The sequence below is a fragment of the Rousettus aegyptiacus genome, unplaced genomic scaffold, assembly GCF_014176215.1.
Source record: "Rousettus aegyptiacus isolate mRouAeg1 unplaced genomic scaffold, mRouAeg1.p scaffold_m13_p_9, whole genome shotgun sequence".
NCBI classification, from domain to species: Eukaryota; Metazoa; Chordata; class Mammalia; order Chiroptera; family Pteropodidae; genus Rousettus; species Rousettus aegyptiacus.
This window is the reverse complement of record NW_023416312.1, coordinates 65,996,606-66,140,784: the sequence shown is the minus strand read 5'-3', so window position 1 is coordinate 66,140,784 and position 144,179 is coordinate 65,996,606. Positions and strand designations below refer to the sequence as shown.

Sequence of the window (144,179 nt, the reverse complement as noted above, 5' to 3'; positions counted from 1 at the left end):
TTCATAGACTATTTTTCCATCAGGTCATTAATGGAAATGTATTCTGTTTATTTTTTTAGAAAGATTTATTATATAATCGCCTCTTCTTGGCCTGCTGCAAAAAAGGCGCTTTTCTTCTGGTTTCCAGTAGGTGGCGTCTAAGCCTTTTGGATCCCTGCTTTATATAAAGCCTTAATAATACCTTTTATTTTCTTGTAGATTTTAAAGCATGCTTCCTACCTTCAGTTTCCATCTCTGCCAGTGTTAGCAACAATTTCAGTAGCGTGTGTTCATATTTTCCTGGTACTCCATGGTGATGTGTCTTGGGAGGTATGGGAGGGACGGGACCCTCTGGTTTGGGGGTTGGGGGGAGGCTGTGGCTCAGCCTTGGTTTTGCAACTGGGGCCAGTAAAAATCAACTATTGTTTCTCTGCCATCCCACTTCCCTGCTTTCTCCCCTGATGACTGGATCCTGCCTCTGGCTATGTGGAATTCACCATTCTCCCAGGCAGGGCTGTTCAGGGAACTCACCGCTCCTTCTCCCCTCCCCTCCTCCTATAGGGAACTCTAGCGACTGCGAGAGGCAGCTTCTTTATTTCTCCTAGTCCACCACCTGACAGCGGGGATTCTGACCTGTGGTAGCTCTTATGCACAGATCCCATGCTCTGACATGCTGATGTGCAGTTTGTGTGTTTTTTTGTTGTGTTTTAGATGTTCAGTTTATTGTTGTTTCAAGGGGAGAGGTCTTGAGATGTCTCTCATTCTTCCATGTTTCTCCAAACCTCCTACCATCATAGCCAGTTTTAAGCTATCATCATGTTGTTATTGAATGCAGACATGTACATAACCACTGCTACTGAACTGATGCAAGCCACCTTCAGCACACCAATGGTCATGGCACCTTATTCCCTGGTTAGGCCTTTGGAGTTAAATCTATGGAAACATTTGATCTGTCTTGGACTCATTGAATGTGGGATCATTGCATTTTATAAATAAATACACATCCTGGCATTCAGAAATGAATGGATCTGCCAAAACAGAGGCTAGAGGGGAGCTGCTGCCCATGCTTTACCTCCCACTCCAGGTGCTTTAAAGGTCGTGCTAAGCTCTTCTCATCCAGCTTCATGGCCCAGGGATTCTTGAGATTAAATCTCTTTCGACATTACCTTGTCCTACTGAGACAGAGTGGTAGAGTTAGGTAAGAAATTGTTCTCAGCCAAGTAAGATTTTCACAGTTAAAATTTCACAATACACAAAATTTATTTAAACCAGTGATTCTTAATCTTACTCTATACCGAAATTATCTACAGAGCCTTAAACAATATTGATGCCTGAATCTCACTCCCAGGGTTTCTGATTGATCTGAGGTGTGACCTGAGATTTTTATTCTAAAAGTTGTACAAGTATTGTGTGATCAAGGTTGAGAATTACTGATTTAGCCAATTCCCTAGTGTATAGATATCCCTGCTTTTTTAAAGTTCGTGCAGCTCCAGTTCGCTTTTACAAAAGACCTACATTACTACCTGTTTTACTAATGGAAAGAACTCCAAAGAGGATCTCTGCTTCTATGAAAAAAAGCAAAAAACAAAAATAGCATTTAGTGTTTGTTTTGCAGGGAGCCATTATAGAGGCAGCACACAACCCGAGCAGCAACATTGCCACTGCTTTTACTATATGTTAGTGTTATTTTAGATTTTATATGTTACTTGGTATGATTTGGTAGGTTATTTTGGGTATCTGGAAATACTAAAATTTTTTTCATATAAATGAGTGTTAATTGCTTTTTTGTTTTACTCCATTTCAGTTTATGAGAGGTGTCATACAAATGCTTTACTTTCAGATAGCAGAGGAAACCTGTTATCATTTTCCTTCTGCTGCTGTAACAAATTACCACCAAATTAGTGATTTAAAATAACACAAATTTATTATCTTACAGTTCTGGAGGTCAGAAATCTGAAATGGGTCTCACTGGGCTAAAATTGAGAAACAGGCAGGACTGCATTTCTTCTGGAAGCTCTAGGAGTAATCTGCTTCCTTGCCTTTTCCTTCTCATGCTACATCATTCTGGTTATCCTTCTTCTGCCTCCCTCCTACTTTAATAAGTATCCTTGTAGTTACATTGACACACCTGGATAATCCATAATAGTCTCCTCATCTCAAGATCAGCTAGTCAGCAACATTAATTCCACTTGCAATCTTAATTTTCTTTTGCTATGTAACCCAACATATTCAGTTTCCAGAGAGTAGGGTGTATACATCTTTGGGGAGCCATTTATGTGCCTACCAAAATTGGGTCTCTTCTAGATCATCTAAAATAATTCTATGTGGAAGGTGCAGGTGTTAGGTGGAGGAAGAAGAGTATATGCCAAAAGGAAAAGACCTATATCAATTTTGTTTTGCTTGGAAGCATCTGAAGAAACAGTCACACATTGTTGCTTAGGTTCTCATTTAGCCATATATGTAGTCAATAAACACTTTTGACAATGCCTAACATACACTAATCACTCAATAAATGTTGAATAAATAAATGAACTGCTAATATTGTTTCTAAATATTCATTTCCTCAAGTTTTCCATACTTCCCTCTTGAGTTATTTGTGCCAGTTAAAAACAGAACCACTGTTCTTTCAAGCTCAAACCTTCACTGTGACAGAGTTTGAGTAAAGAGAGGAATTTAGGAATTTATAGGCTGAGGTGTCCAAAATAAGGTAGAAGCCTCAGTAGCAAGGCCAAGTGAAAATAGCTGCAACAAGAAGAGTGGTTAATGCCTTCTGGGCCTCATCAGAAAAGAACCGCATTCAAGGATGTGTGATCTGTTTCTCCTTGTATCAGAAGTCAAGATGGTACTGGATTTTCTATACTGTCTTGCAGATTTATCAGATCAATAAGCCAAATGTATGCTATAAAACAAAATTCCTCCAGAGGGAAAATAATAGCTTGAGTTAAGGCCATTATGGGAATTGAAATCTTGACCTTGCCAACACCCACATCCTAGGTAAAGCCTACACCATTTTATTCAGCCATTGCCAGGAGTGTCTCATAGATTCAAGAATTCATAACAAAGATCACATATCTCAATTACTTTAAGGCAATGAGGGGATTTTTCTAATCAGAAATTATTGGAAAGAAGTACTTGAATTGGGGTGAGTAAAATGAAGGATAATTATATCAGAGAACATGGATACATGAAAGTACAAATACTTCTTTTAGCTCCATCTACAGTTGGGTCTAGAATTCTAAAGTATTTCTAAGGATAGAATAAGTGGTGGCAAGTCTAATAACTGGTTTTAGCGTGTAAAACACCCAGTTAATCATTTTGCAATTAACCAGTTATTAGCATTGAATTACTTGCTTTTAAAATAGCTAGCTGCTTGAATATATTAAACTGCCATTTTGCCTTTCCTGCCCAACTTATTGGAATATACATACATACACACATGCACACACATAAATATATATATATATATATATATATATATATATATATACACACACACAAACACATACACACATATATAAACAGAGGGTAAATTAATTTCTTAAAACGTAGGAAAAATTAGTGGATTCAGAGTAGTTGATTATGATATGAAAATATCAGGAAAGAATCAGTCAGGAGAGAATGAGGACCAAAACTACAAAATTAACCTGTGAACATGATTATTATAATTTCAGAAGTCTTAACTATAGATCACATATACAAAAGAGGTGAAGTCTGAGCAAGGGCATTGCTGCCAGTTTTCCTGGTGCTTCTACCTTGCAATGCCTGGTTGGAAGTCAAGAAAAGTCAGCTGAGTTTATCTAAAAATATATATATTTAATTATAGTTGACACACAAAGTTATATTAGTTTCAGGTGTACAGTGATTAGACACTTGTGTAACTTACAAAGTATCATCATGATAAATCTGACACCATACATAGTTATTATAATGCTATTAACTATATTCCTCTTGCTATACTCTATAGCCCCATGACCATTTTGTAACTACCAATCTGTAACTCTTAATTGTCTTGCCACTTCAACCACCCCATCACCCCCAATCTAGAAAACCATCAAAATGTTTTCTGTAACTGAGTTTGTTTCTGTTGTTTGTTATTCTTGTTCTTTTGATTCTACATATAAGTGAAATCATATGGCATCTGTATATCTCTACCTGACTTACTCCATTCAGCACCATACCCCCTAGATTCATCCATGTTGTTTCAGATGGCAAGATTTCATTCTTTTCTAATGGCCAAGTCATATTCCATTGTATGTATGTACCACCTCTTCTTAATCCATTCATCCACTGATGGACAACCAGATTTCCTCTGTAGCCTGGCTATTGTAAATAATGCTGCAATAAACATATAGATGCACATGTCTCTTCAAAGTAGTGTTTGAAATCTCTTTGGATAAATACTCAGAAGTGGGATTACTGGGTTCTTCTTTGTTTCTTGTTATAGCCTCCGTTTTAAAGACTAATTTGTCTGATATTAGTATTGCTAACCCAGATTTTTGTTACAATTCTCATGAAATATCTTTTGCCATCCCTTTATTTTCAGTCTGTGTGTGTGTCTTTTGAACTGAAGGGAGTCTCTTGAGGTAGCATATGTAAGGGTTTTACTTTCTCCTCCATTCAGCCACCCTATCTTTTGATTGGAGCATTTAATCCATTTACATTTAAAATAATTGTTGTTAGATATGTAGTTACTAACATCTTATTATACATATTTTGATATTTTTTTCTTCTTCATAAAAAATTCACTTTAACATTTCTTGTAATAATGGTTTGATGGTGATGAACTCCTTTAGCTTTTTCTTGTCTGGGAAGCTCTTTATCTGTCCTTCAGTTCTAAATAATAGCTTGCTGGATAGAAAAATCTTGGTTGTAGGTCTCTGCTTTTCATCACTTTGAATATTTCATGCCAATCTCTTCTGATCTGCAATATTTCTGTTGAGAAATTAGCTGACAGTCTTATGGAGGCTTCCTTGTAGGTAACTAATTGCCTTTCTCTTGCTGCTTTTAAGATTCTCTCTTTGTCTTTAATCTTTGGCATTTTAAAGATGATGTGTCTTGGTGTGGGCCTCTTTGGGTTCATCTTGTTTAGGACTCCCTGCACTTCCTGGGCTTGTATGTCTATTTCCTTTATCAGGTTGGGAAAGTTTTCTATCATTATTTCTTCAAATATGTTTTAAATTTCTTGCTCTCTCTTTTCTCATTCTGATATCCATCCCTATGATGCAAATGTTGGTACACTTGATGTTGACCCTGAGGTCCCTTAAACTATCCTCATTTTTTTGGATTATTTTTGTTGTTGTTGTTCTGATTGGGTGTTTTCTGCTATTTTATCTTCCAAACCATTGATTCTATCCTCTGCTTCATCTAACCTACTGTTAATTCCCTCTAAGGTATTCTTAGTTTCAATTATTGTATTCTTCATTTAGACTAATTTCTTTTTATGTTTTCTATATCTTTGTTAAAATTCTTCCTAAGTTCATCTACTCTTCCTCTAAGTTCATTGAGCATCTTTATAACCAGTATTTTGAACTTTGCATCAGGTAGATTGCTTGTCTCCATTTATTTAGTACTTTTTCTGGAGTTTTGTCCTTTTCTTTCATTTGGGACATGCTTCTGTGTCTCCCCACTATAGCTATTATTTGTTTCTATCCCTGTATGGTTTTTTTCTATATACTAGGTAGAGTTGTTCTGTCTCCCAGTCTTAGTAAAGTGGACTTATGTAGTAACTGTCCTAAGGGGCACAATGGCATAGTCTCCCTAGTTACCTGAGTCTGGCGCTCCAGGTGTGTCCCTTGCGTGAGTTGTGTGTGCCCTCCTGTTTCAGTTCAGTCTTTGTTGCTGTTGAATATCAATAGGAGGGATTAACCCTCAGGCAATGATTGGTTGTGAAGACTGGCCATGACTCCAGTGAAGGAGCTGTTATACAGGGGCTGAACCAATGCAGCAGGATTTGCTTTAGCTGGGCTCTGGTGCCTGCCCAGTCTGCCCTTTAGTTGTGTCATTTGTGCAGTTTGCCAGGTAGTGCTCTGGCTCGGTCTGAAGCCACTTTCAAGCCTGCCCACCCCGAGGCTTTTTGGGAAGACCTCCACCTTAGGCCAAGTTCAGCTGACACCTGTGCTCTGCCCAGGGCCACCTGGCATGAACCACAATGGGAACTGCAGATGTTGTCCTCTGGGCTGAGCTTGGAGGCACCTAGGAGAGGCTGAGCTATGAATCAAGGCCAGCTACCACTTGTACTGAACTTGAGGCTGCTCAGCAAGATGTACGGGGCACACTGAGGCCATATGCTGCTTGTTTGGCTTTTATAAACCTTTAAGAGATTTTAGGAATGTCTGCATCATGAGCCAAGACAGGTTGTTTGTATGAAAAAAGCCACCAAAAGAGGCTTGGGTGGGCCTGCAAGTTGGCTGGAGTGGGGTGGGGTCTCAGGGATCACCAGGGCAGGGTAAAAAAAATGTTAGCTAGATATGATGGCTGATTAAATCTGCAGGTGGGATGGAGGAGGGCTCAACAAAGGAACAATGGATTCTTGCATCCCTTCTGTCTGGGAGACAGCTACTTCTCCAGCCCTCACCCTGACGCCTGACAATTTAGTTCCTCCCTGTATGTCACTGGCATCCTTTGAGCTGCTGCTCCGATTCTGGAGCTCAAGAGAGTGAATTAATCAGTGAGTTAGTCTGTGAATTGACCCTTTAAGAGGAATGCTTACGAATCCCGCAGTCCTCCATCTCACTCATCTACTGGTGTTCACAGCCAGAAGTTGTGGGGAATTCTTTTCCTGGCACTGGTGTCCCTGGGTGGGGAGCCTGGTGTGAGGCTGGGACCCCTTGCTCCTTCAGGACGGACCTCTGCAACGGAGCTGTTTCCCCTGATTCTCAAATCCACATATGGGTATGGGGCCAGTTTTTCATCTCCACCCCTCCTACCAGTCTTGACATGGTTTCATTTCTTTTATATCACCTTAGTTATAGGATTTCTTTCTGTTCAGTCAGACTTTAGGTGATTCTCACTAATGACTGCTTTGTAGTTTGGTTGTAATTTTGAGGTGGTCATGAGAGGAAGCCAGCATAGCACTGACCTACTCTGCCATCTTGACCTGAATTCTATTGACTTTTTCTTTTTTAATGAAGAAAATAATTTTCTTATAAAAGGCAGAAAAAATAGTAATTTAGAGGACATATTGTGGATTTATACAGACTTGGCTTCAAATCTCTTCTCCATCACTTCCTAATAGTGTGATCTTGCAACATTCTGAGCATGTGTAATAGCAAATGCAAGTGGTCAACCAAGATTTGTATTCCCTCTTCCATAGAGTACAATTGTTACAAGAAAATGGATGCTTAGTCAGGGACTATATTTTTATGTCTCCTTGCATCTGGATATGGTCATGTGACTAGTTTTCACCAATAAGATAGACTCCGAGGCCCTGGAGTATAGCCAAAACATCACATGGAAGTATCCAAGGTTCCCACAACTCCTCATGTAAGAAAGCTACCCATTAATCAAGAACACCCACCTTGGGCTGCTATGTGAGTAAGAAATAAACTTCTACTGTGTTAAGCTACTAAAATTTCTGGTTCATTTTTTGCAATGGTAAAGTCTCCCTGTATAGATTCTGACTCCTCACCTCTAACATGACATTAACTATGTCTGCATGCCTCTGAATTTATTATGTAAGAGGTCAACAGAGAGAATTGTGTCAGTAGAATAGTAGAAGCAAGAGGATAATATCAAGGTCTTTGGTGTGATTGCAAAGGTTATTAGACAGGAAGATGTTAGAAATACTTGACTGTGAAAGAGATGAATGAGCTACTTAGTGAAGAGACTAGATCAGCAAGCAGAGTAAAATAGTGATTTCTGCATCCAAATGTAAGCTCTAACAAATTACCAGCTGTGACTCTGGACAAGTCACTTCACTTCTTTGTGCTTTAGTTTTGTCATTATCATTATTATCATTATTACAACTTATAACTATAGAAATGGAGATGCTAAAAAGACAAAAAGGAGATAAGGCTCAGAGCTAAATGGTTTAATTAGATTCAGACTCTGCCACTGGTCAGTTCTGTCATCAAAACTAGGTCATTTGGCATTTTTGAGTCTCAGTTTCAACATCTCTAAATTGGGAATAGAACCTGCTCAATCTGTAATTGTTGTTGGCAATATTCGAGGGAAAGAAATTTTGTTTAAAAAGGGAGGAGGGGCTCTTTAAAGTATAAAAAGTTACTTTAGAGTTCAGACCACTGAGTAAGTCAGACTGTTTTTAATGTACATACAAAAACAATACTTGAGCACCTCCACATACAAATGAGCATGGCACGTCAGAACACTCAGTGCTGGAGACTACTCACCATAGCATAATAATGGTTGCCACCACAGTAAGCATTTTGGAACCTTTCTATGGGATATAATAAAACTAGTATCATTGCTTTACATTCACATTTTATTAAATAAACTTAGTATTATTCAGCTTGAGCACGCATCTCATTCACTATACTTAACTCAATGATTTTTAAACATTTCCAAAATCAAATCAACCTCCAAAAAAGAAGAGTCGTTGTTGCTAAGGACATGTGGTAAATGATGTGTTCCTGTAAATAAGGCAGGTCTAAAGATGTTGCATGGCTGTTTTTTACAGTTTAGTCTAATCCTAAAATTATATTTTGCATATTAAAGGACTCTTACAATGAGTTTCCCCCAGTATCACCAATGGCCCTGTTAAGTAGTGTTCATGCTAGTTCTAACTTAGACATGTGCACACTAAGTCCCATGGAAGCTAAATGACTTAGGCCTGTTCACATATGTGAAGAGTTGCAGAACCTGGACATAATTGAAACCATTTTGCTTGGTAATAGTGTGTATCTTTTTAAATGCCTATCTTGAGGGAAGAAATAGTCTTTTGGTTGTAGATTATGCTTATTTAAAATTAACTTGCTAGTAACTGCCTAGCTGCAGCTGAGATGACAGTAACTGAACTAAAAGAATAATACATTAAAGATGGAAGAAACTGGATGGAGGCAGAATCAGTAGAACTTGCTACATAATTGACTGTGGGAACTTGAGGATTTAAGAAAGCATTTGGGATGATTCCAGATTGGAACATAACCACTGCTTTATTGATTCGGTATCCCCCGCCATGCTTTTGGGAATTGTCTCTCTCGCTACCCCAACTTTATGTCCCAGCTGGAGCTGCTGTGTTGTCACGTGACTCTCTCCCTTGGGGCACATCAGAATGCTTTAGGATGGGCATTTTGGCTCAATTTCACCAATGAGGCTGCTTTCTCTCCTTTTTTGTGCTTTGCTACAGAAGAACTCAGTTAATCACACCCTCAGTAGCTTAAAGTTTTAATCCTGTAAAGCAGTACTAGCCAATAGGAATATAATGTGAGCCAAGTATGTAATTTTAAGTGTTCTAATTGCTACATCAAGAAAGAAAGGAGGTGGAATTAATTTTAATAATGTACTTTATTTAACACAATATATCCAATATGTTATCATTTCATATGCATTTCAAAAATGGAGTCAATTTTTTCAAATTATAAGATATTTTGCATTCCTTTTTTTCTCATACTCAGTTTTCAAAATCCAACGTGTGTTTTGAACTTAACAGCCAGCACATCTCAATTTGGACTAGCCACAATTCAAGTGATCAATAGCCACATGGGTAGATGAGGTAACTGTAAAGGGCTAGATCTCCTATCATGTGGAGGAAGCCAGCCTATAGAGAGAAAAGAAGTAAGTCAATGTACAGAGAGATGTAGAGATGAGAAACAGAAAAAACAAGAATACTGGTCGCACTCAAGTCCCTAATGCAAGGAATTCTTGAAGATAGCTGCACCCTCCCACCCAGAACCAGCCATAGCCTAGATGTTTTTTTTTTTGAGATATCCAAGTTCCCTTTCAATAATATCCTACTTTGCTATTTAAAATATTATTTTCATATTATTATTAAATTAAAACCATTTGAATGACTTTACCTTAAGTATGGCTATTTCCTGATTTGTGTATCCACACTCCTATTTTTAGAAGACATTACTAATTAACTGCTCGTTTGCCATCTATTTTATGGATTCCAAATTTGATCTAAGAATCCTCAACAATGCTGTTAGCAGCTACTACCACGTAATTGGAGTAAACATGTAAGTGGAAATGTATCTGCCACCCCTGCTACATAGTTGTAATGTGTCTATTTTATTCTTTCCCTTCATGAATGATACCAGAATTTTCTTTATGAGCACATCACACACATGGCAGCCCCTTGATGCTCTTAAAAATTGTTTTTGTGTGTGTATGTGTGTGTATTGAGGAGCGTGACCTCTTGGAAGACTTTCTTATAATAGCTGAAAGGGACACAGCTAAAATACATGGCTGAAACAGATATTGCAGATATGTGTGTGTGTGTGTATGTATAATTTTTTTTTTGCCCCAGATGGGTGGCTCGGGATGGTACCTTGACATGCAGAAACATAGTCAGCTACTGTGAAATCTGGCAAGTAATCAAAAGATTAGTGGGGAACTTCTGGATGAATTTTTAATAACATATGTATTTCCTAAGTATTCCATTTTTTATTATAATAAATATAAGCCAATGAAGGGAAAAAATGAAAATAATAAATGCCCTAATAAGAAATTCTGTGACTCAAACCACTGAAAGAGGTTTTAAAAGAATCTGAACAGCGCCCTTGTGGAGCTGGTGAGATTTTCAAAGAGGAAAAAATATTTATGCAGCTATATCCAAAAGAGAACAAAAGCCAACAGGTTTAACTAGAAATTAAAATACACAATCTTTCTTTAGCAATCTTAAATTTGTTAATGGGCAATGAAACTTGCAGAGGGTCAGATACACTCTTCTCTCTGAATTTCTCTTTGGATTTTCAGAAATTACCTTCTTTTTGTAGGAATATTGTTTATAAGAGAGGAAAAGACTACATTTTTAAATTAAAGCATTCTGAGATCACACCACCTCAGCTAGTGTCATGGAATAATTGCTGATACAATGCTGCCCTCTAGCAATGGCTCAGATTGGGTTTCTACCTCAGCAGTCCTTTCCTCCGGCCACTTGACTACTTTCTACTTCCAGAGTATTTCCAAATGAGAAAAGAGTTATCAACTCATCTATCTGGTTCTCTAATGAGAACCAAACAATGATAATTATGTGGTTACTGAGGCCCAGAATTATCAAGCAACAAGTGACTTGCCGAAGATCATACAGGTTGTCACTGGCACAGCTGAAATTGAAATGCAGATTTTCATCTTGTTTCTCTCTCTCTCATCCCACACACCCAACCTCCCCATCTTCCTCATCTTCTCTCCTTTCTTCTCAGGGTAGAAGATGTTAGGTTTTGGTGATCGGGTTATAAAGAACATCTGAGTGGTGTTGAAATAAGAGGGTCTTAGCCTAATTAATGATCACAGCAGTGTATCATCTGTTTGGGTTATTTTATTGTTGGTTGATAGAGGAAGAACTCACAGGAAAGAAACCACATTTCTCTGGAAATTTTGTTTCGAAGCTAGAGCTTCTGGGATTTCAGCAACCCTGAAAATACAAGCCTTCTTTGTTGTTGTTGTTGTTCTTTGTTTGTTTGTTTGTTTTTTACACTTCTATCACTGGATTTTTTTATTTTTTATTATTTTTATTTGTATGAAGTTTATTGGGATAACATTGGTTAATACAATTTTATAATATCCAGGTACACATTATAATTTAACATCTGAATATTATATTGTATATTAACCACCCAAAGTCCAGTTTCCTTCAGTGACCGTATATTTGATACCCTTCACCCACTTCTCTCTACCCATACTCCCCTATATTTGACCCCCTTTATCCTGTCTACCTCCATCCTCCTCTTCCACCCCATACACTCTGGTAAACACTAGTCTATAGACCATGTCTATGAGTCTCAGTTTGTCCTGTTCATTTGTTGCTTTTAGGTTTATATACCACATATAAGTGATATCATGTGAATTTCAACTTTTTCAGTCTGGCTTATTTCACTTAGTATGATTATTTCAAGGTCCATCCATGTTATTGCAAATGGCAGTATTTCATCTCTTCTTATGGCCGAATAATACTCCATTGTATATATGAACTACAGCTTCCTTATCCAATCATCTATTGTAGGACAATTTGGTTGCTTCCATGTCCTGGCCACTGAGAATAATGCTGTTATGAACATTGTTGTGCAAATATCTTTTTGGATATGAGTTTTCAAGTCGTTGGAGTAAATACCCAGTAGAGGGATTGCTGTATCATACTGTAGATCAATTCTTAGTTTTTTGAGAAATCTTCATATTGTTTTCCATAGTGGCTGTACCTACCAATTTGCAGTCCCACCAGAAGTGTATGAGGGTTCCTTTTGCTCTGCATCCTCTCCAACATTCCTTATTACTGTCGTCCTGTTGATTATAGCTATTCTAACAGGTGTGAGATGATATCTCATGGTGCTTTTGATTTGCATTTCCCTAACAGCTAGTGATGTTGAGTATCTTTTCATATATTTGCTGGCCACTTGTATGACCTCGATGAACAAGTGTCTGTTCAGGACCTCTGCCATTTTTTGATTGGATCGTTTGGTGTTTTCTTTTTTTTGGGGGGGGGTGTTATTAAGTCATATGTGTTCTTTGTGTGTTTTGGATATTAGGCCCTTATTGAAGGTGTTGCTTGCAAATATCTTCTCCCATTCGGATGGCTGTCTTTTTACCTTGTTAACAGTTTCCATTCCTGAGCAGAAGCTTTTTAGTTTGATGTAGTCCTATTCATTTATTTTTCTTTTACTTCCCTTGCCTTTGAGGTCAAATTCATAAAATCCTCTTTAAGACCGAGTTCCTTGAGTTTAGTTCCTATATTTTCTTCCATAAATTCTATTGTTTCAGGTCTTATATTCAGGTCCTTAATCCATTTTGAGTTAGTTTTGGTGTGTAGTGATGGACAACAGTCTAATTTCATTTGTTTGCAGGTGGCCTTCCAATTTTCCCAGCACCATTTATTGAAGAGGATTTCCTGGTCCTGAACTTTTCCTTTTTGGTAGGTTTTTGATGATTGTTTTAATTTCCATACTGCTGATCGGTTTATTTAGATTTTACAGTTCTTCTTGATTCAGTCTAAGAAGGTTGTATTTTTATAAGTACTGGTCCATTTCTTCTAGGTTATTAAATTTGGTGTTATATACTTTTTCTTAGTATTTTTGCATGATCCTTTGTATTTATGCAATGTCAGTTGTTATTCCCCCTCTTTTACCTTTGATTTCATTTATTTGAGTCCTTTCTCTCTTTTCTTTAGTGAGTCTAGCCAGGGGTTTGTCAATTTTATTAACCTTCTCAAAGAACCAGCTCTTTGGTGCATTTATTTTTTCTATCATTTTGTTGTTGTTGTTGTTGTTTTCAATTTCATTTATTTCTGCTCTAATTTTGATTATTTCTTTCCATCTGCTAACTTTAGGCTTCATTTTTTCTTTTTTTCTAGTTTTTTTTTTAAAATGAAGTGTTACATTGTTTATTTGAGCTCATTCTTGTTTTTGGAGATAAGCTTTTAATGATATGAACTTTCCTCTTATGACCACTTTTGCTGTATCCCCCAAATTTTGGTATGTTGTACTATCATTATCATTCATTTTTATGTATCTCTTGATATCTCTTTTAATTTCATCTCTCACACAGTCATTCTTCAATAGCATGTTGTTTAGTCTCCATGTATTTGTGGTTCTTCCTGATTTCTTTCTGCAGTTGATCTCTAGTTTCAAAGCATTATGATTGGAGAATGTGACTGGTATGATTTCAAGCCTCTTATATTTGTTGAGGCTATCTCTGTGTTCCAGTATGTGATCGATTCTTGAGAATGTTCTATGTGCACTAGAGAAGAATGTATAAACAGTTGTTTGGGGATGGAAAGCTCTTTAAATGTGAATTGTGTCCAGTTGGTCTGATTTGTCTTTTAATGATGTTATTTCCTTACTGATTTTCTGTTTGGATCATGGGTCCATATTTGACTGTGGGGTATTTAGTTTCCCTGCTATGTTTTGGTCTGTTTCTCTCTTCAGTTCTGTAAGTAATTTCTTTACATAGTTCAGGGCTCCTTGATTGGGAGCATAGATATTCATAAGTGTTATGTCTTCTTGGTGCATGATTCCCTTTATCATTACGAAGTGTCCCCAGTATTTTTCTGTACCTTTTTTATTTTAAGTCTATTTCATCTGATATTAGTACCACTACTCGTGCTTTTCTCTGAATGCCATTTGCTTAAAATATCATTTTTCCACCCTTGTACTTTGAGTCTATATTTTTCTTTGGAACTGAGTTGTGTTTTCTGAAGGCAGCATTCAGTGGGTTTTGTTTTGTGATCCATTCTGCAACTCTGTGCCTTTTTATTGGTGAGTCCAATTTATTTACATTTAGGGTGATTATTGAAATATGAGGTCTTCTTATAGCCATTTTATCTTTTGCTTTCTGGGAGCTCGGTGTTTCCATTGCTTCCTTGTCCTTGTGTTTGTTTTCTTTATTTTGGTTGTCTTTTGTGGAGTTTCCCTCTGTTCCTTCTTGTTTTATGTTATATACAACATTTCTGATTCTTTGGCATATGGTTACACTTATCAATATGTAAAGGATATTTATATATATTTGCAGTCATCCATTTTCTTCTGTGTGTGCCTTATCTCCATTTTCCTTCACAAATTTGGACCTTTGAATCCTCCCCTTTTCAGTCATTGTTATCTCAATTTGTTCCTATGTATACTGAACATTCATTACTATTTTGTTTTAACAATTCTCTTCTTATTGTTTAAGCTTATAATGCCCTATTCTTAGTAAGGATTGCACTCCTCTGCTTCTATTTGCTCAAAAGTTACTTTACTGCTAATTCTGTATTTTTTTTTTTGTCATCTTGTTTTAGGTGAACTGACCCCTTTCAGTATTTCCTGTAATGCGGGCCTCATAGTGGAGAATTCCCTCAATTGCTGTATGTCTGGAAAAGTCTTAATTTCTCCTTCATACTTAAAGGAGAGCTTAGCTGGATACATTATACTAGGATGGTAGTTTCTTTCACTTAATAGTTTAAATATTTGATTTCATTTTTCCTGGCTTGTAAGGTTTGCACTGAGAAGTCTGGGGATAATCTAATGGGGTTACCTTTATATATTACTGTTTGTTTCTCCATGTTTGCCTTGAGAATTCTGTCTTTGTCATTGAGTTTTGATAATTTTAATACAATGTGTCTTGGTGAAGGCCTTTTTGAGTTGAGATAATTGGGCCTTCTGTTGACTTCTTGAATGCCAAGCTCCAGCTCATTCCTTATATTTGAGAATTTCTCATCAACTCTTTGTCTGAAAATGCTTTCTACTCCCTTGTCCTTTCCTTCCCCTTTGAGAATGCCCATTATTCTTATGTTTCCTCTCCTGATGGTATCAGCTAGTTCTTGTATCTCTCTTTCATTCTCTTTCAATCTTTGATTTCTCTCTTCTTCTTTCCGATTTATTTCTAGATTTCTGTCTTCAATATCACTGATCTTTTCCTCCATTTGGTCGACTCTATTTCCTAAGCTTGCTATTTCATTTTTCAACTCTCGCAGTGTGTTTTTATCTCCGGAAGATCTATTCTGTTCTTTTTGAGGGTTTCAATCACCTTACTCTGCTTATCTAGTTGTTTTTTGAATTCCTGAAATTGTTGATATGACTCGTTTTGAAACTCACTGAGTTATTTCAGAAGTACCATCCTGAAGTCCCTGCCATTTAAGTTGCATATTTCTATGTCTGTAAGCTTATTTTCTGGAGAGTTTTCTCTTTCTTTCTGAGATATCTTGTCACCTTTGTTGTTCATGGTATTTCATGGACATTTTTTTTTCACCAGGGCATTAATAGAATTGTATTCTTTGTGTTTTTTTCCAGAAAGATTTATTATATAAAGGTCTCTCCTTAGCTTGCTGCAAAGAAGGCACTTTTCTTTTGGTTTCCAGTAGGTGGCATCTAAGCCTCTTGGATCCCTGGTTTATATAAAGCCTTAATAATGCCTTTTATTTTCTCGTAGATTTTAAATCACGTTAGCTACCCTCAGTTTCAGTCCCTGTCAGTATCGGTGACAGTCTTGGCAGCATTTGCTCAGATTCCCCTAGGGCTCTGCAGTGATTGGTCTTGGAGGATATGGGGGGATGGGTCCTCTGGTTTGGGGGTTGGGGGCTGCGGCTTGGCTTCGGTGTTGCAACCATGGCTGGCAAAATTCAGCTGTTGTGCCTCTGTGGTCTCATCCTGCTTCTTTGCTTTCTGCCCTGATGACTAGGCCCTGCGGCCAGCCGGCCATGTGGAACTCACAGCTATCCCAGGCAGAAATGTCAGGGAACTTGCCTCTGAACTTGCCACTCCTTTTCCCCTCCCCATCCTCCTGCAGGGACCTCCAGTGGCTGTGAGAGGCAACTTCTTTATTACTCCCAGTCCACCGCCCTACACCCAGTGTTCTGACCTGTGGTAGCTCCTATGCACAGATCCCATGCTCAGACATGCTGGTGTGCAGTTTGGGGTTTTTCGTTGAGTTTTAGATGTTCAGCTTATTGTTGTTTCAAGGGAAGAGATTTTGGGACGTCTCTCACTCCACAATTTTTCCAAAGATTTTCCTCGAATTCTTCTTGTTTAGGACTCTGCGCTTCCTGAACTTGTGTGTCTAATTCCTTTGCCAGGTCAGGGAATTTTTCTGTGATTTTTTTTTTCAAATAGATTCTCTATCCCTTATTCTCTCTTCTCCTTTGGGTACTCCTATGATCCAGTTATTTTTATGATTCATGTTTTCTCATAGGTCTCAAACTATCTTCATTTTTTAATTCTTTTTTCTTTTGGTTGTTCTGATGGCATGTATTCTGCTATCTTATCTTCCAGTTCACTGATTCAATCTGCTTCATCCAATCTATTGTTAAATCCTATTGTATTCTTCATTTCAGTTATTGTATTCTTCATTTCTGTCTGGTTCTTTTTTTATGCTTATTATCTCTGTGTTGAGGTTCTTACTGTGCTCATCCATTCTCCCCCTAAGTTCACTTGGCATTCTTATAACCATTATTTTGAACTTTGTCTCTGGTAGTTTGCTTGCCTCCATTGCATTTAACTTATTTTCTAGAATTTCTTCTTGTTGTTTTATTTGTGACATGTTTTTTTGTTATCTCATTTATTCACCTCCTCGTGTTTATTTCTGTGTGTCAGCAATATTTGTTTTGTCTCTCAGCCTTGGATATATGGCCTACTGTGGAAGGTGGCCCATTGGTGCAATATCCCTGATCCCCTGAGCCAGGGGCTCTGGACATGATCTTTGTGTGGATCATGTATGATTTTCTGTTGTTGTCAAGCCTTTATTGATGTTAGAACATTAGTAGTTGGAATTAACACTCAGAGTAACTAATTGTGGGGGTTTGCTGGCCTCACAAGGCAAGAGTTGCTCTGTAGGGCCTGACCATATTAAGAAGGGTTTGCACTAGCAGGTTTGTGTACTCTTTGAAACTATCTTTTGTGTGTACCACTAATGGTGCTGGTCAGGATTTCTTCTTTTGTGGTCTGGTGCCAGCCTCTGGATGCATTGGTTTTGTGGCCCCTTGGGAGGGGCTTCCCCATAGGACAAAGTCAGCTGCTGCTTTTGATTGCTCAGGACAACCAGGTGAGAACTACAAAGCATGTTGCCTATGCTGGATCTATAGATTAGCGAAAGAGACAATGTTGTAGGCAGCGGTCGGTTATCCCCTGTCCCTGACCTAGGGTAGTATAGCAGAGGGACCAGTGCTCCTGAAGGCCTGCCACTTCCTGTCAGTTTCCCATAAGTCTCTGAAACTGGAAGAGCCTCTGAGTTATATGCATGTTGGTTTGTGCAGGGACACCAGGAGTCTCCTGGATTTTTTGAGTAAATTTCCTTCTACCACTACTATGCCAGTTTACATGCCATTGCTGTCTCTGTGGCTCCCTGTGCAAGTTTTCAATCATAGTAAGGTCAGCTGCTGCCCATATGGGGCCCGAATGTGCCACTCCAGGCCAGGGTAGCTGCCTATCAATGTGCAGTGGGCACTTTGTGAATTGGATGAGGCAGGAGCTTAGGCAGTCAAGGGCCATTAAGCCAATGGCCTCAATTTTCTGCAATTTCTGTTTCTGCATGTTCCCACAGTAGTCATAGATCACATGCAGACAAGCTGCTGTCTGGGGCAGTCCCACAAACCCCTACAATCCCCTCAAGACATATTGCAGGGTGCACGGGCAGCAGTGGTCTGCCCACAACTGTTTTTCCTGAAATGTGCTCACTGCACTATCCAAGGTCTGTTGCCTGTGCAGAATGTGCAACCCCAGAGCCAAGCAGGGCAGAGGAGGGTGCCTGTCACTGGGCTGCAGGCACTTTCTGGCTTGGGTGAAGTGGGATCTCAGGAAGACGAAGGCCATCAAGCCAATAAAACCTCTTTTTTGCTGCAACTTCTGTGCCTTGGCATTCTTACTGTAGTGACAGATTAGTGAAACCAGCTGCTGTCTGAGGCAGTCCCATAGATCTCTGTGTTCCCCAGAGCAACATTGCAAATCTTGCTGGCAGCAGAAGTCTGCCTTCCACTGATTTCTGTGTAGTGCCCACTCTGTGCTAGTCAAAGTTTGTTGCCTGTGTGGATTGGGAGACTGGGTTGGGGGAAGAGGAATAGGCAGGTCTATGTAGTTCACTTTCAATGGGCCACCTGGGGCAATGTGTGGGTTGGGTGGAGCAGGATCTCAGGGAGACACTAGCCATCAGATCAACACAGCTTCATTCTTGCTGCAACTTTGGTAACCTTTCTCACATTCTCACAGAAGTCCCAGATCACAGCAAGACCAGCTGCTGTCTGGGAATGGACCACAGATCCCCAAGATCCACCCAAGTTCATGTTGGCAGCATTGATCTGCCTGAAACTGTCTCCGAAATTAGGGCTCACAGCACTGGCTGCCAGCTGGGAATCCTAGGCCCTGAATCAGTGCAAGGCATGGCAGCCATTTAATAACAAAAGCCCCAGGCAATCTGCAGCTTGGGTGGGGCAGTCTGATCTCCTCAGGCTAGCCCTTCCTAATGGCCCTGTGCAAAGGGTCTGCACTGTCAAGCTGGCTTGGCCTGTAGATTGCCTGGTAGGGGGGCCAGACTAAGGCACAATAAGGCTGCCCTTCCAGACTTCATTCTGGTGCCAGGTAATGCAGACTTTGTCAAAATGAATTCTGTGCTAGCCTCTGACCCACCACCCGTGTCCAGATGAGTGTCTGCAGGTAAGAAAGCCTGTGCTTGGGCCCTTCAATGTGGTGTCTAGTATTTCAGTCTCCTATCTCACCTAGATGGCTGGAATCCCCTCTTGTTTGTACAGTTGGAGTTTTTGAAACCTCATTTACTGCGGGCTAGGACCCTGGTCTAGTATTTCAGTCTCCTATCTCACCTAGATGGCTGGAATCCCCTCTGGTTTGTACAGTTGGAGTTTTTGAAACCTCATTTACTGCGGGCTGGGACCCTGGGCTGCAGAGCCCCAAATAAGGACAGGACTGCCCTCTCCTTCAGGGGAGCCTCTGCAGCCTCTCTCTCCCTTCTGGTGATCCTCTACCACCCATGGGTGCGGGTCCAGCCCAATTCATGATTTTACCCCTCTTACCAGTCTCGATAATGCTCTCTCTTTATATTATCTTATGTATGTATTATGATCAACTGGACTTCAGGTGATTCTCAGCGTTGATTAATTTATCATTTGATTGTAATTTCGATATGGACAAAGGAGGTGGCTAACCCTACTTTTACTTAGTCCACCATCTTTTGATCTTCCTCTGTCATTTTTTTATCTCTTTGTTAAAGGTCTCACTGAATTCATCTACACTTCCCCTAAGTTCATTGAGCACCTTTATAACCAGTGTTTTGAACTCTGTATCTCTTAGATTCCTTGACCCCATTATTCCTGGATCTCTGTTCTGTTCCCTCATATGGTTTTTGTTTCTTTGTCTTTCCATCTTGGCTTTATTTCTCTGTCTGTTTCTATATACTAAGCAAAGGTCTTAAGTCTCCCAATCTTATTAGTGAAGCTTTGTGTGGTAGGTGTCCAGTAGCAGAGCCCTGAACAGGACTCAGCTTTAGGCCAAGATTAGCCCCATACCATGCTCCTCCAGAACCACCTGTTAAGATCCAGCAAGCAATCTACAGATGCTGTGCTTATAGTTGCTTCAAGAAACTACACCAGAAACCGAGGCCATCTACCACAAGTGTGAGTCTTGGCACTGTTCATCAAGGAGCACCAGCTTGCCAAGGACACAACTGAATGTGGCTTCATTGGGATCATGAGTTGGGGGAAGCAAAGTTTCAGGGAATCCTCTGGGTGGAGCGACTTCTGTTATCCAGCTTGATGACATCTCCACTATGGCAGTGCTGTGTCCACATGCAGGGAGGTGGTAGGGCTCAACAGAGGGACAATAGATACCACTGGCTCTTCTGCCAGGAAGAGAACCTCATCTCCAGCCCTTGCTCCAACAACTCATTGTCCCCTGTAAGTCCCTAATGCTCCCCATTAAGCCAACCAGGCACTGGTGCTCAGAGTGAGTGGGTCCATCAACATGAAAGTCTGCTCACAGACATGGCCCCTTTAAGAGGTATCTGCAGCAGCCAGCTGCTGCTGCTGCTGTAGCCTCTTTCCCACTCAGCCACTTGGGACCTGGTAGTCTCGCATCCCTGCCCCCTCCTACCTTCTACCTGTGCAGGGTGATGAATTATGTCTCTCCCTAGTTGTAGTGCTTCTGTTTATCTAGATCCCAGATGACATTTCTTGCTGTTGGCTTCATGTTTCTGTCACAACTTTGATTTGGTTGCAAGAGGGATGTACAAAGCCTCTATCATCTAAGCCTTTTTTTCCAGTCTCTAGCCAAAGTAATCTTGAGAAAAGAACAATGTTCAAAGTATTGCACTAGCTGATATCAAACTACACCCCAAGGCTATAGTAATCAAAACAGCATGGTACTGGCATAAAAACAGACACATAGATCAATGGAACAGAATAGAGAACACAGAAATAAACCCTCACTTATATGGTTGATTAATCTATGACAAAAGAGGAAAGAATATACAACGGGGTGAAGACAGTATATTCATGAAATGATGTTGGAAAATGTGGACAGATGCATGCAAAAAATGAAAGTGGACCACCTTCTTACCACCATATACTAGAATAAACTCACAATGGATTAAAGACAAAAATGTAAGACCTGAAACCATAAAATTTCTAGAAGAAAACAGTAAACTCTGATGTTACTCTTAGTATTCATTTCGGAAATATCTCCTCAGACAAAGGAAAAAAAAGAAAAAAATTGGGACTACATCAAACTAAAAAGGTTTTGCACAGCCAGGGAAACCATAAACAAAACAAAAAGACCATCTACTGAATAGGAGAATATATTTGCCTATGAAACATCTGATAAGGGGATACTATCCACAATTTATAAAGAACTCATACAACTCAACAACAACAAAAATTAAACAATCCAATTGAGTAATGGGGAGATAACTTTAATAGGTATTTCCCCCCAAAATATAAATGGCCAATAGCTATATAAAAACATGCTTATGTCACTAATCACCAGAGAAATGCAAATTAAAACCACAATGAGATATCACCTCATGCCTGTCAGATTGGCTATCATGAATAAATACAAAAACAACAGGAGTGATGTCAAAAATATGTTGGAGTGAGAGATGTCCTCATACCTCTCCCCTTGAAACAACAATAAGCAGAACATCTAAAACTCAACAACAACAACAACAACAACAACAACAAAAACCCAGCCTGCACTTGAGCACGGCCAAGCATGAGATCTGCTCCTAAGAGCTAAAACAAGTGAGAACCCTGGGGGTCAGGCAGCAGACGGGGAGAAACAAAGAAACTGCTTCTTGCAGCTGGAGTTCCCTGCAGGATAAGGAGAGGGGAGAAGGTGCAGCAGATTCCTGGAATAACTCTGCCTGAGAGAGCTGTGAGCTCCATGCAGCAGTAGTGCACAGTGATCAGGGCAGAAAGCAGGAACTATGGGCGGCAGAGAAGCAACAGTTGATTAATACCAGCCACAGTTACAAAATGTGAGGCTGAGCCACAGCTCCCATCCTCCAAACAAGAGGGCACCTCCCTCCATATCCTCCAAGACTGAACACCACAGAGCCTCAGGGGGAATCTAAGGAAACACAACAGAAACTATCATGAACACTGGCAGGAACTGAGACTGAGGGTAGCGAGCGATATTGAAAATTTAGAAGAAAAAGAAAAGGCACAATTAAGATTTTATATGAAGCAAGGATCCAAGAGGCTTAGACACCATCCACTGGAAATCAAAAGAAAATCTCCATCTTAGCAACAGGCTAAAAAGAGACCTTTATACAATAAATCTTTTTGGAAAAAAAAGCAGAAAACACTTCCATTAATGTCCAGGCAGAGAAATAGTCCATTAAACACCATGAATAACCCAGATGACAAGGGACAAGGCAGTTCCAAAAGAAAGAGAAAATTCTCCAGAAAATAAGATTAAAGACATAGAAATATGCTAATAAATAAATAAATAAATAAATAAATAACCTCGTGAGATCCAAAATAATTCATATGAACAATTACAAGAAATTAAAAGCAACTACATCAGCACAATGAGTTTTTTTTAGCAAGCAGATTAAAACCTCTAAAAGAACCAACTAGAACTTCTGGAGATGAAGAACACACTGAAACTGATAAAAAATGAAATAACAAGTTTGGGAAAGATTTGTCCGAATGGAGGTAAAATATCAGTGATATCGAAGACAGAAATCTAGAAATAAATCAGAAGTAAAAAGAGAAACCGAAGAATGAAAAAGAATGAAAGATAAATACAAGCACTAGTTGATACCAACAGGAGAAGAAACATAAGAATAATGGGTGTTCTCAAAGGGCAGGAAAAAAGGCAGGGATTAGAAACCATTTTCAGACAAAGAGTTGATGAGAATTTCCCAAATCTAAGAAATGAGCTGGAGCTTGGAATTCAAGAAGTCAACAGAACACCCAATTATCTCAACTCAAAAAGGCCTTCACCAAAACATATTGTATTAAAATTATCGAAAATCAACAACAAAGACAGAATCGTCAGGGCAGCCAGGGAGAGGAAAATAGTAACCTATAAAAGAAAACCCATTAGATTATCATCTAACTTCTCAGCACAATCCTTATAAGTGGTGGAATCAAATATTCAAACTATTAAATGAAAGGAACTACCAGCCAAAAATAATGTATCCAGCTAAGCTCTCCTTTAGATATGAGGGAAAAGTAAAGAGTTTTCCAGACATACAAAAATTGAGGGAATTTTCCACTACGAGGCCTGCATTGCAGGAAATACTGAAAGGGGACAGCTCACCTAAAATAAAATGACAATATATATAAACAAACTATGAGTAAGGTGACGAGTAGGCAGATAGAAGCAGGGGAATGCAACCCTTAATAAAAACAGGCATTATAAGCTTAAACAATAAGAAAAGATTTGCTAGAACAAGATAGTAATGAACATTCAGCATACATAGGGACGAATTGAGACAACAATGACAGAAAAAGGGAAAATTCAAAGATCCAGATTCACAAAGGAGAATGGAGATAAGGCACACACAGAAGAAAATGGACTAGTATGTATGTATGTAAGTATGTATGTATGTATGTATGTATGTGTGCTTGTGCATGTATATGTATAACTATACTCTACATATTTGTAATGGTGACCACATGCCAAAGATTCAGAACTCAAGGATATTACATAAAACAAGAAGGACCAGAGAGAAAACCCACAAAAGCCAACCGAATTAAACACAAACACACCCGCATGCTCTCACACACACACACATACACACACACACACGGACAAGAAAGCAATGGAAACACCAAGCTACAAGAAAGTAAAAGATAAAATGGCTGTACGAAATCTTCATATTTCAATAATGATCCTAAATGTAAATAAAATGATCTCGCTCATTAAAAGACACAGATTTGCAGATTTGATCAAAAAACAGAACCCAATCATACACTGCCTCCCAGAGACACATCTCAGTTCCAAAGACAAATATAGACTCAAATTGAAAAGGTAGAAAATGCTATTTAAAGCAAATGGCATTCAAGAGAAAAGTGGGAGTAGTGGTACTAATATCAGATGAAATACAGTTCAAAATAAAAAAAAAAGTAAAGAAAGGTACTGAGGGATACTTCATAATGATAAAGGATATTATATACCAAGAAGACATAACAATTATTAATATCTATGCTCCCAATCAGGGAGTCTCAAAATATATAAAGCCATTACTAATGGAAGTAAAGGGAGAAATAGACCAAAACACTATGGTAGTAGCAGACCTAATACCCCACTGTCGGATATGGACAGATCATCCAAACAGAAAATCAGTAAGAAAATTACATCCTTAAAAGACAAATTAGACCAACTGGACACAATTGACATTTACAGCCTTTAATCTCCAAAAAGCTACTTATGCATTCTTCCCTAGTACACATGGAACATTCTTAAGGACTGTCCACATACTGAGACACAGAGCAAGTTTCAACAAATACAAGATGGTCAAAATGAAACCAACCATATTCTCTGATCATATTGCTTTGAAGCTGGAGATCAACTATAAAAAGAAAGTTGGAAGAACCACAAATACATAGAGACTGAACAACATGCTACTGAAGAATGACTAGGTCAGAGAAGAAATAAAAAGAGAGATCAAGAGAAACATAGAAACAAATAATAGTGATAGTAGAGCATATTAAATCTTTTGGGACATGGCAAAGCAGTAATAACAAGAAAGTGCATATTATTACAGGGCTATCTCAAAAACCAAGAAAGAGCCTAAATAAACAACTTAACACTTCATCTTAAAAAAAAACTAGAAAAGAACAAATGAAGTCTAAAGCCAACAGATGGAAAGAAATAATCAAAATTAGAGCAGAATTAAATGAAACAGAAAACAAAAGAAAACAATAGAAAAAATGCAACAAAGAGATGGCTCTTTTTGAAGGTTAATAAAATTGACAAATCCCTCAATAGACTTGCAAAAGAAAAAAGAGAAAGGACACGAATAAACAAAATCAGGGACAAAAGAGGAGAAATGATGACAGACACCGCAGAAATACACAGGATCATACAAGGATACTATGAAAAAGTATATGACACCAAATTTAATAACCTAGAAGAAATGGACCAGTACTAAGAAAAATACAGCCTTCTTAGACTGAATCAAGAAGAACTGGAAAATCTAAATAGACCGATCAGCAGTATGGAAATTGAAACAATCATCAAAAATCTGCCAAAAAGTAAAAGTCCAGGACCAGATGGCTTCATCAGTGAATTCTACCAAACATTCAAAGAAGATTCAATATCTATTCTCCTCAAACTCTTCTAAAGAATCGAAGAGGAGGCAATACTTCCCAAGTCATTTTATGAAGCCAATATTACCCTGATACCAAAACCTGGTAAAGAGATAAACTACAGACCAATCTCTCTCATGAACACAGTTGTAAAAATCCTAAATAAGATACTAGTGAATTGTATAGAACAACATATTAAAAAGATTATATACCATGATCAAGTGGGCTTCATTCCAGGGGCACATGAATTGTGCAACACATGCAAATCGATTAATGTGATATATCACATAAACAAATTAAAAAATAAGATTCATGCGATCATACTATTAGATGGAGAAAAAGTGCTTGACAAAATACAGCATCCATTTATGATCAAAATACTTAACAAAATCTGTATAGATGGAAAGTACTTTAACATAATGAAGACCATCTATGACAAACCCTGAGCCAACATTATACTTAATGGTCAAAAACTAAAACCTTTTCTCTAAGATCAGGAACAAGGCAAGGCTGTCCACTATTGCCACTCTTATTCAATATAACATTGGAAGTCCTAGAGAGTGCAACTGGGCAAGAGAAAGATATAAAAGGCATCCAAATAGGAAACAAAGACGTCAAACTGTCACTCTTTGCAGATGACATGATTCTCTATATAGAAAACCATAAAGACTCCACGAGAATACTACTAGAAACAATAAGCAAATACAGAACAGTTTCTGGATACAAAATCAATGTTCACATATCCATATCGTTCTTATACTCTAATAATGAAGTGTCAGAAAAAGATGTGGAAAAAATAATTCCTTTTGCAATTGCAACAAAAAGGATTAAATACCTCAGAATAAATTTAACAAAACATATGAAGGACCTGTATAATGAAGACTATAAGACCCTATAAAAGAAATTGAAGAGGATTCAAAAAAAGGGAAAGATATTTCGTGTTCTTGGATCGAAAGAATCAACATAGTTAAAATGACCTTATTGCCTAAAGGATTATACAAGGTTAATGCAATCCCCATAAAAACCCTGTCAGCCTTTTTAAAGAAATAGAACAAAAAAATCATCAGATTTGTATGGAAGAACAAAAGACCCCAAATCACCAAAGCCATCCTGAGAAAAAAGAATGAGGGTGGAGGCATCACTCTGCCCAACTTCAAATTATACTGCAAGACAACAATAATCAAAACGGCATGGTATTGGCAGAAAAACAGTCACACAGACCAGTGGAACAGAATTGAGAGTCCAGAAGTAAACTCATATTTATATGGGCAAATAATTTTCGTAAAAAGTGCCAAAAAACCAGCAGTGAAGAAAGGAAAGCCTTTTCAGTAAATGGTGCTGTGGGGTGAAGAAAAATGATGTCAATGATAGAGGCTCTATTTATCCCTCTGGCAATCAAATCAAAGGTGTGACAGAAACAAGTTGCAAACAGTAAGGAAAATCACCTGGGATCTAGATGAACAAGCCATACAACTAGGGAGAGAACTAATAAATCACCCTGTAATGGCAGAAGGTAGGACGAGGTGAGGAAACGAGGCTGTCCAGTCCTCAGTGCTGAGTGGCACAGAGGCTGCAGCAGCGGGAGACACCTCTTAAAGGGCCCATGTCTGCAAGCGGACTTTTGCAGTGATGGACCAGCTCGCTCTGAACATCAGCATCAGTTTAGCTGTGCAGGAGGCATCAGGACTTACAGGGGAACACTGAGTTGTCAGACTGAGGGCCAAGGAGAGACTCGCTCTGTACAGAAGTGCCAGCAGTGTCCATCGTTCCTCTGTTGAGCCCTCCCTGCTCCCTGTGCATGGACTCAGCACTGCCATAGCGGAATTGTCATCAAACTGGATAACAGAGATTGCTCCACCCAGAGGATTCCCTGAAACTCTGCATCCCCCAACTTACGCCCCCAAACAGGCCACATCCAAGTGTGTCCTCTCACTTAGACACGTGCCCCTTGCTGAGCAGCACCTAGACTCACACTGCTGGCAGCTGGCCTCAGTTTCCGGTATGGCCTTTTGAGGCAACTATAAGCACAGCATCTGTAGATTGCTTGCTGATTCTTAACAGGTGGCCCCAGAGGGGCACAGGCTGGGGGTAATTTTGGCCTGCACCTGAACCCCTCTCAGGACTGTGCCATTGGACATCTACCAGACAAAGATGCACTAATAAGAATGTGAGACATAAGAGCTTTGCTTAGTACATAGAAACAGACACAGAAAAGCAGCCAAAATGAGAAGACAAAGAAGCAGAAACCACATGAGAGAACAAAACAGAGATCCAGAAATAATGGAGTCCAACAATCTAACAGATGCAGAGTTCAAAACACTGGTTATAAAGATGCTCAGTGAACTTATGTGAATTATAGATGAGTTCAGTGAGAATTTAATAAGGAAATAAAAACCATAAAAATAGAAATGGAAATTATAAAGGGGAACCAGTCAGAAATGAAGAACACATTATCTGAGAAGAGAAGTATATTAAATGGAATAAACAGAGTGTATAAAGAAGAGGATCGCATGATCTACATAGAGGATGGGGAAGCCAAGGACTCTCAATCAGAATAGCAAGAAAAAAGTAGCCAAGACTATAATAATAATAATTTCAGGAGACTGTGAGATAATATTAAATGTAAAAATATCCATGTCATAGGTGTACCTGAAAGAAAACAGGATATTGAAGAGCTATTTGAAGAAAGAATGGTGGAAAGCTTCCCTAACCTGGTGAAGGAAATAGACATACGACCCCAAGAAGCTCAGAGAAACCAGGAACCCAAAGAGGCCCACACCAAGACACATCATTATTAAAATGCCAAATGTTAAATACAAAGAAAGAATCTTAAAAGCAGCAAGAGAAAAGCAGTTAGTTACCTTCAATGGAGCACTCATAAGACTGGCAGCTGATTTCTCAAAAGAACCTGTGTAGGATAGAAGGGCATGGCACAAAATATTCAATGTGATGAAAACCCAGGATCTACAATCAAGAATACTTTAACCAGCAAAGCTGTCATTTAGAATCGAAGGACAGATAAATAGCTTCCTAGACAAAAATAAGCAAAAGGAATTCATCAACATCAAACTAGTATTACAGAAAATTTTGGAGAAACTTAAAAAAAAATGTGTATCAAAAACATGAATAAAGAATGGTAATAACTACATTCCTATCAAGAAGTTCCTCAAATGGAAAAGAATTAAGTGCTCCAACCAAAAGATAGAATGACTGAATGGATAAGAAAACAAGACCCCTATATATGCTGTCCACTAGAGACTCACTTCAGATTAAAAGACACACACAGACTAAAAAGAAAGGAATGGAAAAAGTTTTCCCTTGATGGACCTAGAGGGTATTGCACTGAATGAAATGAGTCAGAGAAAGACAAATATTGCATGATTTCGCATACATGTGGAATCTAAAGAACAAAATAAACAACAACAAAAGAGAAAATAAACTCATAGATACAGAGAATATTTTGAGGGCTACTAGATGGGAGGGGGTTTGAGGGGGACATCGAATAAAGGCAAAGGGATGAAGAAATATGAATGGATAGTTGCAGAATAGACATGGAGATGTAGAGTGTAGAATGGGGAGGATGGTTAACAATGTTGTAATAAATACATAAGGGGGAAGGAGGGCACTAGATTTAGTGGGGTTATCGCTTTGTGACTTATATAGATCTCTGATCACTATGCTGTACAACTGAGACTGGTATATTATTGTATGTTGACTATAATTGAATTGTACAATGTAAACACAAGCAACGAATTGTCTGCCGTATTTCAATAAAGGCGTAAAAAAAAACGGTCCTGGGAAAACTGGAAAAGCACCTGCCAAAGAATGAAATTAGACTGCTGTCTATTGCCACACACCAAAATTAACTCAAAATGGATTAAGGACCTGAACATAAGACCTGAAACAATAAATTCCATAGAAGAAAACATGGACCTTGGACTTAAACAGGATTGTAAGAATTTGACATCAAAGGCAAGGGAAGTAAAAGCAAAAATAAATGAATGGGACTACATCAAGCTAAATAGCTTCTGCATAGCAGAAGAAACAAGATAAAGAGACAACCATCGAATGGGAAAATATGTTTGTAAGTAACACTTCCTATAAGGGCCTAATGTCTAAAATATACAAAAAACTCACACAAATTAACAACAACAACAACAACAACGAAAACAAATGATCCAATTAAAAAATGGTCAGAGGACCTGAAAAGAGACTTTTCCTTAGAGGACATATAAATGGTCAACAAACATATAAAAGGATGCTCAACATCACTAGCAATGAAGGTAATGCAAAAAACAAAAACAAAAAATCCCCACAATGAAATACCATCTCACACTTGTTAGAATAGCTGCTGTCAACAGGACGAATAATAATGAGTGTTGGAAAGGGCACAGAATAAATGGAACCCTCATACACTGCTGGTGGGACAGCAAATTGGTACAGCTACCAATTGGAAATATGGAAAATAGTCTGGAGGTTTCTCAAAAAAATTAAAAATAGAACCACCTAGAGTGAAGGCCGAGGTGAGACTCACCCTGTACAGAAGTGCTGGTGGTATCCATTGTTCTCTGTTGAGCTCTCCCCACTCCCAGCACAGGGACACAGAGCCACCATTGCCATGAGGTCATCAGACTGGATAACAGAGGTCGCTCCGCCTAAACTCTGCCTCCCCCAACTCATGGCCCCATTCAAGCCACTTCCAGGTGTATCTTCAGCAAGTCAGGTGCTCTTTGCTGAGTAGTGCCTAGACTCACACTGGAGGCAGCTGGCCTCAGTTTCTGGTGTGTCCTTTTGAAGTAACTATAAGCACAGCATCTGCAGATTGCTTGCTTAATCTTAACAAGTGGCCCTGGAAGGGCAGAGGCTTGAGCTAAATCTGGCCTGTAGCTGAACCCCTCTCAGGACTGTGCCACTGGATACCTACTTCACAATCCTCTCTAATAAGACCAGGAGACTTAGGAGCTTTACTTAATACATAGAAACAGACACGGAAAGGTAGCCAAAATGGGAAGACAAAGAAGCAGAAATCATATGAGAACAAAACAGAGATCTAGATATAATGGAGTTAAGTAATCTAATAGATGCAGAGTTCAAAACACTGATTATAAAGATGCTCAATGAACTTTTGGTTAAATTCAGTGAGAACTTCAACAAAGAGATAAAGAACATAAGAATGGAAATGGAAATTATAAAAGGGAACCAGTCTGAAATGAAGAACACATTATCTGAGATGAGAAGTATATTAAATGGAATAAACAAAGGAATAAAAAAAGTGAATAAAGAAAAGAATCAAATGCCCTATCTAGAGGACAGGAAAACCAAGAACACTCAATCAGAATGGCAAGAGATAAGATGCCAAGACTATAAAAATAATTTAAGGAGCATATGGACACAATTAAGGGTCCAAATATCCATCTGATTAGTGTAAATGAAGAAACTCAAGATGTTGAATGTTTTTTTGAAGAAATAATGATGAAAAACTTCCCTAACCTGGTGAAAGAAATGGACATAAAACCCCAGAAAGCTCAGAGAATTCCAAAAATTAGGGATCCAAAGAGGCCCACACCAAGACACATCATAATTAAAATGCCAAAGGTTAAATACAAAGTAAGAATATTAAAAGCAGCAAGATAAAAACAGATAGTTACTTATAAGGGAACACCCATAAGACTGGCAGCTGATTTCTCAAAAGAAACTATGTAGGACAGAAGGGCTTGGCAAAAAATATTCAACAAGATGAAGACCCAGGATCTACAACCAAGAATAACTTATACAGCAAAGCTATCATTCAGAGTTGAAGGACAAATAAAGAGCTTTCAAGACAAAAATAAGCTGAAGAAATTTATCACCACTAAGCCCATATTACAGGAAATATTGGAGGCACTTCTTTAAGGAGAAAAAACATGTTTCAAAAACAGGAATAAAGAATGGTAACAACTACATTCCTATCAATAAGTAAGTACCTTAAATAGAAAAGAATTAAGTGCTCCAACTAAAAATGTGGGTGAATGGAAAGGGAAACAAGGCCCCTACATGTTGCCTATAAGAGACTCATTTCAGATTAAAAGACACAGATTAAAAGGAAGAGGATGGAAAAACATATTGCTTTGATGGATCTAAAAGGTATTTAAATCAGATAGAGAAAGATAAACGCTATATGATTTCACTTATATGCAGAATCTAAGGAATAAAAAGAACAAACTAATCAGAAACAGACCCATAAATATAGTGAACAGTTTGGTGATGAGCAGAGGGGAAGGAATTTTGGGGGGCTGGGAGAATGGGGTGAAGGGTTAAAGAAGTACAAATTACTAGCTGACGAATGGACAAGGGGATGGGGAGCACATATAGGGATTGCAATTAGAATGAATATGTTGGCTAAGTGGAGGGTCCGGGGAGAGAGGGAGCAATTGGGTGGGGGAACTGTTTTATGAACTGTATAGATGTCTAACCAATGTACTGTATACTTGAAACTAATTAAAATAATTAAAAAAAAAACAAATTAAAAAATATAGAACTACCTATTGACATAGCCATTCCACTTCTGGGTATTTATCTCAAGAAAACCAAAACACTAGGTCTTAATGATCTCTGCACCCCTATGTTCATGGCAGCACTGTTCACAATTGCCAAGACATGGAAGTGACCTAAGTACTCATCAATAGATGATTGGATAAAGAAGTTATGGTATGTATATACAATAGAATATTACTCAGCCATTAAAAAAAATGTTATCTTCCCTTTTGCAATAACATGAATGGACCTAGAGAGTATTATGCTGAGTGAAATAAACCAGACAAAGATAATGCCATATGATTTTATATAAAAAAATCTAAGGAATAAAAGAAATGAACAAACTAAAGAAAAAAAACAGACTCACAAATACAGAGAGCAAACTAGTGATTGCCAGATGGAAGGGGTTTGGGAGGCCTGGATAAAAAAAAGGATGGGATGAAGAAATACAAATTAATAGTTACAAAGTAGTCAAGGGAATTTAGAATATAGCATAGGGAATATAATAAATATTATTGTCATGATTGTGTGTAGTTCCAGATGTGTGATAGAGTAATTGTGACATCACCTTATAAATTATATAAATGTCTAACCATTGTACTGTATACCTGAACATAATATAGAATAATAATAATAAATTTTAAAAAACAGATTAAAACAACGGTTGATTAAGATGTAGAAAACTTGGATCCCTCATATACTGCTGATGGGAATCGAAAATGGTGCAGCCACTTTGGAAAACAGCTTGGCAGTTTCTCAAATGATTAAACATAGACTTATCATATGCTCCAGCAATTTCCTTCCTAGGTATGTACCTTAAGGAAATGAAAATGTGTGTTCACATAAAAATTTATGCAAGAATGTTCATAGCAGCAGTATTCATAATATCCAAAAGATGGAAACAACCAAATTGTCTATCAAATGATGAATGTTTGAGCAAAATGTGTGTATTCATATAATTTAATATCATTCAGATAAAAGGGAATGAAATGATGATGACACTACATGGATGAACCTTAAAAACATTATAATAAGTGAAAGAACAAAAGGCCACTTATAATAGGCAATTCCATTCATATGAAGAGTCCGGAATAGATAAATCTATAGAGACAGAAAGTAGATTAGTGGTTTCTGAGGGCTGGTGGGAGAGGATAATGGGTGGTGACTATTTAATGAATACAGGTTTCTTTTTGAGGTGATGAGAATATTCTAAAATTAGATTGTAGTGATGGTTGCACTTTAAATGGGTGTATTGTGTTGTATGTGAATTATACCTCAATAAAATTTTGACCAAAAAAAAAAAACACTTTTCAAAAAGATATTAGAGGATATTATGGGAAAGCAAGGGTCAGTATATTCAATACCCATTTACATTTATACATCAGTACTTAGGTCAGTAAAATTCTCAGTAAATATTTTCAAGGGGTAGGAGATTTTATCTTTTTAAAATTTTGCCAGCTTTGGAAGCCCACCCCCACGCAAGGGCAGCACCTTTTCTATCTTTTCTATGAATGGTGAATTGACTCAGTCTTTGTTGGAAAATGTCTGTGTTCCAGACTGACTCTTAAATGATAGTCGAGCAGTGTATAGAATTAGAGATTAACAGTTTAGCTGCTCAAGTGCTGTGTATATATTCCACTGAAGCTTGCCTATATCTCTTCTTACTCTGCCACACCCACCACGGAGGAATCAAGAGATTATTGGTCTGCCATTAAGATCCCTCTTCCTCCCCTCCACTGCCCCCTGGGATTTCACATTGTTTCAGGCTCAGCCATGAGTTTTTCTCCCACACTTTATTCAACAAGTTTATTATGAGAGAAACCACTCCAAATTATCTCTATCGAGTTGCTTAAACCTGAAGTTTCTGGTGCCTTTTTAATGTATCACTCACCCCAATGTTAGAACTAGTATCACCTTCAGGGGGGAAGGGGGACGTTGGAAGGCAGGGGCATGGAATATCTAAATGATTGATCATTTTCCTTCCTTACCCGCTTCCCCCATTTCCTGAGAGAGAAGTGACAAAGAGGGAAAAACAAGTGCTGAGAAAGAAGAGCCGGTTCTTGGTATGACCACAAAAGTCCCTTCCATTTTCAGAGTCCTATACCTTTCCACATATTCCTAAGCCCAAGATGTATTTTTTTTTTCAGGCCAGAGCTCAGAAGAGAGACCGCTCCACTCTGGGGATGCAGCTAACACCTGGACAGAACCTTCTGGGCTCAATAACATCCCACAATGATTAATTCTTTTAAGACTTCCTCCAAATATATATAGGAGGATTCACATCTGGATCTAAGATGGTGAAGGAAAGAAGCAGGGCTCTTTTTGTTCAGGCCTCAGACTTTATGAGCTTCAAATGTTGGCCACTGTTGGGTGGCAAATTTGTTCAAGGAAACAGGGTAAATCTTCACAGTGGCTGTTTGATTTTGAATAATGAAGCCATGTTTACATAGCAGAATGGTTGCATGTGTATTTGTTTGTTGGGGGGGGGGATTGGGCTCTGGGGTCAGTCTACACATGTTCAAATCCCATCTCTACTAGTTTTTAGCTCTGTAGCTTTGTGCCAGTTACTTAACATTTCTATGTCACAGGTTTTTGGTCTATAAAATAAGATTAATAAGAGTACAGCTTCTCACTGCTGTTTTTAAGATTATATGAGATGATCCAGATAAAGCAGTCCAGAACTTGAGCCCCTGGTAAGTACTCCACAGATGCTAATATTAAACTGTGGCTTTTGCCAGTCTTCAATCAATGATTTACTTTTAGATCTTCCCCCACAGTTTAAATAGAATCCCTGAAGAGAGTGGATGCTGAATATGTCCCAACTCGTCCTTTCCCACCCACTTCCCAACCTCCTCAGAGCTAAGCTTAGGTTTACATATAATAAAAAAGATTTTATAATTGTACATCTTGCGTTTGTTTTTTCTAAACAGTTTTACAACTTTTATCTATGAAGCTGTTTGGTTAGCAGGATGGTGATGATTATCCCCATTTTGGTGATGAGGAAACGGAGGTCCTTAAAGGTAAAGTGGCCCATTTAGAACTACCCAGCTTGTTAGAGGGAGAGACAAAGACACTCAAAGAGAGGTCTTCTTCTCCAGTGGTCATTCCAACCTCTTACAATATCTGTTTTCCTATAACTCCTCCATTAGATCACAAAGGATCAAGCAGGCTGCTTCCCTGCCCCATAACTGTTCAAGATGCACAATTTTCAGACCAGGTGGGAAGGAAGAAAACACATGATCCATACCAAAAAAAAATCTCTCTATACTGTGAGGTAGGACAATTTATTTTATATTTAATATTCTGGTTGGAGAATGAGGTTCACAGTGCCTTAAGCCTATTGGAAAATGAGGAGAAAAAGTCCTGTATTTGATCTGATCAAACTAGTCCAGTGTAGTGGGATCTCGGCTGAGCCCAAAATGAGACTCGGAAGGGTCTGGAAACTGTCTGAAACATTGGTCGTTCATTGGCAGCCTGAGCCTGTCCTTAAATCAAAAAAGTAGTCTTTAAGAGGTTTTATATGCTATTGGTCCCTGAAGGGCAGAGACAGAGACCAGGTGATGAGTGAAAGGATGGCAGAAGGATGGAGGAACAGGACAGGGTGATATTTTCCTTCCACCTGGGCTGCAAAAACTGGGTGTGTGGAGAAAGTTCTTGACATCTGTTCACTAGGAGGATAGTGTTTTTGAAGAGATCTGTGGACCTAAGTTGCCTTAGGGGCAGAGATAGAGACAAAGTAGAAGGATTTTGAAATCAGAGCCGAAGATTGGGTTTGAACAGAGGATTTGATGGCTTTTGTTCTCCAGACACAGGAACCAAGTCTGAAATTCTGAGCTGGGGCAATGGGAGCAGCTGGGGTGGGAGGGGAGAGGTTGCTTCAGGAAAAAACTGAAGCCATTCTTCCCATACAAGCCTCACTATTTCAAAGTGACAAAGTGTGGCACAGAATAGAGAGGAGGATTACTACCCCACCCTCCCATTCCATGACTCTAAATCCCTACCTCTCCCACCCTCCACCCCCACTATGAACCCATCAGTGGCTTTAGCCAAAGCTGCCTAAAGGGAGGGCAGCTCCATTCAGGCCCATTTTGGACTTGCAGAATCCATGCCCCACCCCAACAGGTCCTCTGTGTTCCCTCAGCCAGAGGCACCCATCAGCAGTTGAGGAAGGGAAAGGGGCCACCCTCACTTGGTAACGTGGGCAGTTAACCTCCACAAGTCAGTATAGGAAGAAAAGAAAAACAAGAGAGGACTGTCTCAGAATATGGAAAACTGCTGGGGTCTTCCACAAATAACTGGAGTAAAGCTTCAAAAGGCTGAGATCCTAGAACACATAGGTGGGGCAGAGGTCAGTGACATCTGAGTTTTTACTGTTTATGAGACTATTTTCACCCATGATCCAGTGAGGCCTGGAGAAACTCAAAACACTATTTTACAGCAGATGAAATAGTCTCAAGTACTTGGGCATATGATGGCTCAACTCCATGTAGATACTGAGTGGCTCTCAAAACATTTCTAAATATAACCTTTGGGGTGGGTAGAGGAGCAGGGACTGAGCTCCAGCAGGGTATAAGTAAGCTTCATTTATTCCATTTATCCCTAGTTATGTTAGCTTTAAGGAGTGGAGAGGCAAAAGCAAAGGGAAGAAGAAAGTCTAAAGAGAAAAACAAAGAAACGAATGTTATTCTTCTCCATTGTCACAGGTATTAAATAATCAGTTTTATTTTTAAAGACTTTTTCCTTCCCATATACATTTTCCAGATACAATTTGTGATTCCTTTTTCAGTAGAAAATAAGGTCAACAGTGCTTTTCTGAGCTAAGAGCAGCCCTGGCTGTACACAGACATCGAGAGTTCATTAGGGCCTGGACGGGGCCAGGTATGAGCCAACAAGGCCAGAGATGAGGGGAAAGCTGGTTCCCCCAGAGGACCCGCTGCCACCCTGCCTGAAATTTGAGTTTCCCAGCTTATTGCACCCTCTTTTTCCTGACACAACAGCACTGATGATTGATGCATCTGCTGGCAGCCCACAGAGCCAGATTCTTATCTATATTACCATGGGGCTACCAATTTGTTTGCCAATCTTTGTGTCTTTTTTTTCTTTCTTAGAATCATTTTCCTCTTCCTAGAATCAGACCCAATGTTTCAGGTAATGGAACAGTGGACTTGAGTCCTCAGAGGGGGTTGGTCTCCATCTCTCTTTTTCTATCTCCACAGCTATAGTCCTAGATTGAGTCATCTGATTGAGTCAGTCACCTGTACTATTGCAGTAGGGAGTTCATCACTACTTTCTGATCGCTTTCCCCATTCTGCCTCTCAACTGTTACCAAGTCAGTATTCCAAAATATGTTTCTAACCATGTCTATTCTACTGTTTGTAAAAGATATTTGAGCAACCCAATTACATGGACTATTATTGAATAAATAAATTGGCCTTGTTAGTATCAAATTCTCCGTCATCCTGATTTTTTGTCTTCATAACCTTCACCACAATTTCAATCTATCTTACGTACATACTTTCTTGCTTATTGTCTGCCTCCTCCTTCCATTGGAGTAAAGCGTTCATTCAATGAGAATTCTTATCTGTCTGTCCCCAAAACGCTGGCTGGCACATGTTAAATAGTAAATATTAATTGAATGAAAGACTCAATAAATTAAATTCTGTTAGCTACAGTTAATTTTTTTCATAAATGAAGTTTATTTACTTTTACGATAACAAATGTATTACATGCTTACTGTGGAAAATTTGGAAAGTACAGAGAAGTAGAAAAAAGAAAATAAAAACACCCATAATCCCACTATCTGAAGGCAAACACTGTGCATACTATGTTCCAACTATCTATGCCTGTTAAAAGACCAAGACCCTTATCAAGAGTGCTGGCCATGAAACACAACAGCTAAGGGGAGTGAGAGCAACTAACAACTGAGGAGGTCACCCAGAGGTAAGAGCTAGAGATTTGACACTGAAGGACAAGACAATGGCTACACACAACAGATCAAGAGGTCAGAAGTTGACAATGCAAGAACAAGTAGGGTTATGGCAAGAACATAGTGAGATGGTACTTGTCAAGAGTTTAGTGCAGTACCTGTCACAGAGTATATAAGTGATAAATGTTAGCCATTACTATGATTATTATAATGGGTCAAAACGAATGGTTCAACATGGAGACTATACACAGGGCAAGGATCCTGGAGACCCATTTTAGATATTATGATTTGGGGCATACAAGGGCAAGTCTACTAGGTGAAGAGGGTGGTATAAGAGTGGGCATCACTCTCCTTATAGGCTCTCCTGCCAGGTGAAATGGATACCAGGGCATCCTCAAGTTTGCCTGATGACACTGGACAAGACACTCTAAAGTGTTTTTGAGGTAGGACATGGTTTCCCCTGCCTAGACATCACCCTGGACCAAGAACTAAAACTGGCCTCAATGATAATGGGAGTTCAAAACCTCATACATCACTCTTGAAGTCCGCACTCTGTTGGGACAAGTCACAGGCATATGGGGTGAAAGAGAAGGTTATGTCAGCCAAGTGGGAGATAGAGTACGATGTGCCTGGAAGGGGAGGCTGAAGGGGAAAGGCCACAAGGTTTATGATGTAATTGAATGGAATGGGTCCAGGAACCAGTCCTCGAGTTAGCAGCTGAAATCACAGAAGAATCCAGGGAACTTTACTTGTCGGTGGGGGCCTTCTGATGGCCTGTGCTCTGTCGAAGGTGGTCATGCAGACCTTCTTGGGGGTCTCCATGCTCTTTCAGGTAGTAACAGCGTTTGGGAACATGCTGGTGCTAGGAAAGAGAAAAACAGAAAAAAAACAGCAAAGGTGAGAGCCTCACTTACTGTGACAAGGGGTGTTCTTCCTGTATAATTTCAGTAACTTAGCAGATCAAAGAACTTGGCTAATTGCCTTACTTGTATAAAGCGTGACCCAGGACTAGGGTAGCCAAATTTCCTAGTAACCTGAGTCCATAGCACAGTGGCTGTAAGTGAGATCCAGCCCCCAAAAGATGACCCCTCCCTTAGAATTAGACTTAGAATAAGTGGAGAGTTGGGACTGAGCCCAGCTGGCTCCCCCTAATCAGAAGACTTAGTCCTTTAACCATCCTAGGCCTTCAATAACTTGGGCATGGCATTGCTCCTCAAAGTGGTTAATATACCCAAAATAATTGTATTAGCTAGGCTTGCTGATGGAACTCCAGGTTGGGGGTTATGGTCTAGGAGCTCCATGCCTCCTCCTTGCTTCTGCTCAAAAACATTGAGTGTATTTCTCCATCATTACCTCCTCAGTCTGCTGATGAGAGTTCAGTTCATTCGCCATTGCCTCCTCATTATTCCGCTTACAGGCTGATGGAAAAACCTGGCTTGAGCTTCGCAGGGAATCCTTCTCTTCAGCCAGCTGGCACTCGGTGTAGAGAGACCTGTCTATCAGCTCCTTTAGGCTGCCGGCCACCTTCAGGAAGATCCGACCCATTTTGGTGGTAACAGCTTCTGAGAGTCCTTCCAGAAACCTGGTCCGTAGAATGGCATCAGACCAAGACAAATGTCGGGCCAGCAGCAGGAAGTCAGTGGCATACTGCCTGACTGACTTCTGGCCCTGCTTGGGATGGCAAAGAACAGCACTAAGGATGTCTATGTCAGAGAGGGAGTCATATAAGCCCTGTGATCTTCTTAGGAACATTTTATTTTCATCTGAGAGGGGTTTTCCTACCTCCATTTGCAAAATGGACCACCTTTCTGCTGCCCCCAGATGAAGAGACACCAGAAATGCCATTTTCTCTGAATCATCCAAAAATCCCTTCATTTGCTTCTCCTCGTCAATCTCCATCTCCTCCTCTGCAGAGCATGAGCCCCGGGCTGCTTCCTGCTCTTCTAAGAGGTAACAGAGTGCTGGAGTCAACATGCCGAAAGATGGAACTTCCTTTGGTGGTGGGTTCATTGTTTCAGCGGTTGTGGCAGTCACTTGTGGTGTGGACTTTGATCCAGAGGCTGTTATGTTAATACGAGAGGCAGATGTTTCTCCAGAGTCTGTGGCTTTGATGTCCAGGGCAGACATCGTTCCAGAAGCTGCAGCTGCCATTTGTGGTGTAGACATGGCTCCTGGGGCTGGGGCCCTCATTAGCGATGTGGAAATCTCTTCACAGGCTGTGGCTGTCATTTGTGGCATGGACATTGCTCCGGAGGGTGTGGCTCTCATAAGCGGTGTCGACATTGCTCCAGAACCTGAGGCTCTCATTGGTGGTGCAGGTAACCCTCCGGAAGTTGAGAATGTTGTTTGTGGCAAGGACATGAATTCAGAACTTGCGAGTCTTGTTTGCAGTGCTGACGTTGCTCCAGAGGCCATGCTTTTAATTAGCGGTATAGACGTATCTCCAGAAGCCATGGCTGACATCAATGGCATGGGCATTGTTCCAGAAGCTGTGGCTGTCATAAATGGCTTGGACATCCCTCTAGAGCCCATGGCTGCTGTTTGTGCAGTGGACATCTTTCTGGAGGCTGTGGCTCTCATTAACTCTGTGGGCACATCTTCAGAAACTGAGGATCTCTTTAGTGATGTGGACATAATTCCAGGGTCTGAAGCCCCTACTAGTGGCGGGCATATCACTCCAGAGGCTGAGGTGTGCATTGATACTGTGCACAACTCTCTAGAAGCCATGGGCATTATTTGTGATGTGGATGTTGCTCCAGAGGTTGGGGTTTTCATCAGTGGCACGGACCCCCCTCCAGAGGCCTTGGCTGTCATTTGAGGCATGGACATTACTCCAGAGGCCGTGGATCTCATGAGAGGTGTGGACATGGCTCCAGTGACTGGAACCCTCATTTGTGGTGTGGACACCCCTCTGGAGACTGTGGCTGTCATTTGTGGTGTAGCCATAGCTCCATAAGCTAGGGGTCTCAGAGGTGTGACTATCTCTCCAGTAGCTGAGTGTCTCATTACTGGTGGGGACATTTCTCCAGAGGATGAAGCTCTTCTGAGCAGAGGGGTCATCTCTCTAGGGTCTGAGGCTCTCATTAGTGGTATAGAAACTGCCCCACAGGCCGGGGCTCTCATTTTAGGTGTGGACATCATTTCAGAGGTTGGGGCTTGCCTCAGCAATGGGGATACCTTTTCAGACGTCATAGATTTCATCAGTGACGTGGATATCCCTTCTCCAGAGTTTTGGGTGCTCATCAGCTGCCTAGGCATCTTTCCAGTGGCTGTGGCTCTCATTAGTGCTGTGGGCACTTCTCCAGGGACTGGGGCTTTTATTGGAGGTGTGGATATAGTTCCAGAGGCTGAGGCTGTCATTTGTGGTGTGGACAAGTCTCCAGAGGCATGGGCTCTCATTAGTGGTGTGGGCATCACTGCAGAGGCAGTGTCTGTCATCTGTGGCATGGACATGTTTCCAGAAACTGTGTCTTTCATTAGTATCGTGGATATCTCTCCAGAAGTTGCAGTTGTCATTTGCTGTATGAACATTGCTTCCGAGGATTTGGATGTTGTTAGTGGCTTAGACAATGCTTCTGAGGCCATAGCTCTCATTTGTGGCATGGACATCACTCCTGAGGCTGTGTCTCTTGTTAATAGTGTGGACATTACTCCAGAGGCTTTGGCTGTAATCAGTGGGGTGGTGGGTATTGCCTCAGAGGCTGGAGCTCTCATTTGTGGTATAGCTGTTACTCCTGAGGCTGTGGCTCTTTGTGACATGGACATTGCTTCAGAGCCAGGGGCTTTCATTTGTAGTATGGACATTGTTTCAGAAGCCGAGGCAGTAATTGGCTTGGTGGACATTGCTCCAGAATCTGGCGCTCTCCTTAGCAGTGTAGGCATCATTCCAGAAGCTGGGGCTTTTATTTGTAGTGTAGACATTGCCCCATTGGGTGTGGCTTTCATAAAGCCTGTGGACGTTGCTTGAGAAGTTCTAGCCATTGCTACCTGTGTGGACATCACTGTAGAGGCTGCAGTTGACATCTGCTCCATGGACATCGTTCCAGAGGTTGTGACTGTTGTCAGTTGGGTAGACAATGCTCCAGAGGCTGAGGCTGTCTTTAGCAATGTAGACACATTTCCAGAGGCTGGGGCTCTCATTTGTGATGTGGACATTGCTCCAGAGTCTGAGGCTCTCGCCGGCAGTGTGGATACCCCGCCAGAGGTTGTTGCTCTTATCTTTGGAGTAGACATGATTTCAGAGTCTAGATTTTGTGTTAAGTGTGGATACAACACTCCAGAGCTTTGAGATGGCATCAGCTGGGTAGGCATCACTCCAGATGTTAAGGCTGTCATTAGCAGTGGGGACATCACTTCAGCATCTGGGGTTGGCTTTGTCAATGTGAACATTTCTCCAGCATCTGGGCCTGACAGGAGTGTTGTGGGCATTGCTCCAGAGCCCGGAGTTGACATTGGCAGTGAAGACACTACTCCAGAGTCTGGACCTAACATTAGTTGGGTGGACATTTCCCCAGGGTCTTGGGTGCTTGTTGGATGGGTTGATGTTGCTCCAGAAGATAGGGCTGACATTATCAGTGAGGATACAGCTTCAGCATCTGTGCCTGACATTAACAGTGAAGATATCTCTCCAGAGGCCAGGGCAGTCATTAGAACTTTGGACATTGCTTCAGTGTCTTCATCTGTAATTTGCAATGGTGACATTGCTTCAGAGCCTGGAGCTGACATTGATTGTGTGGATGTCACTCCAGGGTTTATATCTGGCATAAGGAGTGGGGATAGCTCTCCAGGATCTTGGGTTAGCATCAATGGTGTGGACAAAGTTTCAGAGGTTGGAGTGTTCATTAGAGGTGCAGACATCTCTCCAGAGGATGGAATTGACATTGACAATGGTGATACCTCTGCAGAATCTGGTGCTGCCATTAGTGCTGTGGACATTGTTCCAAAGTCAGGAATTGTCATCATCCCTGGGGACATTAGTCCATAGTCTGAAGTAGACAGCAATGGAGACAATGGTCCAGAATCTGAGGCTGGCATTAGCAATGGGGATAGTGCCCCAGAGTCTGAGGTTGGCATTAACAATGGGGACAATACCTCTGAATCCGATGCTGGCATTAGCAATGGGGACAGTTCCCCAGAGTTGGAGGCTGGCATCAGCGATGGGGACAATTCTCCAGAGTCTGGTATTCCCATAAGAGATGTGGACATGGTGTCAAAGTCTGGGGATGTTATTAGCTGTGTGGACATTCCTCCAGGGTCTGACACTGAAGTTGAGACTATAGGCTGTACATGAGAATGCAGAATTTGGACCTCTTCTCTGGTCTCTATCATTGGTCCAGAGAAAGTTGTCCCACTATTTGGGGGGTCATTTTCTTCCCTCAGCAATTTTTTGAATCTCAGTGAATGTAAGGGTATTGACATATCTGCCATGGCCACAGGATAGTGTGGAGAAAGCACCTAAAATGATGATATCAGTGGTCCTATTGAAGTGCAGGGGCAAGAAAATCTGTAAACAAGAAACAATTTTAGCAGTCAAAAGCCAATATTAAAAAGATTGGGAGACAAACATATGATTCATGATGGAGACCTTTTGTATGCATTGCCAGCTATGTGGAATCACAGATGGGGCTATCTATCGGGTGAAGGAAGCTAGGCAACAATGAACAAATTTGAAGCTGGAGCAAATATCCCTTCCATTCCTATTCTTTTCAAACCAAACCACTCAGTCACACAGCACAGCTTTTCAGTTTATAAAATACTAAAAATGCCAGCAACCTCAGCTGCCAAGAGCCTGGGCAGTCCTGTATCGAATGAAGCAGCAGCACCACCTTCTGGAAAACTGTGAGAAGTGCAGGTTCCTGGGCTATGTTTTGTTCCACAACATTCACAAGCCAGCCAAGGTACTGGCTGGCAGGCCTAGATGAAAAGCCCTTTGCGCCAGAAAAATCATTGGTTTCTGGGGCTCCTTGAGTCCTGCCAGTGGTTTAGTCCCCATTTTACAACTCTGATATCCCTGAATGTCTTCCTCAGGAAAAGGAAGGCATTGATCAGATCAATGACTGGGAGCAGCATTCAATGAACTGAAAAGCCTGCTTGTTATTATATCATTGTTCTTTATAGCACAATGCGCTACTATTACCACTTATTGCTCACTTAGTATGTTGCAGACACTAAACTTTAGGTAACTGTATGCAATTTTAAACTGTCTATAATATACAAGGATTTGCAAGCATTATTCCATTTGAATCTTAACAATACCATACATAATAGATAGTATTATTATTTCAATTTTACCAGCTTTCTCATATTAGCCTGGGTTGAGGCTAAAATAGGGTCACTGAAATAATAAAAACTGTATGTCTTTGACTATCACCTCTCCTTGGGTTTGCCTAGCTTTCGGCTTCCCTAAGGCTGTATTCAATTATCTCTCTGACATCTTAGACCATGGCTCACTTGAAGCCCACTCTATAGCATATACAAATCTCAAGTTTCTCTGATGACATTTGGGTGGGCAATCCCAGAGACTCACCCCTTCAGCCCACCCCTGTAAGTAGCCCCAGAAAGGGGTTCTTGGCATAAAGCTTGGAAACCAACACACATATTACACACTGTTGACACATCCCCACAGCCTGCCCATGACAAAAATGGAACACTCGCTCCTTTGGGACAATGCCACAAAAGTCATCAATACTGTGATATTGTGCTTCCATGATGATAATGAGAATATTAGCAACAGAAATTCTAACAGCAAACGTCTGAGCATGCACTGACTGGCAAGCACTCTGCTAGGCACTTTACATGCATCATCTCATTCGATTCCCACAGCGATCCTAAAAGACTGAATAGTACTATATCTTCATCTTACAAATGAGAGAACTAAGGCCCAGAGAAGGTTAATAACTTGCCTGCAGTCACGTAAATTCTCAGGTCCATCCAACTCCGGAGCCCCCTCCTCTTCTCTGCTGTGCTGTAAAAATCTACTTTATCTGGTTTCTCTCCCTCTTACTCAGTCACATTACCAAGACCTCTGCTCCTCTATTTTCAGCCTAGACAACCCAGAGATGGAGTGTAGTAAAAGAAATACTTGCCCCCTGCTGGCATCTTGGTTACTCTACTAATTGGTGCAATGGGAAAGATGAGTCAAAAGAGCAGTCATGGATATCCACTTCCCATCTTCAGAAAAATAACCGAATGTGCCACAGTTTCCCACCAGGCAAAACACAAAGATCTTACCTTGCCAGTTAAGAAGAGGGAGAGCAAGTCCTTTGCACCCCCAGCTCTTTTAGTCTGGCCAATTTAGTTATGCCCCATGCCCAGCCAGTTCATTAAAGTAAGACCCAATACCAGCAGCTGTTCTCTGCAATCTCCCTTAGCTATCCCCTGCCACGCCCCCCTCCTGCCCGACAGCCAGCCAGCCAGCCAGCCTTCCCGCCCACCCGCCCCACTGCTCCTGACTTGCTAGTGCTTGCTCTGTCTTTCTGGTCCCAGATTCCTGCCTCTATATAGGCTCTGACATTTGCCTCTGGCCGCCTTTCACTTTGAAAGCCCTCCAGAAGCTCCACTTTAGCACTTGGCCTATGCAACTCCACCCCTTTTCCCATCACCCCCAATTGCACCAGCCCACTATGCTCACCTCTGGTTGTCCCAAAGAAAAGGAGATCCACATAGTTAAATAGATGAGACTGAAAGAGTCCTGGCTCAGAAAATGAGACATAACCTGTGCAACTGAGCAGACATGTCACACAACTGGTGTGACATGGCGGGGGTCAGAGGTAAGAGAACCAGGGCTGGAGGCTGAGTGAAACAGTGTCAGATAGTTCAAAGAGTTCAAGTGAAATTCAAGTAGCTGAGGTATAGGGACTCAGAGTTTGGGGATTGAGGGGTGGCATTCAGGTGGTTATAAACCTTCCCACATTCATAATTAGCAACTAATATTACCTGGGCACTTGAGCTAAGCATTATGTTTGCATTATATCCTTTAGGCCTCATGGCAACACCTGCAAGGTAAGCCCTGGCGCCATTCCCATCTTACAAATGGGGAAACGAGTTTAGAGAGTTGTAATCAAGGTCACAGAGCTAATAAATGGCAAAGCCTAGAATGGAGCCTGGGTCCATCTGATTCCAAAATTATTTCCTCTCATTGTCATTAGATAAGTAGTTAGAAATACTCCAAGTGTTCTGCTCACTGCCACCTTCCTCCTCCCACCCCCACCAATGACTGAATCATTGTGGTAATAATAATAGTAATAGTAATAGTAATATCAACTGACTTTGACCTTTGCCCATATGCCAAGAACTATTCTGAGGTCATTACAAGTATTTTATCATTTGATGTTGTGAGCTAGATCCTTTCAATTCCCAGTTTCCAGATAAGAATACTGAGCCTCAGCAAAGTAAATTGACATGCCCAAAAGCCCACAGCTGTTTGACTCCAGAGCTCACTATATATGATATACTACTCAAAAACAAACATTCCAATCACTCTACCCTCTTCCGTAAACCAAAAACTAGTCACAGAAAGCCCAACAACAGCAATTCTTATTATTATACCTAATAATAAAAGCTAACATTTACTGCGTCAGGCAATGTACTAAACACTTTACATACATAAGCTCATTCATTACAACAACCCTATGATTTAGGTACTATTATCATCTTCATTTCCTGATAAGGAAAGGCACAGAGATGTCAACTAGCTTTTCCACATTTGCACAGCTAGAAAGCACTGTTGTTTATAATAATAAAAAATTGGAAATAACCTAAGTGCCAATATAAGAACACAATTTATTTAACAATTAATGAATCATGGTGCATCTGTAGCAGTCATTAAAAGTGATGATCTGATTTTTATAAAATAAATATGTATATTTTTGCATAGGAAAAAATTCAATCTGGAAAGATGTATACCAAAATGTTAGCAATGACCATACTCAGGTGGTAGGATAAAAGGGGATTTTTGCTTTTGTTTTTCACATCTGTATTATCTATAATGGACCCAGTTTACTTATATTAGATGGAGAAAAAAAGTTATTTTTCTTTTTGAAAAACTGTGTTTCCCTCTGGTTCTGTGTCTAGTCCTCTCCTCTCTGCTTCCTGCATGCTCTCTGTAAGGATCTGCAACATCTCCCCGCCCAAGCATCTTACTTCCCCAACAAACTTAACACTTGCACCACTCTGATCCTTGGTCAGTAGTAACCTCTGAAAAATGTCTCCAATGGTTTGTTTTTATTTTGTCATTTTTGTTTTGAAAAATTATTTCCTGTTTTCCTAACTCGTATTTATGTTTAATAGTTACACAAGTAATCTAGGAATATATTATCAGAATAAAAACTTGAAATCCTACATATGGATAAAGCTAGTCATGATCCTACCCCATCCCCCATCCCCACGAGTCCCATTCCTCTGTCTGTTCACAGTTGGGTGTGTCTCCTTCCAAACTTTTTCTAGCTTTAATGGCATTCAGAGTTCATATCATGCAATTGCTTGCAAAATCTAGTATGTGCAAAGAGCTACAGTTAGAAAACCATTCTGGCCCTGGTCACTTCAGGACTCCAAGTTCTGGTCCATTGTGACCATTTGTCATCAGCTTGCCTCTTAGGAGGCCACTGAGAGAGTTCTTGCTTGCTCAGCCCATTTGGGTCACAGACTTTCATTTTATTAATATCAGTATCTCTACAAACACAGAGAGGAGAGGCCTTCTAAGGAAGGAAAAGCCCAGAAATCACTATCTAGCATCTCTCAAGTCCCCCATGTTCTGCCCAGTCTGCACTGATCAATATGGCTAGGAGGTGTCATGCCTCCTCCTACTGCCTCACAAAAGGTAATCGAGTTTGGGGGATTGCTTGGCTAGCTGCTTGAAGAAATAAGAATAACAAGAGATAGTTCAATGTGTCGACAAATAGGTTTCTAGCTTTTGAAAATAAACCTTTCCCTAGATTCTCAAAAATATTCTCTCCCCTAGCCCAAGCAAATGGACACTCAGATAACTGAACATAGACAACCTCAGGATAAAGAAATACCTGGTCTACCTTAAGGTCCTGATCAGTCAGGAAGAGAGAAACTATCCTCATACCCTTGGCTCCCCAGCATCCCTGACACTTAAAATGCCCACCCGGCTCTTAGAGCACTTATTGGGTGTTCAGCCTGCCAGGCACTGTATTAAGCACTTTGCATACATTACATTATTTGTTGCATACTAAGTCAATGTAGTAGGTTTTTTTACACTCATTTTATAAATCAGCTAAAGAACTGAAGTCAAGAGAAAATAAAATCAAATAACTTACCTTGGCTCTCACAGCTGAGAGGGAGCGAAGCTGGGCTTGTCACTCGGGTCTGTCTGACTCAGCTGGTGCTCTTAACTCAGGGGAGAGTCACACACTGTCTTCAAGTCTCTGAAGGGCTGTCATATGGAAGAGAGGGTAGGTGTGTTCTGGGTAGCTCCAAAGAGAAGGATTTGACTGTTAGTTGGGAATTACGCTTTCATTGGATGTGCTGCAAATTCCCCAAACAACATGTATATGCATGTCCAACTCTATAGGGAAAAGAACACTATAAGAAGAGCAAACTGAACTGCCTTGCATTAGGTGCCGTCCTGAAGGATCTGTGAAATCGGAGAGAACAGGAGGGATACTGAAGGACTGCAAATGGGCAATGTCTCAATTTTCTTAAATAAGGAAACTACAGACCAGTATACTGTAAACTCCAGAGCTACGAGCTTGATGTCAATCCTCTGAGAGATTCTGCCGCAGATTATGAAGCAGGTAATTTATAAGCACTTAGGATATAAGTGGTGATAGGAGGTACCTAGAAGTACTAGCAGAATTGTACAAATTAGACCAGGTGCCCAGATTGGCAGCAATTGTGAACCGAAAAACGGAGGACTGACAGTGTGTTGCTAGATTTTTATTTTTCAAAATAAAGGCATTAAGAAACAAGACAAAACAACCCCAAATTATCATTTCATAAAAAGAAAGATCTCTCTTTCAACACCAAAAGATGAAGAAATAATCTCAGAATAAAGGACAGTCTTTTAAATGAAATACATTTTGCTTTACAAAACATTGATTATGTAGTCCTCAAGCTTTATCATTGCACCGCGGATTGCTGCAGTTTTCCTGGAGGATGGGCACTTGTCCAAGGACAAGCTTTAGGGAATCACTCCCAGTTAAAATATCAACACAGATCAGATCAGATACCTATAAGACATGAAGTCTTTCTGGATAGAAGAGGGAAGAACAGAGTTTGACCTTATGCTAAGTGAGGACGTTAACATAGATAAAGTGCCCACAGGAAGGGGAAGGAACATGAGAGAAATAAAACTTGCCAAGTATGAATTAAAGCCCTGCTGAGGCTGGATTTGGCCAACACTTTGACCTATGCCACCCCTTGGACCACACAGCCCTTTTGTAGGAATATGTGCCTGATGTCATTAAGCATTTGGACCACAAACCAGTTTCTGACTTGAGACTCTCCAAGCAATTTTTGGACACTACTTGTCTTCCCGGAGAGAGTTCTTAAAGGTATATGAATTCAAAACTGGCTCAATACCATTGCCAGTGTAAGGCTCTACAATGACCTAGTAGAAACTGCTAGCCTTGGTCCTGTTCTGTTCAACATTTTTATCAATGGCATAAATAAGGGGATGGATGGCATTCTTACACAATTATTCTAGGTCTGAGAAGAACCTCTACCATCTGCCTAGGAAATGGGTTTACATTTGAAAATCCCATAGTTTAAAATCTATCTCTGCATTTGGTAATTTTCTTTCCTGCTCTTTGTTGCCAATACACTAAGTTCCTGCAATTTGTGTTCCTCAAGGAAAATGCTTAGTGAACATATATTACCTCTGAGCTCTGTACCCTGAAGAGAAGACAGAGTTATCTATACAAACTGCTGTGTATTCATCTCACTCCTGGCATCTTCCCTCAGATAGCTGGTGTCAGTGTATACTTCCTGGATCAGAAAAGAGGACAAATTGATGTCCTCTTATTTGCAGAATTAGCCCCATTTCCAAAAGAGTTTAAATTAGAGTCTGACCTCATCTGTTGACATTGACCTTGTTTCTGAAGGTAAAGGCAATGCAGTATACAATATCTGCTATACTCTCTCAAACTGTATTTCTCTAAATGCGGTTGGGGAACCTCTGCTTCAGCCACCCCCTGGGAGGATGGTTAAAACACAGGTGCAGACTTGGGGAGGACGGCTTCACTTTCATAGAGTCAAATTCAGTAGGTCTAAGGGGAGGCCAAAGAATCCAAATTACGGCCCCAAGCAATTCTGAAACACTCTGGAGTTTAAGAACCACTGGCATAGGAGTTCGTATACCCTGATTTTAACATCAAACAAACCAGGGCTCCAACTCTAGCACTTTAAGTTTCTTCACCTTAGTTTCCATGTCTAGAAAACACGGATAATAATAGTACCTACTTCACAGGCTCTGTGAATGTTTTTAAACAAAACAAACAAACAAAAACCACGTGTAAAGTGTCTGGCATCTAGTTGAATCTCAGTAATCTCTCCTGGTCCTGCTTATTCATGGGCCCTGCTGTCTGCCTTCTCTGTGTTCAGCAGCTGCCCCTGTTGCCAACTCCTCACTCTTTCTAGGTCTGCTGTTCAAAAGCACCAAGCGAGAGACTCTTATTGGTCCAAATTTAGGCACAACCGCGCTTCTTGAGCAAAGTTCTCATCCTGGGTTCCTTCATAGGTGGTTTGCCAGCCTATAGAGTGACTGCTCTTAGATCAGATGCCCTCTCCTGGCTCAATCAGCTACTGCCAGTGGGAAGGGGGGTCACATGGTACCAAACATAGCCACCTATTCATAAGAAACTGCTATTTCCCTCAGCTAGGGTCTGTGGATGGAAACTCCTTAGAAGGGGCCCGTGGGTGTGGCAGGAATTCTGAGGCTTAGCCTGTCTAGTACACCTAGGCTTCTCATTTATCCAGCCTGCCAAAGGAATGAAGTGTTCAGGTTCACTGACGTCTCTATTTAAATTCCAACTTTTCATCTCCAGGAACACCAGTTTTCAAAAGACTAGAGTCCAAAAAAAAAAAATCTTAACCCTAAAAGGAGACTGTCTGTTTCTAGAACAGTTTTTGAAGTTTTCAAAGCACTTTCGTTTCAATGTCCTCACTTCAGGGCTTGTAAACTAGCAGCCACGAGCCAGATTCAGACTGCAAACAAATTTTATTTGACCCACACAATGTTCGTAACATTTTTAAATTAGTTGCCAAGAGATTGCACATAAAATACTAAATTTCTGGCTTCTCTGGGAAAACAGAAAGACTTGGATCCTCATTCTGACATGGCAATAGTCAGCTGGAGCTGAGTAAACTTCTCCCTGTAGATGGGGCATTGGCTCACTGGTTATCTTTTTACAGTGACTTGCTTAGCCCCTGTAGGCATTTGAAGCCTTGTTTTAACCCCATGAAGTAGGTAGAGAAGGTGCTTAAGAACGCAGATTCTGAAGCTGAACTGTCTGGGTTAGAATGCTAGCTCTGCCCCTTGCTGGTTTTGGGACCCTGGGTAAGTGATTTAATCTCTCTGAGCTTCAGTTTCTTCATCTGTAAAATGAGGATGATAATAATAATAATAATAATGCCTATTTCAGAGGGTCATTGGTCCAACTAAATAAGTTAATACATAGAAACTACTTAGAACAATAGTTGGCACATGGCAAATATTAAATAAGTACAGTTGATCTTTGAACAACACAGGTTTGAACTGCACAGGTCTACTTATATGAGGATTTTTTTCATAAATACTGTAAATATATTTTCTCTTCCTTATGCTTTTCTTAATAATAACATTTTCTTTTCTCTAGCTTACTTTATTGTAAGAATACAGTATGTAATACATATAACATATAAAATGTATTAATTGGCTATTTATGTTATTGGTAAGGGTTATATACAAATTTTGACTGTGCAGAGGGTTGACACCCCAAACCCCTGCATTGTTCAAAGATCAGCTCTATTAGCTTCTTTCATTGTCCACAATTACCTATCTGCCTTTCTGAAATTGAAAAGATTCTAAAAATCTGTGGCAAGCTCATTCAGTGGCAAAATTGGGCCCGAATTGGCATGAGGCTATTCATTAATCCTATTTAGAAGTATTCATGTGTTTGATCACATAATACTGCCCACAGATCCCATAAGGAGCATTATATATGTTATATGTACCATACTGCTTTTCTAAAATCCAAAAGTTCTGAATTCCAAAACATATCTAGCACCAGTTGTTTCAGATAAGAGATTGTGGACCTGTATTATTATTAGTTTGTGTACCTACTCGACAGATGGGAAAACTGAGCTCCAGAGCACTGACCAACTGGCCAAAATCCCACAGCTCAGAAGCAGAACTAATCTCAACTCTTTGGCATGAAACATACAGTGCCTAGTACTGTCATGTTCGTTGGGATTGCTATAAACATGTCGATGCTGGACTGTAGTGGCTACCAGTCAAGGTCACCTGAAGAATGCCACCATTACTGAGACTGATACCCCCTCTCCTTAGTAACATTCTGGAGATTATTTGCAGTAATCTTCACTATATACTCTTGGGTTAGGACTAGGATAAAGATTATTGTCTTTATTTTACAGATGAGGAAACTGAGGTCCAGAGAAGAGATGTGACTTGCCCCAAATCACACAGCAAAAGACAGGCAGAACTGAAACTAGAGACCAAATTCTGTGCTTTTTCTTCTTAAACCTCAAAGCAGGTCCAAGAAAGATATATGCTGAACTTTCCACATAGTGACCTCCCACTCTCTGCAGACGATCCTAACATTTTCAACATACCTGATGGAAGGAGAGTTTTTCTCAAGATCTCAGCAAATACAAAAATGAGACAGTGTGTCTAGGTGGACCTCATCATTCCCAGTACCATAGGCAGCAATATACAGACACCATCCAGTCAGAAGCCAGGAAGAAGAGAATTCTCAAATCCCAAGAAAATCACAGAGACCCTACTGTTTTCCTTGCTCTGTTGATTTTTAAGAAGCTGACATTTACTTATGCCAAAGGCCAAAAGAAATGAAAAATCTACTGGAAAGGGAATTTCATCAGTTATGAAGCAACATCTTTAAAAAAAAATCTTTGCACAGTATCAATTCCCTTATTTGAAATGCAGAAAATAGAGTGCTGCTATTTCATATTAGTGCATCAGAGACCTGAGAATACAAACGGCATACCTAAGACCTCTTGCCAGCCCCCTATCTCAGCACAAGGAAGCTTTATGACATCACCACCAACTTAAATCAAGTTGAAAAAGAGAAGGCAGGCCATGACCCAGGTGTCCTCATGTCTCTCCTAAGTACATGGCTTGAGTTCCTACTACCAACAAATCCGCACTTTGATCACACACCCACAGTGACCCAGATCTTTGAATTCAGCAATTCTTTCTCAGGTTTCAGTGAGGCATTGGCAGTCTGAGCTATTCTGGGACACTTCCTCTGCTGTGGATACCACTTTCAGAATGTGCCAGGGACATACTAAGGACCCGGAGCACTCCTTCCTGGACCTGTTTTTGGGTTTGCTCACTCTCTCTCTTTCTCTGGGCTGATCATTTGGAGAACAGTCATTCTTGCCAGCCTAATCCCAGGAGTCTGCCTACCTTGCCGGGCCACAAGCTCCTAGAGACAGTGTGGCTGCCAGCATCCTCATGGTAAGGGGCATGGAAGCATCAGGCAGCTTGGAAGGACAGATGTTCTAAGGGGCAGTCTGAGTTTGGATGTAGACTGAAAAGACAAAGGATGGTGGGAACTGGCAAGATTTTCCAAACATCTTATTCTTATAGTCATCACTTCCTAATCAGATGCAACTGACTCAGCAGGCATTCAGGAACCTGCGGTCTCCATTTTCCTGTCCTAAAATCCTCTGCACCTGTAAGTACCGGGGCTCACTGCTGCTTGTGCTGTCTTTTGGGGAGGGGGAGAGGAGGGCAAGGCCTGGGGAAAGTCATCAATATCTGACTCAGGTGTGGGCAGACCCATAGCATTGGAAGAATTTCTGACATCCCACCCCCCATTTGGAACTGCTTCTTAGTTTGGAAAATGAAAATGCCTCTTTGTTCTTGCCCAAGCCCCTAGCATACCAGAAACTCCATCTGTCCTTTGGGGTCTTCTGTTTATCAGTGCTGTGCACACCTGATTTCTTATGTTGAACTTAATGGTAGAAGTGCCCTCTTTATATTTGAATTTCTTAAATTAAGCAACCACAGCTACTATTGTGGGCCCAGCTCCTCCTGTGTTCTCCATCTTTTATGCAGTAATTTGCTGAAACAGTAAAAGATGTTGTAAGCGGGAGTGTATAAACGAGAATCTAGGAATTCCTTCATGGTAAAAAGGAAGAGCAGTGTGGTTTGGATTGATTCTCAAAACAGAATGTTGTCACAATGGCTCCATGCTATGCAGTAGAAAGCCCTTTTCAATGTCTTCCTTTTTAATGAGAAATAAGGCCAAAACACCTATCTATAAGTTCTACAGGAAAGGAGCATTGCTCATGCTTTCCTTTACCTTTTTTCCTGAGAAACTGGACATTGTCTCTGGCCAGCCTGTCAGTCTCTGAAGGAGATATTCAGCTCTTATTTTCAGGACTGCTGAAATTCCCTCAAAATAGCCCAGGATGACAGAGCCAGGCCTTGTGACCTACCCTCTTCCCCCAATACCAAGAAAAAATCATTTTTAGGGTCTAGGCTTTGTTTGGGGGTGAAGATGAGGAATGTCATTGATAGAAAGCCGTGACCCAGACTAAAAACAGTGTCCTTCTGGGCTTTCATAATGAGTTCCTCAGCCATAAATAAGAACAGGCCAGGCCAGCAGATCTTGCCCTTTTATTTCCATGCAGAACCATAGAAGGAACATTGTCTTTAGTGAAGAAAAGCGTAAGATGTTCATTAGACCAAGGCTGGCTACCTTTAGTTTCTCAGATTGGAGAAATAAGCAGGTTCTTAATGGTCTTCTACAAAGAGCACCAGGTACGAGGAGGATTTGAGGAAAAAGTGTCAATATCAGTGGTGGAGAAATCAAAAGAGGAAATTCACCTTATGTTTGGTAGAAACTTGTTTTCAGGCTCTAGGAAGAAACTAGTCTCAAGAGAAATTTGGCTTTGCTTTGACAGCTGCTTGTGTGGTCTTTGGTAACTCATGAAGTTTCTCAGCCCTTATCCTTCCGAAGAGCTCTGAAAAAACGACGCTTGGATCAGAGAATTTCATTGCCTGGAAGACTTTTTTTGTCAAAGCCTTGAGTGTTGGATCAAGGAGAGAGATGGCCCTCTATAATGGTTTCTGATTGCAATAAAAATAATCTAAGTTCTGGCATGGCAGTAGCCTGAATTTTTTGTCTATCTATGGCATTTTAGGAGTATTAAGAATGTTCTATTGCCCCTCAAAATCTCTCCCTATCCACTCTCAAGGGTTTTAAAATTCTTAAGTACATAATTCCTTTGACTAAGGGCACCAGTTAAAATGCCAACCTCTAGGAGGGTCAACCTGTTAAGCCTCAACTGGGTACAGCCATCCTCACAGAAGATTATGACAGAGGAGACAAGAGAGAGGAGGTACATGAGATCATTGTAGATAAAAAGACAAACCTCAGAGCAAGAGTCTAGAAGCAGGATCTGGGTGAAGGCTCAAAGTACCAAGAAGCTGCATTGACAGAAACAGAGGGGTCTAGTCTTGCTAAAATGGAGAACAAGGCAACTTACTGAGGGCAGAGACTTGGGATTTGGGGAATGAGGCAAAGACCCACTTAATGAAATTGGGGTACATCAAGAAAGAAGAATCCCATTTGCCAGAGTAGAACAGGAGATAAGAGGGTTCCCTGCAAGGGCACCCTCGGGCTGTTACCTGAGATACTGAACTAAGGCTCTCAAACATGTTGAGGGCTCAGTACAAAGAATCAGACAGATCAAATACTCTGTCACCCATCAACCCTGGCTTTTCTCCAGTCCAGAAGGGCAGGTCAAAGGAGAGGAACACAAAGGGACTTAGATTTTAAGATTCTATTCCCATCCTTTCCTTTCTCTGGGACCAACATTAAACTCATACCTGAGGGGATTCATGATAGATACAGTGATTCACCTTGATCATCAAAATCTGTAATGTACAAGTCTACAGCCAGGCCACCCTGAACATGCCCAATCACACCTGATCTCAGAAGCTAAGCAGAGTCGGGCCTGGTTAGTACTTGGATGGGAGACCACCTAGGAAGACCATGTGCTGTAGGCTTAAAAATATCTGTAAGGTACAAAGAGGGGTTGTCCCTGCAGAACAAACCAAGGGTGAGGCACCCCTGCATCTCTAAATGGGCTCCTTCCTAGGGCCTAGTGAATAAGGTTTTGGAGTAATACCACCTGGGTTTAAATACTGTCTCTGCCACTCACTAGCTGTGTGGCCTTGGGCAAGTCATGTAACTTGAGCCTCATCTGTAAAATGGGCATAATAATGGTAGGACCTATCAGATAGTGCTGTAAAGATGAGATGATGCCTGTAAAGCCCAGCACAGTAAACGCTTAACAAAAATCAGCAATGATTAAGATTCCCAGCTCTCTGCTGTATGCATCATCCGAAAATGGCTTATAGCAGCAGACAGTCCTGCTCAATGCAGGTCTAACACCACCAGAGTTTGGGGGGCTCGTCATTTCCTTAAGTAACCCTCTTCTCCTTTTCCTCCCAGTCTCACTAGATAAGAGTGTCACCAAGCCTTTCCTCTCACTAGTTTTTTATCCACTCCATCTACCAGCTACCTAAATAAACAGATTCATTACTCAGGATTCATGAAATCTTTTACTTGGCTTTCAACTGCAGACTGAGCTTCACTACTGCTACCCATTCCCTGGCAGTAAGATGGAATCATTTCTGGGAGGGCAAAGTCCAGAAGGGTGCAGCTCCTAAAGCACTAACAAAAGTAAGGGAGTCTCACCTAAAATGTTATGTCTCTTGTTCATGTAGAGCTCACTGCAGCTGTGGAATCAATACCTAGCCACAGCCACTCCCACCACGGCTTCGTGACCCTGTGACTATTGACCCACTGCTGCTCTCCTCTTCCAACATGACCTTTCTTTCCCTCCTGCCTTCCCTCCCTCCCTCAGTATTCTCTCTTGTCTGGGCCCCAGGGTTCTGGGACTTCAAGAGGCTTTCCTTCACTTCCTCTCTCTTCTTCCTCCTCACCCTCTCCTGAGGATACATAATTCTCTCTTTCGAGGGGTGTGGTGGCAGAAAGGAGCTCTGCTTTCTGTGCAGGAATACCCTCAGAATGCTCTCTGCAATCTAGCCCTCCCTGACTCTCTGCTCAGCAGGGAAGACATGGTGGAAGAACCCCTAGGCATGCTTATGGTACCTTTAGAATCATAAGACTGGCCTACATCCTCTCAAAGACTAAACAAGAGTTGTTCTTGAACTGTTTCAGTCTGGGAGTTAGCTATTCCATCTACTTTCCCCATAGAGATCTAGAGTCTCTGGGTTTGGGGTTCATTTCTAGAATCCATATGTTTAAAAACCTCTCCTTGTGCCACACCTTAAGAAGGAGTGCACTATAACTTGTGGAACATGGCAGGGGGTGCAGAGGAAAATCACAAAGCTTTGATTCCTATAACTAGCACCAGCCCACAACTGAGTCTCCAGGAACATATGTAAATGCCTTCTGAGTCCTGATCTTCTCTTTGTCAGCTCTTAGGCAACTTCAGAATGACCTTTAGCAGTTTTAGATATCTGAACTGTAGGCCTAAATCAGCAGTGCTACCAGTCTGAGTTGTAAATGGACAATGAGCTCTTATCTAGAGGCATCTGAAGATAGGTTAACAGAGGTCTTCAGTGGTTAGGAATACTCTGAAGCTACACTGACAGGCTTTGACTTTCAGTCCAGGACTCTTATAAGCTGCATGACCTAAGAAACTTATTCTGTGATTTGTTTCTTCATCTGTACAATAAGAATATTAATAACATCTACCTCATAGTGTTGTTCATGGGGAATTATGAGTTACTTCACAGAACATGTTTAAAACCATGCCTGGCTACATCAAACACTCAGCAAATATTAGCTGTTATTATTGTTACTATAAATATTATTATGCATATAAAAAGGGTCCGTAATATTCACCAATAATAAGTGAGTTCATGTGTAGAAAGTGTGCAGAACCATTATTGCTGTGGTACCAGAGATTTAACAGAGAAATCAGCAAATGTTCTCAGGGTTTCACGGGAGACCCAGGCTGTCTTGGGTAAAGAGTTCTGGAAGATGGTTGGTCAAAGCTCATTCAGAAGCTAGAAAGAAAATGGCAGCTTGGAGTCTCTTATATTCAAAGTGTAAATAAAACTCTCATGCCTAACTTGTTGCTATAAATTTATGAGATTATGAGATTTGGTTACGGAACCTGCTTGGTCTAATTAAAGTTTTAGGACTTCTAGGAGATCAGCTGTGGTTCACACACAGACTAGATCTTTAAAAATGCTGTCATGAATGTGCTTCCAGCTTCATAGCACTGAAGATTCCATTGTTTGTACTGGCTGCTCCAGCAGCCATTGTAGAGCCTTTGTATTTGTCCTTTCTATACTAAGTCCCCAGTGGTTAAATTTTTAGATTTTATTAGAAGACACTCTCCCAGTAAAGAATTCAAAAGCTGAGTGATTGTCCTTTACCTGGTTTGTGGACCCTGAGTGGACATGAGTTTTCCCCCACAGAGTACCTACTTTCACTGTCTGGAGCACAGCCCTGGAAACAGGGCACTGATCCTGGAGGGAAGGGATGAGGTTTCTGGGAGGGGTCAGAAGAAGAACATCTTCTCACCTGGGCCAGTGTTCCCAACCACTTCATGCATTTCATGCTATGCCTCACCTAGCTCTGTCCCCTGGCCTTGCCCTGGGAGAGTAAATGGAAAAAGAAACACTCCATCCCATCCCAAGGAGTCAACTAATACCACTTGAACCCTAATAGCTTCTCAGCCCCCATCTCTCACCTCCCTTTTTGTTGCATACATCTACTGGGAAGTCCCACTGGCTTCCCTAACTCAGTGTGTCCCAGCTGAACTTGCCACCTGTCTCCATTCATCCTTGTGTCAACTAATAGTGTTGTATTCCCCATCTTGGTTAATAGTCTCACCATGGAGCCAAGCTGTAACATCAGGATCACTGTAACCTTTTCCCTGTCCTTGACCCTCTCTAGCACCCAGCCCTGTGGTTTCTACCTATTGACATGTCCCCAGAGTGGTCAGCTCCTCTCCAGTATCACTGCCACAGTCCTGGTCTAGAGCATTTGCCACTTCTTCCCAGAACCCTTGAAATGGCTTCACAATTTGTCTACCAGCTTTTAGCGTCTCTCCTCTCCAGTCCTTCCCACCTGGTGCCCTAAGAATTGTGTTTCTGATCTATCATTCTTCTGTCTTAGTAGAAACCTTTTGATGGCTCCCTATTGCTCACAGAACAAAGTGTTAAACTCAGCTTGGCTGACAAACCTCTGAGCAGGCTGATCCCAGCCACCTTTTCCACTCCTCTTCTGCTGTTGCCAATAGCGCACCCACTGACAATTGTCCCACTTTCCAGAACATGCATTTTCACGCTAATACTGTTCTCTCTGCCTGGAATGCCCTCCCCCTCCCTCTACTGCTCTTTCTGGAAAAAATTTTCCATCCCTTAGGATCCAGTTCCAACACCTAACATCTGTGATGCCTACCTAACTTCCAGGTCATTCATCATCTGTATCCCATGATGCTGCTATATTTCTCAACTATAGCACCCCCTGGACCATGGGTATTTATGTGTGTGTTGGCCTCTTCAGCTAGATGTGGAGGTTCCCAAAAGCTGCCAGGGACCACCAGATTGGGTTCTTCTTTGTATTTTCAGTACCCTCCCCTAGTCTTGGATATAATAAGCTATTGGTTTCCTCATTTGTAAGTTGGGGATGAAAATAATAGTTGCTACCTCCTGGCATTAGAAGGATTAAAGAAGATAATATATACAATATTCATGCAGATTATGATAATAAAGATGGCGATGGTAAGAGAGAAAAATAGTTAGCATTCATTCAGTGCTTTCTAATTGCCAGACACTGTCCTAAACTCTTTACATAGATGAGAGTCAGGTAAATAGATGAGTTAATCCATGGAAAGTTATTATACATACATGTGTTTGTATGTACGTGTTTATATATTATAAACATCATATAGATGATGAGATATGTATAACATATACTCCACACTGTGCCTGGCATTTATCAAGAACTCCAGTTTTTCCTTTCTTTCCCCATCTTTCCATCTTACATCATTAGCCCTCCCCACCCACACTCTCCAGGGCTGGGGTAGGAAACAGGTGAATATAGAAGGGGTCTTTGTATTATTGTCCCTGGTCACAGACTGGTTAACAAAAAAGAGCAAAGCTCTTGGAATTGCTTTTGGACTTGGTGTCTAAGCTTTGTCTTCCCATTCAAGCTGTCATTTCTTTGAGAAGAGAGGTTATGCTGTACCCCTGTTTGTGGCCCTGATAAGCACCTGGATGATGGTGGGCACGTGGCAGGCTCTAAATAAACTTTTAGGCTGGGATCTCCTTTGGAGGTCTTAGTGTTCAGCAGTTGCTGCAGCAGGTCTGGGACAGCTGACAGGTTCTCAGGAGCACAGAGAGCAGTAGCTGGAGCCACACGGTAGCAACCCTTTTGGCAGTGCTCTGCTAGGGTCAGGGCACCAGGCCAAGAGGCTGCGGACCTGTATCCCAGATTCAGCTCGCCACCAAACAGCTGAGTGACCCTGTGCAAATCTCTCTGCTTGCCTGAACTTCAGGGTCCTCACCTGTAAAATGCTGCCCCTCAGGTCCGTTTGAAGATGTGTGGCATGACAGCTGAGAAAGCTCTTTGTCAAAGGCTGTGCAGAAGTAAGCCATTGCTAATTTCAAAGACTAGGGCTTCACTTAGTAGGAAACAATTAGGAAATGGAGGTGGAGGGGGAGAGTGGGGCTTATGTATCTAAGGCATATGGGGGCCTATATTTGTTGTCCTCCTGCTTATCAGCATTAGAGATTCAAGCTCATGCTGCTTGTGGAACACTCTATCCTTCAGGGACAAGAGAGGTTGGAGAGCAATGAGGCTGAAGGCAGCACACAATACAGTGAAAAATAGAGTGATAGCAATGAGGCACCAAGCACACAGGTTCATAGGCAGGCATTCACACTCCTGAAGGCCCCCCTATGTTGCTGCACAACAGCAGCTGGAGCTAATTACAGACAGACCATGGGACAGCTCCTTCTCCGGCTCTTTTTCTTGAAACTGTCAACCCTCCCCCACCCCTTATTGCCCTTGGGGTTTGCCTGAGCTCTTAGAAGGGGTGTTGCTGGCGCCACAGTTAAGTGCCTAGAAAGGACATGGGGGAGGGGTACAGGGGCGGAGGAGGCAGCCTTGTTGCTCTCCTCTTGACGGGGTGGGTGGAGAGGAGGGGATGAAGAGGGGAGAGCTAGCTGGGATACAGATGCAGCTTTGTGTTAACAGATGTGCTCTCCTGGCAAAGGGAGCCCAGCTTCTCAGCCTCTCCCTTCTCCTTCTTCTGATTCACCCAGGGATCCCCTCTTAACCCTTCTCCCTCTTAAATCCCCAACTTCCTCATCAGACTCTACATCCTGCATAAAGCTCAATAAATGTTGAATGAATGAATGGGTGAATGAATACAGGAACCCTCCTCAAACCCATACTACTCCCAAGCCATGTTCCCACCCCACAGGCGATAATAACTATGTAAGCTCTTTCCTCTGTTTTTCTTTCTATATGCTTCCTTTGGGCAGCTTAAACTCTCACCTCTATGTTCCTAACTTCTATATCTCTCTTTCCAGCCCAGATCTCAGCTAGCTGCCTAAATGGTTCTCCTATTCCTTAAACCCAATGTGCTCCACATTCAATTACTCACCAGTGATGTCCCCAGCAGTTTTTTAACAGGAATTTTGGTCTGCCCAGGAGGTGGGAAGGACTTGCTGTATGCTCCCTATCAGCATGAGGCATATACATATTATCACTGATCCCAGGGCCTCTCTTCATACCAGGATACCAAAGTTCTTCTCTTCACCCTCTTAATAGTCAACCCTCACCCATAAGAAAGCCAAATTGGGAAACTTGGTGACTCACTGCACAATCCATGCTTCTAAGATTGGAACCAAGCGAGTTGTTTCAGCAAAGGGAAGTCCTTGAAAAGGAATCAATGTGTGTTGGGGAGTTATTTTTTTTTCTCTAACAGTCTCCTTCAAGACCTAATTCTCATTGCTTTGCAACCCTGGTACCCTCACCATTCCTCATCCATCCAGTACAAACACACATGGCCCTCCCCTCATTCATAATTCTGTTCTTCTTCATTCTGGAGCCCTGTCTCTAGGCTAACTACAAACCCTCAGGTAAATATTGAACCAAGATTTGTGGAAACTGGGGATTTCATTCCATCAGAGCAATACCAGAGAGAGGGCCCAGACTGTTAATTGAGAGTCTTCACTCAACTTCTTTCCTGGCCTTGACAAAGATAAGAGAAAAGGAAGCCTCCCTACCTTTCAGGTCCTCCTATATCTGGGCAGCAGCCAAATGAATGGGTAACAGATACAGTGGCCTTTGGTTCCTGACAGCCTCAGGGCCTATGAAGGCAGAATCCAAGTTTCTTCCTTTCTATTCCAAGGGGATCCTGAGCACCAAACACCAGGACAAATGCAAGATGTGATTATACCAAACCATATTATGGCCACATCTAGGCATTTTCAGGTTTTTAAACAAAGTGAAAGCTTTATCACCAATTTCAGCCTGACACATAAAACAATAAAGTAATTTATTTAAAGCACTCATGTTCAATTTCAAAACATTTGTTCGTTAGTTCAGCAAATATATATTAAGCATCTCAAAGTGCTATAACCCATGATTGCTGCCTTTAAACTACTCCTATTCTAGTTGGAGGGATAAACTCCTACATAAAAGGGTTAACTGACAATACAAGACCACATCAAGTCCCTTCCCATGCTGGTGTGGCCTGTGTGGCTCTTGCAGTCCCTTTGGCAGTACTGAAAATTTCTACTGTATTGCTACTGTTACTACTGCTGTTCTCTTCTCCAATATAGAGATGTATCTCTAGAGTACTATGTATCTATGCATTCATATCTGAATTCTGCCTTTCACTAGCTATATGACCTTGGCCAAGTTGCTCAGCCTATCTGTGCCTGGTGCCTCCTCTGTAAAATGAAGACAATAATGGTAATCACCTCAGAGATATAGTAAGAAATAAATGAGTTAATGCACACAGTGCACTTAGAATGATACCTGGAACATAATGCATGCTCGAAAATATCAGTAATTTTATTTTTCTAATGAACCCATTGTCTTTTGTTACCACCAGAGGTTATAATTCTTATTGGGCTTCCAAAAGAAGTTTTTTCATTCAATCATCCTTATTCATTCATCCATTCAATCAATACGTACAGGTTGAGCATCTACAAGTCCCTGAGCTTAATCGTCAACCCATACCCATAGAAAAGTCAAATTAAGAAACTTGGTGCCTAACTCTCCAATCCATGCTTCTAAACCCAGTTCATACAGACAAATAAGATATGGCTTCTGCTTTGGGGACTAAACAATTCATTCTAAGTAGGTCCTGGGTTAACAGTGCCCTAAAGCGCCCAGAAAAAGCAAACACACATTCTTCCTGGAGGAACACTCTTTCCACTCAGTTTTCTTTGGATTACTATGGCTAAAGTCTGACTGAACATGAACTCATAATCCAAAATTACAAAGCACACAAAAACAACAAAACAGAATTAGTCCTCAAAGACTCAGAAACTACGATTGTGTGATATAAAATATTGGTTAAAGTTTTAGGTGTATTAAAAAACAAAGGTTTTTAAAACACTAGTTAAGTACAAGATACTAGCAGAAAGTAATTAGAAACAGTATCATCATCTTATAGATGGCAAAGCTAGGGCTCAGAAAAGGATGCAGCTCCTTCAATGTTACACAGCTCAAAACAAGGGACTCAAGTCAGGTTTTCTGTATCTACTGTTCTTTTGGTAGACTCAGTTACCAGGGCTGTGACATTTTTTTTTCCTGAATCAGTCAATGAGTGAGATGACTACAAAGCACTAGGCTAGGTCTGGAGAAACTACAAAGATAAACATGATAGAGTCTCTCAAATAGCTTAAAATTCAGTAGAGAGACATGACTACACACATAGAAAAATAACCATTGATCTCAGGCTGTGTGGTAGAAACTACAGTGGTCTGGAATGGTAGGAAGTGAGACTTGCACAGGTTCTTAAATGACAGGGAAGAAGTGTATCTATGGGGGAGGGTAGTTTTGGATTGGTGAGAGCAGTAGAGGAGACCGGGAATAGCCTGACCAACGTCATAAAGAAAATGATCCTATAAAGAGCGGTTCCAAGAATAATAAGTTCATTTGGCTAGCACACTGGATGCATGTAGGGTCAGGCCTGTGCTGTTATACAGGACCACAATAGAGCCTTGGTAGGGCTTAGTGACTAGCTGAAAGTAGAGGTGAAAAGGGCCTCATGCTTGATTTACTGTACTCTTGTCACCATATTGAAAGTCCTAATAATTTTTTTTAACACAGAGCTCTACATTTTCATTTTGTCCCAGGGCCCACAAATGATGGAGTCAGTCCTATATAGCAGACTGGGGGAAGGTATGACTGGAAAGGCAGGGGCACTCTTGGGGAAGGACCTTGAATGCCACCTTGATATTTGCTCTGTAGACAACGAGGGATCACTGAAAGTGTTTGAGCATGAGAGATATAGGGTGACTGTGGATTTTGAAAGCCACATGAGAAAGGGGGGTACAGTTGGATTAAAGAAAGAAAGATGGGAAGTAGTCAGGAGACTACTGTAATAAAGCAATTGGGGGCCTGGACAGGCATGGCAGCAGAAAGACATGGAGAAGACACGGGTCTTCACTTTATTCAGTTATCAAGTCTACAGATATTTGCTGAGCACCTGATATGTGCTTAGGCACTGTGCTAGGGGTGAGTATTCAGGGATATACAAGAGTCCACTCCTGACCTCAAGCTGCTCACAGTGACAGAGGCAGATAAGTAAACAGACCATGACATAGTCCCATATGCTAAGGGTTAGGACTGAATTAAGTTTAGGGTATTGTGGGAGTCAAGAGGAAGAGTACCTAACCCAGAGAGAGGATCCGGAGATTTCCAAGGAGATGTGATACCTGAGCTACATCTTGAAAGTTGAGTACAAATTCACCCCATGGTCAAGGCACAGAAGAGCACTCCAGGAAGAGGGAACGGAATGTATAGTATCATGCAACATCTACTGTGTGCCAGGCTGCCCTTAAGGCTGAGAATCCCTGTTCTTAGGCTGGTATGAGAAGCAAACAACCAACCAGAGAATAATAAGATAATGTGGAAAGTGCTATGATATAGATGTTACAGGAGTACAAAGGAGAGGCATCCAACCCAGATTGGGGAATTCAGGGAAGTACTTTTGGTAGAGGTGTCCTTTGAGCTATCTGCTGTAGATGAGAAGGTGTTAGCTAGGTGAAGAGATGGAGAGGAGGGTAAGCCAGGTATAAGGAGAGGTGTGCCTCCAGAGGAAATCTTCTCTGGATCCTCTCTATGGGTTAGGTACTCTTCCTCTGGACTCCTACAAATTGTAAACAATTTCCTATGATTCAACTACAGAATGAACATAGAGGGAGCATGGGGAGATTTGAGCAAAGAGGCCTTAAATTCCAAACTGAGGAGCTGGGACTTTGTCTTATAGAGCAGTAGTTCTAAGCCTTGACTACACACTGGAATCACCGGGGGAACTTTAAAAACCACTGATGATTACTAGATTCCACCTGCAAGAACTAGGAATTAATTAGTCTGTGTGGGAGGCATTGGAATTTTTAAAAACTCCCCCAGTTTATTCTAATGTGCAACCAGGATTTTAAGAACCATGGCTTTAGGGTGGGAGTTCTCAAATTTGAGTCCTCATCAGAATCACCAGGAGGGCTTTTAAAACACAAATTGGGGGAGCATTCTTAGAGTTTCTGATTCAGTAGGTCTCTAATAAGTACCTACTCTAATGAGTTTTCAGAGATGCCATTCCTGCTGGCCCCAGGCCCACACTTTGAGAGCCTCTGGTCTCAGATATTGTGAATTAGTTACACTTAAACGGAGGTAGGGTAAGAAATTATCTTATTTGCATCTTTAAAATGATCACTCAGGCCACTTGGGGGAGAAAGATTGCAGAGGGGGGAAAGAGACAAGAAAACAGGAAGCTATTGAAGGAACCAAAGCAAGGAAAGACTGAGAGGGAGTTCTGAACTAAAGCCATGGCAGGAGGAATGAAGAAAATGGGTCAAATTCGAGGAATGCTTAGGAAATAGACTTGGCAGGGCTTAGTGACTGGCTGAAAGTAGAGGTGAGAAATAAAGATGCTGGAAAGACAACTCTTGGATTTTGGCCTTGGGCAACTGGTGACTCCAGTTGTACTGGACATGTTGTTTACAGTAATCAAAAGTTTAATGTGTTACCAGACTTGGAGTGGGTGGTGAGGTGAGGAATTTCTGCCATCAAATCTCAGAGCAATATTTTGAGGAACCTCCATACTGTTTTCCACAGTGACTGAACCAATTTGCAATCCCATCAACAGAGCACAAGAGTTCCCTTTTCTCCACACCCTTGCTGTTTGTTGATTTATTGATGATAGCCATTCTGACGGGTATGAAGTGATAGCTCATTGTGGTTTTAATTTACATTTCTCTAATGATTAATGATGTTGAGCATCTTTTCATACATCCATTGGCCATCTGTATGCCTTCTTTAAAAAAATGTCAATTCAGGTCCTCTACCCATTTTTTAATTGGATTGTTTGGGTTTTTTTGGTGTTAAGTTGTATGAGCGTTTTATACACACACACACACACATACATATATATGTATGTATATATGTATATATAATATTCAATTTCTGGGTATTTATCTGAAGAAATCCAAAACACCAATTTTAAAAGATATATATGCACACCTATGTTCATTGCAACATTATTTACAATAGCCAAGATATGGAAGCAACCTAAGTGCCCATCAATAGACAACTGGATTAAGAAGTTGTGGTATATATATAATGGAATATTACTCAGCCATGAAAAATAATGAAATCTTACCATTTGCAACAATATGGATGGACCTAAAGGGTATTATGCTAAGTAAAATAAGTCAGAGAAAGACAAAAACCTATGATCTCACTTACATGTGGGATCTAAAGAACAAAAACAAACAAACAAAATAGAAACAGACTCATAGATATAGAGAATAAACTATGGTTTACAGATGGGAGAGAGGTTGGGAGTCTGCATGAAAAAGATGAAGTGGTTAAGAAGTACAAACTGGCAGTTATAAAATAGTCATGAGGATATGAAGAATAAAGGAATATAGTCAATAATATTGTAATAACTATGTATAGTGCCAGGTGGGTACTAGATTTATCAGGGAGATCACTTTGTAAATTATACAAATGTCTAACCACTATGCTGTATTCCTGAAAAAAATATAAAATAGTATTTTGTGTCAAAAAATATCAAACAATAGTACCAGGGTATTCAATGGTCATCTCTCACTGTCCATTGGTACTTTCAGCACCAAGAGTTCTCACCTTGATCCTAATCAACTTGGGATTCTCCTCAAAATATCTGGAAGGGAAAAGGAAGATGGTGATTACCCTGATATGATGACCAGCCACCGCAGCCCCAGGTACAGGGCCTGCCCCTCTGCTATTACCCCAGGTGTGTTTATTTCATTCATTCGTCATTGTAATATCTATAGGACTGCTTTCCAGAGGCCACATTTTACATACAGGGAAAGAATTCATAACCTGCTCATACATAACCAGGAAAACAAATGCAGTTTTAAAGAGCAGCCTACAAAGACATTTATTCTGCATGGATTTAAAATGTGTAAAAATGAGCAATTTACCAGTGCATCATCAGTCGTGACTATTTGTAAGTCTCTTCCGTGGGCAAGGAGACTGCCAGCAATCAGCAGGACCAGAAGGATGATGGATGGGTTAATTGTCCATTAGGGAATAGATAACTTCTGTATCGTGGGAGGGTTCGACAGGATATAGACATGATAGATGGAAGAAGTGGTAGCTAATATGATAGGAGTTGAAGCTCCATTTCTGGTAGTAACCATTCTCTGGCTGAATCGATGATTAATCAAAAACACATTCTCATTTGAAACTCTTTGCTCACCAGGGCACAGCCCCCGCTTTGGGTTAAATTTAATAGCATCATTAAAAACTGCTGTTGAAGAAACTGAAATTACTTTTCCCCAGAAGAAATCATGGTACATTGGAAAGTGGTTTTGTGAGCTCGTGGGCAGGGGCCATGTAGGGTGTTTACCTGTGTTTAAATGTTGAATATTTGAATCCTCAGTGCCTGGCACAGGGGCTGACACATACAGAGCACTCAATAAATGTTTGTTAAAGTAAAATGAAATGAATTAATACATTTGTCCATTCACTCATCTGTTTATTCCTTCAACAGACATTCATTAAATACAGGAATTAAGAGCTCTGGCCATGAACAATATTCTTTAAGCTTCAAATTGCAGCTCCAACCAGCTGTATGCACTTGGGCAAGTTACTTAGTTTCTCTAAGCCTGACACTTCCTGTGTGAAATGGGGAAACAATAGTACTTGCTCTCATAGGGCTCTGTGAGGGCTAAATGAGTTAGTGTACATGTTTAGTGCAGGGCTTGGTACATAGTAAGTGCTCACTAAAGGGCAACTGTAATTATTATCATTGTTGTATACACTTGGCTAGGCCTTTCTCAGGTAACTAGGTCCATATAAGAGACACAGAATCTCTTAAGAAATGACAAGGCTCTTGGCCAAAGCTAGTTTTCATTAAAGTGGTTATTTATGGTGCCCAGTCCAGAGCCCCACTGCCCTAGGCCTGCCATTCCTGGCCAGGTGCCCTCCTGTGGCAGCTCAGGCTGTCTCTAGGTAAATTGTGCTCTCTAGAGAAGCTTGAGAAATTGTAGAGTGGGACACTGAATGAGGAAGGTAAGGGCTGGCAGGGATACAATTAACCATCAACATGCAATCCCTGCCACACTCCCATCACTGTTAACTCCCTTGGGTGTCTTTCTGTGCTTTTGTATAGTTCTTCCTGGCAACATTTCTACCTACTAATTGCTATTTCTAATGTTTATCCTCTCAGCTCAGTTAAATAAGATTGCTTTTGATTTTAATTTTAATTTTAATTTTAAGGGAACATAGTGGAGAATACTTGGAGTTCAGACAGGAGGTAAGGGAGGTCATACAAGTTAGTGGCTATGAGAGGATTCTGGATATAGAAACAATTGACTACTGAAGAGCTGTGTGACCTAGGGCACATTACCTTATGTCTCTGAGCCTCGGCTGTAGAAAAGGGAAATGGAGAATAATGGTTGTAAAGACTAAGTGGAAACCACCCAGTACCATGTCTACTGCACAGTAAAGTGCTAAATAAATGGTGGCTATGACTATTATTCTGAGGTCCCATTCTGAAACAGAAGCACAGAGAGTTAAGGGGACAAAACCTATGTGACTATTTAGTGGCAGAGAGCCTTGTGCTCCTTATTTTCACTATTAAACTAGGCCTGCCTCTTTCAAGCCTTTTATAGTCTCCTGTTTACAAATACTCTAATATACTAATTACAGGTCAGGCTTATTTTTAAATCAAGTATATTTAACACATTTAAATGTATGCTTCCCATATCTATCTACCTAGAAGTTCTTGTGAGCAACTTGAAGGCAGAAGCTATAGAGTGATCATCTAATAGCTGCTCAATAAATGTTAGAGGGATGTTTGCTAGCAGTTAACAACCTACTTGAGTTGTGTATGTCTTACATCTCCTATGTTTTATTACAAGCAGTATAGAAAAGTAAAATAGGTGCATTGAACTAATATAGGTCTGGTTTGAAATCTACAGCTGGTACCTGGGTGTAAAGTACCCACCAGTGCTGAAAAAAGTACAGTGCTGGATAAATGATAAGAGTGCTAGTAATAGTAGTAGCAGTAGCAGCAGAAGCAGTAGTAATAGTAACTACAGTAGTACCTCCTTATCCATGAGGGGATACGTTCCAAGACTCCCAGCAGATGCCTGAATCCAAGGATAATACTGACATATATATATATATATATATATATATATATATATATGTATGTAATATATATTACATATTATATATATATAATTTATATACTATGTAAACATATATACTATGTTTTTTTCCTGTATATGCATATGGCTTCTGTTTGTCATATCCCAACTGCCAGCATCACTACTCTTGCAGTTTGTGTCTATTTTTAAATAAATAAGGGCTACTTGAACACAAGTCCTGCGATACTGAGACAGTCAATCTGATAACCTAGACAGCTACTACTAAGTGACTAAGAGGCAGGGAGTGAATACAGTGTAGAGATGCTGGACAAAGGGATGATTCATGTCCCAGGCAGGACAAAGCGAGGTGGCACAAGATTTCATCATGCTACTCAGAACAGCATGTAATTTAAAGATTATGAATTGTTCATTTCTGGAAATTTCCATTTAATATTTTCAGACCACAACTGACTGTGGATAACTAAAAATGGAAAGCAAAACCACTGATAAGGAGAGACCACTGTGTTAGCAAAAAGTGTAGTAGGAGAATTTCCCTAAGGATTAATTTTGTTCTTAAAGGCTATGAAGGACCCAAAAATGCTATGTGGAAGAAATATAGTGCAGTTGAATCGGATAAGCCTGTGTTTGAATCCCAACTCCCCACATATTGATTGTGTAATCTTGCATTAAGCTCCCTGAACCTCAGTCTACTCATACATTAAATTAAGAAAATGACAGTACGTGCCTCACAGCCTTGTGGTGAGGATGAAATAAGATGTGGTATGTAAAGCACACCATAGCATAGTACCTCATATATAATAAGGACTCAAAAAAAGCTATTTTATGAACTAACGAATGTGTATTGTCAGTAAAATAGCATGAAAGAAGCTCTGGACACTCTAATATTTGTATGAGATTTGAAGGAAGAAGAGATAACTCCCAGTAAGAGTTGTTTAAACCACCTATCTCTTACCATGTAATACCTAATGTTGGAAACACTGGAAAATTGACATTATCAGAACAAACGATTCCTATTGAATGCATAGAAAGAAATTGCCATTTCACAGCATAACCACACAGTTGCTAGAGCTCAGAGAATCTCTCAGAATATGATTAAGTGTTGAAAAGGACAAGTCATATGGAATAGTCAATCATGTCATCTCCTCCCAGACGGGTAGAAACAAATGAACCAACAACCAATGAACACAAAACAGAAAACCAAGTCAAAGTAGTTGAGAACTGATCATAGTAGTAACTTCACTAGACTGAACCTTTGCTCTTAGCCCTGGGGTAGCCTGCTAGACTGGAATCTCTCAGCCTGAAGAGTTGACCCTAGCAGGGAAGTATGCTATCATGATATCACCCCATGTCCTCTCTCCTCTGTATAAGTGGAAGGGACACTGAACATGATGGGGTGAGATCAGCTGCCAGCCTAGGATGCAAAAACTGCCTTTTCTCCTCTTTCTATTATTGCCTACCCCCTTCCCCATCCTTGTTTGGACATGCATGGAGAATAGTGTTCAGGATTCCTATGTTCTCTCTTTTTTAGTGTTTGGATTGGCTGTTCGCCAAGGCAATTAAAGAGTGTTTTCAAAGAGCAAGTGAGTTTGGGGAAGATCTTTTCTCCAATATTTTAACTCTCTGCAAATTAAAGTAGAGATCCCCTTGGAAAGAGCATAAAAGTGCTCCCAGGGCTTCCAAATTAAAATCTCTACAAGACACTCAACAAGGTGTTCATTTTCAAGGGAATCCTACCCAGGTGTGGTAGCTACTCTTAAGAAATTTGAGAAGTGGCACATACGTTACATTTCTGATATGAAAACCACTCTGTTTCTTCTAAGCAACTGTTTGATGTGTGGTATTGCAGTCATGGGTATAAAACATCTGGTTTTAACCAGAACGGGTGATTTGCTCACAACTGGGGAGACAGGTAAATATGGCTTTGGTTCCTGGTCTTGTATCTGGCCCAGACATGCAAATTCTTGTCTGCAAATTTATTCTTCCCTGCCAGAATTCAATTGGTTAATGTAAGCAGCTGGCAGAGGTCTGTCTGTGGTTACAGTGAATGCCACATGGCAACAGGTAAGGACAACAAAAGGCTGCCAGTGTAAGGAGCCCAGCTTGTCTGAGGAGCAGATTACTTGGCTTGCCAGTCAGGGAAGAAACAGGCACTGGTCCAGAGCCAATGTTGGAGGTGCAGAGAACATAACCAGAATAAATCTAGACAGGGAAAATTAGACAAATACCATTTGTTAAGCATGTACTTTCTGCCAGGCACTATTCCAGGTCTGGGTATATTCCCTCATTTGATCCCAGCAAAAGCTGCACTTTACAAAAAGGGAGCTGCAGCCATACAGAAAAGACAGATCAAAAGCAGGAACTGGGAACAGCACAAATATCAAAGCATCAGGAAGACAAAGGAGTTGGAATCAGTTGCCAAGCAAAATTCAGAAACCTGAGTTCTTTATAGTCATGGCAATTGGGATTAGGGAATTTGCACCCAAACCTCTCCACCTCTTCAGCTGACTCCCTTATTGGGCCAGCTCTGCCTGTCACACTTCGAGATAGCTGGCAAGGGCTGGTTTGGCAAGGACTGGAACCAGAAGAGAGATAGACAGGTGTCTGCAATATATTCCTTTGAAGAATACGTTGATGGCCATATGGCATAAAACTCCAGGAAGCATGCTAAGTGGGAGAAGAGGATCAATAAGCTACAGTAAAAAAATTGACACATGAATTTGAACTCTGTTTATACTTCTAAAATCAATGCTAATAATTTCCATTTGGAACTAAGATAATCTGCTATCATTAACACCTGTTAGAAAATGCAAATATGCTTAAATCCCATTAGCAGAGACCCGTGCTTAAGCATATTGATGCTGCAATCAAAGCATGAGTTCTACTGAAACTAACACACAATAGAAGTCACAACAGAACTCTGATTCATAAATTGTCTAAATAGTCTTCCCCCACAGACAACATTAGCCCTCATTTGTTCTTGAGCCAAAACTGTCTTTGGCTCTGATCAGTAGTTAGTGAACAAATGACAGTGTATTATAGCATCCTGCCACTAGAGTGTACAACTCCCACATGCATGACAAGCAACGATCTCTCACCTTCAGATCACTGTGCTTACAAACTGAAAAGTCCAAGTGAGTGAAAAGAGTTGGACCCTGCTTGGTCCTTTGAAGGGCTAGACTACATTTCAAAGGTGACATACATCAGAGCAATCCATTTACACTGGTTGAGCCGGGAAATAGAGTCAAAGGAGTTGGATGAGAACCTCAAACAATGACAACACAGTTGCATTCCCAGCTGTGTTAAATGACCAGCATATCATGATTGCCTTTTCACGCAAATGTCAATGACATAATCCTAACAGGCTGGCAGCTCTCTCACTGGTGTAATAAAACAATGACCCAATTATTTTGGAGGGCTGAAGCAGCATATGGGATGACTGGGTATGTTGAGCAGGATGCTGCGTGTGATGGATGGGGCACAGTAGGGCAGCAAACTGTGTGCCGAGGATTTGAAACCTGCCTCCCAAGCCAAAACTCCTGCCATTCATCTAGTTGGAAAAAAATAAAGCCATTCAGTATGAAAGTTCCCACTTGTTCTCATGATGAAGGCCAGTTGGGAAAATGTGGCATAGCACTGATTGAAGCAAATTCTGTTTTAAAAAAACCAGCCAGTTTGTGGGTATTTGTTTATTTATAATTCTCCCCTCCTCCTCTCCCACACCCTGCCTCATTCTGCAAAGGATTTAAGATGGGATTTGAACACTGAAAGTTTGTTTAAGTCCTAAACAGGCCCAGCTACTTTTTAAATTGACGACAAAATGAAACCCTTAGAACCAAGTGCCTTGCTCTATAGACACTGCCTCGGGTTTCCCAGTCAGAACTGGTATCCCTTATATCCCATGATGAGAGGGACCTCTTGCACCAGAACATCTTTGTCCCAGTGCTACATTTTAATATAAACCAGGGAAATAAACATGAGCCCATAAGCCTGAGGCCTGAAAAATAAAGGAATGTGGATTCACTCACTTCCACACTCACTCGTTCATTTAACAAATATTGATTGGTGCCTGTTCTGGAACAAGCTCTATTCTAGGCATAGGGGAAGCAGAAATGAAGACCCAGTCCTTGCACTTGAGAAGCTCCCAGTTTAGTGCAAAGTGTAGATGAATAAACAAGCCTCCACACTACAGCATGATCAGTGCTGCAGCAAAAGTGTGCCAGAGGCTGCAAGGGGCAGAGATCATTTCATCCATGGACTCAGACTCTGATTGTCTTGAGTTCGACTTTTCATTCTGCCTCTCACTTAGCTGTGTGACCTTGGGTACTTTGTTTAACATCTCAGAGCCTCAATTCTACCATCTATAAAAATGAGGCTAAGTTGAATTGATGTCGTTGGGTTATTATGAGGATTAAATGAGATGATCTGTGTAGAACACTTAGAACAGTTCTTGGCACAGAGTAAATACCCAGTAAAAAAATCCTCTTTTTATGCTTTTTATCTCTTTTGTTTGATTTTTTTTAAGGCTATCTCGTGATGAGACTCCAAGGACTGATTCTAAAACAGAACTGCTTTCAACAAACTCCTCCTTCTACCCTGAATTTTTTTTCATTTGGAATGACACAGTTCTGTCATGATTTTTCCCTCGGCAACCATATGTCTGGCAAGAACCTCAGGGAGAAAACATTTCCCAGATGGTTTTGTTTATGTTAGCCTACTATGTGCCAGGCACCCCTCTAGATGAGAGGGACACATTGCCGAGCAATAAAGACAAGGTCCCTGTCCTCTTGGAGTTTACATTCCAGTGGTAGAGAAAGACTATAAACAGATAAATATAAACAGACTTAATTACCCAAAGAGGTTAGTTCGATTAAGGAAGTATTGCTGATAAAAGGAATATTAGTGAGAAGCAGGAGGTAACTAACTGTAACTGGTCAAAGAAGGCTTAGCTCAGGATGTAACATTTAAGCTGAGACTGAAAGATTAAGGAGAAGCCACCCATGTCCAAAGCAAGAGACAACAACCCAGGCAGAAAGAACAGCAGGCGCAAAGGCCCTGGGGCAGAAGGAGACTTTAGGAATGTTCCAGAAATCAAAAGAAAAATGTGGCTGAGACATACAGCCCTGGTAGGGAGGTAAAGCAGACAGGATCATTATATGCATTTTAAAGATGAGAAAATGGAAAGCCCGGAGAGATTAATGGACTTACCCACAATGCCTTGCACAAAGTAGATGCTCCATATGTTGTAGAATTATCAGTCAGTAGGGTGGGGCTGAGGCCCCCAGCCTTCCAAATTCGAACTGTGATCCCACTGCAACTAGGAATCAGCTAGGAAAACTGGAATATACAGTCTTTTTTGTTGGTGAGTCATACACAACACGCATTAGAGTGTGGGGTCCAGTCGCCCCAGCTGCCGCCAGAGTATAAGGGGCGGGAGTGGGCTCGGGCCCTGGCTGAAGCTTTTTAGCATGTTTATGATGAGCTGAAAGCACTCACTGCTTAATTTAAAATACTGCTCACACATACACATACAAGTCAGCAGCTGGGGGAGCTGCCAGAAATTGAAGCTAAGTGTAGAAAATTGGAGGATCAGAAATATCAGGTACCCAGCCCTGTTTCCCAGCTCCCATGGGCTGTCTCTGACTCCATACAGTCCCATCTTTCCTAATAAACTCCCAGAGGTCAAGACATGGATGGGGGCAGCAGAAGTTGGGGAAAGGGAGGCCTCTGCAGAGCCCTTTGTGGCAGCCACACTAGTAGTTCTACATAGTCTTAAGCTTGTCTGACTTCCTCTCCATGCATACCTATTAAAATGGCCCTCAAAGCCCAAAACAATTCTCCTAGTGAAGTATCCCTTTGCAGCCCTTCCCAATTCCCCCCATCTTTGTGCTCCTGGAAAGCTGACAGTTGGGAAAACTCATTTGGCCCAAATCACAAACTGTCTGGGCTGGCTGCTGATTTTTCCGGTGTGTGTATCTTGTCTACTCCAACCACAGTGGGGCCCTCAGCACACATTTTGGAGGAATTGAGTTGCTTTCTTTTCTATTACCCACCGCTCACAGCACAGTAGTATGTACACAGGGAGAGTCCCATGTGCATTTGCTCATGGGTTGCATGATAGTATCATTTGAAAAGCCTTTTGGGTGGAGTACCTGCTCTTCATTGAAAAACAAGAACTTCAACTTGACAAAAATGCGAAAGCCCTCAGGTATATCCAGTTTCCTTCCCATTGCTTCCCTACATCCAGGGTACCCTGCCTACAAATTGAACGAACCTGCAGTCTTCTCAACCAAAATGCCCCACAATGTATCTCTTTGTTTATAATATCCCTTCTGACTGGTGGCGCCCTCTCCCAACTCTACCTATCTAAACACCAACTCACCCTTCAAAGTCAAATCCAGATGCTGTCTCAGCCATGGAACCTTCCCAGGCAAAATTCATTGGCTCATTCCTGAACTCTCATGGCACCCTGTGTCTATCTCTTTCATGCTATAGACTGGTGAGCTGGAATAACCTAGGTTCAAATTCCAACTCCATCACTTCCTAAGGCAAACTCAGTTTTCCCTTCTGGAAAAGGGGATAACAACATGCCTCAATGGAATACTGGAAGTTGCCAAAGAAATAATAATATCGGCAGCCTATTCAGCATAAAACTTGGCCTAGGAAGCTCAGTTAAGTACTACTCATTGCAGTTGTCTCTGGGAAGCAGGATGAAGTAATGGTCAGGAGTGTGGGGCTGGGAAACAGACACATTTAGGTTCCAGGCCTGGTTCCATCACTACCTGTGTGACCTTGGCCCAGTCACTTTCTCTCTGAGGCCATTTCCTTCTATGCAAAATGAATAATAGTTTCCCTGCCCCCATACTAGAACCTATCGAGAAGGTTTGAAGATGTTAATGTATGCGAGGTAAACCACTGAGCACAGGCCCTGTTGCATAAAAATTGCTCATTGAGGTCTATATACCTCTACAACTTATAAAATTCCTTTAAGGGCACAGACAATATATTACTTATTTTTTCATCTCTCCCTATCTAGTCTAGTCCAGAACCTCTGCAGCTGACAGGCCCACAATAAATCATTGTTGAATTGAAAACCCAAACCAGATGTGTCTCCTACCCTGTCAAATGAAGCTTTCAAGCTGGTCACTTGGGCCTGCTACTCCTTTAACTCTCTTCAAGCAAAGAGGCCACCATTGTCAACTGGGCTCTGGGGAAGGAGGCAGGGTGGTAGAGAGGAATAGGCATGACAAGCTGGGTAGGGAAGAACACTGCCTGCTTCTGGTGACTACTAGCAAACTGCCTGTAAAGGGTGGTACCCTGAAGTCTCTGTTGAATGAAAACAGGTGAGTTTGACTCCTGAAGTGACACACCAAAAGCCCTTCACCCATCCAGTGCCCAGCTGTAGAGGAAACCTGCCTCTTCCCAAAACACACACACACACACACACGCACACGCACACACACACACACAAATGGAAGTAAATAAACGTATCAGGAGAAAGCTCCCTTTTCCTTTAGCAGAGATGATGAAACTGTGGTTCCGAGAGGTTTAGCTCTGAAATCATGAGACGAAGCTTCGATGCAGAGTTCAGCTTGAGCCATAGGGACATTCTAAACACGTAGCACCCTGCCTCTAGGTTAGTATTGCTACAGAGGAATGGAGGTATATGTTTATTCCCCTAACCCCTTTAAGATCCCTGGGAGCAGAACAGAGGCTTTACTGGGGAAAATGCTCCAAAAAGTACAAATTTGTTTTAAAACAACCAAAAGAGGGCCATGTCTTCAGTGTTTCTGAGCCAAAACTCTGTAGACAGGACACAGAGAGTAGTATGCTATCCAGCACAGGGTCAAGAACATGGCTGTCTGGACTATAACTCTGGCTCTTTCACATACTAACCTGCCTGACTCCAGGCAAGTGACTTAATCTCCTTGTACCTCTGTTTTATCATCTATCACAAGGTAACAATAATAGTACCTCCTCACATGGTCGTCTATGAGAATTAAATGACCTAATGTTTGTAAAGCACTCACCATGTTCCTGGCACATGGTAAATATAAAATGATTTTGTTTAATAAAAATAAATACTGTCACTGTAGCACAACTAGCCTAGAGGCAGGGTTTCTCAGTGATTAGTGCTTACCTCCAGAGCCAGCTGAACTCTGCTTCAAAGCCCAGTCTCATGATTTCAGAGCTGAACCTCAGTTTTACCATCTTTAATGTGGGAATAATTACAGTACCTACTCTATAGACTTTTGCAAGTTCTGAATGAGAGAGATAGCTCCAAAGTACTGAGCACAGTGTTTGACACAGCAGAGTGAGAAAGCACCCAGCAAAAGCAGAGTACTCATCATCTGAATCTTGGAGAGTGTTGCTTCCCATTTTTTTGCCTCTTCTGGATTAACAAATGATATGTAGTTTTGGAAATCCTGTCACAATGAAGGAACAATTTCATTGTTTTGCCAATGAAATTCCTAAATATTTTATTCGAGAGCCAGAAAGGGTAAACATTTTTGGTCATTTCTAAACCATGCAAGCATGGGTTATCAGTTTCTCCATTCAGCTGCAGAAGTCACTTTGCAGAACATAATCAAAGGAATAAGTATTTTACTGTAAACAAAAGCCATCTTTGTTTGCTACCTCAGCTTTGGGAGAAAAAAAATACCTTAACCCAGGAGCTTGGATAATTCTTGAAAGTTCTCATTTTATTCCAGCAAATCCAATCAAATTGGCAAGATTCCTGGCCATATGAACCTGAGTCAGAATGAGTTGCCTCTGCCCACCATCCTTCCCACAATACTCAGAACTCAGCAGGGTGTACTGGGCATCAATATATATCTGTTGTTGATTCCTCCATGGGAACCCCAGATTCCAGTTCTACTATGTTGCTACACTGCCAATACACTCTGAAAGCAGCACGAAAGAACATTTTGAAAACAGGGGGAAAAAAAGCATCCAACAACTCACCACTTTAACACAACTCTTAATTGTGTGTGGAAAGTTCTCTTCCAGTCTTTATCCACGTGCAGACATATTTTTACAACACTGGAATCATAGGAAAAAGCTGCAGCAGCTTCAGCCAAAAACCAGATACCATAAAGCTCATGTCACTAAACTTTCTAAGTGAGGGTTTTTTCCTTCCTTCATTTATTCCATTCATTCACTCATTCAGTCAGTCATTCAACACACATGGATTTAACCAGGCTCCAGTGCTACGCCCTGTGGTGTACAGAGCTGGAGATTACTAAGTCACACACAGTCCTGCCCTCGAAGCTAGTTCCCAGTTAATGAGGGAAACAGACAAGTCAGAAGTACATTATAGAACATCATGATCAATGCATAAATGCTATGAAAACACAGAAGAGAAACATTAAAGGTATATGTGAAAGGGGTGCAGGGGACACAGGAGACAAGGCAGAAAATATACATAAGCATAAAGTTAGAGGGAAGCAAAGTGTCATCAGGCAGCCAAAAATACTTCAAAATGGCTGGGTCATAAGCAGATGGCAGTGGCCACAGTGAGAAAGGAAGGAGGGGGCAAATTATTAAGATTAAAGGTTTCAGTTTCATTCTGAAGACTGTAGGAGAGCTTCAAAAGGATTTTTAAGCAGGGAAGTACATTTTAGGAAGATTTGCCCAGTAACAGATTGGAGGATAGATGGGAAGACATGAGCTAGGTAACAGGGACCATTTAGAAGGCTTTCACAGTAATCAATCAAGATAAAGAGGGTCTAAACAAATGAGATGCCTTCCTCATCTGCACGCTGTGTCACCTTAGTAAGTGACTTAGTCTCCTCCTCTGTAAAGCAAGAATAATAATAGCATCTCCCTGTGGAGCTGTTGGGAGGATTAGATGAAATACTGCATGCAAAGCACCTGGCATAGTGGCTAGTACCCAGAAGACACTCAAGACGTGTCACTTCCCCTTCCCCTCATTCCCTTTTCTTCCACCTCACCCTTCCTTAAAGGCTGGCACGGTATGGAGCATGGAAGTGGCCGAGGCAGGATTCTAACCCAGACAGTCTGACTCCAGAGGGCAGTGGAGAAAGTTTTAAAGTGCTGTTGTCAGGACAGTTACTTAGAAGGATTGTTTAGCCTAGTCAAGGGCCCAGCTGAGGTTGGAAACTTTGACTTTCAAGTGGGACTAATCTACAAAGTGATGGGATTTTCTCCAGCAGTGTTCCTCCATCTGGGTGTAAGCACAGAGGAGGAGGCTGTCAGTTAAATTTATTCAGGCTTGGGTTTTTGCCTAGTGGATGTGTCAGAAAGACACAGGGCAAGGGAGTTAATGATATAGACAAGATTCTGAAGTCTACATTCAAGATTTAGGTAAACAGACCTGGCTTCAAATCTCATCTCTGTCCTGTACTAGCTGCTGGACTTTGGGTAAGTGACTCGACATCTCTGAACCCCAGTTCCCTCATTTAAAAAAAAAGACAACAGTACTTCTGTCATAAAGTTATCGTGAGAATTAAATGAGATTATTGAAATGATGTAAGATGCTTAGTATGTGCCTAGCACATACATATTCATGCTAATTTTTTCATCATCACCATCATTTTCAAGAATGGAGAAGGAAGGAAGAAAGGTGGGAGGTGCTGACAAGGTGAGAGAATGAAGGGAGCTCAAGAGCCTGGAGACCCTTCTGAGGTAGAAAGATGAGCTTTGAGGCCAGCGAGCAAGATGTGGATGGTGGGGGTTCCGATACGGAGCAGTTCTGACTGGTGATGAAGCATGGTATGGCTAGAATGGGGGTGTGTCCTGCACACAGATCATGGATGTCAAACTCACCTAGAATGATGTCAGGAGTTGGGATGGAGAAGAAGGCAGTGAGCCAGATGTCGAACTCTTCGGTGAATGGGTGAGGGGGTAATTTGGCCAGGAGGGGGTGGTTAAAAAGAAAGGTTTATAGGAGTAGAGAGAAGAGGGTGCTGTAGCCAGATGGCATGAGAAGGAGGAGCTCTTGGCCGAAGGCGGAGGAGTAACGGTCTGGAAGCAAACAGGAGAAGCTAGAGCACAGACCCCACCTCCCAGCCCTAGGATGCCTGTGGTATGGGAATGTTGACAATGTCCACCAGGGAGCGCTGCAGGCAAAGCTGTGAGTGCCTCGCTGGAGACTGGTTTCAGTACTTCCAGGCACGGAGAGAGAAGAGAACGGTATTCTCTGAAGTTTATTTACGAAGCAGGGAGAATTGTTTCCCATGGACGAGGGTGGGGTCTGAAAGGTACAAAGAAGAGTGGGAGAGGACAGTAGTAGTGAGATAGACGAGTAAGGAGTGGTGGGCAATGGGAGCACAGAGCAGAACGAGGATGGTATGGGAGAGGACAGATGACGCGCAGGGAGGCTTACATTTGGGCTGTAGCCAAGGACTGGGGGATGCGAGGCTTGGTGGGATTAACTGTCCTCAGATTTCCAAATGGAGATTTCTTTCGCCTTTACATCTTTTGTTTATTATAAAAGAAACATATGCTTATTTCAAACAAGTCTAATCATCACTGACGTAAAAAATCCGCCTCTCCCATCCTGTTCCCCAGTGATAACCAATGTTGACTTTCTAATCTTCCAGATTTTTTTCCTAAAATGACCTTAACAAAAATCAGATCCTACTGTACTAATTCTACTGCAACTTGCTTTTATCACAATACCATATTGAACATATTACATATCATTATGTAGATCTAGCTTTTTCTTATTTGCAGCTAAATCATCATTGCCAACATTATAAGTAGTAGTAATGATAATAACAGGTGGCAATTATTGAATGCTCTGTACCGGGTACTGTCTAAGTATTTCATATTTCACATGAATTATCTCATTTACTCATGACGATTTCATAAAGGAGGTAGTATTATATTTCTCATTTTATAGATGAGAAAAATTGAGGCACAGAGAGGTTTAGAAACTTGGGCAAGATCACACAAGGGCTAGAAGAGGAAGTTAAACCCAGGCTGTCTGGCCAGAGCCCAAATTCTTAATTATTAGCATAGTGAAGTTCAGTATGCCATTATTTGGATATACTATATTCAACCAGTTCTCCACTGAAGTCATTTAGGTATTTCCAATTTTTTGTTCTTTACAAATAATGTTGAAATGGATATCCTCATACATGGAGCATATCAAAAGGATAAACTCCTAAACAAGAGTTGCTGGCTCAACGATTTTTCAAGTTGCTCTCCAAAAGTCGTGCTAATTTAGATGCATACCAAGAGTGAACAAATGCTGAGTTTTAACAACATTTTTAAAAAATATTTTTTGCCAACCTGAGAGGTGAAAATGACACTTCAATCATCTCAATACTTTTTAATTTGCATTATTATTAATTATTACTGATGTTGTGAGAACCTTCTTATATGGAATAAGCTCTCTGTATCTCCTCTGTGAGTTGCCTATTATTGTTATTGTTCTTTGACCATTTTCCTAGTGGATTGTTCATCATGGTCTAATTGATCTATAGAAATTCATTTATTCCTTCAACGGGTATTTTTGAGAACCTACTGTGTGCCAAGTACTGCCATAGGACTAAGAATATAATAGTCAATAAGCAAAGCCTCATGAAGCCTTCATGAAGCTGACATGTTAGTAGAGGAAACAGCTAATAAGCAAATAACTGAATAATGTAATTGCAGATCATGGCGAGTACAATGAAAATAATGCACTTCCTATAAAGGAGCTCTTAAAATATTATTTTAAAAAAACCCTCTGTCCACCTTCTGTGTTGTGGCTTTACCCTTGTTTGTTCTTTGTCTTTCAACTTTGCATGAGATATGTTTTGCCATACCAAAGTTGTTCAGTTTTTCCAGTCAAATTTGTCATTCTTTTTCTTGATAGCTCTTGGGGTGTTTTCATGCTTTGCAAAGACTTCGTATCTCAATATTTAAAAAAATATTTTTCTATGCTTTCTTCTAATCTATAACAGTTTCTCTTTTTAAAATCTAAATCCCTGACTAAGCTGAAAATATTTTGGAATAGAGTGAGATAGAGATTCAGCTTTATTTTTTCTGATGGCACACCAGTTGTTAACAGTAAATGGCACCACGTATTAAATGCTGTGTTCTTTTCCGCAAAAATAGTGAAGTGAGGCCCACAGAAAAGAAGAGAATTACTCAGTGTCATGTAGCAAATTAGTGGTTCCAGAACTGAGCAGAAATGTAAGGTCCCAGGGATTTCTGACAGCTGCAATACACAACTGAGCTTGCCACAGCTCCATCCCCTGGTACACTTGTACTACCCACCCTGACCTATGTCGAAAGTCTTGTAGCCAGGGCCCCTTCCCTTTCCAACAAGCCCCCTGACCTTTTGCTCAGAGATAGGAGTGCAGTGACCCATGGCAGCTCTGCTACTTAGAAAACAGGCAAACACCTGCTGATACCTTTCATTGAGGCAGTTTTGGCTGCAGAGGGCTAGGGGCAGGGAGCAGACAGATTCGCTCTTTAGGAACCAAAATAAGAAGTGTTGTTTTCGTTCAGTTGCAGATGGAGCAGCTGCTATCTCAGGAGCCTTCCCAAGGGGCTGCCTTGAATTATGCCAAAGTGAAAAGCTGGCGGTTTGGAACCCTCTGAAACTTGTACTGAGGCCCCAGCAAGAATAGGCTGATAATCCAAAAGGTTATCATGAAAGAACAAGTGTTTATACCACTTCCAATGAAGCTTGGCCTAATATTCCATTTTGTTTGGTGTTTCCTACACGGGCTTTCCCTTCTCCCTCCACATTTCCACAGCTGTGGACATTTTCACACCCCCCCCCCAGGCAGGAAGGTGTCTCCAGGGAAAAAGAAACGTGAAGTGGGAGTTGAAGTCACTCGGGCTACTTAAGGTGACATTTTCTTTCCCTTCTTTAATTCCCCGTCCCTACTTCCACCTCTGACCTATGGATGTTGCCATCTACCCTTAAGAACTGGATCTCTGAAGGCAGGGCATCTCCTCCCACCTGTTCTTAGCATGCACCAGGTGTCTGGCGCGCAGGGTGCACTCAGTGGTCTGGCCCACTTGGGGGCCGGCGCAACTGGGGGGCCGGTGCACTGGGAGCGGCAGCGCACTTGAGGGGGCCTGGCACACCCGGGGCCTGGTGAACCCCAGGCTATGGTCCGCGGCTCCATCTGGGGTGCAAACTCAGACCTTCTGCGTGTAAAGCAGACATGCTAACCACTACACTATGGAGCCACCCCCAAGGTGACATTTTTTTAAAACTCATGTTTCCCTCAGTTACCAGGGAATTTTTAGTCCAAGTGTTCAAACAAAATAGGTACATAATTGCCTCCATTATTTCATTTGGCTTTCCATGACTAGACACAGCCAAACATACTGGTGAGTTCTTGTCCTACTAATCTTGGTAGGTAGTTTATTGCTTCTTTCCTAAACACTACCATAAATTTACTGCCTGCAATAAGGTAAAACAACCTTTGAGCATCCCATCTGTCCTCTACCTACAGTCTTAGTGGGCAGCCAGCCTCTACAGTGAGATCTACAAGGATCTCTTCAACCAGTCACAGTGATGACAGATATTCCCACAACCAATACAGTGGAAAGAAACATGATTTCCAGCTCCAGCTTGCTGTGTGTCCTGGAGCAAGTCACTGTCCCTTTCTGAAACTCAGCTGGCTTCCAGTAAAATGAGAAGGTCAGTCTGAGTGGATTTCCTAACCAGGCTCCTTGTCAAAATCACCTGTGCTACTTATTAATATTATATTCCAGGCCCAATTCCAACATACTGATTCAGAATGTCTGATTCCCAGTGACTCCACTGTGCAGGTAGGTTTGGGATCCAATGAACCAGATGACCTAAGAGTCACTTCCACTTTTCTTATCAAGGGGCTCAATACCTCCCTCAACATTTCTCTATTTTATCTCTAAAAGAGGTGCTTCCCTTTACCCCCACCCCCATGCAAATGGGGAGTGCATTCTCTCATAAGGAACCATGAAGTCTTCAGTCATTCATTTTTTAGATATTGAGCAGTCACTTTTGGGGTCAGGACTCACAAAGAAGGGGTATACTCATTATTGATGGAAAGGGCATCATGGGAGTGATAAACAACAGCAGCAACGAAAGGAAAATCAGGGACTAATCTTCCTGAAAACCAGGGCAGCCTGAGACCACACTGGGGACATGGAAGGCATTAACATACTGTAGGGGCCACACCTGAGGCTCATTTTCCCTGGGGTCATCTCCGCCTTTGCCCAGGTAACACAATGCAAAGAGGTACAACCAATCTGAGAAACAGCCTTCCTTTTAGTTGGTCAGGCCCTATGCTTCTTAAGGTCGATTGATACCTGTGAGGATGTGAACCCAACTCTCTCTACCCCTAGGACCATCTGACCTCAGTTCCTGGACCCAAGCGTAACTCAAGACCGGACGGCTGGGACTTGACATCAGGACACTTGCTTTGGAGAAAGCTGTGATCTAGGGTCCTCTTCTCATAATTCATATCCTGCCCTCTTTCAGCAATCAAGAGCCCCCATCTCCTGCCAGTTTTATCCCCCCACCATTCTGCTGACCTAGATCCCTGACTCTCTAGCTCTGTGCTTGAGTCCACATTCAGTATTCATTATTCACTCACCCGCTATTTTCTAATAACCTACTCTCACCTGGCACCGGGTTATTTAGGCCAAATGGAAGCAAAACAGACATGATCCTGGCCCTCAGGAAACCAACAGGCTAGCACAGTAGTTTTCAACATTATTAAAATCAATACCTCTTTTTTTATAATAAATCATTTTGGTTGTAATCCTTTACTATCCTGAAATTAAATTCATAGATACTATAAACTATCCACATAAATGCAAAAAGATCAATAAATGTCTTGCCACATAAATATGAAATGAAAGCAATCCATAGCAAACTACTAGATATTTAAACATGTAAATACTCACACAGGACTACACTGAAAGACAGAGTAGAAAGAGGCTTATGCCTTTACATAGAATCCCTGTGAATTCAACAGCTACAAACACGAACTGATAAAGGGGTGTTGCATTGACTACTCTAATTCCAAAAGCAACATAACAATTGTTGACATGATTTTCTGAAATGGTGAACGACCCCGGATAAACCTCTGAGAAAAAAAGGTTGACCTTCCATCTCTTTATACAATACGTAGTTTCTTCAAAACTGTGGGGTTAGTTGAGGGGAGCAAAACCCTTTGTGCATATATGTAAAATATTAATAGCATAAGTTTAGATAACTATAAATGGGTTTTTCACTTTCATGGAAGTCCATCAAAACTTTCCAAAATCATGACAGATGCTAGACTAATCTTCATTTTGCAAGACTGTCCTGGGCATTGCTGGAAACCTACCATCCCCATTTTCCAACCCTCTAAGGGACCTCATAAATTTTCCAAAAGCCCCCTAGGGGGCAGTATTGCCTCAGTTGCCAGCCTCTGATCTAGCCTTTCAGTTAATTCCTCTAGGACTGGGGCTTTGTCTAGTTCTCCCCAGGTTCTCATCCACCTTACCACGGCCCTGGAATGGTGACCCATCTTTGCTACCACTGCCCGACGGAACTTGTAGCCCCATCTCAGCTTAGTTCACCTAAGCTGGGTAGGATTGATACTTCCACTTATGCCAACAGTTTAGATTTCAACCTGTTGTGTCCACTATGGTTGTCCCCACTGAACTAAGCTCCAGCAGCTGAGTTTCCTACCCCATCACAAGGGCGTTGCTACTTGCAGATACCAGCCATACCACTCTACACACCAGCCCCCCTCCATCCAAGCCCAAGTAGAACAAGTCCAAGTACAGCCAGGTTGGAACTTGGGTCTCACCAGATCCCTGCGGCCTTTTGCCTGCAGCTCAATTCCCTTAGGGTATTGAAAGAGGAAAGAATTATTTTCTGAAAATAGGAAGACAGAAAGTCAGCCATCCTTGTGGCTTTCTTCTACCAACCTTTAAACAACTTCTCAGCATCGCACAGAGAGTCCCAAACCATCTGAGAAGCCAGCCCCCTTCCCTGCAGAGCACTATAGCCAAGAGTATGTGCTCTGGAATCAGACAAACCTGGATTCAGATCCAGGGTCTTCCTCATACTAATGAAAGACTTTATGAGTTTCACTTAGACTCTCTAACTTCTAGTTTGAGCATCTAGAAAATGATAATAATAATAGTACCTACCTCCGTAGTGTCCTTCTAAGGATGAAATGAAATGAATGCTTATGAGTTGCTTAGCAGAGTGCCTGACACATAGCAATCCCCTAGAAAATGATAGTTATTGTTGCTATTTTGAGAGTCACATGGTATACTGTGAAAACTTGCTTCAGCTGACTTTACTTGTCCTGTTCTGCATGTTTCCACTTTATCTACTAGACCAAGCTAGAAATTTTTGTGAGGCTTACCAGTATGGGTCTGCATCTTGTATTGAAGTTTCATCTAATGAGAAATATCAAGCTGATAAAATCTTAAGGACTCTATTCAACCAGATAACAAGAATGTACTTTTATATTTTTTCTGTCCTGTCTCATTCCACAAAGAAAATTTGAGATGTAGTCATTGAGCAGAACAGGACTGGAAGCAGGATTAAGTTGGAAGTATACTTAAATATGGCACCTGCTTTCCTAGAAAATTCAAGAAGTGTCTGAAAAGGTGTCTGGTGAAGTTAGCTGCATGGTTAATCACATCAAGCAGTACCTGCACCATGCTGGAGCTTTTGGAGGAAAAGAGAAAAAACACAATCATTCATCAAGGTGCCAAAGAGAGCATTTAACTACTGTGCAGAGACAGTATTAAAAAGTCATCTCAGTGCAAGCAGATTAAGGCAACAGACATTTTGAAGGTTCTAACCTGTTTGCTTAGCATTACAAAAGGGTATTGAACAACCCAGTAACCACTGAAGGGAATATACAAACATTCATCAGCCGGTCAATATTTATTGAAAACCTACTATGTGTGTGGTGCTATGTAGCCTATAGAAAGCAGAAGAGTATAAGCATCGGTCTAGAACTTTCCCCTGAAGAACTTGCTATCCAACTGGGGAGTGGAGATGGGGTGAGGAAAAAAAACCCAGACAAAGCAATAGATAGCCCTTCAGCTAGGACTTCCAGAGTAGGCTAGCATTCTTTTAGTTGCTATAATTATAGTCTCACAAAATCAAGCAGACTAAATGTTCTGTTGTTTGGTAAAATAAAAAAAATATATAGTTAAGCTTGTTAAGGTGGCTGTTTGACTTTACAAGGACTTACACAATGTGGTTCAGGACCAGTTTTTGGTGTCTGGCAGATCTTGGTTTAAGTTCTGGCTCTGCCACTTTACTAGCTGTTTGACCTTTTCCAGGTAGCCTAACCTCTCTCTAGGCCAGTTTCCCCCTGTGCAGACTGAAGGTAATAACAGTACCCTCTTTGAAGTGTTGTGAGGATTAAAAGAAATACACTAAGTAAAGCACTCAACATAGAGCCTAGAACATAGTCAATGTTCCCTAGAAAAGTAGCTTGCTATAGTTACTAAAAGAGAGAAAATGACTGCCACTAGCATTGGCCAAAGACATATAGAAACTCAAAGAAATTTCCAACCTCTTCCATTAGTAAAGAAGGCAGTTTCTACTCCTTGGAGCCAGGCCTTGTAAGATGGAGTAAAGAAAATATTCTCACAACAGCTCCTTCTCCCCCTGCCCCCACCCCTGGGTTAATCTGGCTTTCGTACTGCCACCTACATGCCCGGAAGGGGCTCCTTTCCACCATTGTGTGGAACCTCCCTGGGAGTGCTTGGTCATCCAATTTCAATATTCCTCTCTTTACAACCTCCCTTTGCAATTTGGCACCATACATTGCCTTCCCTGAGGTATAGCAATATAAGAAAGGATAGAAAAAATGTAATGTGACCTTTTAATAAAGAATGACCTGTATGTGAAAACCTAACAGTGCTTCTTAGAAAATACATGTACACAAAACCCTACAAAAGGCTCTGACTCATGTTTGGGAGAAGCGACAGGCACACCTGAATAGATTTTTTTCTAATTTAACTGGCAAAAATGTATCTCTGAATCTCCATCACAGTACGTACAGTTTCCACCCCAAAAGGAAACACTGAGGTTTTATGAGAAATCATTATGGCAGTTCCAACAGAATGTGGATGACAGAATTTGCTTCCTAAAATGCTACCATGTGTATTTTCTTGTTTCCTGGTTATTAATACAATACGTTTTGTCTCTGAGTCAAATGTTTTTACTTATGCCCAGAAATATTGTGAGTTACAGGAAGTCTCACAGGCTTAATTAGTGAGGAGTTTAACTTAATCCAATGATTTTGCAATAACCCAGACTAAGTCAGGCCAACTCCCCACATTTAATGGGAAGTAAGAGGTCAGAAATGGCCTTTACCTACCGTGTTAGAGAAAAGGCACATGATGAACACAAACAAGGATGGTTCCCCAGAGGTAAAAATGACAGGCTGAGGTCACTGTAATTATCCACAGTGCTTTTTATATGCAGTTTCCTATTACACGTGTTACCTGTTGCTTTCAACTTTCTGTAATTACAGTTTCTTATAGTCAGATAGTACTCTTTCCCCTTCCTTTTACCAACCAGCACTCTCAGGGGAAAGTCACTCCTGGCCTCTTAAGTTTGCTTGTGAGTATATTTTAAAAGGCAAAGCTTCTTAGCCCAGCCAAATGAAACGAATTGGAAAGGCTCACCATAGAAACGAGATGCCTGTTGCGTGTAATAGCTGATTTCTTTGCAGCCCCATCCTAAGCACTAGGTCACAATTTTGGAATGAAAGAACCTGTAAAGGCCTCAGATGACAGCAATGAAAATGATTAAGGGATTGGAAAAGACGATCCAGGAGAAAAGATTAAAGGTATTAGGATTATAAGGACAGTTTATTAGCCCCAAGAAGGGAAATAAAATGAAGCTGTTCTTCTTCGCTATTAATGGCACAGAATAAATGAATGGCAGCATGAGGCACTTTAGGTTATATGTAAGAAAGAACTTCATAACAAGTCCCCTTAAACACTAAAGGCTGTTCATTCTTCATTCCTAAACCATGGGTAGCACCCAAACACATGTTGGACTGTGTGCTAGGCACTGGAAAAGTTCACAGGCTAATGAGGGGGGTATGCCAAATAGATCATTAAAAGACAGTGGGATGCATTCTATAATAGAAGGAATTTGGAATGCTTTGGATTTTTAAAAGGCAATAGGGTGCATGTATTATATATCACCTTCAATGGGGTCTCAGGCAGCACCCAGTAATCAAGTACATTGATATTGCTGGAGCAAAAATACATGAATATTCATACAGGGTATGATATAAATACTATAAATAGCCTCATGCCTGTTTGATTTTTGCTGCCAAATGAGTTTGCCATAAACTTACAAAAGCTTCTCGGTTTCAGAGCTGTTTAGATTTTGGAATGTTAGATATGGAACTGTGGATCTCTCTAAAGAGAGTCTGGCCAAACAGTAGGACTTGGGAATGACAGAGGACTTCTGGTCACAGGCAGAGCATGTTTATCTAATATTCTAATATTTCCCAACTCTGCTGTGTTGGTACCATAGACACATTTTGAGGAATATGGTGGTGGTGGTGGTGGTGGTGGTGGTGGGGTGTGTGTGTGTGTGTGTGTGTGTGTGTATGTGTGTGTGTGTAAAGCAAAGGGAACCTCTTCATTGTTCCTCAGCTCGCTTTTATTTTTTTAATTTTTTATTAAGTTTATTGGGGTAACATTGGTTAATACAATTATATAATTTTCAGGTGTACATTATAATTCGACATCTGTATATTCTACTGTGTTTACCACCCAAAGTCTAGTTTCCTTCAACTATCATATATTTGATCCTCTTTACCCAGTTCACCTTCCCCCTAACCACGTATATTTGACCCCCTTTAACTCACTATTTCCCCATTCCTCTCACAACCCCTATCCTCTGGTAACTGCTAGTCTATAGTCCATGTCCATGAGTCTCTGTTTGTTTTTCCTATTCATTTATTGATTTTAGGTTTATATCCCACATATAAGTGATATCATGTGACTTGCAACTTTTCCTGTCTGGCTTATTTCACTTAGCAAGATTATCTCGAGGTTCATCCATGCTGTCGCAAAAGGCAGTATTTCATCTCTTCTTATGGCTAAGTAATATTCCATTGTATATTTGTACCACAGCTTCTTTAGCCAATCATCTATCATAGGACACTTTGGTTGCTTCCATGTCCTGGCCACTGTGCATAATGCTGCTATGAACATCAGTGTGCAAATATCTTTTTGGATGTGGGTTTTCAAGTCTTTGGGGTAAATATCCAGTAGAGGGACTGCTGGATCATGTGGTAGATCAATTCTTAGTTTTTTGAAGAGCCTCCATACTGTTTTCCATAGTTCAAGCCCACTTTTAGGACCTATCTAGAAAGTGGCCCTTGGCAATGCCTCTTAGAGGAATTAACCAAATGGTCAATAAATGATTTTTGCTATTGTTATCATGATTTCACATATTTGGCACCATAGTCCCTATGAGCATACCCACAAATATGCAGAATAAGCATCCTCTTGGGTTTGCAAAGTGGGGTGGAATCATTGTGAAGAGTCTCATCTCTGACTTTCCTTTTTAGCTATGTTCCGTGAAGAGCAGGGCAAGGAGAAACTGGCTGTCCTGTTCCCTCTCTCACTCCAGTGGATGGCAGAGCTTGGCAAGGGATAAAGAAAACTGAACTGCCTACAGGGAGAAGCACCCAAACACCTGGTTATCTGCATGGGGGAACACCCAATTACCCTCCGCCAACCAAGCAGCTTCACTAAGGGTCTATCCTCCCTTGAGGGGGAACACCCAGTGAACTCTGCACCACACCCTTAGAAGTTGTTTGCTTCCTGAAAAAAGAGGGGGCAGGGGGACTGATCTGGTTCTCCTCTGTTCTCAATAAGAAAAGGAGACCCCCTTCGGGGGCCATTTTCTGCTACCACCCACCCTCGATCATCACCTACATACACCTAAAGCTCAAAGAAACTTTCAGCTTTAGTCCCTCCAGGACTCTAAGTCCACATCATTTCAGGATGAGCTCAGCCTACAACCACTCCCTCTGAGGCCTGGCTTCCCAACCTTGGCTATTCCAAAGCACACATCTGCTGCAACACACAGGGCCCACCCTAGGCAAAATCCAGCTGGGGAAACAGCCTGCAGTCCCCAGATTTCCCACACCCCCACACCCCACCCTTCTCTCGGGCGTTTCTCTCTCCTATCCTCAGCAGGAAAGGCTCTAATAAAGGAAGGTGTCCTCAGATATAAATAATAACCTTTTCTTATCCAGATGCCCCTGCAAGACTCCTCCTTGCCATTGGACTCAAAAGAACCATGCACTGATAGAGTCTGTTATCACTCATAGACACAAAAGAGCTACCTGGGGAATGGGCAGGGGGAACTTTCTCAGTGCCCATCAAATTATGATGTGGGGCTACCAGGTCAGTCCTCACGTTCTTTGTGTAAGATGGACAGTGGCAACACTCCTCAGAGGAATGGATTCTGTTTTCTGAATTCAAATCATGTCATGCAGGCAGATATCAGGAGAGAATATCTGGAATTGGAATTGACTTGGAAAGTCTGAGATACAGTTTTGCCAAAGTTTGAGGGTGCCAGAGGGAGGGGGTTGGGAAAGGGAGGGGAGATTTTGAAGGAGAGAGAGAGAGAGAGAGAGAGAGAGAGAGAGAGAGAGAGAGACCTATTGGTGAGAAGGAAGGAGGAAAAAGGGAAAAAGCAGTGGAGGAAGAGAAACCTGTATGGCAGGTTGGGGGTGTGCCAGAGGACTAGTAAAACTGGATTTAAGGATTCAGTTAACATTTTTTGAGTGCTTATTTTGTACTGGGCGCTAGCTGTGCTGTCTCACGTCATCCTCACAACCACTCTAAAAGATGAGAACTATTATTAGGTACATTTTACAGGGATCTATTATTAGATCCATTTTAATATTATTGGATCCATTTTCTGAGGCTGAGGTAATTTGTGACAAATCAGACAATCAGTGAATGATGGAAGTAGGATTCAAACACCAGTTGGTTTGACTCCAGAGCCTTCAACCATCTGAGGAAGAGGCCAAGCACCTTTTGGTTGTAAGAGGAACCTCTCTGGTGTATGTTGGCAGAAGTCTCCAGACAACATCCCCTTCACCACAACACAGAAGTACCCACACTGTTCCCACAGGGACCACCTGCTACTGGGATAAAGATTGCATTCAGAAAGGGTACCATCAAAATGTGGGGGAAAAAAACATATTCTGGAGAAGGTTAGTACAGCACAAAAGTCAGGGGGAAAGCCTGCCCTATTTTAAAGTCTTAGAAGAGTTGGGAAGGATGAAGAACCCAGCAAGATAGGCAGCCTGTAGGATCCATAACAGGGGTGGGGGTGGGTGACACTGTGGCACTGAGTCCCTGAGATACATACAATGGGAGTCCGAAGACATGAAAGACAAACTGGACTTATGTCACTGTTTGATCCAGAGCTGGCCACACCCTCCATACATGCAAACAAGGAGAGGAACATATATATGGTGCAGGCATCGGAGACCAAGAACCTAAGTTCAAATCCTGGCTTTGCAACCTCCAAGGTATATAAGTTTGGGCAAGTCACTGCTCTGAATTTCCAGTCCCTCATCTGCAAAGTGTAGCTGGAAATAAGAACATTTACTTCAGACATGAAATTGCATGTGAAAAAAAAATGTGTAACACGATGCCTGGTACTTAGTAGAGAGTCATTAAATATCAAGTTCATCTGCCTAGTTCTCACCAACTCTCGGCAGAAAAGAAAGGCCAAATTTAAAAGCTTTGGAAATAACCTCTGGAGATAAGTAAGGCCTAAAACATTCATCGATTCATTCAACTGGTAAGCCTTGAATTCCTCCTTGATACCCTGGAGAGTTGGACATGAATAAACTAGTCCTTGTTCTCAAGGAGCTCACACTCTAGTGGGCACAGGTCCAACACACTACTGCTATACAGTAGAATAAATTACACAATTTTGTGGGGGCTAGTGAGGCACTTGAGGGCACTAAGAAAGATTCATGGGGAAGATAGTTGAGCCAGAACTTGAAGGACAAGTAGCAATTGTTAGGCCGACAAGGAAAGAAAATATATTCCGAGTAAAGGGAATAGCTTATGTTAAGGAATATAACATGGCAGATTTAGGTGGAGCTGGAACAGTGAGGATTGGTAAGAGATTACACTGGAAGAAAGTCATGAGGGACAAGGTATTATTGAGATGATACTGAAAATATATAACAACCGGTGTGGCATGGGCATTAAACACTTAGAAAGGAATTAGTGGCCATAAACCATATTTAGGCTACATTGAGGCCTCTAAACAAGGGATTCCTCATATTTAGAATAGTTTTGGCAACTGAAGAATTAACGTATTTGTTATTGCAGCATTTATTACTGAGGTTTTCATGCTGTTTGAACATTTAGCCTGACAGTAATGGTAATATCTGGCATATGACATGTATACAGTGACATATAATACTATTTCGCAGAAACAATTTTATGAATTGTACCTATATCTATATATAAAAGACATTTTTTACTATCTTACCAGAAATTTGATAGATTGTTAGGGAGGAAAAGCATAGTATCTTGATAGTTCCCCTAAGCACACAGGGCACAGTCACACACATAATATGTCTCTAATAAATGTTGAATTGCTGTAATGAAGTCAGTTGAATTGAATGTCTTTCCTTTGAAATTCTATTCCTGTCAATTTTTTTTAAATGTTTTATCTAATAATTCTAATTAACTCACCTCTTTCCCTTATCCTATTCATTACCATTGCAAATAATGTCAGATATTCTTAGGATAGAGAAGAAACATTTTAAAATTACCTTCAAATTTCATAGAGCTAGCTCCCTTAGTTAATTTCCTTCCGATTCTCTCTGACTCATCCATGGTCATCGCACACTATAGTCTTATGCTAGCATGGATTTTATTGTCTGACCTGTTGTTTTTCTGAGCCTCCCAAGTGAGAGAATCAGTAATGCAGAATAGCTGCACATTGAGGTTATATTAATCATTTATTTGTAAGTGAACCAGGTCACCTTTCACATCAGGTCTCCTAACGTCAATTTTTACACATCTAACATGAAACGGTCCAAATAAATCAGTTCCATCGAGGTAAGGGCATGCAAGCAAATCTTTTTTTAAAAAATTAGTAAGAACAAAAATGACTTTTTTTCATTACAGTTCAGTCCTAGCCAAATCGATGGGAGGACAAATTCAACATCATATTCATAGAACGTTAAAGCCCAGGGTTTAGGCTTTGGAACCAGATCAGCCTCTGTTTAAATTCCAGCTTTGCCACTTGTTTGCTGTGGGCCTTAGGCAAGTTTTTTTAACTTCACCAAGTCTAGGTAATTTGGGGATAAAAATACCTACCTTGCAGGGCTGTTGTGAGGACTAAAGTTAAAGTATGGAAAGTGGAAGTGCTTGGCATGGTACCTGGCAGTGAGCAGGCACTTATTAAGTGGTAGTTATTATTATCGTTACTATGAGTCCCTTATAACACAGAAAGAACATGAGATCATGAGTCAGAAGCCCAAGTTCTGTTCTTAGCTGTACCACCAATAAGGCAAAGACATTGTCCCCTCTCTGGACCTCAGTTACTTTGTAAAATGAGCATATTTGCTGAGGGATGACTATGTGTCTTATGGGTTCCACCACTCTCCTCTTTGACATCCACAACAGGAAATCAATAATCAATCACAGGACTATTTCCTGGTGAGAAAACATATGGACTTAGAATACTTCTCAAAACTGGGTCCCAAATAGCCTCTACTGCTCAGTTAAAGTTGGTAAATGAAATGAAGCTTATTTGCCTTCCTTGAATTCAGTGGCCTCAGGTATATGTTTCAGTGCAAACATTCTATGGCTCTGTGGGAGAAATGCTCTCTGATAATGTTTGCAAGCCTACTACAAGATGAAGTGAAGAGTTTCAGGTTCAGAGAGTGACTTCCTACCTAATGAGATGGAAATAAATAATCCAGCCTATTTGGTATAATGCAATAAAATAAACCTGGATTTATGTCTATTTCTTCTGCTGTGTCCTACCTCGCTCTGTGACCTTGGGCAACTCACATAATCTCTCGAGCCTCATTTTCCTCATTTGTAAAGATGGATCTAAGATGGTTATGTAAGATGTTAACATTAGGAGAAACTGGGTAAATATATAGGAACTCTGTATTGTTTTCATAACTGTTCTATGAATTTAAAATTATTCAAAAAAAGTTGATTTTTACAAAGTGGGCAGAAAGACAACTACCTTGAAGGTTGTGAAAAATAAATGAGATAAGATATGGGAAAGTCCATAGTTTGGTGCTTTTATTTTTTCCCTCCAAGGCATCTTCCTTCACCTACACATTCGAACTTGTAGAACACCTGAGGAATCAGTAGACATGCCTTCTGGACTGTGATGCCAGCAGGTTCACCTGCCTGATAGTATTGCAGTTCAGAACCTTGCTATTAAGCCAAAGCCCTGCGAGCAAGAAGGTTAGGTTTACACTGTCCAGGGAGCCAATAAATGTGTCTGGCACACATTGTCAGAAAGCAAATTAGCCTGTGTCTTTGTTAGATTCTGTGTGCATGCATGTGTGTGTGTGTGTGTGGGGAGGGGATGCATACAGGCATAAGTGAAATAAGATAACTGAGTAAGAACTGGGTAGAATCTGAATAAGACTTGCAGATAGTTAAGGAAGCAGGTTCATGCTCTATCCACTTAGAATTCTTTTTCTTGTGGGCTTTTAGTGAAAGCACTGTTTACAGATATACCCTAATGTATTCAAATAAGTTAGTGGGATAGAGGGATAGGAGGAGGCGTATCTATTCAGCCATTGGGCCTATGCTTGTCCTAGGCTTGTTTGCCTTGGAAATCCATCCCTCCCTTTTCCCTTATCTGCTCTATTTTGCAGCAGGAGGGAAACGGGGGGGGGAGAGGGGAACGAGGGGGATGAATTGGTCCTGTGCATGTTGTTTCCCAGACTTTAGTGATTTGGCCAATGGAAAGCACTTGTAGGACATTGGAAAGCAGGAGGATGAGAGAATCCAAGGTATTTCTCTCCCTCCCTCTTTGCCTACTATGATGTCCCTGTGTCTTTTGTGGCTCTGGCAGCACTGACCAGGTTTACTGTGGCTCCAGTTTCCATCAAGTGACCCAGCCCTCAGGTTTTAGCATAGGAGCAAAGGAGTTCCCTGCTGTGGCTAATCTCTGAGTAGCCTCACTGTCCTGGGCTTGGCATCATCAGCTGTATAACCAATTTTCACGCTGAATTCCTTCTCCCCTAAATATTCCATGGTTTCTGTTGTCCCAGTTGGACAGACTACTCTCTCCTCCATTAGCAAACAGCAAGGATTTCCTCTTCCCACTAGCCAGTTTTCATTTTGGAAAGCAAAGACTCTGAGAGACTTATCTGGGAAATCTGGGTGGGAGATTAGGAGAGTGGAAGAGCTCTGGAGAATTAAAAATGGAGATCAAGCTCAGGAGAGCACTCAGGCACCTAAGAAGTCTCTGAAACTAGGAAAGAGCAAGAACAGAAAAGCAGTGGAACTAGTTTTGCTGATTATGGCCTTTGCCTTGTCCCAGCCTGTGGATGCTCTAGGAGTCCTCTGCATTGACAGAGAACAAGATGAAGTCTAGAAAGAGAGGAAAGACAAGCACCCAGCCCCAACTGACCCTGCCAAGCCAGCTCCAGGAACATGGAAAGAAAAACTCCAGGGTGTGGCTGGCCTGCCAATGGGTGGCAGCTACATTCCAATCAGATGGAGTAGAGAGAACCAACCCTATAGTCCCACTGATCACATCACTCAGGCTGTCCCAATGGGTCATGATTGAACTGTGTGAGGAAAAGTATTTGCTAGAGGCTGAGTGGCAAGGGCTTCAACAGCAAAAGAAACCACATAGGACTATCCCCAGGCAAAGGGCCCCTTCACATAATTTTCTTACAAATTATATTTGGGGCTGTATAGACCCAGTCACGGTACTGAAGTTTCATTTATCAGCCAGTAATTGACTATGTGACCTTGTAAAACAGGGAGAAGGCAGTCTGGCACCTGCTTACCTAAAAAGACACATTATGAGTACCCAGTACACATCAAACTGTAATTCCATCTCAGAAGAAGTACAAGAGCAGATGCCTGAGAAATACTTTCTACTGAAGGCTGGGAAAGAAAGAAGAATGGAGGAAGTACTTTGTAGTGCTAAAGAGCATAGTTTTAACGAAATTATTGTTAGTTTAGTCACAAGCAATCATCATATTGTCATCGTATATTAAAATATCCTTAATTTTCTGATATGCATAATGAGGTTTGTAGAGGTAAATGATATAACACCTGGGATTTCCTTCAAAATATTAAGGCAAAGCACAAAGGAAAGGAAGATAAATAAAGCTAACATGAAAAATCACAATAGCTGTTGAATCTGGGTAATGGGTACATAGGGGTTCATCATACTATTCTAGAGAGAAGGGAATGATTCCTAGAAGAATCCTCCTTTTCAAGAGTAGTATGATTCGACTATGGTTTTTTGTTCGTTCGTTTGTTTTTAGTAAACACATGTTAAAAGTTTTATTTAACTCATTTATGAGAACTCAGTAAGGTATTGCAACCAGTGCAAAGGAGAACTCAAAATAGCACACATTTGTAGTCAGTTAAGGAATGTTAAAATAAATTCCCAAATAGGTATAAAACAAAAAAAAATCAGTCAATATTCACAGCAATAATCAATTGTATTCCACCAGACACCAGACCTCTACAATCCCCAGAACCCTGTTTTACAAGGTCACATAGTCAATTACACTGAGAGGATATCCAGTGATTTCTGCTCATTTCGCAGTCTTCTAGAATTTTCCCTACACTTGGAAACTTCAGAAATGTTGGAGATTCTTGATCTTACCATTGCTTTGAATGGGTGGACTGATGATAGTGGGAGTGTGGGGGTGGGGCTCGAAACCTAGTTTCTGCTCTTTCTAGTGGTGTGGCCTTGGGCACAGTAATTTATCTCACTGAAGTTCAAACTCCTTACCTGTAAAATGAAAATAAGAAATCTGCCTCATATGATCATTGTGGGGACCAAGGATGAAACTAAAGCACCTGGTACTTGGCAATTGGTCAACAATCATAAAAACCAACATCGAATGGGGGTCTGCTCTATACCAGTCACTGGGATAAACAGTTTACATGCTTTAATTCATTTATTCCTCACAACCACTATGAGGTATGTGCTGTCATTAGCCCCTTTTATAGGTGGGAAAAGTGAGGATCAGGGAAATTAACTGGCCCAAAATTTCCCTGCTAAGTACCGAAGGTTTGAACCAAGACAGTGGCTTTCATGACCAGAGTTTTTTATGTTCTTCACTGCCTCCCTGTTATTTTGGGAGATGTGGCCTCTGGTCAGAGCAATCTAAGGAATAGAGGAGAAATATGCAAACAGTGCAACTATGGCCTTGATCCAGGAAGCAAGTTTCCTACAAACATGTGCCCCTGTAAAGAAGTTTCAGAGGGGAAGCCAAGGCCCGGGTCCTTGCATGTGTTATACATGTTTCCAGTCTTATGCTTCCTAATCTATGCACAACCCCCACCCCAGCTTACACCCTCACACTCATATACACACATAACATCAAATATTTTTACTGATGCCTCCTCAGTGTTTCCTGGCCTTTTTAATTTCATGGAATACATAGAGAAGTATATTTTTAAGTCCCAAGAGCCCTTGCTGTCCCAGACCCCTCCAAGCCCCTCCGAAGGTTGAAGCAATCAATAAATTGGAATATCAATTAATACACCAATTGGTATGCCACTATGCTATAATTCACAGGTACCTTTTATATACTCTAGGCGCAATGATCTGACTGTAAGTTCCTGATCAAATACAGACTAAAAAAATTGTAGAAAGTTGAACACTTAAATCTTTGACTATATTTTAAGCTTTGAACACCATTTTCTTCCACTTATATTTGAAGCTGGTAGATGAATAATTGCCTGATATTTAATGTGAGCCCATACATTTTTAGACATGTTATTTTAAACGTCTAATCAATATGAGTTCATTTGTCATTCTTTTCTACAAGCATGGCTCATCATAAACTCATCTGTGATTCATAAGAATATAAAAAAAATACTTCCATGGAAATTTTATCTTAATTCAGAATTATTGGTCTTTCTAAGTGAAACATTATGTGTTTGTACTTCTAAACAGATTTCATTGATAACTGTTCATTGGAGGAGAAGCATATTTTTTAAATTTTTCGAGTCTTTGACAAAATCATGGGTAAAAACTGGCCATATCTCCATGATGCCGATAGACCTGAATGAATAAGAAAGGAAGAGATGATATTGTTCAATGACTAGGCTGTTTGGTCCATGGACTACTTGCCAACTTCTGTGTGTTTGGTGTGAGAGTATTTCCTTTTCATCCACATGTTATGGCTTTGTATATGTACATGTCTTCTCACTAAACAACTTGGATGCCTCTTTCATGAGGGAATGTATAGAAGCAATGAGAACTTAAAACTGGACAGGGAAGGACAATGGGAAAATCGTGACAGAAGACATTCCTAAAATTGTTCTGCCACTGCCATGCAGTTGTAGCCCGAGCAAAAAAATTTGCAAATTTTCTACATTAAAGCACAACTGAGGCTGCAATGATGATGTAGAAAATTATGATTACTATTAAAAAATATATCAGAAGGGGAAGATAAATCATCAATATTATACTATTTATCAGAAAACTATTTAGACTAAGTCAGCTCTTATTAATCCACGTTCACAATAGATGCATGTGGTGCCCCTAAGCATGATAGTTGGGGAAACAATGACTTGCCCATGAATTCAGTGGTCCAGGGCCAATGTGGCAGTCATGTGTACTCTTAATACGCTATTTAGTTGTAGCTCTGAATTGAGTTCATGGACTTTAACAGTTTTGGTGTGAATGTGCAGAAAACTAAATGAGAGGATTTCATTCTATAAAAGCAAACCCAGAAAAGCTTAGTAGAATCACTGAAAAACAGCACAGAATAGCAGAGCTTTCATAAAACATTTTAAAATTACAGATCAATAGAGAGTGGCTTATAATTGTAGAAGAGAATAGGTAAAGAGGAAAAGCTTCACAATGATTCTCTCCACTTCCCACACCATAGTGAATCCAGTCTCCTTTTGAAGTTGAGATTAACCATGTTCCAGATGACAAAAAGTGGATAGAAGAGAGTGGCAGCCAGCTACTGTTCATGACTGAGGCTGGCTGAAGAAATAACTAACTTTTAACAGTCATGGGAAAGAGTCATACTGTACTAAGGGTTTACAAGGGAGAAAGTTTCTTTCTTAAAAGACATTATGGTCAAAATCTAGATGAAAGACCAATTTCACCTTGACTTGAGTGATAAGGTTGTTTGACTGGATTAATCAGATGCTTGGCTAGAGTGACCAAACAATTCAGCTCAATCCCTCCTGAAGCTAGGCATGATCCAAGAACTTAACAGAGCCATCTCTATTGTGTTGGATGTCAATAATTGTGATTTCTATTTAGCCTTGTGCTTTTGGGGCCTACAGCAGTGGGGAATCCCCTGAGACCTTTTGGGCATGTTCAGTTCACCTAGCTTCAAGATATACAGATCTTATTTCAAGATAAAGAATTAAAAAACTACATATGAGTTTTTACTTCTCAAATATTTTAGCTAAAAGTAGTGCTAATTTTCTCATTGTTATTCTTCTATGCAATCAAATAGGTAATCAGAATTCTTAGAATACATATTTTCCATGTAATTAACTATTAATATCACTTTGAAATGAAAAATAAGACAGAAAGCTTGTAAATATTTTTTTTCTATTTTAAAACTGAAATTGACCCTTGTATTTTTTTAAATAAAGGTTTTACATGGATCTATGAAGGACCCCATGTTGTATATATTTATGTACCTTGTAGAAATCCAGCAAGTATTAATTTGATCTTAAATTACATCAGCTTCTTTTCAAATACCTGTTTATTATGAGCATATGCTTTATCTATATATCAATGTAGATATGTTGTGGCATCCTGCTACATACAACTTGTAATGTTTCTCCATTGGGTCAAGTTTGTATTTTGTTCAAGTGAAAGAAAAAAAATGCTAATGACCTTTTGGCCAGAACTGCCATCTTCTTTATTTCTCCAAAATGACAAACACAAAGAGAAAGAGGAGAGGCACCTGCTATATGTTCTCTAGGCCTTTTAGAAAACATTGAGTTGTTTCTTTGGTCACATACATGCAAATCTACAAGAAAGGTGGTATTGTAGACATCAAGGGAATGGGTACTGTTTAAAAAGGAATCCCCCACACATGTTGCCATGGCAAAACCGAAGGGTCTACAATGTTACCCAGCATGCGGTTGGCATTGTTGTAAACAAACAAGTTAGAGCAAGATTCTTGCCAAGAGAATTAATGTACATATTGAGCATATTAAGCACCCTAAGAGCCAAGATAGCTTCCTGAAATGTGTGAAGGAAAATGGTCAAAAAAAGAAAGAAGCCAAAGAGAAAAGTATTTGTGTTCAACTGAAGTGCCAGCCTGCTCCGCCCAGAGAAGCACACTTTGTGAGAACCAATAGAAAGGAACCTGAGCTGCTGGAGCCCATTCCCTACGATTTCATGGCATAATTGGTTTAAAAAAAAATGAAATAAAAGACTTCTAAAAAAAACACTAATGATTAATTGGGGGAACAGACACTTCGGTGCTCTGTGGTAAACAAGCTAACTCAGTGTCCTTGGTAAAATAATACTTCCTCTTAGAGCAAGGAATCAAATAAACACAGGAAATGTCTATGCTTCTTAGCCTATTCATTCCAGTTAGAATCATGATCTACAACAACCTGTCTCTTTCCTTCCTTCCTTCCTTCCTTCCTTCCTTCCTTCCTTCCTTCCTTCCTTCCTTCCTTCTTTCCTTCTTTCCTTTCTTCCTTCCTATCAAATCAAGTGGCAGAAACAAAACAAAACCCCAGACCTTTTGACTTTCAGTCCAGTGCTAATATAAGTGTTACCAGAGGCCTCAAACTCTGATAAAAATTTTTGGGCACTTTAATTCAAACCAATGTTTCTCAAGCTATATTCTACAGAACACTAGCCAGCATTAATAAAGGACTCTTAGTCAATTAAGTCTGAAAAATGCTACATCTTCTATTTTCCCTTGGAGATTTGCAGTACATGTTAGTATTTTAAAGGCTATAAGAAGACTTACAGTAAATAACCCTGCTTAATTTTATTTAACTCAAAAATTTCCAACCTTACTTGAGTATGGATCTTTTTTTTATCTCATTGAATGCTTATTAACATCTTAAAGGGTTCCATAGTATGTAATTCGGGAAACATTAGTAAAATAAGTCAGAAACATATTGATTAAACTGTACTTACTTACTATGCTTTCAACACTTATGCTTAAAGAAAGTACCACTGGCACTGGAATCCAGGCCTTATGTTTTCTTGGCTAATTCACACTCTCCCCACTCATACATCACATGCTTTCCCCATGGTCTTTTTTTTTCTTCTGGTTGCTAACTATTGCTCAAGATCTCTCTAATTAGCTACTCTCTTGAGACAATAACTTTGTTAATCTAAGGCAATGGTTCTTAAAGTGTGGTCCCTGGATCAGCAGAATCAGCATCACCTAGGAACTTGTGAGAAATGCAAATTCTTCTGCCCCACTCACTTCAGACTTATTGAATCAGAAACTCTGGGGCAGGCATAGCAATCTGTGTTTTAATAACTTTCCAGGGGATTCTGATGCACACTTGGGTGTGAGAACCACTGATCTTCTAAGGCAAGTCTTTAAACCATTTTTGCTGCATCTGCTATTATTTCATCTTTCCTCTTATCAGTCAGGGAACAGCCTAGATAAAGTAAGTTACATCCCAGAAACATGTGCCTACATAATAGTCCCCTCCCCGCCCCCTCCCTTAGATCAAAAGATCAAAAGACAATTTCTTTGGCAAACAAATTCCTCATTTTCTCCTTTGATGTACTCAGTTTAGGATGAAAAGCTTTGCATGAAATATGTAAAGATTATCCTTTAGCCAGCCTATGCACACCAAGCAGCTCGCCACCTCCCCCCCTCAAGTCATTGTAAAGCTGAAACTTCTTAAAGGTACCAGACATATTTGTCTCTGAAAAATAAGCACATTTTAACACACCCAGATTCTGAGAAAAGGTTAAACAGTGGGTTCTTTACAATCCTATTGATGAATAAGCCAACAAATGTCTTCTGAATGCCTATTAAATGCAAAGCACTGTGCTCCATGTTCTGGGCTTTCATAAAGGAACATGATGTGGGCCCCTTGCATTCTGGAAGGTCACAATGTGGTTCAAGACAGGTAACTATTATATAAAAAACTGTCCCACAACATCAAGCAGAAACAAGATAGTGCCAGAACAGTGCTACTAAGCAATATGTATCAAGACTAGAAAGGTATATTGTTGAAAGAACATTGAGAAGCAGAAAACATAGGTTATAGTTCTTCCTCTTCCACATAATAGCTCTGTGACCTTGGTCAAGTAATAGCCTCTATGAGTTTTAATTGACATTCTGTAAATTAAGGGTAACAATACATACATGTCCAAAGGCAAGGAATGGAAATAGATGCATGCTGAGGTAGCTTTCAGTCTAAGACCTATGCTTCTAGAAGATCTCAAAATGAAAAGTCTGCAGGTGCAAAGCAGGATTGAATTCAGCAATGGTCCTAGAGAGTGCCTGCTTCAACCCAGAGTTGTCAGGTCTTCTAATTTTTCTAGATAAACAGAATACATATTTTATGTGACATTTGCCCATTACAATTTTTGTAGCTAATTCTATTTTTTTTAGTTGAACCAAGCAAAATGTGTCTGTGAGTCACATGTAGCTTGTTGTATTGCTAATTGGTAACTTCAGGACTAAACAGAGGCTACATAAGTCTTCATAAAGAAGGTAGAAATGTGGGGAATTTTGCTGAGGTTGAAATGAAATGGCAATATCAGTTAAATCATTAAGATACTTCACTTCAAATAGAGTCAATATATATTTTTTTTATTTTCTCCCCAAGACTTTGTTTAGTATTACACAGGCATGGCTGCAGTCAATTATAGATGACTTAGATCCCTCCTTCTTAAAGCTTTCCCTGGTCACCCCATCCCCAAAGTTCTCTCTCCTTCCTTTGAGTTCCTGTAGCAATTATTTTCCATGCAATTCATTTGGCAATTAATCACATAGTGCCTTGTGGCATCTTTTCTATTGTGATCTTGAACTGCTATGTCAACATGTTATAATTATTTAAATTCCCAAATGTTTGCATCTTCTTCTCTAAGTTAGTAAGCTCTTTGAGAATAGAGGCCAGATCTTACTCCCTACAGAGCCTGGCACAGAGAAGAAGATTAATCTGTTTTGAATTTAATTTCAAAGGACAGTAGTAGAGAAAGGTTGTGTACCTAAGGGTAACTCTCTGCTGGTTTTTAGATCTCATCCTCTTCAATGCAGTCTGTACTCTGTATCATATGTGAGCATGTAAATTTCTATTTAATAACAATAGCTTCAAGAAGTGAAAAAGTAACATGCAGAATGAGAGAAAATATTTGCAAAACATATATCTGACAAGGGTATAAAGAACTATTACAACTCAATAATAAAAAGACAGCCAAATTTTAAAATGGACAAAGGATATGAATATACATTTCTCCAGAGAATATATAAGGATGGCCAATAAGCTCATGAAAAGGTGCTCAACATCATTAGCCATCAGGGAACTGCAAATCAAAATCATGAAATGCCATTTCACATCCTCTAGAATGGCTATAAAAGTCACAGATAATAACAAGTGTTGATAAAGATGTGGAGACATTGGAACTCTCATTCCCACCACTGGTGGAATTTAAAATGGTATAGCTGCTGTGGAAAACAGTTTGGCAGTTCCTCAAACCATTAAACACAGAGTTACCATATAATCCAGCAATTTTACTTTTAGGGTATATACCCAAGAGATATGAAAACATATTTTCACACAAAAACTTGTAAATGAATGTTCATAGAAACATTATTCATAATAGCCAAAAGATGGAAAACAACCAAAATGTCACTTAAGTGATAAATAAAATGTGGCATATCTACGCAATGGAATACTATTCAGCATTAAAAAAGAATAGAGTGCTGATACATACTACAATGTGAACGAACCTTGAAAACATTATGCTAAGTGAGAGAAGACAGTCACGAAAGAACATCAATTGCATGAGTCCATTTATATGAAATGTCCAGAAGAGACAAATCTGCAGAAAGTAGTTACTTGGGGCTGAGAAAGGGAGGCATTGATGAGAATGGCTGCTAATGGGTACAGGGTTCCTTTTAGGGGCGATGAAAATGTTACAAAATTAGATTTTGGTGATGGTTGCACAATTCTGTGACTATATTAAAAACCACTGAACTGTAGACTTTAAACAGGTGAATTTAATGGTTTTATAGTATGTGAATTATATCTCAATAAAGTTGTTAAAATAATAATAGATAATATTTATGTAGCACCTACTGTGTGACACTCTTCTGAGTGTTCTGTTGTATTAATTCATTTAATACTCACAAAATTCCTAAAAGGATAGTACTTTTATTGTCTTTATTTGACCAATGGAGAAATGGAGTTACACAAATATTGATTAGCCCAAGGTCTCACAGAAGTAAATGGTGGAGGTGGGCTTCTAATCCAGGCCATCTGCATCTAGAGTGCTATATTCTTTAACATAATACAATATTGGACTTAAATAGCCAATTCTTGTCATTTCTCCATAATTCTGCTGAAACTCTGATGGAGAGAGTCTGCACAGACTTGGACTATGCTAAAAGTGAGTATGGTGAAAGTTAATTAGCAAATAAAAGGAAAGAGGCTACAGAGGAATGAGTTTATAGACATTCTGGCTCCAGAGTAATTTCGCAACTCTTTCTTCTGCCTATCACAGGAAGAGTATGTACCCTGTATCTAGTGAGGGACTGTATCTGGTGGCTATACGTGCGGGTGGATGGTGCTGGAGTAATCTTGACAGAAAGGATTTTATAGTGATTCAGCTGACCATGTCTGTCAGCTAGAGGATGGTACCCCAGTTCTGAGTGACCCATGAAATACAATGAAGATGACTCATATTTTCTTCTTTATTCCTAGGAGTAAATGGGGTTATCCTGTCTTCCTGGATGCCCTAGATACCCAAGTTTTGGAAGATAACTAGGTTCATTTACTCAAGTTCAAGCATTTCTTTATAAATGCAAAGGAATACAAAGTCGATAACCCCAATCACTTAGTGACTGTTTACCATGCACTGTGCATTTTGTGTACTGATTTATTTAATCCTTAAGTATCCCTATGAGGTAGGTACTATTATTATCATCCCCATTTTACAGATGAGGAAACTGAGGCTCAGAGAGATAGAAATCTTACAAAAACTAAGAACAGAGCCAAGATTCAACCACAAGTCTCTCAGATTTAGTGCTTTCCCCCCTATAAAATAGTATCTCCAGCAAATATTTAATGAGCCCACGCTTATACAAGGCACTATAGGGAAGAAGGTAATACAAGTGTCCTATCCTCAAAACACTTATAAACCAGCTTATGAGACAAGATATAAACACAGCAAAAGTTATATAATGCTATAATAATAATATAATCATAATATAATAATACAGGTATATTACACATACGAGTACGCTACCTATTTATAGTAATATAACATCAGAAGAGATGACGATGTCTACTATTTATTAACATTTGCAATTTGACAGGCTCTTTTCTAAAGGCATTACAAGGATTATCTCATTTATTCTACTTTATAAATGAGGAAACTGAGGCAAAAGGAAGTGAAGTAATTGCCCCAATACCTCATAGCTCACAAGTAACAGTCAGGACTCAAACTCAGGCAGTATGCCTCCAGAGCACATCCGATAATATTACATAGTATTTCCATGATAAGTATGGTACTATAATAAGGATATAAAAATGTTATGGGAGCCCAGAGGAGAAGGCTATTAGTTTCATCTGGGGCAGTCAGAAGAAATTTCCCACAGGATGCAATAGTTATGCAGGGTCTTAAATGAGGGTAGGAATTTACTGGTGAGATAAGAGGAATAAGAGTGTTCTGAGCAGAAGGAACAAACAGCATGTGCACGAATTTCTGCAAAGACTTAGTTTATCTGAGGAATGTTGAAAATTTAAGTACGACTGGAGTCTAGAAAATGCCAGGATTGTGAAGGGGTGGGGAAAAGTGGTGAAAATTGAAGATGAAACTGGAGGAGTAGGCTGTGTAATCAAAGAGTGAAGGATATTAAAAACAGTAGAAGACTTAATAAAAATGAACTCAAATATGTTATCTACTATGATATTCCCCTCCCTTTTTATTTATCCATGACTTTTAAAAAAGTACTCTTTATCTTTCCAAGCTTGGGAAATGAGCTTTGCTAAGCAAAGATAAGGGTTATTGGGGGTAGAAGGGCTTAAAGGGTGTACTTAGGAGATGGGCCATGTTGCAAAAGAAGATTGTAATGAAGAAATATCCTGGAAGAAAGAGTTTCATATATTTCATTGAGGGGGAGGGGTAGATACCCTTCTTCAATATACCATTAGGTTGAGTGCAAGCATAAGTTACCCACTCAGGATGGATGGATGGATGGATGGGTGGATGGATGGATGGATGGATGGATGGATGGATGGCTGGCTAGCTAGATAGATAGCTAGCTAGATAGATGATAGAGATATGTATGCATGTATGTATATATACATATATAGGTGTATACACACACATATACTGGGAAGAGGGATGGTTCTGAAATCAGGAGGAAGAAGCTACTGGTTGGCTTTTTTTAAGAGTTTCTCATCCCAGACATAGATCCTTAGTCATTCCTTCCTCCACAGGTCTAGGGGTCTTTTTTAGTTCCTTTGCAACTTCACTCCGCCAAACTAAGGGAGTTCTACTATTTCCTATAGGCAATGGACTACCATAGAGGATTATAAGCAGGGAAGTATTAGGAGACTCAGTCTTGAGGTATATTGAAGCCAGAACTAGAGGGAGGGAGAGACTAACTAGAAGCAGGAAGCCTGGTCCAGGTGAGAGAGTGCATGGAATTCAATTCATAGCGAACCTGTCAGTGGGAGTTGGGAAAAGGGCCTTGATTCAGGAGAACCTTCTGAGGTAGACTCACAGCAACCTGGTGACCAATTGAATATAGAGGAAGACAGAGAAGGGAGGGGACTCTAGGAGATAGCCAGTTAATTTGACAAACCAATTACCAGTAGGAGGTTTGTTTACAATACTTGTCTAACTGGGTTGATACACCAAAACCATCTATGAGTTATACCCTTCCTCCTTATTTTTACTATTTTTCATCATTCAGTCTAGCACTCAACTTCATGGTTTCCCCCCTGCCTCTTTTGTAGTTTCTCTTCTGCTCTTTTAACAAAAGGAATCAGAAAATCTGCAAGTGCCATTTCTACAACCTTCATCTATGTCTCCCAGATTCTGGTAGTCTTTGTTGCTGTTTCTTTCCTTTACAACTGGTACACTGCTTACCCACACTGTTTAATAAATTAATCATGACCCATTGTCCTCTTTCTTCCAGACTTGTACATAATTACCTTGTGTTTGTGTGTGTGGTTTGTTTCTTCTATGTTTTTTTCCATATGAACTTCTGAGTTTTTGCTGCAATATTTAAAAACAAAGAGAGAATTTTGATGAAAGCGTAGACTTAGGGTATAAATAAACAATTCTAAGGAAATATATTTTTAAATACTGTCAATAACATAGAGGAGCCATGGATTCAGATCTGAATCAGATTAATCTTCCTAAAGCACATCTCTGATTATGTCATTTTTCTACTCCAAAATTTTTCATTGTTCCCTCAGGTTGATGGGGAAAAATAGTTCAAATTTCTAAATCTTGTGTGTTCTGTCTCCAACATAATTTTGCAACCTTAACTCCTACTACTTTCCTACAGGTAGTTACATTTTCCCATGTTTGTTTCTTTAGTCATATTATTCATTCTAGCTTCCTCACACTGCCCTATTCCCATCTATTGAAATGCCAACTGTTTCTTTGTCCTTGGAAGACCTGATGATGATGATAAAGAATCAGGCCTGGCTTTCAAATTCAGATTTACTACTTACTGACTGAGTGATCTTGAGTGAGCCTTTCTCACCCACTGAGACTCAGGTTCCTCACCTGTAAATGCAGACCATAATAATCTATTCCCACAGTTTGAGTGAGGAATAAATTATATAACACATGTAGACACATCTACCACAGTATCCACCACATAGTAGATGCTCAGTAAATTAGCGGGTAGATAAATTTCAGGGAGTTTGGAGAGCACCTGAAGGTCATTCATGGATTTCAAATTAGAAATCCTTGAATTTTAATTCAGCAATATTGGGAAGGTGAACTAAATGAAAAAAATACTTTTACTTCCTCATTTACCATTACTTTACTCATCCCTCAAGAGTATGTTTGTGTGTACATGTGTGCACATGCACGTGTGTATGAGAGAGTACGTGTTGTGGGAGACAGGTATTTACTTCAGCAACTACATTTCAGAGGGAATTGAGAACATAAGACTTCTTTTCAATATAGGTAAAATTAGATGCCAGGGAAGTTGAGTCACTCTGAGGAAGGCCCTGAATGGACCCAGAGGGGAAAAAAGAAGACTGTGTAGAAAACCATGATGAGCTACAATATTCTCTAGTTCTGAAGTCACAACTTGTCACTGAAAGAAAATGTAGAGTCTCTTGAATTGAAGGAGGCAGCATGACAGAAGACTTCTATGGTCTATAATTTAAAAGAACACTAAAAGAACAGCTGAAAACAGATCCTTATTTGTCTCTCATGGAGAATTAATATCAGATGAAAACCAGAATCTCATCAAACCATTTAGTAAGAGTGTAGGCCATGTAAAAATGCTCCCTAAAAGCTATCAGAAAGAGAAAGCAATCAAGACTAGAACATAAGAGAGCAATTCAAAGGTGCAGTAAAAAAGAGGTGGGGTAGTGTAATCCAGATGATCATGAAAGAATAAGTTGTTAAAGAGAAAACCAGGGAGGAGTCTCAAAAATATTATGCTAGTGGTGAGCACAGTGATGGGAACAGAGAGCTATTAACAGCAAAATATGTGGAAAAGAAGCTATGCTTGCTGTTAAGAGAGCTCTACCCTCCATCAGATTGGCAGAGCCTGAAGGGGAGGGCAGCAGCTGCCATTTCAATGTCTCTCAGGACCATTCGAATGTGTCTTTCTAGAAAATGGTTCACAAAAAGGAATTGGTAGCTCCCAGGGCACACCCAGTTGTCAGTTGATTGGCAGTTGTTGACACAGTCATAACCACAATGAAGTTTTCATAATGAGTTATTATTAATGGAATTAAAACTGCCTGTGAGAACTATAATTGCTCTAATCAGTACTACTATTTAATTCCATAAATTCAACATAATATTGAACCACCTGGCATATGTTCTATGCTGTGCTAGTTCATATAGAATCATTAATTCATTTATTGAGCACCTACTGTGTACCAGACACCCTTTGGGCTTTAGAGATGTAGCAGTGACCAAAAAAGACAAAAACCCCTGCTCAATTTGAGTTTATATACAAACAAAAAACAACGAAAAACAAAGCAAACTAATTGCTACCCAACAAAAAACAAAGCAAACTAATTGCTACCCAGCATCTTGTAGGTATCAGGTACTTTACATACATTATCACATTTAATCCATACAACAACAACCTATGAGAAAGGTCATTATCACCATTTTATAGAAGAGGAAGGTAAGGCTCCCAAACAGACCAAGATTGCACAGCGAGGTAGTGGCAGAACTGACATTTAAAGCCATCCATGTCTGTATCATTCCGAACTCCATGGATTTCTCCTCTTTAACTTTTTGACCTTCCACAGACCCTTAGGATCAATTTCATCACCTTCAAGGTTTAACTTTTGAAGATTGTTGCCTAATGGCTACTCATAAATGCCAAGATTACTCAACAGTTCAGTAGATCAAAGTCAGACCCTGGGGATATAGAGATAAGACATAACCTTTACCTTAACTTCTTTACTGAATAGATGGAGAGGCAGTTTAGCGGAATACATAAGAGCCCATGTCCTCGGGGAAGACTCAGTGGCTTCAAATCCCAGATCTGCTTCTGCCTGTTACTATCTGCATAACCTTGGGCAAGTTACTTATCTTTTCGGTGCCTTAGTTTTCCCATCTGTAAAATGGGGATAATAGTACCTGCCTCATGTGGAGGAAGGATTGTGGGAATTGAGGAAAACAATAGCAAACATGTATATACTGCTTATTATATGCTAGGCAATATTCTATGCACTTTTCATATACATTGCCTCTTTCATATCTAACAGCACTTCTCAAAGTGTGGCTCAGGGACCCTGGAGGTCTGTGAAGTCAAAACAATTTTCATAAAAATTCTAAGACCTGTTATGCTTTTTTCACTTTCATACTCTCACAAGTGTATAGTGGAGTTTTCCAGAGGCTGTATGATGTGTGATAGTGTAATACACTGAATGCAGAAGCAGATATGAGAATCCAGCTATCTTACACTGATCTGGTTATTTAAAAGATGGAAAAATGGAAAACAATACTATTCTTCTCACCACATTTTTGGGGGGGGTTGGAAAATATAATTATTTATTAAAAATATGTGATTTATGTTAACATGTGTAAGGGGATTTAATATTGTTATTTTAATAAATTGATAAATAGGTATTTCAAAAATTTCTCAATTTTAATATCTAATGAGGTAAATACTAACAGATATAAGCCAAAGAAACAAACACTCTTTGAGTTTCTCAATCCTTTTTAAGCATGTAAAAATTATGAGGCCAAAAAAATTGAGAACCTGTGATACAAATAACTCCTGAAATGTATTTAGCACAGTGTCTAGCACATAGTAAGCACTTGACAAATGTAAGTAATTATTATTATTACACATACAACCATAATAAGAACTGTATAGTGAATGCCTTAAAAGAAATGTTAAATGCTGAGGAAGTTCACAGAAAAGAAAGCTCATATCCAGCTGAAGGATCCTAAAAAGGCTTCATGAAGTAGGTGACATCTGACATGGACACTAAAGAATGAATAGGATGGTAAATGGAGAACCCTGTGGAGCGGGATTGATTCCAGATAGAAAAAAAACACTGAAAAAGGAGAGCATAGCATGTGCTCTGGAAACAAGTGATCGAATTTGGTTGAAGCTAAAGGTATATACAGAAGAGTAATGGGAGAGAAGGCTGAAAAAAAACAGTAAGTACTTAACTATGAAAAGCCTTGAATGCCAGGATAAGAAGTTTGCACGTTACTCATTAGGTAAGGGGAGCCACTAAGGATCTTTAGCCAAGGGCAGAAGTTTAGAAAGATGATTGACAGTTACATTTAAGATTGATTGGAGAAAGAGAGGTTGGACATGTATTGACTGGTTAGGAGGCTATAGCAACAATTCAGGAGAGAGGGGATGAAGAACTGAGCCAGGGTAGTGGCCCAGGGTATGGAGGAGAGGGGAGAGATGTAAAAGAATATGCACATCTATTAAATAATAATTATTCAGTGAACTCCCATGATCTACTCTGTTTCTCCCCACCCTCAAAGATCAGTCATGATGGAACTATTTCATATTTATGGCCCCAATGCAGTGCCACATTGTAGCCAAATAAACTGGGTAGAATAAGAATGTAAGATTTCAAAATGAATGTCCACAAGGAAATGTGGGTCCCCAAAAAAAGGACAAAAGTGGAGAAGTACTGGAATTGAGGGTAGATATTAAAATGCAGACTCCCTGTACCAATCAAAATGAGTGGAGATATCTGGCTTATGCAATCTAGTGGAAAGAGAAGTTATGAGATGAGCCCAAGGCCAAATGGAAAGTATTTTTTCAGACAAAAGCAAAAGAAATGTTCCATTTGTCCTGAGCAAGAAAATGCTGTGCAGCACGTGGACATAGTGAGGTAGAGATTGGTACATAATAGTTCCAGCCTTTTGGCCAGTTAATAAATGGTTTGTTTCATTTTTTTAAGCCAAGCTATTCAGTGATTCACTACAATGTTCCCTTAATTCTCATTCCATTCTTTCTGTACTGCATAAGGGACAATTAATTTCCTGGAAAACTGTGGGCATCTGTGCTCTGCTATGCAGGCTGTTTTACAGAATGATGAAGAGGTGGGATAGGGGTCTTGCAGACAAATAGAGAGTTATTAAAGTTCCTACTATTTCAAGTGTCTAATGAATATAGCTTTTCTGGGCAGGAATGAATTTTATTCTTATTTCTGATCCTGTGAAAAGTCGATGTATGTAAAACATTCTCCTGGTAAGATTCCAAGATTGAATTTAAACAGTCCTATTCTGTGAGGGAGTGTTTTCGAGGCTAGAAATAAACCTTTTGAGTCCCATTCTCCTTGAAGGTTTATTATTATTTTCATTACTGTTTACTAGCAGCTCCATTTCACCTTCACCCACAGCCCATTACCAGTATCATACTATGATTAAGAAGACTAAATGGGAAGGGGTTTCTGTTTCCCTAGGCGAGTCTGAAAGATTTGTCTACTGGGCTAGTAAGTGCCCAAGAAGAAGCAAATTACCAAATGTCATACCTTCCCCTATCCCAATAACAGAAAGAAAACAATGGATAACATTTCTCAAGGGCTCACCAAGTGCCAGGTGCACTTGACTTGAATCATCTCACTGAAACCTCACCATAACCCTGCAAAGCAGGCACTAGGATCATATTGTAGGTAGAAGAATAGTCTCAGAAAGGTTTAAGTGACTCGTTCAAAGATACACACCAGCTAGTAATTGGTAGGGTCAGATTTGAACCCAAATCTCTAATTCTAGCCGTTATGTCTCACCACCACTAAGAGTTTCCTTTTTCTTCTGAGTGCTTGTGCTGCCCACAGGGCAAAGCATGTTTTTGGTGCCTCAGATGGTTATAGCATTATGGATCTCTCTGAGTCACCTTGTAGAATTCTCTCTCATCTGAAAGCCTCTGAGGTGTCATGTCAGCCACCTCAGGGAGCTACTCTAATGCATTGGGCAAATAGAATCTCATATTAAGGTCATCTGGTCCAGTGCCTCAGTTCAGGTCAACTCCTCTCTCTAACATCCCTTTCTAGAGTTCAACTAATTTGGGCTTGAAAATTTCCAGTCAGGGCTGGCTTCATGAGTGTACAACTACTTCATTTTGCACTGGGCCTGCTAATTGTGTAGTGATCCTGGTTCTGGGGAAGAGAAAGTCACTAGCTCAGGAGGTAGACCATTCCATCTTTAGACTGCTCTGTCACTTAGCAAGGGCGTCCTTATGGTTTGAAGAAGTCAGTTCATCAACCGTTTCTCCCCACTGGCTTCAAAGACAAATAGACTTAAGATAAAATTTCTAGCTCTGAAAATTCTTCACCATGGCTGTAAGTTATTTAACCTCTCTCAACCTCAGTTTCCTCATTTTTAAAGACAGATAGGACATAGCACATTGCATGCAATCAATGAATTTTAACTATAATTAATATCATTATTACTCCTACAATGAATACATTTGGGTGCAAATGACAGAACATGGTACAGAACACAGATCCTGATGTGTTCCTTACCTAAATTTGGGAAGTAACTTTAAGTGTCTTATATTTTCACTATTCTTACTTTCGATACTAAGAAAATTTGTTATCATTAGCCCACTTATTATTTTACCTTTAAAGTACTGCAACAAGCCTTCTAATTTAATTAAAAAATACTTCTCAATAGTAGCTGTAGTATTTTAAAATAAGATTGCTTAGTGTTTTAGTTCCATGTAATAGTTTCCCATCCCTGATCTTATCTGAAGCTCGCAATAACTCTATGAGGCAGGCAGGGCAGGCATTAGTCCACTTAACGTTCATTCATCTATTTAACCACTATTTACTGAGGCTCTACTATATGCTAGGCCCTGTACTAGGAGTTAGGGATACCATGGTGAACAAAGCAGATCTGGTCACGACCCTCTAGAGCTTAAAGATTTGCTGATGAGGAAATTAGCCTCAGTGTTTAAGTAATCTGCATAGGTCATACGGATAGTAGGAGGTAAATTGATGACTAGAACTAAGATTTTCTAATGCTCATTCCGGTGGACATTACACTCTTCCATTCTGTCTCTTGTTCCCCTGTAACTATTACCTTCCTCTCATACACTTCCCCCTTAGCTCTAAGTCATCTTGAGTTTGCTATTAGACTATTTTCCTAAACATCACTTTTAGTCTTACCAATGCAGTTTCGTTACACATGGCTCTCACTAGTTAGGTGGTTCAATGTAAAGACACCTTAGTATCTATGAGCTGTTTGTTGAGCAGTTCACCTATATATTTGTATAGATAACCTATCCAGTAACCCAGAAGTGGGAGGTCTAGCGACCTGCATCACTTCACTTGATCTCTTAGCTCCTTCTTTAGTCCTCTTTGGCTAGCCAGATAATAATTTCTTTTTTAAAAGGCTTAAGTGACTCCCAATTAACCATGTATCTTATCGAATCCCAACACTGCCTGGTTTTCTAGGCCCTCCATAATCTGGGCCCACCCTGCCTTTGAACCTTATCTCTTTACTCCCCCATTCTTCACATATCCACCCGAAGCTAATTTCCTAGCCTATGACCTGTTCATGCACCTAATTCACCACTCTAGATTCCATAAATCTAGAAGCTCTCTTTTATCCCTTCCATCTAAAATAAATCCTACTCAGCCTAAGTCCTACTTCTTTTATGAAAGCTTCTTTAATGACTCTAGCTCTCAATGATCTCACCAATATCTAAATAGTCCTACATCTGAATTTTAAAAATTAATCCCCCAAGTACACGCTAGAGTGGACCTCATTTGACAGCTCTTCATTTGAAAAAGTCCTGGGGATTTTAATTGGCCTCATGCTCAATATGAATCCATAGTAATTATGCAGCTGCAAATATATAAATTAATAGATAGTTAGGGGATGCGACCTCAGGCTGTACTAAAAGAAATATTATGCCTAAATTGAGAGAAATAATGTCTCTACTGGACTCATTAATTCACTCACTCATTCATTAAAAACATTAATTTACCAGATGGGAGGGGTGTTGGGAGGCTGGGTGAAGAAGGTGAAGGGATTAAAAAGTACAAGTTGGTAGTTACAAAATAGTCATGGGAATGTAAAGTACAATATAGGAAATATAGTCAATAATATTATAACTGTATATAATGCCAGGTGGGTACTAGACTACTTGGGGGCTCACACTGTAAATTATATAAATATCTAACTGCTATGCTATATACCTGAAACTAATACAAGTTAATAATGAATGTTAACTGTAATTGAAAAAAATTAAATACACATTAATGTCTTTTCAATGTACATATCCTTTGTCTCAGAAATTCCACTTTTAGGAATTTATCCTGCATAAATACCTTGCAGCATTATTTGTCTCTAGTAAATTTTAAGATTTTCCTTTTATCTTTGATGTGAAGTTTCACCATGATACATCTAGGAGTTATCAATTTGTCTTAATTTATTCTGCTTAAGACTAGGTCCAGGATTTTAACCTGAGGACTCATGTCTTATCAGGTCTGGAAAATTCTCAACTATTTCTCTTTGAACATTACCTCTATTAGATGTATGCAGAGCTTCTTATTCTGTCATTTGTAGCTACTAATTTTTCTTTCACAGTTAACATTTTTATAGCGCTGTTATATTCTATGATTATCCCAGCTCTATTTGTTATTTCACTAATTCTCCCTTCAATCATGTCTTATTCATAGTTAACCTGTCAGTTGATTTTTAACCTTTCAATGGAATTAGAACTAAGGTCTTCCAATGCTCATCCCATAATTTCTACTTTTCATTTCTAGAATTTTCTCTGGAGGAATATGTGTGTGTATGTGTGTGTCCTCGCTTTATTTATTCTGTCCTTTTAAATATACATATTTAAACCTTTAACATACAATATTTTAAAGTCTGTTCAGATTGCTATATTATCTGTAGTTCCTTGGAACTGAATTCTCCCATTTCTTGTACATTCTGACTATTTCTCATTGTAGCGGGTTTCTTCATCTGATTTATAATTTTCTATGTGAGCTTATGTTCTGTAGGAGCTATATGCGGTGAGAATTTGACTCTAAGTTGTACAGATGGCTCTATGGACAGTTCTTCATTTGTCTCTACTAGAGTTCTATGGTTTTCTCAGTTCTGAACCAGTTCTTATATTAAGCTCTCATGTTAGGGCTTCTGAACTATGTGGCTACTATGAATTTGGGTCTCATACCAGTGCGTAGCTAATGTTTTGATTTTTACTCTTCTTATGGGTGAGTTTATTTCTACCTTATTCTAGGGAAGAATGTCTATATCTTCGTTGTAGAGATGCAGGATAGCATAATAGTTAAGATCATGGATCCTGGAGTCAGGATGCCTAGCAGTGTGACTTTAAGCAAGTTTCTTAAACAATTTATTCCTTATTTGTATAATGAAAATTTTAATAGTACCTACTTCATAGGGTCTTGTGAGAATTAAATAAATTAACACATGCAAAGCATGTAGAATAGTACCTGGCACAATATAAGTACTAAATAAAATTTGTTATTATTGTGCTCTAGCTATTTGACAAATCTGGTTTCAATTCATAAATGAGGCAGCTCTCTACTGGTCCTTGTTTTGTGCAGGAAGCACAATTATAACTCAAATCCAACCCTTCAAGGGACTCAAAACATCAGGCTCTAAGGAACATATCTGGTCTCATTATCCCCATGAATTGTGAAATTTCAAGACATGCTTATTGCTGTGATTTCTGAGTTCTCTTTTTGTTTCTGGAATCTGGAGGGTTTCCTTCTTTGTCCAATGTGTCTCTGGTTTTGAGTTGTGTTGCTTATAATAGTGAACAATATTAGATAACCTAAATGAATTATGGTACATTTTTCAAAAGGCGTACAGATGGTCCCCAACTTATGATGGTTCAACTTACTATTTTTTGACTTCACAATGATGCAAAAGTGATACACATTCAGTAGAAATCATACCTCAAATGTTGACTTTTGATCTTTTCCTAGGCTTGTGATATGCAGTATAATACTCTTTCATGATGCAGGGCAATGGCAGCAAGATGATTTTGCCCAACTGTAGGCTAATGTAAGTGTTCTGGACATGTTTAAGGTAGGCTAGACTAAGCTTTGATGTTCAGTAGGTTAAGAGCATTAAGTGAATTTTTGACTTATGATATTTTCAACTTACAGTGGGTTTACTGGGATGTAACTCCATTGTAAGTCAAGGAGCATTTGTACAATTCGGTCATAAAAAATAATAAAGTAGGTGTGTATACCCTATATGGGCTTACATAAAATACAGTTGTATTGTATCGTTAAGTGAAAAAAAGCAAGGAGCAGAGAAATACATGTATACAATTGTTTGTAAGTAAAATTTATGCTTTTTTGTGCATACAAAAGATACCAGAAGGATACACATCATAAATTATTACCATGGTTACTTCCTACATAAATGTGAGGGATAGACTTTTACTTTTACTTCACTATTTTTCCTTTGGTTATAATTTTTAAAATAATTGGCAAGCATTTCTTTTTCAAATACTAGTAATTTGAAATAAATATAAAAACAAATACTCTCTCTCCAATTTGACCGCCTTTCAAAAGAAAAGATAATCAACACTTACCAAGCATCTACTTGGCCAGGAGGCAAGATAATAATGATGAATAAGCTTCATTTCCCACCATAAGAAGCTCAAGATCTAATGGGAGAAACACACATAATTAAACACAGGGTGCTGTAAGAAATGTTCTCAAGGAAGTAGGGGAAGAGCTAACTTTCTCAAAGAAACCTCACAGGGTTACTGGGGCCCAAACAATGTAAAATTTACCAAGTATACAGGGAGGGAAAGGTATGGTAGCAGTCAAGTGTCCACTGAGAAATTGATGGCATACTTACGCAAGGAAAGTAAGGAGTTGTTTAATGAGGGACTGTTTACAACTGTGTAAGCAGGGTTAAGAGAAACCAATAAAGGATGGTGAAGCACATCAGGGAGACTTTACCATCTTTAGACCGGAAAGGCCAAGAGGAGGGAGCAGTTACCAGAATCCAGAGAGAGTGGCTGTAGCTATGGAAGATGGCTGCCAAAAAGTTCGTGGCCTCTGGTAGATCCTTCTATAAGGACTCAACCAAAATGTTGACACTTCAGAGAGGAAACCAGAAGAATAAATACCTAGACTTTAATCTGCTTCTGATCTCCAATTCCTTGCTAGCGCCTCCTATTGATGATATGCAACAAGAATCCAGAGGACAAAGAAGCCAATTAACATAGTCCATAAAGGATCTGGAGGGGCAAATAGAGAATATTCCTCATGGGCGTTTTGTGCTGAGAGAGCCATAAGGGTAAAGGAATAAGAGCAAGAAATCATAAGGGATATTGGAAAAGCAAAGAATATGTAACTAAATTTGTGGGGAAGAAAAAGATGGGTTGGTAGATTGCATAAAATGGGAAAGTATTGACAAACTGTATGAGTTCCAAATTTGTTAATTTGCAAACTGCTGATCCATGGGACAAAATTGACCTGCATATGTCTTTTGTCTTGAGTTTGAATATGAATATCTTTAGACAACTAAGTGGACTCTACAGGTCCTACCACTTGTCATTATTTCCCACCTGGCCTACCTTACTTTTTTTTAACCTACTTGCTTCTGAAGACATTTCAGGAAAAAAATACATATTAGAGCCTGTTCAAGAGAGAGCAAAGCATATGAGTTTGAAAACCCTGTCAAATTAAAAGTTAAGGGAACTAGGCCATTAAGTCTTGGAAAAGAGATGACATAGAAGGAAATGATGGCTTTCTTCAAGCCAACAAAAAACTAACATAGAGAAGATAGAGTAGATCCATTTTGTGTCATCTCTTCATTCATCTGACAAATAATTGCTTGTATGTCCTCTGTGTACCAGGCACCAACAGGAACTGCTCCAAATAACAGAATTAGGAACAAGGGGTATTGGTCCAGATTTAGACTCAGGATAGTGATTCTTAACCTTTGAATCTGATAAAATGTATGGGCCCTCTCTGCTAGAATATGTATTTATATACATGCATAAATTATCCACATGCAATTTCAGGAGGGTCACAGACCAGCGAAACCCATACATGGACTCCAGGCTAAGAATCCCTGGAAAATATAATATACAATGTATATTATACATTAAAAAGAAGGACATAGACATCGAGCGAGAAAAGAAAGGTACAAAATAGTGTGCATAGGTTTTTTAATGACTACACACAGAGATATGTATGTATAATATATAGGCTACCTCTAGAAAAATACACAATAAGGTAGTAAAAATGATTGCCTTCAGGAAGGGAACTTGGTGGTTGAGGAGAGAGGGAAACTTTAGCCTTCACTTTGAGGGAAATGAGATGCCTTGGTCTAGTTTTAACAGAGGAGCAACATGAACTGACTTATGTTTCTAAAGGATTTGTGCAAAAATTCTGGTAAAAAAAGGTGTCTTATAATAAGGTAGTAGCAGTGGCGGAATATACTTTTCACTATTTGCCCTTTGAACACCTGGCATTTTGAATCATGTATATCTAATACCTATTTAAAACATATTATGTATTAGAAAAGAACTCTTGGCAAATATCTTTCTAAGAATTAAATACATCCAATTATGGAACATTTTCTTTAGACTCTATGGAGCTTCCTGGAAGGCCTCATGCAAACATTAAATCTACCACTGGGAAAGTGGTCTTGAGGAGTCCTGCGCTTTCAGGAGATTGCTTTAGATGATGAGGGTAATCTGTTCCCCCGTGAAAATGCCAGGAGTCTAAGAACTCTTATTGCACTTATAATCATTCTTTATATATGTGACTGATATTTATTGAGCACCTATTATATGTAAGGCATTGTGTTAGGCACTGGGGATATGGCTGTGACAAAATAACATCCCTGCAGTCCTGAAGCTTGCATTCTAGTGGTAGAGCTGAGTAATCAAGGGGGAGAGTGGTAGAAGTGGAGTTCAAAGAGGTAATAGGGAAGAAGCCAGCTCATGCAGAATCTTATAGGTAATTCTAAGGACTTTGGATTTTACAGTGAACAATATAAAAGCCATAGGAGTGTTTTGAGCAGAACCATGATGTGATCTGACGTGCATGGTTAATAAATGGATTTTGCAATTTTTCAAGTAAGAAATGATTCTGACAAATCATTTTGAACAAGACAAACAAAAACTTATAGACACAGACAACAGTTCAGTGTTTACCAGAGGGAAAGGGGAGATGAGGGAGGTAAATATAGTTACATAAATGGGGACAAATATATGGTGATGGAAGATTTAACTTTGGGTGGCGAACATACAATGTAATATACATATGATGCATTATTGAATTGTACACTTGAAAACTATATAATTTTATTAACCAATGGCATTCCAATAAATTAAATAGAAAATAAAATAAAATAAAAATGTACCTTGTTAACCTAAGGGGAAAAAAAAAGAAATAATGCTGGCTTGAACTAAAGTGATCACAGTGGAGATGGAGAGAAGTGGTCAGATTCTAAATTTATTTTTAAGGATGCAGTTCACAGTATTGAGGAAAAGGGGAATCAAGGAAGACTCCAAGCTTTAGTCTGAATATCTAGGAGAATGGATAAAGAAGACAGTGGGTAAAGCCGGTATAAGGGAAATAGTCATTTTCATTTTAGATAATTTCAAGTCAAGATGCTAATTTGACAGCCTCGTGGTCAGGAGGATGAGGAAAACCCAGTAAACGATACTAAGAAAGAGTAGCCAGTGAGGTAGGAGGAGAATCAAGAATGTATGGTGTCTCAGAAGCCAAGTGAAAAAAAAATATTTCAAGAAGTGAGTGGTCAGCTGTGTCAAATGTTGCCTTTTGGTTAAATAAAATGAGAACAAAAAAGTGATAAATTGGATTTAACACTGAAGAGATATTGTTAACCTTGACACAAATCATTTTGGTGGAGTGATGGGGGCAAAAACCTGATTGGAGAGGTAAGAGAGAGAATGAGAGGAGAGAAATTGAAGCTAATAAGCAGAGACAACTCTTTCTAGAATTTTTGCTCAGAGGATAAAGAGAGAAATGGAAGTATAACTGAAGTGAAGCGAACAGTTTGGGTTTTTCTTAACATTGAAGACGTTGGTTTGGTGAAAACAAAATGGCTGATGTCATAGAGGGCGGAGAAAATGACTACAATGATGACCTTATTTAGGCCTAAAGGGATAGGATCTAGTACACGAGTGGAGGGGTTTTCAGTAGAATTACAGACAGTTCTTTCATAAGTAACAAGAGGGAAGGTAGGTATGTGGGTACAGATACAAGTAAGTTTGTAGATATAGTGGTGGGAGTCTATAGTTGTTTTCTTCTGACTGCTTCTATTTTCTCAGTGAAACAGAAAGCAAGGTCAGCAGCTGAGAAGGAGGATGGGGAAAGGGATGTTAGAAGTTTGAGGAGAGGGAAGGTGTAAAACAGCTATCCAGGAGAGTTTGAGAATTACTGGACAAAGGAAATGTAGTGAAATTGGAGGGTAACACTAAGGGCCCACTTGAAGTTAGTGGTCGTCAATCTAAAGCGAGACTAGTCAGCACAGTTTTAAGGTTTTATCCTATTTCATTCAGCTGCTGGAGCAAGTTTGGAATAAAGAGTAGGATTAAATCAAGATTAGGTGTCTGTCATTCAAATATGATGAGGGCAAAGAGAAGCAAGGGATGCTAGGGTATATGCAAAGTAGTGAATATAATGGTAGACATAGAATCCAAGGTGTACAAAGAATAAAGTGAGGACATTAAAGGGCTGAGGAACAATACTCTACAGTTCAACACATAATTTTTCTCTTGTTACTTTTGTCCCATAAGCGCTAAAATGTGTCTGTTCCTGTTAGCAAGTAGGAGGGCACCAGCGACCTTGGAGTAGTGTTCTCATAATTGTATTCCTCAGAACCACTAGTACCTTACCATCATCCCTGTGAGTGAAGTCACAAAACTTAGAAAACCCTGTGTTCCCCATCCCTCTCTTGGAGATGCACTTGCCTGTTAACATATTAAGGACTCTGAACACTCTTGCAGTTGGGAAACCACATTTGACTAATCCAGTAGTTCATAACTTTGCTCATTTGTGGTGCTCTTATGTAATACTATCAATATCCATCTCCAGGGACTAATACTCCCTGGAACACACTTTGAGAAATAGTAATTTAGGAAGTATGTTGGAGATTGGAAGCTGAGTTTTAGGCCAAAACCTCACTGTAGTCTTTCTCCAAGGCAGGGTTTGTGGCAGGAACACACGCCCTCCCCAGGCCATCTCACTATGCTGCAGCTGAGCCAGCCCTCGGGCCTCGGAGACTTTGATTATCCAGTTCCCCTACAGCCAAATAAACCTGATATTGTCAATACAGAAATACAGCTGATTCCTTAGTTTTCATTCAGCTGCAGCTCTCTGATGTTACATCTTTAATAATTTAAGAGATATTACTGTGACAATGCACTGAAAGCAACATAAACAGTTATTAACTACTTCCTTGTGTCAGGCACTATGCCTGGCATTTCACATATATTTTCTCACTCACTCTTCACAACAATATGGTGACAAATTATGTGGTATTGAAAAAAGTCCAAGAAAATCACAGGCAACCAATCTGCTTCAGAAACTTGTTGCCTGTTAGAAGGGAAATAAGCTTAGATTATAATAAACAATATGCATGTCACAAACAGATTTGAAGTCCTAAAAACATTTATGGAATCAGAATATTGGAGCCAAAAGAGACCTTAGATATCAATTTAAGATATTAGGGAGAGGTTATTGCATTCTTCTCAAAAGTTATTACATAAGTTGTCTCAAGAGAAAGGCATTAAGAAATCTTGCCATAACTGCTTTGATTTAAATCAAGCCATATAAAATGATATTGTCACATGAACTATAGCTGTAAGAATGCAAATTGAAATTGGTTATTTGTTTGAACTGCGAATGAACATTTTGAGTTTAATCGGTGTTGCAATATTGTGGAAGCCTAATTTCACCAGAACATAGCAGTTCTCAAACTTGAATGTATATCAGAATTTTTCTAGGTATCTTTTTAAAAATGCATCTAGACCCCATTTTCAGAAAGATTAATTCAGTAAGCCTAGTATAATATCCAAGAAATTGGCATTTTTAACAAGATTCCTGGACAGCACTCAGTTTTTCATCACTATGGGTGGTCCACAGACTAACCACAATCTGAGAAACACATCCTTAGGGATGTTCTCTTCCTAATCAAAGTGTGAACAGGCCAGCATCAACTATTTCTGGGGCAGTTCCTCCATAAAAAGGCTGATTTAGAGATATGGGAAGTCCATACTGTTTCTGGATCCCCATTTTTCTATGGAATCTCATCTTAGTGTGATAACAAACTCTTAGAGACATCTTCCCTGTGACTTGATGATGGGGATTGAGGCTGGGGAACACAGGCACTAAGAGGAATCTTTCTGGGATGTAACATTGATGTGGAATGAAAATTCCTCCAGTAAACTCTTAAGTGATTAGAAATTTTCCTGTACACTCAGAAGCTTGCGACATTTCATTATATTGTGGTCACTTATGTAGTAAAGAAATGGGTATGACTTGTAGTCTTTGGGATGCCTATAACCTCAAGGGATCTTGGTCCTTAGCTAAGGTCCAGTATTTAGTTTTGCAGGTTTAAAAACTCAATTTTATCAGGTGCTGTAGGCGTAAAAAATTTTTAAAAAAATAAGGGGATCATAATCTGACAAGGTCCTTGCAATCTGTGAGGTCAACAAAGGGTTGCCTCACCAAAAAACAAACAAACAAACAAAACAAACAAACAAACAAAAACAACCAAAAAAACCCAAAAAAACAAAAAAAAACCCCTCAATTTTGTCTGTTTTAACCAGGGAATTATTAGGTTCCAAGGGACAAATTTTACATAATCTAAACTCATAAGGCAACATATTAGAAACCAAAATCTCATTAATTCATCTTGATAATTAAGTACAAAGCAAACATGTCGATCAGTGCATCCTCTTCCCAGTAGGAAACCTACTTAGGAAACCAAATAAAGGTAAAAGAATGTTTGATGGAGGCAGCCTGCTTTAGTGAAAAGAGCCAGAATATTGAAGTCAGATCTAAGTTAGAATCACATCTAGGCTTTTGTAGTGGGTCGAATGTTGTTCTACAAAAAAAAAAAAATGTCCAGTTAGAACCTCAGAATACATGATCTTAATTGGAATAAGGGCCTTTGCAGGTATAATTAAGGTAAGGATCTCTACATGAGATTGTCCTAGATTAGAATAAACTCTAAATGCAATGGTGAGTATCCTTACAAGAGACAGGGAAGACTGAGACACAGGGGAGAAGACCCTGTGAAGACAGGCAGAGATTAGAGTGATGCATCCACAAGCCAAGAAAAATCTATAGCCACTAGAAGCTAAGAGGAAGCAAGGAACAGAGACTTCAGAGGAAGCATGACCCTACCAACACCTCAATTTTAGATTTCTGATCTCCAGAACTGTGAGATAATACATTTATCTTATTTAAAGCCACCAACTTTGCAGTAATTTGTTATGGCAGCTACAGGAAACTAATAGCACTCATTTTATTTTATGTGCTTGGGTAAGCCACATAACCTCTCTGAACCTCAGTTCCCTTATCTGAAAATGGGGCAAATAATAGAACCCTATGAGACCATATATTCTTGTGAGGATTGAATAAGATAATTTTTGTAAAGTGATTGGTTCAGAGCAGGCACCCTACATATGGTCGCTGTTGTTACTGGTGAGTGAAGAGGTTAGTAGAGAATGTGGGATGGTCTGAAAAGATGGAGTCATATAGTTTATGCAGCTTGATGCAATCATCTATCCCCCTATCAGAAAGACAATAAATATATCAACAGGTGAGGACATGGAGTGAGAAAAATAACTTCTTTTTCTAATTATTGATACTTTTGTTTCTATAACAGTCAAATAGCTTGCTTACTCATGTCACAATATAGTGAATCTCTTCTTAGATTGGATGGACTTTCCCAGTCATAGCATTTACAAGGCCATATCAGGGTTTTTCACTGGTTACCTTTTGGAATATGCTGCTTAACAACATATAAGGAGGTCCCTTATCTTATTAGTGAACACTTTTTATGAGCATCCTATTTCTACAGTGGGCAACTTTCATGTCAGTTTAAGTCACTGAGATAAGCTTTTTTTCTATCCTATTGGTTGAACTAAACTCTGGAGTTGAGACCCTCTTCTCTTTCAGTCTGTAGCCCTCTGTCTTCATTTTTAAAAGTCCTATGAATTTATAGAGCTATGTCCACTTTCTCACCAACCTGTTTTTAAACATAAAATTCTCTGTTTTCTGCATCTGATAGTTCTACTTCCACCTACATAGCCCCAACCATTATTACCTCTGATAGGCCAGAGATCATGCCCTATCCATTTTTGTAGGTACTGCCTAATATACTGAATGGCATATGGTAAATAATTGTTAAGGTGGAGAAAAACAATGAATAAATCTTGGCCCTAGAGTCAGGCAGATCTGGGTTCAAACCTTAGCTCCCTTTTTGGTAGCTGTGGAGCCTTGGGAAAATCACTTCAGTTTTGGGGATCTCAGTTCCCTCATCTGTAAAATGATGATAATAGTACCTACCGCTTAGGTGTTTTTTAAGAATTAAATGACTTACTATATTTAAAACCTTCAACACAGTACCACATACACAATAAATGCTCACTAAACATTAGAAATGTGTGAAGAAGTGTATGAAGTAATGAATGAGTGAATGTACATTTTCAGCAGGGAGGCATATAATGCCAGGAAATCTTTATTGCCTGTAAAGAGATCCAGAGAAGGATGTAAAATAGTCAGTAAGTGCCGGTGACTACTTCATTTATCATATCTCTTACCATGTGATTCCTACTGTTGGGAGTACTTAAAGTTGAAGTTTATCAGAACAAACCATTCACATAGAATTCGTAGAAGGAAAATAACATTTCATATCATAACAGTAACAGTTGCTCAACTTCAGAAAGTACTTCAAAATATGAAGTGTTGAAAAATGTCGAGTTGTCAATAGAAGCTGTTGGTAACAATTATTTTAAATTAACTAAAAATACTGATTTGGGCATTCCAGTTATAATGCAGAATTTTTGAGTTATTGTTATTAGAGTCTGAGTCAAGAGGATTATATAGACAAATGACAACATTAAAAGAAGTCAGATGAAATTTCACACATTAGGAGAATTGCACAGGCAATGAAAGCAACTTTTACTTCATATAACACACTTTACATAGTGTAGGGATAATGGGGGAAGGGAGGAAGGAGAACGAATATGCTGAAAACCTAGTCAGAATTGGCTCTTGCTCAAGATTCTGTACCATCAATGGCTATATTATAGTTCTCCTGATCCCTCAGTCCTCCGGTTCCCCACTAATTCCTTCATTCAACAAAAATATATCAGGTACCTACTATGTGCCAGACACTTCTCTGGGTATTAGGGACATAGCTATAAACAAAAACACTTGCCCTCCTGCACACTATGGCTCATGGGCAAAGTCCAGCCTGTCACCTGTTTTAGTAAATACTGTTTTATTGGAACAGACATGCTCATTCTTATATGAATCATAGCTGACTGCTCTTGTGTAACAACAATGGGGTTGGGTAGTTGTATCAGTAACTACCTGGCACACAAATCCTAAAATGTTTACTATCTGGCCCTTTATAGAAAAAGTTTGTGAGCCCCTAATCTAGCAGAAGAAGAGAGACTACACACACACACACACTTATATACACACGCACATATACATACATACATACAAACATACATACATACATACACACACACAAATAAGTAATGTTCCAACATATAAAAAAATAAGACTGGGAAGGCAGATAGGGAATGGGGAGAAGGGACTTACAACTTTAAACATGGCAATCAGAGATCTCACCACATAGAGGACATTTGATCCAATACCTGAAGGAGTTTAGTGAATGATATTTGGGTTTTATACAGCATCACAGGCCATTGAAAGAAGTTTTACTATTATGTACTAGGTGTGAAATGGGAAGTCATTGGAGGAGTTTTGAGCATAGAAGAGTATGATCTGACTTTCATGTTAGTAAGATTAGCCTAACTTTCAAATCGATAAGGGAAAAATAGACTTAGGCGAGGGTGGCAAGGACGTAAGCAAGGAGAATAGCTGGAAGGCTAGTGAAATGTATCAGAAGATAGATCATCGTAACTTAAACTAGCTGACAAAAATTAGTTGGATTATAGATATATTTTGAATGTAGAACCAACTAGATTTGCTGATAGAATAAATGTAGGATGTGAGAGAAAGAAAAGAATCAAAAATGATTCCAAGGTCTTCTGCCTGAGCAACAAAAAGAATGAAATTACCATTTAGTGAGATGGTGAATACTCTTAGAAGCAGATTTGACCAGTGGCACACGCTGGTGAATTGATAGTTCAGTTTTGGATGTCTATTAGGCATCCAAGTTGATATGTCAAGCAGGCAGTTGGATATAAAAGTATGGAGGGTCTAGCCTGGAGATACACATTTACGAGTCATCAGCATATAGATAGCATTTTAAGCCTTGAAATAGCCTCCTAACTGGTTTCCTTGCCTCTAAATGTCAACTTGAAACAACATCTCATCTGTCCCTCCCATCCAAAACATCTCTCTACTTCTCCTGGGCTCCTCATCTTAAAGAACAGCAGCACCATTCGTATCTATTTGATGATGTTTGAAATCATTCTTGTCTCCTCCATCTCTCTTTCTTTCTACATGCAATTCATTACCAAACCCTGCCATGCATACCTCCAAAATATAACTCAACTCTGCCTACTTTTTGCTGTCTCTGTTACCACTGCTGTCTCTCCAAGGTACCATCATCTCTCACATGGACAATTGTGATAGCTTCCTAACTTTTTCTTCCCTCCAATCTATCCTTCATACTGATGTCAATGAGATCTTTCTAAAACAACACTATGTGGACTTTGCCTGCTTATTTTGTAGGTCCACAGAATGAAATTCAAAGATCTTTCACTTAGCAGCTGTGTGATCTTGGGCAAGTTATAACATCTCTGAACTTCAGTTTACTCATCTGTCATACAGGAATAATAACAGTACCTATTTCCAGGGAGTTATTGTAAGACATAAGCGAGTTGATAATGTTTATAAAGTATTTAGAGCTGTGCGGCCCAGTGCCTTGCATATAGAGCACTATAGAAAGGTATGTTAAAATAAGCAATGGTCTCAATTCTCTTTGTCAAGCAGTACTTCAACACCTATGTCTGGGACTTCCACCTTGGACCTGAAAACAGGGTCCTCAGAAGCTTGGAGTTGCTCTTCAGTGGGTGTGTGTTTTCTGGGTTCCAGCACCCAGTTCTCTGAACCTAGTCTTTTTTCTGTCCATAGGAACTGGCCCCCTTTTGCTAAGTTTCCAGCCTAAAAGTTTCTTCCACATTCTGCAGCCCTTTGCAAAGCCCAATAGAATTTATTGTGAGAATGGATTAGAGTAGATTTTTGGGCTCCCCAAAGCAAATAGAGTCAAAATAACCTAATCTTTAAGAATAATGGCTTTGCAATCAAGCTAATGTGAGTCTGGATCAGAGTTCTGCAAATGACTAACTCAATGATCTTGGATAAATCAACCTCTCTGAGCCTCAATTTGCTCATCTTTCAAATGAGGCCTCACAGGTAACTGTCAGGATTGAATAAGAAAGTGGACATGAAGCACTCAGTGCAGAGTCTAGCTATATGATAAATATTCAAAAAGTGTTAACTCTTATCATTAATAATTCCTAGGATTATGGGTCTCAATTTTCCTGGCTCTAGAATGCAATTTAATAGCACTATAACTCATGTCCCAATTCAAAGGAATTATGGAGAAAGAACCAGCAACTCTAAGTATGCCACAGATTTCAATGTCTGTGAATGATTCGAAGACAGTGAGATGTTCTCAGCCTAGAGTGGACATAAAACCCACCAATGTTTATTTTTAATTTAATTAAATATATTATTCCTGTAAAATGGCATTTTTTTTCAAAATCCTCATACTTTAATTTACCCTAGAAACAATACTCCTTTTGAAACAAATCTCCAGTGGGGAGACAAGTGGCCAGGCAAGTATGTTTTGCAGAAGTTATCCAAGTGAGTCAGTCTGGTAAGCACCTCTGCTCTGAGAGAGAAACTGGAAAGAGAGTGGGGAAAGAGGTCAGGGCCACCCTTAGAGAAGAAATCCAAGAAGGGCAAGTATAACCACTCTGCCTCCCACACAAAGTACGTGTGTAGAAATGTGTCCCACATGCACTCAGGGAAAGCTTACTGTTTTCTGCTCCATGCATGTATCATGAGTCCTTCCTTCTTATACTTACTTATACAAGCATCATCTTTGACACACCAATCAGAGAATTATGCTCATGAGAATATAAAATTTATCCCATACTTTCAAAATGCAACTATTTTTCATGACTGGACTAAATATATGTCATGCCTAAAGATCAAATACTATTTAATGTCTGAAGCAAGGAAGAATGATTACCAAATAATTTAATTATTTTTGGTTTACACATCTGTTCCCAACGCTAATTGTTTGCTGGCAAAAACTGTTTGGCCTTGATTATAATCATGAATGAGTGTGCTTGCATTTCAAATCAAGGAATCAGTCTCTCAAATTGCTTTAACTAAATAAAATTAAAACTTAAATAATTTTCAAAATAAAAGTGTGAAGCAAAAAGAAAGAATAAAAACGTAATTAAGAGGTTGTGTGTATTCTGGATACAAGTCCTTCATCAGACATTTTCTGTTATTCTATTATGTGGGTTGTCTTTTCATTTCCTTTGATTTACAAAAGTTTAATTTTGATGCAGTCAAGTTACCAATATTTTCTTCAGTTGTTTATGCTTTTGGTATCATATGTAAGAAATATTACTTGATTCAAGGTCATAAAGATTTACACCTATAGTTTCCTTTAAAGATTTCTATAAATTAGCTCTCACATTTGGGTCTTTGATCTATTTTGAGTTAATTTTTGTATATAGTGTAAGGTAGGGGTCCAAAATCATTCTTTTGCATGTGGATATCCAATTGTTTGAGCACCGTTTTATGAAGATATTCTTCCTTCTTCATTGAAATGTCCGGCAACTCTTGTTGAAAATCAATCACATATAAATGTAATCATTTAGTTCTGGATTCTCAATTCTATTCCATTGATGGATGTCTCTATTCTTATGCCAGTACTACATCAATTGCTGTAGCTTGGTAGTAAGTTTCGAAATTGGGAAGTGCGCACCCACCAACTGCATGTTTTTCAAGATTGTTTTGGCTATTCTGGGTCTCTTGCATTTCCATATGAATTTTTAGGCTTATCATTATATTTCTGCAAAGAAGTCAGCTGGGATTTTAATAGGATTGTATCATCTCTACAGATCAGTTAGGGTAGTATTGCTGTCTTAACAATGTTGTCTGTTGAGTTATGAAGATGGGATTTCTTTCCAGTTAGTTGTTTTCTTTGATTTCATTGAACAATCTTTTGTAGCTTTCAGTGCAGAAGTCTTGTACTTCCTTGGATTAAATTTATTCCCAACCATTTAATTCTTTTTGATACTATTGGTGTAAATGAAATTGTTTTCTTCATTTCATTTTTAGATTGCTCATTGCTAGTGTATTGAAACACAGATGATTTTTGCATGTTGGTCTTGCAACTTCGGTGAACTCCTTTATTAGCTATAATAGTTATTTTGTGAATTCTTCCTGGTTTTAAAAATATAAGTTCAAGCCATCTGCAAATAGAGATAGTTTTACTTCTTCCTTTCCAATCTGGATGCCATTTATTTATTTTTCTTGCCTAATTGTCCTGATGAGAACTTCTAGTATGATGTTGAACAGAAGTTGTGAGAACAGACATCCTTGTGCCTTCTGTTGTTCCCGATCTTAGGGAGAAAGCCTTCACTCTTTCACGATTGAGTATGATGTTAGCTGTGGGCTTTTTGTAGATGCCCTATATCAGGTTGAGGAATAAGAAGAAATTTATTTGAAATTGGAAGACAATCACCAATGATAGACATCTCAGACCCAGTTGTATTTTCTCTTTTTTGACATGGCACAATTATTCTGCTTCATATTCTCCAAGCGGAGGAGAATGCTTTGAGGGACAGACCAATACCTTATTCTGGGTTTCAAACTGGGAACATTTCACTTCATAGGGAAGTGTTTTATAATACAACCCACTAAGAATTGTATAGAGACTTAATAATTAATGTGTAAAAAAAAACCCAGCAGGTTTACTTTGAGCTATGACTTTATTTAGTTTGATGACGTCTGAGCTCTGCCAGATGAGATGTACTGGCAGAGTTCAGACGTCATCAAACTAAATAAAGTCAGACTTGACGAGAACACAGAGGATTCTCTTATACATGATACCCTGAGAAGCAATAACATGTATGACAGAACTGCCTGGGTTCAAATATTTACTCTGCCATTTACACATTTTCAAGTCATGCAATCTGTGTGGGTCTCGGTTTCTTGATTTGAAAAATGGGGATGATGAAAATAATAACGATGATAAGAATAATCATAACACCTACCCTATAAGGTTGTTGTGAGGAATAAATGTGTTATGTATAAAAATACTTAGAACAATTCCTAGAACTAAAGTAAACTCTATTTATGTACTTGCACTTAGGCTGTGGTGACTAGTAGCAAAAACATAGGTTTAAGAGCCAGATAAATCCAAATTGAAATCCCTGCTCAATTGCTTTTATTAGCTATGTGGTATCTGACAAATTGTGTCACCTCTCTGATCCTTAGGTTTTGTATTTCAGACAGGAAACAGAACCTAACTTACATGGTTATTAGAAGGAATAAATCAGATAATTCAAGGCTAATGAAGTCCTATCACTGAACTCCTGCTCATTTAATAGCTTAGACCTGGGAATGGTAAGAGATTTCACAGGAGGTTTTAATTTACTAAAAAAAAGAAAGTTTCTAAAATCATAAAAGTAACATATACTTGTAAAAATTAAATTTGACAAAAGTATATAGTAAAAAGTAAAAATCTGTTTTTACACCCATTCCCCCACCCATTTAACTTTCATTCCCAAGATAAAAATAACAGTTTGATGTATAGCCACCAAGACCTTCATCTACATATATCCATGCATATGAATATTTACATGAGAACACATACACACATACATATATACATACATAAATTATATCTTACTATACATAGGTGTGTATATTATGTAACTTTCTAATTTTACTCAGCAGTATGTCTTTGACATCTTTCCATTTGAGTACGTAAAGACTTATGACATTCTTCTTAATGGCTAGTCAGTAATACATAGGATGGATATGTCAGTGGCTTACTTTTAGAAATCTTCGATAATTGCTCTCAGAATAGCATCATGAGTCTCCAATTGCAGTGTACTTTTTGCTCAAAGCTAGTATTTAACAATATAGCATATAAATGTGCAGTTTAAGGCAAATTCAGTTTGTGTGGATTGTGAGTGCTTTGTTGAATTTTCAGTTGTAGGGACAGAATGGAAAGCTAAGCATTCATGCAGAATGAAAAATTTTTAGATACATCAGAAAGAAAAACAAATCACTCACATTATTACCAGCTTTTGATTTTTTTCCTGAGGGTTCTAATATTGAAAGACTAAATGAAAAAGAAGACTAGAGTGAAAAAATCAGTAAGTTCAACAAAGAACTTTAAATACAAAAGTAACTGATGCATAAAACACTGAACAATAATAATTAACCTTTTGTACTTGGAAATTATTATAACGATTATTCTTTTGGATGAGAAACTAGCTCAAATAACTGAGAAATGCCAAAAATGATAGCCATGTATTCAAAATTATTGCATTTATATAAATAAATCCATGAAGGAGAAACTGAAATTAATACTTCCAGAATAAGCAAAGTATATTGTTTCAATTTCCAAAAGCTCTAAAATATCTATATGCTACTGATGGAGGTATCAGAATTCTGGGCAAGTATTCATCAAGTTCCAAAGTGTCATAACACTGAAGCAATGTGGTTATAAGGGAAGAAAACATGTATAGATGGAATCATGGAATTGTCCCTTACTGTGATATCTGAGGAGGAGATTGCAATCAAAGCAATTAGCAATTTAAAAGCATAGGGCCCTGACTCCCACGGAATTTTTAGTTCAAGCAGCTCTGGCAGCACCCAAAGCTATTGTAAGATAGTTTATAAGAAAGCTTCATCAGTGATAATGCCTGTTTTAATGACATCTGGAAACAGCTGTTTTTTTCCCCCCAAAAGATGGCAATACTTTTAAGTCTGCCAAATACAGATAATAAGATGCTTGTTTACCTATTATTAATGAAATTATGCTTTCCTTATTGACAGAAAAGATCTGTTCACATTGTGAAAAGAGTACATTACAGAGCTAGGGAAAAGCTATTGAAAAGTATCATATGGATGACTGTAAAGCTGTGGTTCCTGGTCCTAAACGCTCCACCCTCTGGGTTTCTACAATTATCTTAAGGATCATCATGAGCTTTTTGAAAAGTTATCAAAACAAAATTAGAGGCACTTTAATTTTTAAAAAATTATGCCATGTAGCATTCTTAGGAAAAGGGGGAGATGACATAAATCAAGCTAACAATAGCAGTGTGTTATAAACTCCCACAAAGTTGGGAGCCAATGATGCTAAGACTGGTTATATAGATTCAGTAGTAGTTTTTATGAATTCAGAAAATTGTACCAAGGCACACCATCTAAATAGTTATAGTCAAGTGCATGAGTTTTCTATGTGTTTCAAAAGTTGGCACTCACATAAATAGTAATCTATGAATTCTGTCTCCAAGTTTTGGATATTTTTTCTACTAAAGAATTTCCTGAATATCTGAAAATATATTTCAATTCTAGCACCAAAATCATTCATTCATTGAGGAAATATTTATGGAGGGCATGCTATATGCCAGGCAGTGATATACACATTGCCAGATAAGAAGTTTGCATTAGTCATGTATAGGAGTACCTGTTTTCTGGAGCCTTTCTAATAACATACTTTAAAATATCTTTAGCAATATTATATCATCATACTTGAAGGTTTTATTAATAGTAGCATCTTTGGGATATTTCAGCACTTTTTTAGTACCACCTATATTTAAAAAGGACTTAATTGGCATCTAAGGCACACTCTATCACCCTGCTTTAAAAAACCTTAGCAGGCATAAAAAATTAGGTCCTGGAGATTTGTAGATTTGACAGCAATACTGACCTTTTCACCAGATATGGCAGAAGCTAATTTGAGGTAATACCAATGTTGCTCAGTAACTTGAGCCATCATCCTCAATAATAGATCCGTATTGACATTTCCGTAGATTTTTTTTTCTTTTTATGATTCAGAGTCAATGAATATTTGCCAAGTACTTAATGGGTGCCAGGTACTTTTAAAACATACAAGTTTTCTTCCAATCCTCACCACTGCTCTATTGCATCAGTAGCCACATTTTCAAACAAGGAAATTATAATGCAAAGCAGTTATGTGATTTGTTCATGGTCATAATAGTAACTACTAAGTGGCAGACATGGAATTTGAAGCCAGATTTTTCCAACTATAAATCTAGTTTTCTTTGGACTGTGACACATCTGCCCTCCTCAGCAAGTCTGAATGAGACCCGTGAATGCCCTAAGCAGGCTTTATGTTCTGGAGCCTCTTCAATTCAACATTTTAAAAACATTTGCTCAAACTTTACTTAATAAAAGTAGGATAAAACTGAGTTTCTATTAATAAAAACAATATTATTTTAATTATCTTCAAGATAAAGAATTCACCACATACACCTATCACAATAATAGCTATTATTTATTGAGCACTAACCATGTGTCGGGCACTGTGCTAACCACTTCACATGCATTATCTCATTTAATTCTAAGAGGTTGGCATCATCATCATCATCATTACCATCCCTGTTTAATAAGTGAAACCCAAGAAGTTGAGTGACTCAGCGAAAGTCACGTAGCAAGTGTTGGAGGCAGGATTTAAGCTTAAGCAGGCTGACACCTGAGCCTATAAGCTTAACCTCTGTATTTTAATGCCTTCAACTATAGCAAAAATCCTAAATTGGCATTTTTAAAATTCATTCATTCATTCATTCATTCATTCATTTTTATGGTGACATTGGTTAACAAAATCCAATAAGTTTCAGCTGTACACTTTGACAGTAAGGCATATATATATTTACACTGTATGTTCCCCTCCTTCCTAAATTGGCATTTTAACCTACTGATCTCTTACTTTCTTTTCTTTTTTTCTCTTTTTTTCCTTCTTTTCTGTCACTCAGAACTGAATACAATGGAAGTAATTTGTAGAGGTATACTTATACAATCACATTTAAAATAGTTTAGAATTCCCATTGTGTTGTTTGTTTTTCTTTGCTAACAAACCATTTCCTTCTCTTCTGTAGTTCCTGTTTTGTCTTTAGTTTCCTTTTGCAATTTTCCAAACCAGGCAACTTTCAGGGAGTTATATTAGAGGGTTTAAACCTTAGATAAGAATATAAACTCCTCATTCCTGATAAACAGCACTGTGGCATGCATTATTTTGTTACACAATCTCAGCTGATTGTGGAGAGTTGCTCACTTTAAGCAACTCCCAGCTTGTTAATCCCACAGTTGGTGGCACGCCCTTTAACTTGCACATGCTCATCTCAAAAATGCGGTGGCTGGCACCAGTAAGGACTGGTTTATTTTTGCTTTTGATTTTTTACTCAAGGGCCCCAGCCTCTCTAGTGAGAGAAGGAACCAGTTTCCATCTCCCCAGTTACTTTGGGCAGCATTGGTAGAAACCCAAAGTAGTTGGCACTATATTTATAATTTATCCCTGAGATTATGTTCAACTCTCTTTTTTAAGTTGGCACCCCAAGCTATTGCCTGGCTGGCCCATTGCTTAATCTTCTGTCTCACAAAGATGTGGAGGAATCGATGAGTCTAATCTCATTTTCTCAATGGTATGCAGAACTCAAGAGTTGATAAAGAAGGATAGTATGGTTTGGATACATCCATATTGGTTCAAATAGTCAAAGACAATTTTCTATGAGTTTTCGGTGACCCTAAAGGGTATACAGATTCCAGAGCAAAACCCATTTGGTGGGTTTCCTCACACTGCATCTGTAAACAGATGAAACCTGATTGCAATGAATGCGAGAGGGCAGCTGTAGCCTGCAGGTTGAATACTGATGTTGACAGCTGTGTAATTACAATACAGTTTCATTACAGGGCATTTCATATGTATAATTGTAATAAAGTTTGGATAATTTAGAAAAATGACTGATTGTGAGCAATGTTAGGCCATCTAAACTTCACCTTTGTGTTAATTAAAGCAAAACCTTCAAACAGAACTGGAAATGATGGGGTACACCCCGTAAAAAGAACTCCCCAAAACTTGCTTCTAGTTTGTCCACTCACTGTGTATACTTCTGTGGAAAACTAAAAACTTTATTGACTGAGTACTTGTGAGTTCAAAATCATGCCTCTCCCTCCACCCCACCCTGCCCTACCAATTATTCATTGGTGTAAGTCTGATTTGGGTCTTAATAAGGTGTCTCTGACTAGGATTGAAGGTTTAAAATCAAGTGTAGGGAGTGAAGGGAGTTTTATGTCTTGGTGCCTGAAAAATCAAAACACTGAAGAGAAATTCACAGTGGTCACATTTTAAATTTCAAAAGAGAAAACACAGTCTTAAAATGAAACAAAATATTTCAAATCAGTACTGCCCCCAGAAAACTTGGATAATTATAGCTATCACATATTTTACTATGTACCAGGCACTGGGAAAAGTACTTCCCATGTTTTTTATTTCATTTAATACTTTCAATAACCCTAAGAGGTAGGTTCTAGAATCCTCATATATGCAGGCGAAGAAACTAAGGCAGAGTGAGGTTTAGACTACTTGCCCAAGGTCATATAGCAATTACATGGCAGGTTAGGATTCAAATCCAGTTCTGATTAATCCTGAAGACCTGTCTCTTGGCCAAAAAGGGGCTCTGCCATTCTCTTAGATGTTTAGGCTCTAAATAATTTCTTTGCAGAAGGAGTCAAATCAGTTTTTTCATCTGTGTATGACCTGCATGATTTTGTCATATTCAAAAACAACCTAAATTATAGACATGGTGTTCAGGCTTGCCATCTCTTATTCCGTAGATATGGGGTGGCAGCATTCCTCACCTTAGCCTCATCCCTATAAAACTACCTAGGATCTGCTCTTGGCCAACCAAGTTGGTCTCTGGAAAGTGAACTGCCATGGCTCTATCTACTTTAACCTCACCTTAAACAATAATAATCATGAAACCATGGGTTGGGTGTTATTTATATTTTTAAATGCATATTGAAATAAATAATATTCATCTGAGATCACCTACAATTATCCCATATACCACCAGGGGGACATATACTACATATAGGAAAGCACTGGATTATCTCAAGTGATCTTCTAACCTCGACATTAAATGAAACGCTTAACCTCTAAAAGTAGTTCTGAAAAGTTGAGATAGGTTTGAACAAGATGGCAATTTGCCAATCCTTGCTCTTTTTTCCTCTCTTACAGTCTCCAGCCTGCTTAACTGTACTCCATTTTCTGAGATTTTTCACAGATTTTCAGAAGAAACTAGGCACTTCCAAGAGAAAAAGCTGCTTCCATTTCTACAACTACTGGTCTTCAACTTCCAGCTCAGATGTTACATCCTTACAGAAACTTCCTTTGACCACCCAATCTAAAGTAAACCCCTATTACAATGTTCCCCCATCTTACTTTTCTCTTAACACTTATCACTAAGTGAAATCATCTTGTCTGTTTTTTTAACTGGCAAACTGCCAGTCTCCCTACTAAATCACAAGTTCCAAGAGGTCCCTGGCATTTAGTATAGTGCCTGGCATATAGTTGAGTGTTTGAGGAGTATTTGTCAAATGAATGCACATGATAAAACAGAGATTCTAAAGTTAGGTTAGGGCCATAGAGCTGAAGAACAAAAGCAATATAACGAAAGCTGAATTTTGGGTGATGTAATTTATACAACAAGGTAAAGAGGTCAGTGACCTTAGAAGATATAAAACTGGCTGAGATAAATCTATCACTCATTTTTTTTCTTGAGTACTTTCTGTGTTCAGGGCATTGTGCTAAGCTGTCCCTCGTGGACTGGATACTATTGAGTTCTTGGGCCTATGCCATTGGTAATCCCCAGTTCCATTCATATAACTCATTTTTATTGAGTAACAACTATATGTCAAGCACTTTTCTATGCTAGAATGCAGCAGTAAGCAAGACAAAGTTCCAGCCTTCTAGTAAGGGTGAAATCAGGATCAGGCATACATCTTATATAGTTCTTTTTCCCAGATGATATTTTCTAAGTGATCTTTTACCTTTCAAGCAAAACCAGATCTTTACTCTCAAGGTGGTCCTAGAATCATTCCTATGACCCTATTGTATTTATAACAGCTACCATCCATTTATTGAGTATGCATTACATGTCAGGCACTGTGCTAAAAACTTTATATGCATTACATGATAGAATCTTTCCAATAACTCCATGAAAAAGGCATTACTATTATCATCATTTTACATAGAAGGAAACCAAGGCTCACCGAGATTAAATGACTTTCCCAATGTCATGCAGTTGTTATATGATAGAGTGGATTCAAAGCTAGGCAAGGTGCCCTCTGAAGCTGTACAATGCAATGACCCTCCAGAGTCACTATCTTTAACTATGGATATGCAATGGTGCTGCTTATATTACACACGGCCTCCCTTTCCTTAAGAAATTCAGCTCTGAAGATTCTGGTAATCCAGACACACTCAGGTATAGGGTTTGCCTGAGGAGCTGGCAATGAGGTAGGTAGAAATGTTTTAATAATTGCCTGTGTGTTCCAGAACATAAGGCACCAGTGGATATATGTTATGAAACAGTTGCTGTGGTTCATTACACCCTAAGAATACCACTGACTCTCGATAAAGATCAAATTCTTGAAGATATAGTTCGGGAAGAAAACAGTAAATATCCGAATTAAACACAGAGCAATTTTTGAAAAGCTGAGGAAAACAGCCAGTATATTTGTAGAGAGACTATTAAAACAGTATCTCAATATAGGCAACTCAGATTAAGATAACAAGTATATTTGTGCTATCAGTTTTATCATAATATATCCTTTAAGTTCAATATAGAACTAAAGAATGTTTTTATACTGATTCTACATTTTTACTGAAATATATTCATTCATTTGTTTAGTACCTTTCAAAGCAATTTTTCTTACCTTACTTCATTTTGATTTCATAAAAACATTGTAAGGTAGAGGAAGGATAAATTTAAGGTACAAAGTAGACTAGTAAATTAACCAAGAACACCAAATTAGAATTGAAGCAGTGAAACTTGGTTCATACTACCAGGGTGCAAAAAAGTCACATTTCTTTATATTACTACAACAAATGAAATCTGCCCTGAGCCGTCCACACTACCAGCTGGCTAAAAATTCAACCACACTCATGGTTTTTAGAGGCTGTCCCTTGGCCGAAGTTGTTGCAAGCCCTAGCAAATTATACACAGACCAGAACTTCCAGTGCAGACCCTCTGCCATTTGTCCATACTGATATGTTTATCATGCAAATGCACAGGCCCCTTGTAGATAAATGTGTCAGTTGCTTCTGTTCCACACTAGGACATTGGTGAGGAGGGTGTCTTTGCTGAGGTTGGCAGCCTCATAGCCTAGTATCCAGCCCCTTTTAAGTGTACCATGCAGCTGTTCTCCTTTGAGATCTTGCCTCTTCTTTGGGCACTAAAAGGGAACAAAGGTATCCCTTGCTACTGAAAAAATCTTCCATTACTCCCATCACCTTTTTAATTTTGGACTTCTATAACTTCTAGGTTAGGCAGCTTCTGCCGCCTCTACTCAAAAGTTCTCTTAACACGCTGGGGCAAGCCAGCATAGTTTCCCTCAATGAGCCTAGGCTTTTGAAATCAAAAGCTATGGATTCAAGTCATTTGGATTCAGGCAACTTCTACTTTTAACCTTGCAAAACAAAAGCTTCCAAGATAGGGAACAGAAAGATGTAGCCATGTTTTGATTTTGGGAAGGAAAAATACCTACAACAATGAAAACAAATTATACAAAATTTATATCTCAATAAATAATCCTACCATAAACTTTATTACAATCTTTATTGGTCATTTTTGGGGAGCCTGTTATTTGTAAGTCAGCCGTAACCATGAATATACATTTTTGCCGTTGGTTTTAATTCTGCACATATTTATTGAATACACACAATGCTCCTTCTGTTGTACTAATGTATTATATGGCAGCCAGTACCCAACCTTTTTGGTATCAGGGACCAGTTCTCCTATGAGAATCTAATGCCTGATCATCTGAGGTGGAGCTGAGGCAGTGATGCTAGTGCCAGGGAGCAGGTGCAAATACAGATGAAGCTTCACTCCCTCACCTGCCATTCACCTCTTGCTATACACCCCGGCTCCTAATAGACCATGGATCAGTCCATGACCTGGGGGTTGGGGACGTCTATTGTATGGGATATGTAAGAAGAAAAAAAGATGTGATATTTGTCTTTGAGATGTAAGGAAACGAACCCACAATGTAGTCTTTGATAATTTGTTGCTGATAACTTTCATATTCCCCTATTCAAGGGGCTAGTATTTTCCTTTCTAAAGATTATGCTCTTTACATAGAGTATCTTGCATTCACTCAAGAATAATTTTATGCTAGTCATGCGGCCAGGAATATAGAGAGATAAAATGTCCCTGAACTTCAAGAAGCAGAAACTAGGTGGAGGAAGAGAATAGACCTACAATATCAGAGTGGCCTGATGGAAGAGACAATGTTTAATTACGGACATTATAAAGGATCCATTGGAGTTTACTAGAAAATAAGTAGGGGGTGGGAATTCTGGAAAGAAGTAACAACATGGGCAGAGAAGAGAATAAATTTCCTAAAATAAAAATAGGGAAGTAGAAAGATAGTATGCTTAAGGAATTGTCAATAATCAGACTGGTGTACAAAGTCTGTGGGTGATAATGGTGAAAGACCAGGATAGAGAGCTAGTCTAGGGTGTGATTGAAAATGTTACTATATGCAATGCTAAAGACTTTGGCATTCTCTTAAAGACAATGAGAAACTAACCATAATTTCAAGTAGGGAACTAAAAAAATCAGAACAGCATTTTTCAAATGTTCCTCCAGTCTCATCCTCCTCCAGTGCCAAGGATGGACTGGAAGAGGGTGACACTGGATACAGAGAGAGAAATCAGGTAGCTTTTAATGACAGTTGATGAAATAAGGCAGTGGACATGGAAATGTAGTTGAGGTAATATTGATGGACTAAATGTAAGAGGTGAGAAATTAGTAAGGGTTAAAGATGACTCCCGAGCCCAGGTTGTCAGGTAGATGGAGATAATATTAATTAAAATAGGGGAGACCCAAGAAGTGCAAGGTTGTGTATAATGAGTTCTGTTTTAGATATGTTGAAGATCAGGTGTCTTTGGGACATTCAGGTGAAACTATCTTATAAGCCAATTGAAAAGTCAGTCTGACACTTGGTTAGAGAAGTCAGGGTTGGAGTTAGAGATTTGCAAGTCGTCAGAATACAAATGTTGAATAGACTGATAGCAGTGAATGTAGAGCAAAAGTAAAGGGTGGGGATAGGGACCTGAGGGACATGTAGCTAGAATAAAAGAAGTCCCCAAAAGAAACTAGAGAAGCAGAAATCAGATGAGGGATAGAAGAGAAAGGTGTCATGGAAGACATAGAAGTAGAGAGGTTCTGGAAGGAAGAGATGATGTTGTGTAACAAATGCAAAGTAGAGACCAGATAGGACAAAGTCTGAAAGGGCCACTGTAAACTGGGCAATTTGGATGTCATTGGTGGCTTTTGTTGGGATAGTAGTGGGAGCACAAGCTGTACCATTGTTTGAGAGTTTAAGAGGAGATAAGAAAGAGGGAAACGGTTTTTGAGGCTTATTCTGTCAAGAAGCCTGACAGTAAATGGAAAGTGAGAAATAAAATGGTAGCACAATTGGCAATGTTAAAAGAAAGATTGTTTAATGTGAGGGAATGCTTATGGAGAGTGAAAGTAGAGTTCTGAGAGAAGAAAAGGCTAAGGCATGTAGTTGAGTCTTAGACAAGTCCGAGGAAGATGAGTTCCAGTCTAGCACTTCTCAAACTATCTGTGACAGAGGATTAGCTCTTCAAATTTCCAATCTATCACAGATTGGTACTTATGTAAAATATAATAAAAACGAATTATTACAAAAACAATCAGTGGAAAAAAAGACATTCAAAATATAGGCCCCCATTTATTTAGATTCAATAAACATATAATTATTTTATCAAATTGCTATAAAAGTTTCTA

The 144,179-nt window shown here is 39.7% G+C and overlaps 1 protein-coding gene and 2 pseudogenes across 5 annotated transcripts; 2 read left to right on the top strand and 1 right to left on the bottom strand.

The window, feature by feature from the left end:
• Positions 1-37,373: 37,373 nt before the first annotated feature.
• RTL9 (retrotransposon Gag like 9) lies at positions 37,374-121,670 on the bottom strand. 5 transcript variants are annotated; one of them, XM_036226945.1, is made up of 5 exons: positions 119,463-121,670; positions 62,257-62,387; positions 48,041-48,194; positions 39,114-43,263; positions 37,374-38,622 (listed from the first exon to the last, which is right to left on the bottom strand). In XM_036226945.1, the coding sequence occupies exons 4-5, from the start codon at positions 43,185-43,187 to the stop codon at positions 38,506-38,508; spliced, it is 4,191 nt and encodes a 1,396-aa protein (XP_036082838.1). In that variant the 5' UTR covers positions 43,188-43,263; positions 48,041-48,194; positions 62,257-62,387; positions 119,463-121,670; the 3' UTR covers positions 37,374-38,505. The 5 variants fall into 5 exon arrangements, with proteins under 5 accessions (XP_036082838.1, XP_016001142.2, XP_016001145.2 ...); XM_016145656.2 differs by lacking the exon at positions 62,257-62,387; XM_016145659.2 differs by lacking the exon at positions 62,257-62,387 and having other exon boundaries at positions 48,041-48,156.
• LOC118608471 lies at positions 55,862-55,980 on the top strand (annotated as a pseudogene).
• LOC118607806 lies at positions 101,950-102,469 on the top strand (annotated as a pseudogene).
• Positions 121,671-144,179: the final 22,509 nt, after the last annotated feature.

Excerpts from the sequence above, each read along its gene's own strand:
- RTL9 (XM_036226945.1), bottom strand. The coding sequence starts at position 43,187 with ATGGCAGATATGTCAATACCCTTACATTCACTGAGATTCAAAAAATTG. Across the intron at positions 38,623-39,113 it reads CTCATCAGCAGACTGAGGAG|CACCAGCATGTTCCCAAACG; the intron begins GTAATGATGGAG and ends TCTCTTTCCTAG.